Source organism: Gopherus flavomarginatus, chromosome 23 (genome assembly GCF_025201925.1).
Source record: "Gopherus flavomarginatus isolate rGopFla2 chromosome 23, rGopFla2.mat.asm, whole genome shotgun sequence".
Taxonomy (NCBI): domain Eukaryota; kingdom Metazoa; phylum Chordata; order Testudines; family Testudinidae; genus Gopherus; species Gopherus flavomarginatus.
The window spans coordinates 2,249,752-2,362,271 of record NC_066639.1 but is presented as its reverse complement, the minus strand read 5'-3'; the positions used below and the strand labels follow the sequence as shown (position 1 = coordinate 2,362,271).

At 49.0% G+C, this 112,520-nt stretch overlaps 1 protein-coding gene, 4 non-coding genes and 1 pseudogene across 5 annotated transcripts; 3 read left to right on the top strand and 3 right to left on the bottom strand.

The window, feature by feature from the left end:
• Positions 1-32,924: 32,924 nt before the first annotated feature.
• Positions 32,925-33,006, bottom strand: TRNAA-AGC (transfer RNA alanine (anticodon AGC)). The gene has a single exon. It is a non-coding gene; the product is annotated as a tRNA-Ala (tRNA).
• Positions 33,007-38,691: 5,685 nt separating this feature from the next.
• On the top strand, positions 38,692-38,765 carry TRNAI-AAU (transfer RNA isoleucine (anticodon AAU)). Its single transcript has one exon. It is a non-coding gene; the product is annotated as a tRNA-Ile (tRNA).
• Positions 38,766-47,194: 8,429 nt separating this feature from the next.
• Positions 47,195-69,846, bottom strand: LOC127039724 (zinc finger protein 135-like). Its single transcript, XM_050933581.1, has 5 exons — positions 69,809-69,846; positions 56,466-56,548; positions 53,045-53,171; positions 49,024-49,140; positions 47,195-48,654 (listed from the first exon to the last, which is right to left on the bottom strand). Exons 2-5 carry the CDS (start codon positions 56,487-56,489, stop codon positions 47,195-47,197), a joined length of 1,728 nt encoding a protein of 575 aa, XP_050789538.1. The 5' UTR covers positions 56,490-56,548; positions 69,809-69,846.
• Positions 69,847-70,763: 917 nt separating this feature from the next.
• Positions 70,764-93,841, top strand: LOC127039414 (gastrula zinc finger protein XlCGF57.1-like; annotated as a pseudogene).
• Positions 93,842-99,522: 5,681 nt separating this feature from the next.
• TRNAI-AAU (transfer RNA isoleucine (anticodon AAU)) lies at positions 99,523-99,596 on the bottom strand. The gene has a single exon. It is a non-coding gene; the product is annotated as a tRNA-Ile (tRNA).
• A 12,130-nt stretch (positions 99,597-111,726) lies between these two features.
• On the top strand, positions 111,727-111,798 carry TRNAA-UGC (transfer RNA alanine (anticodon UGC)). Its single transcript has one exon. It is a non-coding gene; the product is annotated as a tRNA-Ala (tRNA).
• Positions 111,799-112,520: the final 722 nt, after the last annotated feature.

The window sequence follows — 112,520 nt, the reverse complement described above, 5'->3', positions numbered from 1 at the left end:
ATTGGGACTGTGTCAAAAGCCTTAGTAACACCAAGCTAGATCCCATCTATTGTTTACTCACCTCTACCAGGCCCAGAACCCTGCCAAAGAAGGAAAGAGGATTGGTTTGGAATGATTTGTTCTTGACAATTCCACGCTCACTAGTCATAAGAACCAAATCATCCTGTAGGTGCTGCTGACAAACTGAGTGTTTAAGAATGTATTGCAGGATCTCTCCAGCTATGGCAGTCAGGCTAGCTAGTCTGTAAGTCCCAGAGGTCTTTTTGTTCCCCTTTGAAAGATAGGTCCTGTCTTGTTCATGGATGGGAAGATGTTCTTTTTCAGGGGTCTCAGACGAGAACTGGGGCACAACACCTGGTTTGTTAAGGCCACAAAAACGGAGGCAGGAACCTCTTCTCTGCTGCTGGCAAAGAACCACAGGTACCTAAAAGATAGGGACTCACATCTTTGAATGGGCTTTAAAAAGGCAGTGGTTAATAAGTTTGGCCCCGACCATTTCTTGTTTCCACAGACTAGACATTTTAGCAAACTTTAGAATTCCTTGGTGCTAAACACTGTGAAACTCCCCTTTCTCCTTCACAGAGGGCTTTAATACCCCTTATCTCACTTGGGCTCTAAACTGCCCATAGTTCGAGAACTGTTCCTGTTCCGATTGGACAGATGGGAGAAGGGAAGTGACCTACCCAAGGCCTACACAACAAGGCGATGGCAGAGCCAGAAAGAGAAGCAACCAGTTCTGACTCCTGTTCTAACAGATGAAAACACCCCAGAGCCCAGGAATCGAGATGGTGGGAAAATTTCATTCAAACCGTTTCTGTCCGAAAATCCCATTTAGACTAAACCAGTTTGTTTCTCAAAATCATAACAAGTGGGATGAAAGATCTTTGCAAAAATATTTTGTTGCAAAACAAAAGCATCTCCTCTTTGTCAGAGTGTGTTAAATTGTCTCCTCGCACACAAAGAGGAGACACTTACATCTCAACCATTAGATAAGATGCTTCAATCTGAGCTAAGTCGTTGCTACTATTAACAATTTCAAAATAAAAAAATACAAATAAAATAGACTATTTCAGCTAATCTATTATGTCATAATCTGCTCTGAGTAAACATGATGGGAAACTTCATATTATGCACTACTTCTAGTGACACTCCCAAATGGATCCGCATCCTTCACCCACCATGAGGTAGGTAAGAGCGGATCATTATTATCCCTACTTGAAAGAGGGAGAAGCTAAGGCTGAGAAAGGAGAATTGACTTGTCTTAGGTCACACAGCCCGTCAGAGGCAGTGTTGGGAATAGGACCGAAGAGCCCTGATTTTCAAACAAACCATCGGATCTTGAATTTCAGACATTGAATGACCTGAATACTGTGCTCTCAGATGAGCTCCAGACCAACAACAGTGACAGTAATTATTCAGCAAGTATTTGAGGAGAACTGCAATGTTAGAGGGAATCATCAACTGCTCAGAGACAATTAATGCAGAGAAGCAGCAAAATTAATCAAAGATAGAACTGGTTCTGACTTATTTACTTGATCTTAAAAGAGAACAACAAGGACCTGAGTCTCCTCCCTGTCAATAACCCCCCTGCTCAACCAATCAGGGTAGAGACTGAGGACGGGAGGCTGAGGGTTCTCACCAGAGAGCCCAAAGGATGGCCCAGGTCACCGGTGGGGATCACTGCCCGAGCACTATTTCAGTCCCACATTTTTGGGTGGACCTTCCATAGTGGGAGCTGCAGAGGACTTCCCTGCAACACACACACACACACCTCCGTCCTGTTGTTGGGAAGGGAACAGGAGAAAGGACAAAAGAAGCAAGAGAAGAAGAGGAGGGAGGGATGGAGGAAGAGGTGAAACAAAAAGGACAAACCCTAATGTCCCCAGCGATTCTAAGGGACAAAATCCCAGGTGCGCAATAAAATTCTGCCTCCTTAAGCTCGTGTTTTCCATGCCTAGAATTCACTTGTCACCAGATAGATCAGACTGAACAGGTTTCAAACCTCCAGGAGGCTCTTACCTTCTAAACAGGGACGGCTGTTTTCTAGTAAAATCACTACAAGGGAAGGAGGAAACTCGAAAGAGGTTCCTCCTGGCGCTCACGTCCATGACCCCAAATAATCTCTCAGTCCTCAAAGAGAGACCTGGAGAAGGAAACGTGCTGAAGCAAAGCCACAGAGGTCTCTGAGGTTTCCCTGGCCCCTCGCCCCTGTCCTGCCTGGCTGATGTCAGCATCTCTCTGTGAGGTCACCACCTCCCCACCACCTTTGACCAATAGTCTGAGGTCCTGCAAAAGGCCTTTGTGATGTCACTGCCACACCCCTCCCTTGCTGGGCTAATGTCCTGCCCCTGGCCAGGCACTTTGGAGGTTTGAGCTACTCCCTGTGGATCACCCCACTCAAGGAGCGTTCGTTCTAGGCAGCAAGCCGGCTAGACAGGAAAACATCAGACGCTGCTCCCAATGCTACACTCAGTTTTTCAGAAATTAGTCGACTTCATGGTCAGAAGACACCATTAGAGCATCTAACCTGCATATCACAGGCCTCCTGTATGACATAACAGCTACTTTGGGGGCAAACACATTCCAGAAAGGCATCTAGTCTTCATTAAATGACATCAGGAGATGGTGAATCCACCACTTTCCTTGGTAGCTTGCTCCTGTGGTGAATCATCCTCGCTGTTGACTATTGTGCCTCAGTTGTAATATGAATTTGTCTCTTTTCACTTTCCAGCCATTGGGTCTTGTTATGCCTTTCTCTGCTCCATTCAAGAGCCCGTAAATACCCAATCTTTTCTCTCCATTAAGGCCCTTCAACATTTCAATGAAATCACCTTTCAATCTTCTTTTGATAAGCTAAACAGGTTGAGCTCTTTCAATAGCTCACTGGAAGGCATTTTTCTCCAGCCCTCAGAACATTTGGTGGCTCTTTGCTGCCCTAGCTCCAATTTCACAACATCTTTTTCAAATGAGGATACCAGAACTGGAGGCAGTATAAAGGTTGTATAAAGGTAAAATTAAATAGGTTGCAGAGGAGTTTTTTTTAATTTCGGCTTTTGTTGCTAAAAATTTTGTCTCTCTGCGGTGAGAAAAAACACTCCCCGAATGCCAAAATTTGAGCCATGAAAAGCGGCAGTGTGAACAGCGCATCATAGGTGGAGCTGTGCTCCCGGTGACAAAGCTCCTGCCCCTCATTGGAGGTAGTTTGGCTTTGTTGCCGGGGAAGCTCTCTCTCAGCGATAAGGACGGCCACACAGCGCACCTTACAATGGCATGGTTAGAGTGGCACAGCTGCACCGTGGTAAGGTGCGCGGTGTAGACACAGCCTCAGAGCTGGGGAAAGCCGACAGGCGCTGAGGAGCACAGGGTTCAGACAGAGACATCCGTTAGGAGAGGAACTATTCACAGGGATTCTCTATAGCCTAGTAAGGTGGAGAGGATGGAAGATGATAATGTACAGGTAGGTTCTGATGAGAAACAGTGAAATGAAAGAGTCTCCCTCAATTACATCATGTAATAGCAGACAGCTAAAATGGGACACATTTTAGAAGTGCTTAAATACAAACGCTAAACGTCTAAGTACTAAGACTGGTGAATTTGAGTGCCTGGTATTGAGTGACGATATTGATAGAATAGGCATCACAGAAACCCTTGCACCCCCTCCTGCACCCACATGGGGAGACTGACCTGTGTGCATGGAGCAGCTGGCATTGCTGCCCCCCACTCCTCCCTGGAACGCTGCTCATCTGGGCACCCCTAGGGGCTGTGGGATGTGGGGGCAAGAAGTGAGATCATCCGAGCTCCCTGCATCCAGGTCACTTTCCTCAGCCGGGCTGCATAGCGGGAGGGCAGAGAGCAGCAGCTTCTGATGCTCCCCTCACAGCACAGCCCAAGTGGGAAAAGTGACCAGGACGCATGGAGCACATAGGGTTGCTCCTTACTCCCCTCAAACCTCTATGGACCCATGGAGGAGCATTGGGGCAGGGGAGAGCAGTGAGCACCTTTGCACTGCCACACGGTGCCCTTTGACCCCTGGAGCCCTGGGCGGCTATCGGGGGGCACCACCCCTAAGGCCGGCCAGGCTCCCCAGAACGAGCAGCAGAAAACACAGAGACTGGCCACACACTGAGCAGTGGTAGCCTGGGCGGCTCGTAATGGAGGCTCAGGGGGGAGGGGTGTCATAACATTTTTTCCCAGATTTGGACCTTAGCGTCCAAAATATGGGTGTTAGCATGAAAACCTCCAAGCTTAGTTACCAGCTTGGACCTGGTAAAGCTGCCACCAGCCAGGGATTTATACAGTGCCTGGCTCACTGTGGTCTCCCCAAAACCTTCCCCGGGGGACCCCCAGACTCAGATGCCTTGAGTCTCACAACAAAGGGGAATAAACCATTTCCCTTCCCCCTCCTCCCCTCCAGGTGTTCCCTCCCTGGGTTCCTGGAGAGATATACAGAAGCAAGCTCCGTGAATCTAAACAGAGGGACTCCCCCCTCCCTGTTTCCAGTCCTGGAAATAGAAGTACCAAGATAGCTAATCTCTCTTCCCCCTTACCCAGAGGGTATGCAAAGTCAGGCTAGTAAATCTAACACAACGAGATTTTCCCCCTGACTTCTTCCTCCCACCAATTCCCTGGTGAGCTGCAGACTCAATTCCCTGGAGTCCCCACTAAAGAAAAAATCCAACAGGTCTTAAAAAGAAAGCTTTATATAAAAAGAAAGAAAAGGACATAAAAATGGTCTCTCTGTATTAAGGTGACAAATACAGGGTTATTTGCTTAAAAGAAAAAAATGAATAAACAGCCTTATCCAAAAAGAATACAATTTAAACATTCCAGCAACTACACACATGTAAATACAAAAAAAAACCAATATAAACTTATTGTCTTATTATCTTTGTACTTACAACTTGGAAACAGAAGATTAGAAAGGCAGGAGATAGAAAAATCACTCTCATAGCCGAGACGCCACAGACACAAGACAAAGAACAAAGAACTCACACACAAACTTCCCTCCACCCAGATTTGAAAAAGTCTTGTTTCCTGATTGGTCCTCTGGTCAGGTGTTTTAGGTTACTGGTGTTACCCCTTTATAGGTAAAAGAACATTAACCCTTAGCTATCTGTTTATGACAAGGGGGCTCAGCCTCCCCAAACCTTGCACTGCCAAGGGGACAGTGGGGCCCATGATCAGGGGCCCTGGCCAAGTTAGGTCCCCCTGGAAAAGTCTCCCCTATGTCAGCCCCAGGGCTGGAGGAGCTCCCACTCCCTGCTACAGCCCGGGGGCTGCAGCAGGGGCACAGAGCTTCTCTGGTCTCAGGGCCACAGCGGGGCAGGGGTAAAGGAGTGATAGGGTGGGGCTGGTGGGGGAAGGGGTGGAACAGAAGTGACAGTGGATGGGGCCATGGGTGGAAGGGGGTAGAGCCACAGACAGAAGGTAGGGGCATGGTTCTGGTGCTGGGGCCCCCACACTTGTTCTCCCTTTCCCGGGGGTTTGGCATCACTAGCCCCGGCTTAGCGAGTAGGGTTCAGTGGTCCCCATAATGTGGGGTGCGACTCCTAGGGGGACACAGAGGAACATTCATGGGGGCACCTCAGGACCTGAGCCAGCCCACATAGAGGGCAGGGAGGGAGCACCACTCTGCCACAGCTCTTCCCCAACCCCACCCTCAGCCTGAGACTCTGGCTCCCAGCCCGGCGTCGACCCCTTTACCCCTGTCCGCACCCCTCTCCCCAGCAAGCAACAGCCCCACTCCTCCCAGCCCCGGTTCTTGACCGTGGCTTCCGAGGGGCCACAGCCATGGCTAAGAGGGCACAATGTGAAATGTTTGGGGACCACTGGTTTAGGGTGACGTCCTCAATCACTTCTCTGCAGTCCAATAAAAGCTATTCCTCACTCACCTACCCCTCCATCAGGACGGACTAGGTATGTTCTGCTGCCCTTCACTCATACAGGAAGGAGAATAACATTTCATTCCACTCAATCCTAAAGTGATTTGTAACCCAAGACCATCCCAAACTGGTCATTTTGGGGAAGCGGCCCCATCATGCTGCATAGCTAGGCAGAGTAGGTGTGTCTATGCAAACACGGTCTGTTCCTGAAGTCTTTCCCCAGCTCCTCACTAGGTGAGAGAGGGGAGCTCATTCAGACCCTGCTTACGCTTAGTATTTAAAAACTCCTTAGTGTCCCTATCTCTGCCGGCCTTAGATTTCTCCTCCTGTCCGTTTTTTGACAGCTCAGATGAGGTGACCGAGTGGTTAAGGTGATGGACTGCTACCCCATTATGCTCTGCCTGCATGGGTTCAAATCCCATTCTCATCAGAGGCATTTAGTCTTCACCCTCCTTTATAGACAACCATCTCCCCCTTTGGTACAATAACAGATCAAACAATGTTGCTTGTGTTACCCAAAATTGGGTCAGTTAGTAAGCTTAGAGAGGACTAATAATGCCCCTCCCCCCCAGAGTTTGGCAGAAAGCAGCACATTTATTAGCTTGATAGCTAAGCTCAAAAGAAGGGATGGGGGAGGGTGTCACACTCATACTCACGCTCCCAGGACAGGCCTGGCAGTGGAGATGTCAGGATCCTTTAAGGTAAGTGTCCCACAGCGCAGCGATGGACGGTGCGATGAAGATCAGTCTCCCTGAGGTGCAATAGAATGTAACACAGCGAACCACTGGCCAGATGGGCCGGGTGAAGGGCATTCACTGGAGGTACAAAGGAGAGTGGGAAAGCCACTTCACAGGCATTCAAAGAGGGAAAGGACACAAGCTGGGGGAGTTTAACAGACCTTTTGAGCATACAGGTTATACAGAGCATACAGATCACTGCTGCTCCTACAACATGATAAGTTCTCAAGCAGCATGTTTCTTACTTTGCCCATCTGTCAATTTTGATGATTATTGATGGAAATATTTTGCCATTGGGTTGTGTGTTTACACAGAAATTGACATTTACCAACAAATACACAATTCTTCCAAGCCTGCCTAGTCTGCAGTTGATGGGTTTAGAGGGACACATTCACTCTTCCAGGTCCCCATTCCAGGCCTGTGCTCTCCAGGTTGTCAACTTCCCGCACTGCTGGGATCCTTCCCTCATCTCCCCCCAAACCACTGCCCCACCCCCACTTCTGGGGTCCCCTCCCTACACTGTCTAACTCCACTGCTGGCAGGATCCCTTCCTGTTCCTTTCATTTCCTGCCTCCACTCTGGGCAAAAGCTCTGCACTCTTCCCACACCAGAAGTTGAACCCAGGCCACCTGGGTGAAAACCAGGAATCCTGACCACTAGCCCATATGGGACTATTGTTGCATCTGACGAAGTGGGTATTCACCCACGACAGCTCATGCTCCAATACGTCTGTTAGTCTATAAGGTGCCACCGGATTCTTGGCTGCTATTATTACTACAACTCAGGCCTTGGCTACACTGGAGAGTTACAGTGCAGGTGGTGGCTTTACAGCGCTGTAACTTACTCCCCGTCCACACTGGCAAGGCACATACAGCGCTGTATCTCCCTGGCTACAGTGCTGCATGTGCTCCACCTCGACGAGAGGAATAAAGAGAACAGAGCTGGTGATGCAGCGCTGGGGTGCCAGTGTAAACAGTGATTAATCTTACTACGCTGTCACTGACCTCCGGAACCTTCCCATAATGCTTTTAAGTAGAGATAACGCTCTTTGTTTTGGTGTGATGCCTCTGTTTGTTTTGTTGTGAGCTCAAGGCTCCCGGAGCTGCTTATCTAAAAACCAAACACAGTTACTGTTTGCAGTGAATGAGCAGAGGCAGGGGGATCCCTTTGGAACACCCACAGCTGGTGTTTGCTTGAGGAGAGAAGCAGCCGGGTGGGCACGGGGGGGGGGGTCTGTTTTGGATCAGCGGCTTATCTGGTCTGTGAGGAAAAAAACAAAGGCGGCTATTTGCATTTAGTGAATGAGAGAGGGGTGGGGGAGGAGGCTTGAACTTGCCAGGCAGGGAGCTGACACAGTGTCAGCTCCAAAAATCCACTCGCTCTGTCTCCCCCACGCTCCGTGTCACACTCCACCCCACCCTCCTCTTTTGAAAAGCACATTGCAGCCACTTGAATGCTGGGATAGCTGCCCATAATGCACCACTCCCAACAGCGCTGCAAATGTGGCCATGACAGAGTGCTGGTAGCTGTCAGTGTGTCCACACTGCAGCGCTTTCCCTAAACAGCTGTAGGAAGACAGCTTTAACTCCCAGCGCTGGACAGCTGCAAGTGTAGCCAAACCCTCTCTAAGCCGACCCCTTATGAGAACAGCAGGGACTAGCATGACTAGATGTCCCGATTTTTGGGTCTTTTTCTTATATAGGTGCCTATTAACCCCACCCCCGTCCCAATTTTTCACATTGCTGTCGGATCACCCTAGCAGGGGTTGCACACAGGGCTGTATTAACCTTCAGGTGCTGAGGTTTCCCTCTCTCCATTCCCAGCACCTGTGATCAGTAAACAGACATCAGGGCTCCCAGGTGCCTGCACAGGACCATGACTGAGGATCAGACCCTCATATTATGCAAGGTGCTGTATAATCCCTGGCCAACACTAAGACACCCATGGGGTTCCCCTCAATTTCCCTGAGCCTCTGCTGCCCAACTTCTTCTGACTCCCATCTGGATCAACTCACCTCGCCAAAAACCCCACCTTTCCAAACAGTCCTTCTTTCCCTGCCCCCTGCTTCTGCTTCTGCTTCTGCTTTCACACCCTGTGACCATCTCCTCCCTTCGTCCCTCCTCCGCCTCCCACCCACCCGGTGAAGCAGAGATGGAGGCAACTTCAGCCACTGGAGTCAGCCTCAAGCGAGCGCTGCAGCCAGCCCCCACGGGGAGGGGGGTGTTTGCAGACACAGGAAGGGAGCAGCTGGGAGCAGGGGGTGCTGGGAAGAAGGCGGCAGGAGAACAAAAGCTCAGAGACCCAACATGGGGAAATTCCAGGGGGCGGGGCTCTGACACATCCCAGGGTGGGGCTGCTCCTGGGAGAGGGGCTCTGGCACAGCCCGGGGGCGGGGCAGCTCCTGGGGGCGGGGCTCTGGCACATTGTGGCGGAGCCCGGGCTCAGCAGCTGCTCCCTGGTTCTCCACGTGCTGCCAGCAGCGCTCAAGCCGGCCGAGCTGGAGCGGAGCCACTGTTCTCAGCTACAGCCAGGATCTGCCCCCGGCCCCGTTGGGATCCAGGTGGGGACAGAGACTGGGGCCCGGGAGTTCCCCTTGGTATGGCTGGCGGGGAGGGGAGGGGAGAAGCCGGAGCTGCAGGCGGGGGAAGGGTGGTGGGGACATTGTGACCCGGAGCCCTCGGGAGTGAGAGACCCCGGGGGCGGGGCGGAGTGCTGGGGGGGTGGGAAAGTGACTCTGCCCCAGGGAGCCTGGGAGAAGCCTTGGAGCCACCTCGGCCCCACTGGAGCTGCAGGAGGATCCGCCCGCCCCGCTGGGATGGGGGGTCCGGGGTCCGGCCATTGTGTGTGCGTGTGGGGGGAGGAGCCCGGGGCCCGGCGGGGGGGGGCCGGTGTGTTAAATCACTCCCCATAGCAATGTGCTACTCTCGGGCACTGCGCATGCCCAGTAACAGCCGCTGAAGCCGCTGCCCTTCCCCGTACCCGGACCAGCCGTAACGTTCCGCCGGGCGCTGGGGGCGGGGCTGGAGCGGGGCGGGGGAGTAACAGGGGTGGGGGGGGTTGGGCGCTGAGCAGGAAATTGATGGGCGGGGGGTCAGGCAGCTGGAGGCAGGGTTGGGGAAGGGGCTAAAGGGCACAATCCGGGCTGGGGGGAGGAGCAGGAGTTGAGCTCAGGGGGAGGCGCTGGCAGAGCCCCCCCCTTTGGTGTGGGGGTGGAGGTGTCGGGAGGGGGAGAAGCCAGAGTTGCAGGAAGGGGGAGGTCAGTGGGGTGCGGGGGGTAGAACTGTCTCTGTGCAGCCAGGACATTCCCGGGGTGGGGGGGGAGGTGAGTTAACTGGATTCTGTCCCTGTTTTTGCCACTTCCTCCCACACACACATTCTCTCAATATTTCCCCTTTTCTCTCATTATCACACGTGGCTATAAAATCCAAGGAGACTCTCCTCCCCTCCCCCAATGATCAGCTCTCTAATTGCCTCTGATTTTCCCTTTTCTCTCCATACTTCTCAAATGTCAATTTAAAATCTCTCCGATGGGGGGTGGATTTTCCCACCCATTTTATCTGCAGCAATTTGTCCTTGTTGGGGTGGGAAATTGTTGCCCTGGGTCATTCCCCAGAACATGGCTCCCCCTGGAGTGGGGATGGGATGGGATGAGATGCCTGTTCTCTGCCAGGGCGTGGAAGCGAGGAGCACATCCCCCATGGAGACTGCCCAGACCCCATTTCCCAATCCCCCTGCAGCCCCCTTCCATTGTCCAGGGAGCCTTCCAGGTCGCCCCCCCTTAAATCAGCTCCTCAGAGGGCTCTGAGCTGCTCACGTGAATGGTTGCCCCGGGGGGGGACCATCACATTCTGTTTATGTATTGGACAGTCATATAAAATCCAGTCCAACAGTCCCCCTTTTCCACTAGTTATTTAATAGCAACATCAAATTCCCTCCGATCTTGGTGGTTTTCTCTCATGTTATCAAATGTCATTTGTGACAGTTTCTCTCTGTGTATCTCAAAGATTGATATAAAATACCCCAAACATTTGCCCCACTTCTCTCTAGTTGTTTTATTTCTAATTGAATATGATGGGTTGTTTCCCAATGTGCTAAGATGCAGCCGCCTCTGGGGTGGATCCATGGTGGCCATTATTTGCTAGTGACAGCCCATGGACCTTTCTTTCCCTCCAGGCCTTCCATTCTCCTGTTAAAGAAGCACCCCCCAGGCTCCCTCTGCCTGTGTGATTGGCCAGCAGGAGGTGGTGTTAACTTTCTAGCCACTTCTCACACTCTGTGAGGTAACACTTGCAGGGGCAGGGAAGGTGTCTGTGTGGGGAGATTGCAGCTGAAGGGGCATTGTGGTAAGGGGAGGCCTCTGGGTGGCTGGGCAGGGGGTACCCTAGTCAGGTTGGTGGGTTGTGGAGGTTTGGGGTTTTGGGGGTGGGGTGTGGTTCTGATGTGCCCATCCCTGAGGCTATGGGTCCTGGAGGTGGGTATCGCTGGGGGCCTGGTGGCTTCAGAACAGTGGGGGTGGGTGTCTCTTGGGGGGGGCTGGACAGAGGGTTAAAGGGAGCCTGGTTCTGTGCCAGGGGCTCTGTCTGTGCTTCCCCTGCTGGTTCCTGGTTTTCTTGCCATGCCCAGTGCACAGAGCTGGGGGAGGGGATCCCTGGCACTAGGTCATGGCATGCTAGGGAAGCAGAGTGAGGGGTCCCACTGTAAAGCATCAGGGGGTCACACTGGGCAGAGGAGGGGGTCCCAGGCAAATGTCAGGGTAGATCGTTCTGGAGGGTGGGGGAGTTCCTAGGCAGGCAGTGAGGGACTGAGTTCCCAGTGAGGGGGTCCCTTGAGGGGGTCTCTGGCTGCTGGGGGCTCTTGGTGGGGGGAACCCTTTGGGATTCCCAACCTGGCAGTCATGGTCTGGTGGGGGTTCTCTGGCTGGTGGGGCTTTGAGGGGTATCTGGGGTCCCTGGCCAGGGACTCTGGGGCTGCGTCCCAGGGAATATCTGATGGAATCCTGGCTGGGGAGTGTCTGGGGCCCCTGGCTGGTGGGTCTGGGCTCTGGGTACTAGGGGGTGTCTAGGGGCTGCTGCTAACCATGGTCCTTCTCTCTGGTCAACTTGTGCCAGAGTCCTGGCTCCAAGCACTGCCTGGCATTCCCCAGTCACGTGCCCTGTCACTGTGATAACTTTCTGCCCACTTATCAAACACTATTAGTGTGAAATCACAGATTTTGCTTTTCTCCTCTTTTGAAAACTGCAGGAACTTTCGGTTCCATTTGGAAAATTTGTGCCCCCAGTCCTTGTCCTAGATCTGCGGGGGTGAGGGAGGTGGGAAGGGAGTCAGCACTGCCACATGATGGTCTCTTCCACAGCGTTCTGGACTCATTCTTTCTGAAATCTGGTGTCATTGAGACCATTGTTAATCCAGAGTCACTGTATGGAAGGACAAGGAGTGATTCCAGATGGACAGTGGGGCAAATGAGATCAGCCATTCTCCCTGTGAGGAGGGGCTCCCATTAGCTGCTCTCCCCAGAGAGCTAAAGGAGGGAAGCTGCTCAAACGCTCTGTCCCTCTCTGCTCAGGATATTGGGGTTCAGCTTCCTGGGTCAGAGACTGCAGCCTCCATTGTGATCTAGGAGACCAGGCTTGGCAGCTGCTGCTCCCCCAGTGGGGCTCTGTGCTGGGAAGTGACCTTAATTAAAGCTTCTTCTCTGCCCGGCCCAGGGGATGACTTTCTGCAGCTGGTCCTAGCCCCCTAGGGCAGCCCTGGGCCCTGTTACTACTAAATTCTGAGCCAGAGTCTCCAGGTAACTGAAAGACCTCAGGGAATGTCCTAGGGTCTGGCAAGAAAGTGACTCTGCACAAACAACCCCACCTCATTTCTCCTCCCATTAGCGGTTGCTAGGAAAAAATCCAGCCATGGGAGAGCAAAGCCCCCAGGAATGGAACTGTCCCAGCCAGAGGGGCAGGGAGAGAGGACAGGGGAAGGAGAGACTGAAAGGGGCAGTGGGAGAAATGAATGTGGGGGAGAGATTTCCAGCTCTCTAGTCCACCCAGACACATGTATAGCTGCATCCCGGGGCAGAACCACTTTCCAGTGAACAAAACAAGGACCAGACAGAGCAAAAGCCAGTTCCTGACTCCATATTCCTCCTGCTGGGGTGTGGCTGCCGTGGGGTCAGTGTCTGTGGGAATCCCTCACAGTGACTCCTTTGGTTCTGCTCTTTTCTAGCCTTGTGTTCAAAGAAGGGGTGAGGGGAGGTTAAAAATGTGTCTGTGGACTTAGCCTGGCAGGAGGGGCCAGGTCTAAATTGTAATAAACAGATTGAGCATTTCCCAGCATGAAAGAATCTAGGGTGCCTGTCTGCAGGGAAAGGGCCTGGAGGAATTATGATGTGAAATTAACTAAAACAGGTTCTGAAACGCCCACAACTGCCCTTCTCCCCCAGACAGGCTGCAGAAGGACGTCCATGTTTTGCTCCAGCTCATCCCAGCCTGGCGTGGGACGGGGAAGAGAAATGGCTGCAGTGGAGTCAGTCCAGGTAGAGATTATCAGGGGGTTGCTGGTGGGTTCCTGCTGGAGGAAAGGGAGAGCAAATACACCAGAGGTGGTAAGGTTTGCAGAGTCTGGTTTGGAGGTTGGAGTGGGGCGGGAAATTCACAGCGTGGAGAAAGGAGGAGGCCAGGGTGTGGCAAACCTGCTGGGAGTTATTTACTAAGTGGCCTAGATTCTAGGAACAGACCCAGGAGGTTTGGAGGTGGAAATGCCCTAATTTGTGAAGAAAGAAAATAACCCACCTACATGGAGCTAGTCAAACTGACCAGACTCTTAGTGCTGGAGCCTGACCTCACTAACCAGCGGCTGCTGTGAGATATGAAGGGGGTACCCATGGGTCAGACTTATTGGAGCTGCCTCTCCCTTCATATCCCGCTCCTCACAATGAGAAGGGTGTTGGGCGTCCTACCAGCGAGCTCTCCCTGGACCCTGCTAGGGGCTCCATCTCCTGTATCACTCAGTGGCTAGTAGGGGGGTGATGGATCTGCTGGGAGAGACAAGGGGCTCTCTCTTCATCCCCTCACCCTGGTATTTGCTGGATACTCTGAGCCAGGTCGAGGTGGGACTCTCCTGACTACGATCCACCCAGATCTTCCATTTGATTCACTCCTCCCTGCCACAAATAGTGGGGCTGTGAGCGGGGCAGCAAGTCCTTAGTGTTGGACTCTTGCTCTTTCAGGGGCTGGTGACCTTCAAGGAGGTGGCTGTGTATTTCACCAGGGAAGAGTGGGCTCTGCTGGACCCCACTCAGAGAGCCCTCTACAGAGATGTCATGCAGGGGAACTATGAGACGATGGTCTTGCAGGGTAAGGGTTCCTGTCCCTTCTGTTCTTGGAAGGGGAAATGAAGAGTGAAGGTTCATGCCACCCCCACAATGCCATCTGTACCCTGTCCTGTTTCAGCATCACCCCAATAGGCCAGTGACACACATACTACCAGAGACCCTCCTCTGCTGCAGAACACTTTGGGAACAGAGCACAGGAGCCGTATTGCACAGTGTCAAATATCTCCTGTTTGCTCAAGTGAAACTGGGGGTTAGGTCTGGCATAACTGTCCCATACCCCTAATAATTTTTGTTGCCCTTTTCTGAACCTTTTCCAATTCCAATATATCTATTTTTGAGATGGGGTGACAACATCTGCATGCAGTATTCAAGATGTGGGTGTATCATGGATTTATTTGCTTTTTTTTACAAATATGATCTATGATATATTCTGTTGTATTTATCCCTTTCTTAATTATTTCCTACATTGTTCACTTTTTTTCACTGCTGTTGCACATTGAGTGGATGTTTTCAGAGAACTATCCACAGAGACTCCAAGATCCATCTCTTGAGTGGAAACAACTAATTTAGATCCCATCATTTTGTATGTATAGTTGGGATTGTGTTTTCCAATGGGCTGCACTATGTGCTATCCTGTCATCTAGCACTGCTGAGATCCTGCATTCAGTAATATCCCTGTCCTTCCTGTTCCCTTTCTCCACCGAACCCCACCAGCCCATGCTTCCTGTTCCCAGCTTCCCCAGGACTCTCGCACTGTCTCTGAACCTCTCTGTCAGCAAGAAGCAGTGCCAGGGACACTTGCCCTCTGTCTGGAGTCTTCGAATTCTGGGACATGGATTTACTTTCTCTGTGTTGTAAGTGGCTCTGTCATAATGAGTGTCTGTGATGTTACCCAGAATACGATCTGGACTGTTAAATAGCTGTGTTCCCTCAGTTCTCCAGTCTGGGGTGCCTTTTCCACTGTTTTCCCGCGAGAACAGCCCCTCTTGGCCAATTAACACACAGTCTCCAGCATGTAACTCACTCCCAGCTACACAGTATTGAGTGCTGCTAGACAGCCACTCATGAATTACACCTCAGGAGAATACCAGCAAATTCTCAAGTGCCCAACTTTCCTCCAGAAATGTGCGTCTTGCACTGTCCAGCATGCTACTGAACAACACAAGCTCATATGAAGTCTGTCATTTCATCAGTGGAAAATGACATGCACCAGCTTGTTATCCCAAACAGAGTTTCCAACACACTTCAATCCACACATACTGGTTAGATGAACAATAAACCAAGATTGTTAACTACCAAAAACTAAAACTAGGCCCAGTCCATGAAAGGGGCACTCCCAGGAGAGACTGTATAAAGGCTGGAACATGAAACACCTTTGTAAACCTGAGACAGCTGCCTTGGTGACAATGACAGGGAGAATCCCCCAAAGTGACTCCTTTGTTTCTGCTCTTCTCTGGCCTCCGATTGTTCCTTCCAAAGTGGAGTACTTTGCACTTGTCCCTATTGAATTTCATCCTATTTACTTCAGATCATTTCTCCAGTTTGTCCAGATCGTTTTGAATTTTAATCCAATCCTCCAAAGCACTTACAACCCCTCCCAGCTTGGTGTTGTCCACAGACTTGATACCTGTAAGAGAGAGACTGTTACTGGGAGGGTTTCCCCATGAGTCAGAGGGTTACACTCTGGTGGGAGGGGGCTAGGCCTGTACTGGAATAAGGTCACTCTGTGCTTCACAGTGTGCCAGAACCTAGAATGTGCATTAGCAGGGGAAAAGCTTGGGAGAATCGGCTTGTGGAATGGACAAAAGCCTAGTCTGAATTCTCACACCTTGCCCTTTTCACCCCGGCAGGCCAGAGAATAACATCCATGTTTTGCTGCAGATCATCTCGTCCTCCCAGGGGCAAGGAAATGGCTGCAATGGAGCTGGCTCTGATAAGACATTAACAGGGTGGTGGGCTCTGCTTGGAGGTTGAGGAGCAGTAAATGCATAGGAGGGTGGGAATTGCTAGAAGTGGTGGGAAGCAGGAAATATCTCAGGTGGAGAAAGGGAGGGGACAGCATGTGACAAACCTGTTGAGACTTGTGTAGTGTAGGGCGTGATGGGTTGTCACCCCCAGGGGGCAGTTTGTGGAGCTTCTGGGAACTGCTGTGTCCTCTAACCCTCAAGCTGGGCTGGCCCTTCTCACACTGCTTTGCTGGAGATTTCGCCAGCCTCTCCAGGGCCTATTATCACCCAACACGACAGCAGGTGTCGCCATGCAGCCAACTAAGCTACCTGAGTGCGTTACCTAAGCCACTCAAGGACAGATAGAAGACAAGAGCCAATTTCCCACTCCCCAACCTTGCACGCTTGCTGTAGTATAAATCCAGAATTATACCATCTTATAGTGCACAGTGATCTCTATAATTTAAGCTCATTAATATAGTTCCCCTTCCCCTCGATATGGGACAGATGTGCACAACAAGCTCAGATTTTCCCCAGACACTTCACTCAAAATACGCTGGTTAAGATAAAGCATCAAACAAGTTTATTAACTGCAGAAAGATAGATTAAGTGATTATAAGTGATAACAAACAGATCAAAGCAGATTATTTAGCAAATAACCAAAACTCAGACTAAGCCTAACATACTAGATGGATAGAATTTGAATTAGCAATTTCTCACCCTGACTGATGGTACAAGCAGTCCCCCAAGTTTCCATACACAAGCTAGAAATCTCTTGATCCTGGGAGCAGCACTTCCCCCACATCCGTTTTTTTTCTCAGGTGTTTCCAGGAGTTCTCTTGTGTGGGGAATGAGGCCAAGAGATGATGTCACACCCCACCTTATGTAGCTTTTCCATATGGTGGGAACCTTTTGTTCCAAACTCCGTTCCCAGACCAGTTTGTGGAAAAATACGGGTTCTAAAATGGAGTTTAGTGTCATGTGGTCTGGTCACAGGCCCTACTGAGTCATAGAAGCCATGACTCATAGGCTGGCTGAAACATTCACAGGAAGGCTAAGCTCTTCCACCGTCCATTGTCTTTGTTGAGCCATCAGCACTGTCTGGTTTCTTCATTGTTGTACCTGAAAGGCTCGTTGTGGGTGTTACCCAGAGTAAGCACATTTAAAATACAGATACAGAGTCAATATCCATAACTTCAGATACGAACATGATATGTGCACACAAATAGGATAATCATATTCAGCAAATCAGAACTTTTCCAGTGACACCACACATGAGGCATCTTCTACAAAATAGATCATAATTATGTCCTAATCATATTATAATCATACCACTATGATGAATATGGGGTTGTAGTGTCAGATAGGTCCTAATTTCAAGGCACAGGAGTTGGGAATGGAACTTCCCCTCTTTGTGGAACAGGAAATAACCCTCCAGCCAGGGCTGGGACAACTTCCCAGACTCCCAGTGATGGAGTCTGAATCGACTGGCATTTCATTAATTACCACCAACCCCAATCTTTGTGGCAACTGTAAACTTTATCAGTGATGATTTTGTACTCTCTTCTAAGTCATGGATAAGAATGTTAAATAGCACAGGGCCAAGAACCAATCCCTGCAGGAACCTGCTAGAAAGAAATCCACTCAACCATGGTTCCCCATTTACTATCAGAGTTTTTAATCTATTTAATGTATGCCATGTTTATTTTGTATCAGTCTAGTTTTTTTAGTAAAAGTATTGTGCTGATCAAGTCATGTCCCTTACAGAAGTTTAGGTATATTACATCAATACTATTAGCTGCAACCAAACTTTTGATCTCATCCAATAAGGATATCCCATTAGTTTGATAGGTTCTATTTTCTCTAAACCTTTGTTAATGGGCACTACAATTCTGACCTTCTAACTTCTGTTCTTTACATTGACTTCCCCTTTCTTGTATATATTTTATTTGGAGAGTGCTGGGATTCCTACCAGGGAGCCACTATCAGGGTCCAGAGACAGCCCCATCTCCTATATTTAGCTCTGGCTAGTAGCTATGTGGTAAATGTGAAGACCCTGCTTCTGTCAGTCAGCTGGGAGACACAAAGGTTCTCTCTTTCTACCCTCTGATGCCTCCTGGCTGCTGTAAGCAAGGTGGGGTGGGACTCTGTTAACATGTGCCTTCCGGAGCTTCCATTTCCCTGGTGCTGCTGTTCCGTGAATAGGGGGGTTGTGAGTGGGTCAGCAGGTACTGAGTGTTGGACTCTTGCTCTTTCAGGGGCCATTGACCTTCGAGGAGGTGGCTGTGTATTTCTCCAGGGAAGAGGGGACTCTGCTGGACCCCACTCAGAGAGCCCTCTATAGGGATGTCATGCAGGAGAACTATGAGACGGTGGTCTTCCTGGGTAAGGATTCCTGTCCCTTCTGTTCTTGGAAGGGGAAATGAAGAGTGAAGGTTCATGCCATCCCCACAATGCCATCTATACCCTGTCCTGTTTCAGCATCACCCCAATAGGCCAGTGACACACATACTACCAGAGACCCTCCTCTGCTGCAGAACACTTTGGGAACGGAGCACAGGAGCAGTATCACACAATGTCAAATATCTCCTCTTTACTCAAGTAAAACTGGGGGTTAGGTCCAGCATAATGAGCAGAAGCTTCCTACCCCCAGCCTTCTCTCAAACCCTGAGCCTTCTCTACCCATACCAGAATGTGCTTGGGGTGTAACAAGCAGGCGGCTGGAATCAGAGCTGCCAGTCCAGGGTTACTTATCATACAGACACTCAGTGCGTCCTTGAATGCTAGCTGGGAGTATCCAGACAGGGGAGCTCCAGCAGCAGAACACTGAATCTCACCCAGGATTACAGATGACACAACTCCTCGCTGATCTGGATTGCACCCCAGCATGTGAAAATGGCCTAGGTTGGTAGTGACATTTCTTGAGACATGGAGAGTCTTGCTCCCATATCACCAGGTGTAATAAAAATAACAGGAAAGGCCAAATATGGAAAACTGATTGTTCAGCTTGCTTTTGACCTGCATCATCTTTTGCAATATATTCCAAATAAGGAAATTAACGTGCAACGTATGTGTCATTGTTTGTGGTTTTAAGCTGTAAAAGTCTTGTGTGATTTTTAGCTCGGGGACAGTATTCCATTAGCTCTCGCCCCCTGCGTGCTTGTAACCAAGAAAAGAGCCTCAGGCTGAGCTGATTCAAATATTAATCCTGTGGTCGTTTTCCACAACAGCCTCAATAGGTCCCTGTGATGGAATGTAAGGCTACATCTAGACTACCCACCGTATTGGCAGGTTAAAATCGATTGCTTGGGAATCGATATATCGCGTCTCATCTAGACGCGATATATCGATCCCCGAGCGCGCTTATATCGATTCTGGAACTCCACCAACCCCAACGGAGTTGCTGATTCGACAGGGGGAGCCGCGAACATCAATCCCGCCCGGTGAGGATGGGTGAGTAATCCGATCTTAGATATTCGACTTCAGCTACGTTATTGACGGGGTTCAGAGGAAAGAGAGATCCTGAGATCTCCCTGCACAGATGAGGAAACATTAAACCAACTCAGAATCTGTAAGTGCCTGAAGGAAACATCTGGGATGCCCTACAAAGCTCTTGGGAAGTCTCTCAGTTCATTATTGTCCATAGCAGGGGTCGCATCTGCAGGGCAAATATAGCTCAACGCTTCCTATAGATCCTACCAAACACCGGGCAGTAGCTTTTCCCCTTCCCCCTGCGAAGTTGGATGGGATGTGAAGGCTGAATTGATCCCCTCCTCTCTCCTGTTGGGGGGAGCTGAGTTCCTGATTTCTATTTGACCTCTCTCCAGAACATGGTTTGGCCTTCCCCTTTCCATCCCTGTTTGAGGTTTCTGTCTCTATCACAGCAGGTGATGCAATGACGTGTGAGAAAGAGGAGCACAATTCTCAGCAGGGAAATGTTGAGCAAGTGGCTAAACACAGAGCATTATCGCAAAGAATGAAAAGGAATGTGTCCAGCAGTCACGAGCAGGGAAGATCCTGTGAGGTTCAGCACAGACCAGAAAAAGAGCAGGGAAACCAGCCAGGGGAGAAAATGGATAAATTTATTTCCTGACAGGGAACTCAGAAGGGCCTTAAGGAAACCAGAATACAGCAGAAAATCTGCAGGGAAAAGCAAAAAACTATATGCGCTGAGTGTGGGAAAAACTTCACTTACAGATCAGGCCTTTCTCAATATCAGAGAATCCACACAGGGGAGAAGCCCTATGAATGCCGTGAGTGTGGGAAATGCTTCAGTAACAGATCAGTCCTTATTAGGCATCAGAGAATCCACACAGGGGAGAGGCCCTACGAATGCCGTGAGTGCGGGAAATGCTTCAGTCACAGCTCAAACCTTATTACCCATCAGAGAATCCACACAAGTGACAGGCCCAGCGAATGCTGTCAGCCTGCCTGCACAACTCGTAAAGCGGCGAGGGCCACATTAATCTAAAGAAAACAGCTAAGGGCGGAAACCCCCCCGGCCTTGCGGAACCACCCCCACCTCAGGACTTCCCGGCCCGGTGGAAACACCCCGCCCAGCCCTGCAGAAACAAACCCTCCTTCCCCAGCACCGCCCCACCAAAACAGCTGTGGGTCAAAAAGGAAGGTTGGGGGTGGGGTGGTGATACTTGATTTTAAATCAACCAGGGGCTCCCAGCTGAAGAGGTGCCTGGGAGCCCTCAGAGTCAAATTAAAGGGCCCGGGGCTCTGTGGCTGGGAGATCCCGGAGATTTGTGGGGCTGGGGAAGCGATTTAAAGGGCCCAGAGCTGTTGCTGAGAGGAGCCTAAGCCCTTGAAATCCCAGCCCCACTCCATCCGCTGGAGCTGTGGCCAGGATTAAAAGGGCTCTGGGCTGCCTGCACCCACAGGGATCTTTGAGCCCTTTAAATCTCAGCCGCTGCCGGCATTCAAAGGGCTCTGGGCTGCCCGTGGTGGCAGAGAAGTGATTGAGGATGTCACCCTAAACAAGTGGTCCCCAAACATTTCACACTGTGCCCTCTTAACCATGGCTGTGGCCCCTCAGAAGCCACAGTCGAGAACTGGGGCTGGGAGTGGGGCTGTTGCTTGCTGGGGAGAGGGGTGTGGACAGTGGTAAAGGGGTCAATGCCGGGCTGGGAGCCAGAGTCTTAGGCTGAGGGTGGGGTTGGGGAAGAGCTGGGACAGAGTGCTGCTGAGTAGTGCTCCCTCCCTGCCCTCCATAGGGGCTGGCTCAGGCCTTGAGGTGCCTACCCCTCCATCAGGATGCAATAGGTATGTTCTGCTTCCCTTCACTCATACAGGAAGGAGAATAACATTTCATTCCACTCAATCCTAAAGTGATTTGTAACCCACCACCATCCCAAACTGGTCATTTTGGGAAAGCGGCCCCACCATGCTGCTTACCTAGGCAGAGTAGGTGTGTCTATGCAAACACGGTCTGTTCCTGAAGTCTTTCCCCCAGTTCCTCACTAGATGTGAGTGGGGAGCTCATTCAGCCCCTGCTTACGCTTAGTATTTAAAAACTCCATCATATCCCTATCTCTGCCGGCCTTAAATTTCTCTTCCTGTCCATTACCTGACAGCTCAGGTGAGGTGATTGAGTGGTTAAGGCGATGGACTGCTAATCCATTGTCCTCTGCACGCATAGGTTTGAATCCCATCCTCATTGGAGGCATTTGGTCTTCACCCCTCCTTTATAGACAACCATCTCCCCCTTTGGTACAATAACAGCTCTAGCAATGTTGCTTCCTACAAACAAAAACCTTCTGAGAAATTCAGACCCCCCAATTGCTTTAAATAAAATGTCTAAATCCCACATTTCTAAAATGTTTTTCTCTAGTCCTGTATTTCTTAGCTTTTCTCTCAAAAGGTAACATCCTCATAATCTCCCCCAAACACCCTGGGACCTGCCCAAATTCTTAAAATACTCCCATCCTGAGCAAGGCCTCAACAGTGAACCAGAGCTAGTGTCTAGACCAAGCTGTTCTGAAGGAGGCAACTCAAACATTTTCTCTCTGCTTCCCTTGGCAAAGTCTGACTGGGAAAAGAAAATCCCCCAAACTGAAAATTTTCTGCTGAAAAACCAATACTAGTCTGTTTGGGGACTTTGGTTTGAATGCACTATTATTATTCTCTTCTGATTTCTGAATCAGTTTTGTCATCCAGGTGTGTTTCCAGCTGTTGAGTTGTGGGGAGAGAGGCCAAGTCATGATGTCTCTACCCCTCTTTCATAGTTCCTTACAACTTTCTAGAAAGCTCCTTTGCTAGGATGTGAGTCAAGCAGTGCCCAGTGTTGCTGTGTTATCTCGGAGAAGTCTGCATTGTACACGGTTCCTGGGATAGTCCTTGGGAGTGTGGATCCCTTTCATGGGCCAGCAGTGAGTCTGGTTCCTCCATTGTCACACCTGAAAGGCTGGTGGTGGGCATTTCCCAACCTCATAACATATCTCAGTAACACACACAGAGCAAACTTCATAACTTCCCAGCCAATGCTACACACACAGACCAACACAATATTAATGTTCAACAGATCAAGACTTTTGAAATGATACCTCACCAGGCAGACTTTTTACAAACCATATCATCATTATATGAGAGTGGTGTATATGGGGCTTCGAGGTGCTACTCTGAGCAAAGCGTGCAACATCTGGGCTGACATTGCAATGGATATGTGCCCGTAGAGTCCATCTCTGCTAGGATAAAGATGGCAGCATGGCTGGCCTGGGTCATCTGACTTGGGCTCATGGAGCTAACGCTGAGGGGCTAAAAACTGTGGTGCAGATATTTGTGTTCACACTGAAGCCTGGGTTCAGAAACCCTCACCCTCCTGGGGTCTCTGAGGTTGGGCTCAAGCCCATCTGTCTGCACTGTAATGTTATAGTCTTGCAGCCCAAGCCCCATAACCCCGAGTCAGCTGGCCGGGCTTTGAGACAGGTGCCCTGCGTGTTTTAATCACAGTGTAGACATAACATTAGGATACATCTACAGATGGCTGGCTCATGTCAGATTAATCAGGGTCATGCGGCTTGGTCTGTGAAGTTGCATTGTACGTATCTCGGCTCAGGCTCTGTACCGTGCTCTAGGAGCCCAGAAGGTTGAGAGGGAGTTTAGCTAGTGGAAATGGTAAAACTGCAGTGAAGTATTACCCTGGACTCATGGCATTTCTCCATCGGTCTGTCTGCTTTGGGAGAGGGACATAAACATGTCCTGCTGCAGTCGTTATTTCAAGGGTGGTTTAGGATTTTCATTCTCAAACATGGTGCACAAAGTAGGACTCAATCCTCAGTGTAAATAAACAAGCTACCAACACATCAGGGATTCCAATAACAGCGGCAGGTTTTCTCTGGGCACTGAGATTTTTCAAGGAGTTGGTGGCTCCTTTCTTTCTTCTTCCTGGAGTAAACTCAGCTTTTTATTCCATCCTTGATGATTCATGGAATAACAGCAGCAGCCTGAAGAAAGAGGAGAGGGAATATCTCACTGCCAGTGGTGAAGGTGGCCACGTCCCCTCTGTTTGACCATTGCCATTGCAGGAGAGAAGGTTTCAGTGGAATTGAATGCCCTTGCTCAGACAAGTGACACTGGAAGATTTTACTGTTCATGGATCCATGCTAAGGAAATTGTGTCTCTGTGTGAAAATGGGGAGGGAAATGAAACACCCACTTGGTGGCATCTAAGGCAGAAGGGACCCCTATAGGATTAGAACAGAATAAATTCTCAAGCAGCATGTTTCTTACTTTGCCCATCTGTCAATTTTGATTATTATCAATGGAAATATTTTGCCATTGGGTTGTGTGTTTACACAGAAATTGACATTTACTAACAAATAAGTAATTCTTCCAAGCCTGCCTAGTCTGCCAGTGCTGAGTTTAGAAGGACAGAGTCACTCTTCCCCGTCCCCATGCCAGGCCTGGGCTCTCCATGCTGCCCACTTTCCGCAATGTTGGGATCCATCCCTGATCTCCCCTCAGACCTCTGCCCCCCACCCCCACTTCTGTGATCACCTCCCCACACTATCCAAATGCCCTGCTTCTAAGGTCCCTCCCCCTTGCCCTTCCTCCCCTCTGAGCAAAAGCTCTGCACTATTCCCACACTGGGAATTGAACCCCAGGCCACCTGGGTGAAAACCAGGAATCCAGATCACTAGACCACTTGGGACTGGGATTGTGCTGTTGGTCTATTAAGCCAACCCCTCATGAGAGCAGCAGCACCTCCCAGCAGGGATTGCACACAGGGCTGCATTAACCCTTCAGGCGCTGAGGTTTTCCCTCTGTCCATTCCCAGTTCCTGTGATCAGGAAATAGACATCAGGGCTCCCAGGTGCTGCACAGACCATGACTGAGATCAGGACCCCACATTGCACTAGGTGCTGTACAATCCCTGGCCAACACTGGGACACCCAGGGGGTTCCCCTCAATTTCCGTGAGCCTCTACTGCCCAACTTCTTCTGACTCCCTATGGCTCACCCCCCCCGTAAAAAACCCACCTTTCCAAACAGTCCTCCTTTCCCTTCCCCCTAATTTTGCTTTCACACCCTGGGACCATCTCCTCTCTTCGTCCCTCCTCTCCCCCTGAGGTGAGCAGAGATGGAGGCTACTTCAGCCAGCAGAGTCAGCCCCAGCGACCCGCCCGGGGCAGTGTTTGCAGACACAGGGAGGGAGCAGCTGGGAGTGGGGGGTACTGGGAAGAAAGAGGCAGGAGAACAAAGCCCAGAGCCTGGGGGCGGGGCTCTGGCACTGCCTGGGGCAGGGCAGCTCCTTGGGGCGGGGCTCTGGCACAGGCAAGGGGCGGGGCAGCTCCTGGGGGCGGGGCTCTGGGGGCAGTGGGAGGTTAGGTCAGCTGCTCCCCCCTCCCTGCTCCTGCGGGGGCTGAGTGAGTCCCCCCCAAAACAGCCTCAGGGGTCAGGGTGGGCGGGGGTGTGGGGCCAGCAGCAGCACAGCCCGCCCTGCTTCCCTGGGCTGCCCCGCACACCTCGGGCTGATGGCTCTGCCGTGGCATCCTCATGAATCGCTGCTCCCTGCCCGCCAGGCTCGGCTTCGGCCACAGCAGCATCGGGTGCCCCAGGGGGCCCAGCTAGGCTGGGGCTGGTGGCAGTGGAAGGTTATGGGAAGAGGAAGCTCCAGATAGTGGCAGAAGGGGCGGGGGAGGGGAGAGAAGCCAAGCTGGAGTGGGGGAGGAGAAGCCCCAGACTGGACTGGAGCCACGCTGGGGAGGGGAGGGAGGAGGAGAAGCCCTGGGCCCCTGCAGGAGCTGCAGTTGGGGGAGGGAGGGGGAGAAGCACCAAGCTGGGGAAGAGGAGGAGAAGCCACACTGGGTTGGTGTTATATCTTTGGGGGCAGCCAGTTTAGGAAGAAATCACTTGAGGCCAGACAGCAGACAGTTAACAAAACTACCATTTATTTACAGACACAGAGCTCGCCTAACAGGCTGAAGCTGGCTGGGCTATCCCTAATAATCTAACTCAGTTGCCGAAGGAATAAAAGCCATGACAACCAAATACACAACATTTTCCTCCCCCGCTAATAAGAACACCTCCCCTAAATAAAACACACACTAGATTAGAGGCAACAAAGAATCCTGTGGCACCTTATAGACTAACAGACGTTTTGGAGCATAAGCTTTCGTGGGTGAATACCCACTTCGTCAGATGCATGTAGTGGAAAGTTCCAGGGGCAGGTATATATATGCAGGCAAGTTAGAGATAATGAGGCAGTTGAATCAGGGAGGATGAGGTCCTGTTCTAGCAGTTGAGGTGTGAAAACCAAGGGAGGAGAAACTGGTTTTGTAATTGGCAAGCCATTCACAGTCTTTGTTTAATCCTGAGCTGATGGTGTCAAATTTGCAGATGAACTGAAGCTCAGCAGTTTCTCTTTGAAGTCTGGTCCTGAAGTTTTTTTGCGGCAGGATGGCCACCTTAAGGTCTGCTATAGTGTGGCCAGGGAGGTTGAAGTGCTCTCCTACAGGTTTTTGTATATTGCCATTCCTAATATCTGATTTGTGTCCATTCACCCTTTTCCGTAGCGACTGTCCAGTTTGGCCTATGTACATAGCAGAGGGGCATTGCTGGCATATGATGGCAGGTGAATGAACCAGTGATGGTGTGGCTGATCTGGTTAGGTCCTGTGATGGTGTCACTGGTGGGCAGATATGTGGGCAGAGTTGGCATTGAGGTTTGTTGCATGGATTGGTTCCTGAGCTAGAGTTACTATGGAGCAGTGTGCGGTTACTGGTGAGAATATGTTTCAGGTTGGCAGGCTGCCTGTGAGCGAGGACTGGCCTGCCACCCAAGGCCTGTGAAAGTGTGCGATCATTGTCCAGGATGGGTTGTAGATCCCTGATGATGCATCGGAGAGGTTTTAGCTGGGGACTGTATGTGATGGCCAGTGGAGTCCTACTGGATTCTTTCTTGGGTTTGTCTTGCAGCAGGAGGCTGCTGGGTACAGCAGAGAAACTGCTGAGGTTCAGTTCATCTGCAAATTTGACACCATCAGCTCAGGATTAAACAAAGACTGTGAATGGTTTGCCAATTACAAAACCAGTTTCTCCTCCCTTGGTTTTCACACCTCAGCTGCTAGAACAGGGCCTCATCCTCCCTGATTGAACTGCCTCATTATCTCTAGCTTGCCTGTATATATATACCTGCCCCTGGAACTTTCCACTACATGCATCTGACGAAGTGGGTATTCACCCACGAAAGCTCATGCTCCAAAACATCTGTTAGTCTATAAAGTGCCACAGGATTCTTTGCTGCTTTTACAGATCCAGACTAACATGCTACCCCTCTGATATTAGACTAGAGAAGGAGGGTAGACTGCCTCCATTCCAGGCTAAACCCCGGGGATTATTTTGTCCCATAACTGTGGGTTCACTCTAGCTAAAGATCCAGCCGATGAGGAGGCCTTCTGTCTCTAGGTGGATTACGGCGAACTTCTGGTGTTGTTGCACCCAAAAGTACCATGGGCTTAGGGTCTGCAGCACGAACAGGTGAGGAGGTGGTATCAGCTCATGCTGGCCAAAGGAGTATCTCAGCCGCTGGCAGTAAGGGAGGAGAACAGTCAGGAATAGGTGATTCATGAGTCAGTGTCTGACCAGAAGAGGTGAAGTCACACCACTCAACTGCAGATGTGTCTGAGGACTGGCATGATCTGGCAACAGCTGATCTACATGTCGCCGCCAGGTAAGATTCTCTGCAGTCCAAACTGTGTAGGAAACAGGTCCTGTTTGAGTGATGATCGTGGCAGGGACCCATTTAGCTCCAGAAGTATAATTCCAAGCCAAAACTGGCTGTCCCGGGCTAAAGGTTCTGTCTTTTGCTCTGGGTGCACGTCTGATGACTTGATGTTGCTGCTGATGTTGCACAATTTGTCAGGGTTCAGAAGGTTTCAGCAGATCAAAGCAAGTGTGCAGCTGTAGTCCCATCATTAGAAAGGTCGGGGATGCCTGGGTGGTAGCATGAGGTGTGTTTCTGTAGGAAAGTAAGAAGGTATTCAGATGCTTTTGAATGGAGTGTTGTCCCCTTGCTGATTTCAAAGCGTGTTTCATTGTCTGCACAAATCTTTCACAATACTGGGCCAACGCGAGTTGCCTTCTTTATCTGAATAGCAGTGATGGGTGTATTCTCTCCCTGATCAAAGTAGAAGATTTCCTTTTGGGCACTATCCTGATGTTTGATCGGCAAAGGCAACCTTGAGAGGCCATCTGCATTGCCGTGCAGAGTGGATTTCCGATATTTAATTTTATAAGTGTGTGCTGAAAGTAACAATGCCCAACGTTGCATACAACTAGCAGCTAATGGGGGAATGCCTGTGTAGGGTCCAAAAATTGACGTCAGAGGTCGATGGTCTGTGAGAAGAGTAAACTTTCACCCAAACAGGTACTGATGAAACTTCCAAATTCCAGAAACAATTCCTAATGCCTCACGTTCGATTTGGGAGTAGTTAGTTTTTGCTTTGCTTAGAGTGCATGAAGCAAAAGCAATAGGTCTCTCTTCTCCAGAAGGCATAATGTGTGACACGACTGCTCCCACTCCATAAGGGGAGGCATCGCAGGCCAATTGTAGGGGTAAGGATGGATCAAAGTGTGTTAGAACTTCAGAATTTAGCAGTGCATCCTTAGCTTTGTTAAATGCAACATCACAGGCTTCAGTCCACTTCCAGGCCTTGTTCTGCCCCAGGAGCTCATGAAGTGATTTTAGCAGTGTGGCTAACTGTGTGATGAACTTTCCATAATAGTTCAGTAGTCCTAGAAATGAGTGCAGCTGGCTTACATTTCAAGGTGGGGGAGCCTCTACCATAGCATTAACTTTTGCAGGGGTCTTATGAAGACCTGCAGAATCAATGATGTGTCCCAAATATTCAACAGAGGGCTTGAAGAATTCACGCTTGACTTTGCGAACTCATAGGCCATACTCTTCCAGTCTTTGTAGGGTAGCCTCTAAATTCTTTAAGTGATCCTCTTCATTCCTTCCAGTGACCAGGATATCATCCAGATAGCAGTGAACTCCTGACAAGCCACACAAGATCTGGTCCATAGCCCTCTGGAACAGGGCGGCAGCAGACATTATTCCGAAGGGTAGGTGACAGTATCGATAAAGCCACTTATGAGTCACAATAGTCAACAGATCTTAGGACTTGTAATCAATGTGCATCTGTAAATATACTTGACTCAGATCAATCTTACTGAACTTTTGTCCCCCAGCCAGGCCTGCAAAGAGGTCATCTATACAGGGAAGCGGATATTGCTCTGCACACAACACTGGGTTGACAGTGACTTTAAAATCACCGCAAATCCGGAGAGAGCCATCTTTCTTCACTATTGGAACGATAGGAGTGGCCCATAAGCTATGGGTAACTGGTGTTAGGACTCCATTGGTTAACAGGCGCTCCAGGTCTGTTTCGACTTTTGGCCTGATGGCATATGGTACAGTACGGGCTTTCAGATATTTTGGTGGACTATCAGGTTTAATGTTCAATGTCACAGTGATTCTCTTCATACTTCCCAAATCATCTCCAAAAACAGCAGCATGTTTCCTTAGTATAGGGGTTAGACTGGTTTCCTCTTTAGTCATCCGGTGCACTTCTGCCCAGGTCAGCTGAATCTGCCCAAACCAAGATCTACCCATTAAGGCTGGGTAGTTACCTCTCACCACAAACAGTGGCAATTTAGCAGCCTGTCCATTGAGCTCCACCTTAACATCAATAGTGCCCAACATGGGAACAGCTTCTCCCGTATACGTCGTCAGAACAGTTTTTGTTGCCTTAAGCGGAAGGTGCTGTAGCTTTTCTTTATACACAGTTTCGGAGACCAGCGAGACGGCTGCACCGGTGTCCAGTTCCATGCATATAGGTTTGCCATCCAATAACGGGGTTATCCTGAATTCATGTGAGCCCACTGCCAAAGACAAAACATGCAGTGGCACTTCCGCTTGCGATGAGGTGCCACTTTGATCATCCTGGGTCTGCTCTAGGGTATGCAGGGTTCCTCTTTTTGTCGGCCAGACCACAGGCCTCTTGTTCTTTTGTTTACAGGCACATTCAATGTGTCCCTTTTTGCCACAGTGTCGACACACCAGGTCCTTACACCAGTTTTCTGATGCCTGGTGACCTGGCTTACCACAGTGGTAACATTCCTGACTCTGCACAGTTTTGTGGGTAGGTTCTTGTGACACTTTTAGCAGCCTAGGGGATGCACCGATGTATTGCTCCTCCCTTGTAGCCAGTTCCATGGATACAGCAATATCAACAGCCTTCTGTAATGTAAGCTGAGCCTCTGTCAGTAGGCACTTCCGTATAGCTTCTCTGTAGAGGCCACACACTAACCTGTCACGCAGGGCATCATTTAACATCTCTTTAAATTCACAGTGTTCTGCTAGCTTTTTTAAAATTGCTACAAATTGTACAGCTGTTTCATCTTCTTTTTGGTCTCTTTTGTGGAACCGATATCTTTCAGCAACTACCAGTGGTTTTGGGGAAAAATGGGACCCCAGGATTTCCACCATGTCACTGCAAGATTTAGTCTCAGGCTTAACAGGGTATAGTAAGCTGCGTAACAGGGAGTAGGTTTTAGATCCTACCACACTTAGGAATATGGGCACCATCTTCTCTTCTGTAATGTAATTTGCAATAACAAAAAGCTCAAAACACTCAGTATACGCAGGCCACTGCTCTATATTCTCATCAAAAGGTTCCAGTGGCCTGGTCAGAGTAGCCATGATTTTTAGTTTCACTTTCTGTACATTGACTTCTACTTCCTTCTCTTGCTGGAGCAGCACCGGAATCCCATCCTCATCGCCACTTGTTATATCCTTGGGGGCAGCCGGTTTAAGAAGAAATCACTTGAGGCCAGACAGCAGACAGCTAACAAAACTACCATTTATTTACAGACACAGAGCTCACCCTACCGGCTGAAGCTGGCTGGGCTAACCCCTAATAATCAAACTCAGTTGCATGGGAACAAATACCATGACAACCAAATACACAACAGTGGGCACCCTGCTGTGTGGGTGGGATGACGGTAACCCAGACTCAGGGCTGGAGCAGGCCCCTGATTGAGGGGGTGGCTGCATGGTTTACAGCGCTCTGATGTCTCAGACAATGTGTCTCTCCCAAAGCCTCAGATCTGCATCCCCAGAAGGCTCCTGTGCTGCCTCCGCTCCTTTCACCTTCTACAGCAAGGAGCAGCAGCAAGGGTCAGGGATGAGCCATAGGCACTAGGTGGGGGGCAGAGGTTTCAGGAGCCCAGAGTGTTTGCCTGTCTGGGCATTTTGGCTGAGACCTCAGGGACACATTGAGAGGCAGAATCCCAGGCATCTGTATGAAAGGAGCATAAGGATGTAAGAGCAGCCAGATTGGGTCAGACTGGGTCCATCTCACCCAGTGTCCTGTCTTCCCATAGCGGCCAAAGCCAGGTGTCCCAGAGAGAATGAACAGAACAGGTAATCATCAAGTGATCTATCCCCTGTCACCCGCTTCCAGCAAACAGAGACTAGGGACACTTTCTCTGCCCATCCTGGCTCAGAGCATGTCCTCCATGAATCGATTTAGCTCTTTTTCTGAGCCCTGTCATAGTCTTGACCTTCAAAATATCCTCTGGCAAGGAGTTCCACACATTGACTGTGTGTTGTGTGAAAAAATACTTCCTTTTGTTTGTTTTAAACATGCTGCCTATTAATTTCATTTGGTGACCCCAAGTTCTTGTGTTATGAGAAGGAATAAGTAACACTTCCTTATTTACTTTCTCCACACCAGCCATGATTTTATAGACCTCTATCATATCCTCCCTTAGTCATCTTTTCTGCAAGCTGAAAAGTCCCAATCTTATTATTCTCTCCTCATATGGCAGACACTCCATACCCCTTTCTGAACCTTTTCCAATTCCAATACATCTTTTCTGAGATAGGGTGACCGTATCTGCAAGCAGCATTCAAGATGTGGGCGTACCATGGATTTATACAGCGGCAATAAGATTTTCTCTCTCATTTTCTATCCCTTTCTTAATGACTCCCAACATTCTGTTTGCTTTTTGACGGCTGCTGCACACTGAGTGGATGTTTGCAGAGAACTATCCACAGTGACGCCAAGATCTCTCACTTGAGTTGCAATAGCTATTTTACATCCCATCGTTTTATATGTAGAGTTGGGATTATGTTTGCCAATGTGCATCACTTTGCATTTATCAGCATTGAATTTCATCTGCCATTTTGTTGCCCTTTCACCCAGTTTTGTGAAATCTCTTTTTAGCTCCTCACAGACTACTTAACTATCCTCAGTAGTTTTGGATCATCTGCAAATTTTGTCACCTTGCTGTTTAGCAGATCATTTATCAATATGTTGACTAGTCCTGGTCCCAGTACAGACACCACTTGTTACCTGTTTGCATCCTGAAAACTGACCATTTATTCCTAAACTTTGTTTTCTAGCTTTTAACCAGTTATTGATCCACGTGAGGACCTTCCAGAGGTGAACGTAAGTCCGTCCAGTCCAGTATGGGATACCGGCAAGAGTGGGTATGCTGTGCCAGCTCAGCCTGGCTTCCCCAGGCTGGTGATTTAAAGGGCCCAGGGCTCCCTGCAGTGGCCGGAGCCCCGGGCCCTTTAAATCATCTCCCAAGCCCCCCTGCTGGAGCCCCCGGGAGCAAATCACTGCCGTGGAACGCTGCTCTATCCTGAGCTACGAACACAGAGCAGGGGCGGTAAGAGCTTCCTTACAGTGGGAGGGGGCATCGTTGTCTGAACTGTGGCACTCCCATGACACCCCTTCCCCAGGGACCCACACTCACACCACCCCTCCTCCATAGGCCACACCCACAGAACGCCTCTTCTCCCCCCTAAGACTCCACCATTCCCTCCACTCCGTCACTGGTCCTAACAGCTGGTAAACAGTGGTGGACCCACAGCCCTCTAACCCCCTGTTTCAGCACCCCTGACACAGAGCTAAGCAGGCATCAGTGTGTGTGTGTGTGTGTGTGTGTGTGTGTGTGTGTGTGTGTGTGTGTGTGTGTGTGTGTGTGTGTGTGTGTGTGTGTGAGACAGAGGCTGCTGTGCTGACCTGAGCCAGTGAGGGAAGCAGGGGCTGATGTTGGGGCTGTCTCCCTCCCCCTGCCTCAGGACTGGTTGCTTGCAGCAGCTGTCTGGACTTAGAGACAGTGTACCCACACACTCACTCTCCCCCTACACACCCAAACACATTCTCAACCCCAACAGGCACATTGCAGTTGAAAAGCAGCTGGCAATCTAGTAGGATTCAAATAGAACAATGGGATAGAGAAACCTGCATCATGTGATGCTGTACCAGCCATGAGGTCTTGCAAACCCTTCCCAAAACACCTGCAGCCAGTTGCACACCTACCCACAATGCACTGCTCTCTGTGGCCATCCAAGATTCTAGCATGGATGTGCTCTGGTGACACAAGGGGCATAGTGTGGACATGCAACAACTGTTTAATTAAAACAGTTTAAAGCCACATTACCCAATAGTGCAGACATAGCTTGAGAGTGAGACAAGACCCAGCTCCCTTGAAACTAAAGAACCACAGCTTCCCCCATAGTTGACAGGATTTGAACCTGTGCCGGGAGATCCCAATGGATTGCTAGTCCATCGCCTTAACCACTCAGCTCTAACTACTTGCTGGAGATGGGTCTCTCACTACATTCTAGTTCTGTTCACAATCTGTGATCAATTCCAGTTGTTCCCTCAGAACAGCTTCCACAACACACACACTGCTGTGCCATTGTGCAAGTGTGTCCATGGCTGAACTGCAAGAATTCCTGGCCATTTCCCTTCTGGCTGGAGCACGAGGAGAGTGTGTTTGTGGTCAATGACGTTCCTGTAGATTGTTGTCCATTTCCTGCCTTGATCATTCAGACAGTTCCTTTACCATCATATCCCCAGCACATCAGGGATTGCAATAGCAGAGGGTAGGTTTTCTCCTGGGCACTGAGCTTTGCTAGGGGATTGGTGGCTCCTTTCTTCCTCACCCTGGAGTAAACTCAGCTATTTATTCCATCCTTGATGTTTCAAGGAATAACAAGAGATGACCGAGGAAAGAGGTGGACAGGGCGGGTCTTAGGGGAGGGGCAGAGAGGTGTGGGTGGTGGACAGGGCAGGTCAGGGGAGGGGATAGAGAGGTGTGAGTGCTGGGCAGGGTGGGTCTCAGGGGAGAAGCAGAGAGGCGCAAGTGGTGGGCAGGGCTGGTCTTAGGGGAGGGGGCAGAGAGGTTTGGGCAGGGTGAGTCTCAGGGGAAGGGCAGAGAGGTGGGGACAGCAGACAGGCCTTGGTTTAGGGGGTGGAGAGACACAAGGAGGCCTTCGGGGAGGAGAGGAGCAAGCGAAAGGTGGACCAGCAGGCCTCAGCCAAAGAGGAAGAGCAGGGATGGGAAGTGGCCAAATGGGAGTGAGGGCAGAGCACAGGTGGGGCCTCAGAGGGAGGAGAATGAGTCAGGGGGTGGAGTGGGCAGGGCCACCCAGAGGACTCAGAGCCTGGGGCAAAACAATTTTGGGGGCCCTTTCCATAAAAAAAGTTGCAATACTCTAGAATACTATATTCTCATGGGGACCCTGTAGGGCCTGGGGCAAATTGCCCCACGTGCCCCCCCTCTGGGTGGCCCTGTCCTCAGCCTCTCCTTGTAAGTCCCCTGCCCCCTAATCATTTTTGTTGCCCTCAACTAGACTCAATTCAACTTGTTTCTGTAGTGGGAGGGTGAAAACTGGACACAATGCTCCAGATGTGGCCTCACCAGTGCCGAATAGAGTGGAATAATCACTTCCCTCGATCTGCTGGCAATGCTTCTTCTAATCCAGCCCAGTATGACCAGTTACCCATATTGAATGCAGACCCAGCAATATTTGATCAATTGGTTAGTGTCCATTCAGGAGGTTCTTTCCTACCTATTCATAAATAATGAAGATGCTCTAAGCAGAGGGGAGAGAGCTGTCCCGCCCATGTAGTTAATCCATCTCCCCGAAAGGTGGTAGCTACGTCACTGGGGGAATCTATGTGGGTGGGTGTGCAAGCTGTGGTGTCTCCATGTATCTATAAGTTTAATGAAACCCCATTTTTAAAAGCACTGTGGTCTGGGAAGAGAACAGGAGATCTCTGAGGCAGGGCCTGTCCTTCAAACTCTTTAAGATCACTGACTTACTTTCACAGCAGTCATGGGGGTACAGCTCAGTAGTAGAGTGTTTGACTGCAGATCAAGTAGTCCTTGGTTCAGATCCAAGTGCCCCGTTACACATCTCTTCCTTCAACAAAAGTTATTGCATTTCTCTTATGTTCACAAGTTCCACTGAGTAGGGATCCCTGAAATGAATGCAAACACTCAATATTTTCCTGTGCAAATTCATAAAAACCTAGAAAACATGTGACTCCACTGAAATCAGTTCCAATCCTCTAACGGATTAAAGAATCCTTACTGAGGTTGCAGGAAAAAACCATCCAGATGTGTAGAAAGAATAGTAAATATGGCAGGCGACCAGCTTGGCTTAACAGTGAAATCCTTGCTGATCTTAAACGCAAAAAAGAAGCTTCCAAGAAGTGGAAGATTGGAGAAATGGCCAGGGAGGAGTGTAAAAATATTGCTCAGGCATCCAGGAGTGAAATCAGGAAGGCCAAATCACACATGGAGTTGCAGCTAGCAAGAGATGTTAAGAGTAAGAAGAAGGGTTTCTTCAGGTATGTTAGTAACATGAAGAAAGTCAAGGAAAGTGTGGGCCCCTTACTGAATGAGGGAGGTAACTTAGTGGACAGAGGATGTGGAAAAAGCTAATGTACTCAATGATTTTTTTGCCTCTGTCTTCACAAACAAGGTCAGCTCCCAGACTGCTGCACTGGGCAGCACAGTATGGGGAGGAGGTGACCAGCCCTCTGTGGAGAAAGAAGTGGTTCGGGACTATTTAGAAAAACTGGAGACAAGCACATGTCCATGGGGCCGAATGCGCTGCATCCGAGGGTGCTAAAGGAGTTGGCGGATGTGATTGCAGAGCCATTGGCCATTATCTTTGAAAACTCATGGCGATCGGGGGAGGTCCCGGATGACTGGAAAAAGGCTACTGTAGTGCCTATCTTTAAAAAAGGGAAGAAAGAGGATCCAGGGAACTACAGGCCAGTCAGCCTCACCTCAGTCCCTGGAAAAATCATGGAGCAGGTCCTCAAGGAATCAATTCTGAAGCACTTAGAGGAGAGGAAAGTGATCAGGAACAGTCAGCATGGATTCACCAAGGGCAAGTCATGCCTGACTAACCTAATTGCCTTCCATGAGGAGATAACTGACTCTGTGGATGAGGGGAAAGCAGTGTTGTGTTATTCCTTGACTTTAGCAAAGCTTTTGATATGGTCTCCCACAGTATTCTTGCCAGCAAGTTAAAGAAGTATGGGCTGGATGAATGGACTGTAAGATGGATAGAAAGCTGGCTAGATCGTCAGGCTCAATGGGCAGTGATTAGGGGTCTGGAGCACATGACTTATGAGGAAAGACTGAGGGAACTGGGCTTGTTTAGTCTGCAGAAGAGAAGACTGAGGGGGGATTTGAAACTGCTTTCAAGTACCTGAAAGGGAATTCCAAAGAGGATGGATCTAGACTGTTCTCTGTGGTACTTGATGACAGAACAAGCAGTAATGGTCTCAAGTTGCAACGGGGGAGGTTTAGGTTGAATATTAGGGAAAAGCTTTTTCACTAGGAGGGTGGTGAAGCACTGGAATGGGTTACCTAGGGAGGTGGCGGAATCTCCTTCCTTAGAAGTTTTTAAGGTCAGCCTTGACAAAGCCCTGGCTGGGATGATTTAGTTGGGGATTGGTCCTGCTTTGAGCAGTGGATTGGACTAGATACCACCTGAGGTCCCTTCCAACCCTGATATTCTATGATTATATGACTAGATGCTCTAATGGTCTCTTTTGGCCACAAAGTCGATGCATTTCTGAAAAACCGAGTGTAACATTGGGAACAGCGTCTGATGTTTTCCTGTCTATCCGGCTTGCTGCCTAGAATGAACGGTCCTTGAGTGGGGTGATTCACAGGGAGTAGCTCAAACCTCCAAAGTGTCTGGCCAGGGAAGGACATTAGCACAACAAGGGAGGGGTGTGGCAGTGACATCAAAAAGACCTTTTGCAGCACCTCAGACTATTGGTCAAAGGTGATGGGGCGCTGGTGACCTCACAGAGAGACGCTGACATCAGCCAGGCAGGACAGGGGCAAGGGGCCAGGGAAACCTCAGAGACCCCTGTGGCTTTGCTTCAGCAAGTCTCCTTCTCCAAGTCTGTCTTTGAGGACTGAGAGAGTATTCGGGTTCACAGATTTGAGCACCAGGAGGAACCTCTTTCGAGTTTTCTCCTTCTCTTGTAGTGATTTTACTAGAAAACAGCCGTCCCTGTTTAGAAGGTAAGAGCCTCCTGGAGGTTTGAAACCTGTTCAGTCTGATCCATCTGGTGACAGCTGAATTCTAGGCATGGAAAACAGGAGCTTAAGGAGGCAGAATTTTATTCCACACCTGGGATTTTGTCCCTTAGAATCACTGCAGACATTAGGGTTTGTCCTTTTTGTTTCACCGTTTCCTCCATCCATCCCTCTCTCCTTTTTCTTTGTCTCTTGCTTTTCTCCTTTCTCCTGTTCCCCTCCCAACACTAGGAGACGTGTGTGTGTGTGTTTTTCAGGGGAGTGCTCTGCAGCTCTCACTGTGGAGAGTCCAGCCAAATATGTCGGGCTGAAATAGTGCTCAGGCAGTGATCCCCACCAGTGACCTGGGCCATCTTTTGGGCTCTCTGGTGAGAACCCTCAGCCTTCCGTTCTCAGTCTCTACCCTGGTTGCCTGAGCAGGGGGTTATTGACAGGGAGGAGACTCAGGTCCTTGTTGGTCTCTTTTAAGACCAAGGAAATAAGTCAGAACCAGTTCTATGTTTGATGAATTTTGCTGCTTCTCTGCATTAATTGTCTCTGAGCAGTTCATGATTCTCTCTAACATTGCAGTTCTCCTCAAATACTTGCTGAATAATTACTGTGCACTGTTGTTGGTCTGGAGCTCCTCTGAGAGCAATTTATTCCGATCATTGAATGTCTGAAATTCAAGATCCGAAGGTAAATTTGAAAATCAGGGCTCTGGGTTCCTATTCCCAACTCTGCCTCTGACTGGCTGTGTGACCTAAGACAAGTCAATTCTCCTTTCTCAGCCTTAGCTTCTCCCTCTTTCAAGTAGGGATAATAATGATCTGCTCCTACCTAGCTCAACACACTCACCCTTCCCCAACACACACACTGTCTCTCTCCACACACAAGCAGTCTCCACACTGCAGTTGAAAAGCAGCTGGCAATCTAGTAGGAGGCCCCTGGAACAATGGGATAGAGAAACCTCCATCACTGAAAGTGCAGCCATAAAGACAGCACATAGCAGCCTTCCCTAGCAGGGGTGGGGGGTCGAGAAGCGAGATCATCCGAGCTCCCTGCATCCAGGTCACTTTCCTCAGCTGGGCTGCATAGCGGGAGGGCAGAGAGCAGCAGCTTCTGATGCTCCCCTCACAGCACAGCCCAGATGGGGAAAGTGACCAGGACACATGGAGCACATAGTGCTGCTCCTCGCTCTCCCCAACCATCTGAGGAAGGCAAAAGTAAATCTTGTCTTCATGGGCTGCTCGCAGTGACGTCCTTTTTCTGTGCCACAGCTGAAAAAAACATCCCACACAGAAAAGCAGGAGGCCAAAAAGAAACCTAGCAGCTGCTGAAATAGTTCAGTTGGGAGCGTACTAGACTAACAGGCTCTTCTATCCCCCTTTGTGCAGGGGTGGGATGTTTTCTGAAAGTGCAGCAGTGCCTTTAACTGCCACGAGTCCCTCATTTCAGGCTATGCAGCAGGAAAAGACAGCTTGGGCTTCTGCACCGAGTTGGCCCACCTGACCTTTCATTCTTCTCTTGCTCTTTCTCAGCAAGAGGAAGAAAAAGCAGCTCTCCCTCAAGCTGGAGTCACAAGGGCGACGTAAGGATGACTTCCTGAGTGCCGGCTCAAGTCCTCTGCTCTGCCAGCTGACCCATCAAAGGGCTGGCACCACTTTCTCTAGGTTTCCCCATCGGTGTGTGCCAGGCTAGTAACACTTTAGCTCTATCCCTTCACTTTTCCATTATACTAACAAACCCATCTGGCTGGGCAGAAGCAAAATACAATTTCTTTGTTCACACATATTAATAAGGATGTAAGAGACACATCCTGGCTTGGCCTGCCAGTTCTTCCTTGCAAGTCTTGAGGGAAATGGGGAACATCTGTACTTTGGAATTTGCAGGTGTTGTCCTGGGCCATCAAATAAAACAGTTGCAAATACTTTCTTGAGGCAGGCACCATGGCTTAGCTGGCTAAAGCAGCTGTTTAATAAACAGGAGATCCTGGGTTCAATTCTCAGTGGTGCCTTGTTGTATGGCTTTTGTCTCCTCACTCACATTTTCCTGTGTCTTTCTGGGAAGCAGAGACCACCTCCCTTGGCAACACAAGTAATTGCTTGCTAAAGAAAAGGCTTCTTTGGCGAGAAGCACTGGAAAGAATCAAATCACAAGCCTGGAGTTGATGAAAAGGCTGCTGTGACTGGTATTAGCATGGTGGTTGCTTTGACTGCAATTGCTGCAACATGAGATTCTGTGTCCCATGTCCTTGTGATTTGCTGGGGATGTCCACACACAGATGTCATGTCACCTTCCTTTTGACTGTCACTGATGAAAAATGGAGCAGCTGGGAGAAAAGTCCCAGACAGCAGCACCATGGCTAAGCTGGCCAAGGCACCTGCCAGGTAAAGTGGAGGTTAGAGATGCAGCTCTCAGTGGTGCTTTGCCAAACGTGTCCGCTCTTCCCACCTTTTGGTCAATCCTTTGAGGAAACAGAGAAGACTGCCTCTGCCTTGCAATGCAAATACTTCCAAAAGAAACTGGTTGTTTTTTCTGACAAGTGTCAGAAGGAGGCACCTAAGAAAGTCATAGTTGCTGGGATTCCCATCTGTGAACACAGCACAGACGGGAATTCCAGCATCTATCCACATGCCTCCAGCTGTGTGCACTGGGCCAGCTGTAGCTGTGACTGGCTGATGGAGGGATGGGTTGGAGCAGCTGGGCAGAGCTGTGCCTGTGCTACACAGAGAGGTGCATGTGAAACTTGGGGGGCCAATTCTGCCTCATTTCCATGTTGAGTGTTGTAGGCTTTGTCAGTAAAGGTGCCCAAGGGTGTGTTCTTGCCTTGGGGGTTGTCAGCACTCTGGGGGCATATGTTTGCGTGAACTGTGGGGCTCAGTGAGGAGTAAGGGAAGTAAGTGACTCACAAGGAAAACTCAGGTTGAGGGCAAGGGTGTGGTAACACTGTGCAAGTCTCAGATGGTCTGTGTGCAGGAGGCTCAGTACTGGAGAGCAGCCCAGGGATAGGAAGCTTCTGTTTGCTATGATGGAGTTGAACCCGAATATTATCTTAGCAAAGAGAAGATGTTAGACATTCTGCTGTACTGCTCTGCAAATCAACAGTACTGGCCTCTGAGCGCTATCCCACAGTGCACCATTGTGACCACTCTGGACAGCAATCTGAACTCGGATGCACTGGCCAGGTAGACAGGAAAAGCTCTGCGAACTTTTGAATTTCATTTCCTGTTTGCCCAGCGTGGAGCTCTGATCAGCACAGGTGGTGATGCTGTCCCAAATCCAAAAAGAGCTCCACTATAGACCGTACAGGAGATACTGGATCTGATCACTCTATGGGGAGACAAATCTGTTCTATCACAGCTCCGTTAGAGAAGACGAAATGTCAAAGCATTTGAAAAAATCTCGAGGCTATGATACAGAGTCCACAGCACAGTGCTGCGTGACAAGCGTAACGGAAAGCCAAAGAATCAAATGGATGCTCATGGAGGGAGGGAGAGCGTACTGAGGACTCCAGCTATCCCACAATCCCCGCAGTCTCTAAAAAGCATTTGCATTCTTGGCTGAGCTCCCAGTGCCTGAAGAGTCAAAAACATTTTCCCTGGTATTTCAGGGTATATGTCATCAATTTACACCCTTCCGCCCCCCGAAAGAAAAGGGAAAAAAAAGTTTCTCGCCTTTTTTCAATGTCACCCTATGTCTACCGCATGCTGCTGGTAGACGAGGTGCTGTAGCACTGAACACCAGCATCCTCTTCCTGGTGGCAGATGGTACAATATGACTGCTATCCATTGTCACCATCAGCCTGTGAGTGCTCCTGGCTGGCCTCGGTGAGGTCGCCTGGGGCATGTGGGTAAAAATGAGAATGACCCCTGGTCATTCCTGGCAGATAGTACAGAACAGCTGGTAACTGTCTCCATCATAGCAACTAGAGGCTGAGCTCCATCAGCCCCTCCCTGCCCTTTCAAGTCTAATGAAAAGATTCTGTACTGCCTGGACTATCATAGCAGCAGGAGGCTGGGCTCCTCTCCCCCCCACCGTTTAATGTCCTGCCTGGACTATCATAGCAGCTGGAGGCTTCCTCCCCCTCATTTTATCTCACTAAGAAGTCGGGTTTCTCACTCCTGCATTCTTTATTACTCCATTACACAAATGGGGGGGACATTGCCACTGTAGCCCAGAAGGGTTGGGGGAGGACGAAAGCAACAGGTGGGGTTGTTGCAGGGGCACCCCCTAGAATGGCATGCAGCTCATCATTTCTGCGGGATCTCTGGGGCTCTGACACGGAGCGGCTGTGATCTCTGGTTCTCTAGTACACTTGCCTCATATTCTAGGCAGGACTGTGACTGCCCTGCTCCAAGCAATTTGTCCTGAATTGATACTCTCAGCAGTGTCCTGCCAGAGGCCAATTGTTACAGGGGTCGTCTGGGATTATAGCTGGGAACTCTCTGAAGCTCAGGATGCGCTTCCTCAGCTAGGGGACATATGTAACTCACACACCTCCAGGGTGCGGTGCTGTGTCCCAGCTAGTGGCACCACGATCACTTAGAGGGAGAGAGAAAACGAGTCTTTTCTACAGTCTTAGCTAGCAGCCAGGTGGCTTTTAGTTCATGCTGTAGAGGCCCATGCACTAAGCTCCTGAGTTCCCACTTCGACCTCACCCACTGACAAGTTACCAACCCAGATCTGTCAGCGTAACTGAGACAGCTGCCGCCCCAAGAAGGAGAAAGCTGCCATGACATGCCCAGCTGAGAAGAAGTGCCAAGCAGTGAGCTGACACTCGTCAGAGCTTCCTGTGATAAACTTCAAACTTTGGACAATAGCAGGGTGGTAGGAAGTGTTGCCCTCAGAGTGGCCTGGGTCAGAGCCCATGGGAAGCCCTGGGCTCCCCTGCCATCTGCTGCACCCTCCTGTCCCGCGGGACCAAAACCCTGACCACTAGGCGACATCCCCACAAGCAAAGGCCATCACCAGGCATCTGTCTTCGAAAGTTTGCAGAGGATGTGGAGCAGAAAGGGCAGAGAGGATGAGGATGGCTCTTGGGAAGAGGGAGGGAGCCTTATGAGAATGTCTTGTTTACCTCCATCAACCCAATGATCAGATCATTGATGCCTAGAATCTTCCCTGACGTGTTGTAATTGATTGGATCTAGATTTTAAAATGGGTACCACATTTGCAGATGGAGAAATGTCAGCGAGTTGAGTGGAAGGCCATTGCAAGCTCAGCTAATTATGCAACGTGGCTTATGCCCCATCTAACAAGCTCCTTAAACAACAGTTTCCAATTTTCATTTACATTGTTCTGTTAAGTGTTTTTCTCCAAAACACTTTCACTAATCATTTTGATCGCCTTTGGAAAGTTAGCCCTTTCAGTGCACCAAATATAAATATTGCTGGTGGGGACTGCCCTCTATTGGTCATAAGAACAGCCATACTGGATCAGACCAATGGTCCAGCCACCCTAGAATCCTATCCTCCCACAGTGGCCAATGCCAGGTGCCCGCGAGGGAATCGACAGAACAGGGAATCATCAAGCAATCCATCCCATTACCCATTCCCAGCTTCCGGCAAACAGAGGTTAGGGACACTTCAAGAACACGGTTTTATATCCTTGCCCATCCTGGCTAATAGCCAATGATGGACCTCTCCTCCATCAACTTATCTAGTTCTTTGGTGTTATAATCTTGGCCCTCACAACATCCTCTGGCAAAGTTTCCCTAGGTTGACTGTGTGTTGGGTGAAGAAATACTTTCTTTGGTTTGTTTTAAACCAGCTGTCTATTCATTTCATCGGGTGACAGCTAGTTCTTGTGTTATGAGGAGTAAATAACACTTCCTTACAGATTCAGACTAACACGGCTACCCCCTGATACTTCCTTATTTACCTTCTCCAAACTTGTCATCATTTTATAGATCTCTATCCTCGTCCCCCCTTAGTCATCTCTTTTCCAAGCTGAAAACTCCCCTTAGTCTTATTAATCTCACCTCACATGGAAACTGTTCAAGACTCCTAATTATTTTGGTTGCTCTTTTCTGTACCTTTCCCAATTCTGATATATCTCTTTGAGATGGGGGACCAGCTCCAATATTCAAGATGTGGGCATACCATAGATTCATAGACAGGCAATATTATATTTCTGTCTTGCTAGCCATCCCTTTCCTAATGACTTCCCAACATTTTGCTCGCTTTTTTGACTGCCGATGCACATTGAGTAGATGTTTTCAGAGAAGTATCCACAGTGACTCCAAGATCTCTTTCTTAAGTTGTAAGAGCAAAATTTTGACCCCATCAGTTTAGATGTAGAGTTGAGATCATGTTTTCCCATGTGCATTACTTTGCATTTATCCACATTGCATTTCATCTGCCTTTTTGCTGCCCAGTCACACAGTTTGGTGAAATCCCTTTGTCACACTTTGCACTCTCTTTTGGACGTAACTAACTTGAGTTGGTTTGTATCATCTGCAAATGTTTCCATCTCACTGTTTTTACCCCTTTTTCCAGATCACTTAGGAGTATGTTGAACAGTGCTGGACCCACTAGAGACCCCAGGGGGACACCACTATTTACCTCTCCATTCTATAAATCAGAGCCTTTATTTCTTGCCTTGAACCATACCTATCCCAGAGAGGACCTTCCATCTTATCCCATTTTGCTTCAGAGCCTTTGAGGAGAGACCTTGTCAAAGGTTTTCTGAAAATCTAAGTATATTATATCCACGGGATCACCTTTATCCACATGCTTGTTGACTCTCTCAAAGAATTATAGTAGATTTCCGAGGCATGATTTTCCTTTACAAAAACCATGTTCATTCTTCCCCAATGTAAGCAGGGGCAGACTCACCTGGTGGCACCTCCTGCTGATCATCTTGGGAATTAGCTCTCTAGATGTCAAAGCGCCCACCGCAGGCCGGTGATCTGCCTTACTGCAGCTGGCCCTGTCACTCCCAGGACTCCGGTGCCCCTTTTAACCTGACAGTACCCCCTGGCAGTACCCCTAAAGTTATGGCTCTCCCCATCCCAGGGGAACCTCCACCCACTATCCCCACTTCACCTCAGTCTTAGCTATTACCCAGTCTCCATCTAGCCCTCATTCACTGGGGCAGACTGCAGTATGAGCCACTCATCACAGGCAAAGGGGGTTTTGGCCCTCAGCTGTTTACTTTAGAGTAATGTGGCCCTTGCCACTTTACGAGTTGTGCAGGCCTGGATTAGGGTATTGCGCCACCCTGTGAGCATTTCACGTCCCTCCTCAGTTTCACATACCGACACAATTTCCTTTGCTGTTCGTTACCTTTCTGTGTCTCTAGTTTGACCCAGGGCATTCAATTCCATTGAAACCTTCTCTCCTGCAATGGCAATGGTCAGACAGAGGGGACGTGGCCACCTTCAGCAGCTCTGAGAATGAGATAGTTACTCTCCTCTTTCTTCAAGCTGCTGTTGTTATTCCATAAACATGTACCATGGAATAAAAAACTGAGTTTACTCCAGAGTGAGGAAAGAAAGGAGCCACCAACTCCCCGAAATATCTCTGTGCCCCAGAGAGAACCTGCCCCTGCTATTGGAATCACTGATGTGCTTCAGCTACAATGGGGAAAGTATCTGCTCTCATTGGGGTAAAGCTCAGTGGTAGAGTGTTTGACTGAAGACCAAGGGGTCCTTGCTTCAAATCCAAGTGCCCTCTAATAAGCCTCTTATTTTCTTATTTTTATTTTTGAAAAAAGGGAAAACATTTTCATTTCCATTCTCCATTATGTTCAGGAGCTCCACTATACGGGGATGCTTGAAATGAATGTAAACACTCAACATTTCACTGTTCAAATGCATAAAAATCTAGCCAAGCTGACCATCAGCTGAAAACAGTTCCAATCCTCTAAGTGTAGAGTTTATGTTTTCATCCATTAAACAAAGCGATCATAGGAATGTACATTTGCAGATCCCTCTTCTCCATGGCTGTGCTGTGCAGAAGAACAAGAGCCACGTCCAGTTGGAGTTCAGGAGTCTGACAAGCAAAGGCAACTTGGTGCGGGATAAAGTCACCAGCACTTTGGCTCCTTCCCATTCAACCAGCAGCTGGGCCTCCAGAACAAGGCATGAGAAGATGACAGTGGCTGTGAGCAGGAAAATAGCCCCCAAGAAGCTGGATAAAGCTGTCAAGATCCTCAGGAAGGTCACCATGCCCATGTCTAGCATGTACTGACTGCAGCGGGGACCAAAAAGGCAGAGAAAAGCCCTCAAAAGTTCTAAGCTGCCAAGCCCCAGAAGGTGATCAAAATCCTACCTAAAATCAAGACAGGATAAGGCTAATGTCATCTCCAAAGCCAGGGCTAAGAAGGTAACACTAAGAAAGAAGTGAAGAGATTTCCATTGGGATGACTCCTGCTCTTTTATGAATCACCATGGACCACTCAAAGAGATCAAAGTCCAGCAGGACAAACAGCCTCATGGACAGTATAATGAAGTGGTGGCAGCGGGGAGACGTGTTTCTCTTCCAGAGGGGAAGTGCTGTGTTTTGTGTAACACCTGCCAGGTGAGTGATGCACTGACAGGGCAGCTGCCCATAGCTCCCATATGAGCTAATTCTCTTCGATCTGCTTCTGCCGTTATTTCAGAGCCTGCACTAGTGGGAGTGTGTCCCTAGCACTTCACCAGCTGTAGAACAGGCTCGGTCTGCACCCCAGCTCTGATTAATCCCACTTTTTAATGTATTCCTACTGCGATACTTTCCCAGTTCTCTGCCTCATTCTAACATTCCGGTCAGAGACCGACTATGGGGAGGAATGGACTAATTTGCGTGACATTCAGTAAGTTGCCATATTATGTGACTGAAACCTCTGCTGGAGGTGGGCAGGAGTCTGTTACACACATAAAATAGCTAAGCTTTATCAAACTACCTGCTACACATTCAAACCTTCCTGTACACACACAATAGAAATTGGGGCACTGAGAAATGGCAACTTGCCTGTAACACAGATCATTGTTTTCTGTACTTCCAGAGGCATTGAAATAGAAGCATATTACCTTTCAACAGCTGCTATTTCATGATCAGCAGCAAAGCCTGTCAATTTACCACCCATAGAGCTGATTGTTTCTAACTGCAGGGTTAGCCAGACCATTCAGTAACATCATCAGTCTGTTTACAAAGCCTTTGGTTAGTGACGAATCATGAGACTTATCCCTTCCTGCTGTAATTCCACTGACTCCAGGGTTCTCTTTCCCCAGTTCTGGTTCCAAGAAAAGAAAGAAATTAAAACAAGCTTCAGAACTAACATGCTGTGGGAAAGTGGAAATGTTGATAGCTCAAATTATTCAGTTTCTTCTGTGTCTTGTGTATGTCTATCTGCTTCATGTGTGTGACCGGTGGGGCTTTTTGTTTGCTCCAGGCAGGTTCAACCCTGTCAGATTTATCTGTGGGGAGGGGCCAGAGAAAACAGACACTCTGGCCTTCCAGGTTGGGGTTAGGCAAAGGAATAACAACCCTGTCCCATAAAAAACAAAATATGTTACAGAAACAGTGGTAGGAACAGTGCTAGAGAAACTGGTTAATAATCACAATGCCCAGGCTTGAAGCAATCGGAAATACAGAATTCAAAAAGCAAAGCTCAGGGGAGATTTGGGGTTTATTCTCTGAGCTTAGCCATGTGCTATAGCACAGGGAGCACTTTTGGAAGTCTCTCACCCAACAACTGGGGAAAGGAAAAGGATTCTTAGGTTCTAGCACGGATTGAAGGAGGACAGTTATGGGGAATAAGGGACTCCCTCTGACTTACCCTAACTATGTCTGTTGTTACAGAGGAGGAAATGACTTTTTCCCTATCCCTGCCCTGTTCCTGTTCTTTGTTATAGTTCACTATATTTTAAGTGCGGAAAATAATAATGAAAATATCCGCTCTCCAGCACAACCTGAAGCAACATCAGAACAACTGGGAATGAAACAATTTGTTCCCCAAGGGAGAACTCGATGACTAACAATTGCTTTGAAATGGGGGAACAGGATAACCATGATACTCAGGGTTAGTTTAGACTAGGAAAAGTGATGGAGTTTAGGTCAGGTCAAGGGGAAAGCTAATGCCAACCACTGCACCTGGGCTGCATCTGCACTACAACTTTTTACATTAAGATGACTAACTTGAGCAGCTAACGCCATGTACAGTCCTAGTGGATGGAAGGCACAGGTAGTTTTTGCCTCAGTGTACCTTGCTGGGATCAAACCTCTCCCCCTACTTGAAACTCATGAACATTCCTGGCTGGAGGGATACACACTCCTATGACTCAAAAGGAAAGGAGTTGATAGAAAAGATCATATGACTGACCCCAAAGAAGGCTGAGCTGCAAAAGGCAGAAGGCGGCATCTTATCTGGTGGAGCTGAGACACCACGGTGAAGATGATGCAAAAATCACTATGTGGGAATTCACTAATGTGATTTTTTTTTAAATCATTTTTGACAACCCTAGTCAAGGGATTTATTACAATTCTCTCTCCTGTGCATTTTCTGATGTCTAATGAGCCTTGAGTGCTGATTGAAGCTTTGCCCGCACTCAAAGCATGTGTAGGGCATCTCCCTTGTGTGGATTCTCTCATGTCTGATAAGGTATGAGCTCCATCTAAAGCTTTTCCCGCACTCTGAGCATGTGTAGGGCTTCTCTCCTGTGTGGATTATCTGATGTCTGATAAGGGTTGAGCACTGATTGAAGCTTTGCCCGCACTCAAAGCATGTGTAGGGCGTCTCTCTTGTGTGGATTCTACGATGTGTGTTCAGGGTAGAGCTCCGATTGAAGCTTTTCCCACACTCAGTGCACGTGTAAGGCGTCTCTCCCGTGTGGATTATCTGATGTTTGATAAGGAGTGAGCTCCGACTAAAGCTTTTCCAGCACTCTGAGCATGAGTAGGGCTTCTCTCCTGTGTGGATTCTCTGATGTCTGATAAGGGTTGAGCACTGATTGAAGCTTTGCCCGCACTCAAAGCATGTGTAGGGCGTCTCTCTTGTGTGGATTCTACGATGTGTGTTCAGGGTAGAGCTCCGATTGAAGCTTTTCCCACACTCAGTGCACGTGTAAGGCGTCTCTCCCGTGTGGATTATCTGATGTGTGATAAGGAGTGAGCTCCGACTAAAGCTTTTCCCGCACTCTGAGCATGAGTAGGGCTTCTCGCCTGTGTGGATTCTCTGATGTGTGATAAGGGTTGAGCTACAACTAAAGCTTTTCCCGCAGTCTGAGCATGTGTACGGCGTCTCTCCTGTGTGGATTCTACGATGGCTGATAAGGGTTGAGCAGTGATTGAAGCTTTTCCCGCACTCAGAGCATGTGTACGGCGTCTCTCCTGTGTGGATTCTACGATGTACAATAAGGTCTGAGCGCCAACGAAAGCTTCTGCCACACTCAGTGCATGTGCAGGGCGTCTCTCCTGTGTGGATTCTACGATGTGTGTTCAGGGTAGAGCTCTGACTGAAGCTTTTCCCACACTCAGAGCACGTGTACGGTGTCTCTCCCGTGTGGATTCTCTGATGTCGGATAAGGTGTGAGCTCTGACCGAAGTGTCTCCCACACTCAGTACACGTATAAGGCGTCTCTCCTGTGTGGATTCTACGATGTCTGACAAGGGTAGAGCTCCAACTGAAGCTTTTCCCACACTCATGGCACATGTAGCGTGTCTCTTCCAAGTTGATTCTGCCGCTTGTTACAAGGTCTGAGAGGCTACTCAAGTTTCCCTCTGGCCTCCCCTGAGTCTCACAGGCTTCTGGTTTTTCTGGGAGTGCACAACTCCTGGAAACATTCTCTTTGGATCTTCCTGATAATATTCCATGTGCTTCTCTTCGCTCAGCATCTTCCTGATGGGGTTTCTCCTCCTCATTCTCACTCACCATCCCATCACCTGATGGGAGACAGGGAGAATCCAGACACAGGTCACTACCTGCACCGGAAAGAAAGAAAATCTCAGAGAGAGGAATGGAAAAAGGGATGAACAATCCAAAATGTGTGTGGGAGAGATCAAACCTATCAGGAGCTGATTTTCCCCAAAACCTTCCCCAGAGGAGAGAGGAAGGGATCAGTTTTGGTCTGCATCTCACGAGAACACTCAGAGGAAAGTGAGATCGCGGAGCTACCTGCTGCCAGTTGTCAGTCAGAATAGGAGGGAAGCCATGAGTCACATCTGCCATTATGATTCCGCATCTGCAGGGAACAATCTTGAACTTGGAGAGCTCACAGGGACTTTGTAGGGCATCCCAAATGTTTCCTGCATTCCCACACAGTTGTTCAGTTGGTTTAACCAAGTCCTCACCTGTGCAGGTAGCTCTTGGAAGCACTTCTTTCTCACAGCCCTGGAGGTCTGGAACCCACGGCTCTTCCCCTCGTTCCACCTGGGAGATCACATCAGGTTTCGAAACTGGAAACCCTACTGCAGGCAAAGAAAACCAGGGAGGTCAGTAGAATTTGTGGGATACTTGTCACAAAGAATAGTCCATGGTTTTAACTCCCAGCTGATTGTTAAGCAGTAACATTGCAAGGCCAGCTTCCTTGGCTCCAAGAGGCAGGAGAGTTATTATGATTATAAATCATATTCATTACATTAGTGCTAAGGAGCAACTAACAGTGGGTCCCCATTGTGTTAGGACAAGTACAAACACAGAATAGTAGATGGCCCATGCCCTGAAGAATTTACAATCTAAATACACAAGACAGGCACAGAATGGGATAAAGGACAGAACCCACTGTTAGAATAGAGATATTCAGGCCTGCCTGCAAAGCCTATAGTTTAAGAACTTAGGGGTATTTTTATCACTGAGATACTTACAGGAGTATGAAAACAAAGAATCAAAATCACTGTCTGTATTTGTAAGGGCCTTCTCTTACCGTGACAGACTGAGGCCTTGTCCTTAGGCGAAGACCTTTGGCTAAGCAGCAGGGGCAGCCATAAGTTGGGAAGCAAAGGGTCACATCCTCACATACCAAACGAGTCACACAAATAAGGTGCTATTGGGCTGTGAGGAAGATGATCCTGTCCTGATAGTGTCCAGCACTACCAGATAAAGAAACAGATCTTAAGATGGTTAAAGAAAACTTAGTTTGATAGCTGACTGGTTTGGCAAGAAATCACTACTCAATGCTTGTGGTTGTGAAACTCTCATTTTTGTATTTTTTTATCTTTATGGCCACCGCTTTACAATGTTAATCAGTCTGATTCTCTAATTGTTTTTGTCTGCTGTATAATTAATTTTGCTAGGTGTAAGTTAATTAGGTAGTGGGATACAGTTGGTTAGAGAATTATGTTTCAATGTGTTAGGACTGGTTAATTAAATTTCAGTACAATGATTTGTTAAGCAAAGGTACAGCTGAGAATATTACTATACAAACTGAGTCAAACAGGAGGGGGAACAGGAACAGGGAAACAGGGCAAATGCTCTGCGGCATCAGAGCTCATAGACTCATAGATTCTAGGGTCAGAAGGGACCAATGTGATCATCTAGTCCGACCCCTGCACAAAGCAGGCCACAGAACACTCTCCATCCACTTCTATAACAAACCCCTAACCTATGTCGGAGTTATTGAAGTCTTCAAATTGTGCTTTGAAGATCTCAAGCTGCAGAGAATCCACTAGCAAGTGACCCATGTCCCACGCTGCAGAGGAAGGCGAAAAAACCTCCAGGGCCTCTACCACTCTGCCCTGGAGGAAAATTCCTTCCCGACCCCAAATATGGCGATCAGCTAAACCCTGAGCATGTGGGCAAGACTCACCAGCCAGCACGCAGGAAAAAATTCTCTGCAGTAACTCAGATCCCATCCCATCCAACATCCCATCATCGACCACTGGGCATACTTATCTGCTGATAATCAAAGATCGATAGCCAAAATTAGGCTATCCCATCATACTATCCCTTCCATAAACTTATCAAGCTTAATCTTAAAGCCCGATATGTCTTTTGTCCCCACTAATCCCCTTGGAAGGCTGTTCCAGAACTTCACTCCTCTAATGGTTAGAAACCTTCATCTAATTTCAAGTCTAAACTTCCTAGTGTCCAGTTTATACCAATTTGTTCTTGTGTCTACATTGGTACTAAGCTTAATAATTTCTCCCCCTCCCTAACATTAATCCCTCTGATATATTTATAAAGAGCAAGCATATTCCCTCTCAGACTTTTTTTGGCTAGACTAAACAAGCCAAGCTCTTTGAGTCTCCTTTCATATGACAGGTTTTCCATTCCTCGGATCATCCTAGTAGCCCGTCTCTGAACCTGTTCCAATTTGAATTCATCCTTTTTAAACATGGGAGAGTAGAACTGCACACAGTACTCCAGGTGGGGTCTCATCAGTGCCTTATATAATGGTACTAACACCTCCTTACCTTTGCTGGAAATACCTCGCCTGATGCATCCTAGAACCGCATTAGCTCTTTTAACAGCCATATCATATTGGCGGCTCATAGTCATCCTGTGATCTACCAATACTCCAAGGTCCTTCTCCTCCTCTGTTGCTTCCACCTGATGCGTCCCCAATGTATATCTAAGCTTCTTATTATTAATCTCTAAGTGCATGACCTTGCACTTTTCACTATTAAATTTCATCCTATTACTATTACTCCAGTTTACAAGGTCGTCCAGATCTTCCTGTATGATATCCTAGTCCTTCTCCGTGTTAGCAATACCCCCCAGCTTCGCGTCATCCGCAAACTTTATTAGCACATTCCCATTTTTTGTGCCAAGGTCAGTAATAAAAAGGTTAAATAAGATTGGTCCAAAAACCGATCCTTGAGGAACTCCACTAGTAACCTCCTTCCAGCTGGTAAGGGGGACATGAGGAAAATGCTCTGCGGTGTCAGAGCAGATAAGTGGGACACGCCACCGAAGACCCCAGGCAACCTTAATCCTCTGGGCAGCCCCGGGTGACAGTCATTCTCTTGTCTCTGTTGGGTATTAGATTGATGTAGGTTACTCCCAGTGAGTCCTAAATGACCCATTCGTATCACCCCATGACAGCTACGTGACAAAACACCTCACGTCTCCTGCTCTTTATAATCATAGCAATACCAATCCCAGCAGGAAACTGAGGTGTGTATTGGCATCATACAAGTATCACCAAAAGTCCCACCTCTATCTCACACACACTGCTCACAGCCCCTGGAGAGAAAGCAAAGCACAGGAAATGGACATTAGTCCAGCAAACACAGTGGAGGACAAGCTGCAATCCTCACACACTGGTCAAAAAGGAGACGCATGTGGGTCGCTATCCATAGAGAGGGGCTGGCTAGAGGCCTGATACCTGAGGGGCCATTCCTTGAGGAGACCATGGAGGGAAGTCCAAGGCTTAGCTACCCCTGAACTGTGACATTGCAAAAGCACATTTTGGGGAATTAGGCAATCTAGTGACTCAGGTGAAATGGGAGGGAGAATTAAACTCCCCCAGTGGGAGGAGAAGGCTGGGGAATTAAACGCTAACATTCAGGAGCAACAGCCTCTAATTCTTCTGGAAAAGGAGAATGTAAGAAACAAGAACTTGGCTACGTAACCTCAGGAGGGACAGGTTCAAAGATCCAAGGAGCCTGGAGGGAAGACAGCTTGTGGCTGCTGTAGATGGGGAGAGGGGGACAAGACTCTCTCCAAACCCTCACTCTTCTTGACCCTGCCCTGATTTTACGATCTACGAGCTAGTCTCACGTCTTGTGGGCAGTTTTATACTTTCTAGAGGTAAGATGCCATGATCAGGGTATTACTTATTATTTTGGAACATGTGTGGAGGCAAAGAGGTGAGCATAAAGAAATGGGTTATTAAGGGCAGGTTGACACTACAGCCGGGATTGACGCTCTGAGATCGATCTAGCCGTGGTCGATTTAGTGATACGATTTAGTAAACGTAGCCTAAGCTTGCTACAGTTCAGGGCCTTATATTAAGTTGAGGCTTTGCGAGAGTGGTTATGCTGAAGTCTAGGATTTACCTGAGGTTTGGGTAGGGATTCAGGGTTAAAGTCTGGGATCCCCCACAGCTCTAGATCCCCAAATCTTTCCTCCCTCCCACTGACCCACCCAGCCCACTTCCTGGGTGCCCTTCCTCCACACTCCCGTCTCCTTTTTCCCATTACTCGCAGCCAGCACCACCTCCCGGCGCCTTGGGAGCTTCTTGTGTTCCCTCCTCATCCCTTATTACCTCCTTCCTCCCTGCTGCCTGCTAGTGTATGGGAGATAAGGAAAAAAAGGGGGACAAAGAAACTTGTCAAAACTTGAGTGATGAATAAAGGTATAAAGTTATTACTGCTCAGGTTCTTTAGAGAGCCCACAGCTTATAATAACCCAGGGGACAGGACTCCTTACCCAGCGAGGTCACCGTCTCATAGTTCTCCTGCATGACATCCCTGTAGAGGGCTCTCTGAACAGGGTCCAGAAGAGCCCATTCCTCCCTAGTGAAATACACAGCCACCTCCTCGAAAGTCACCGGATCCTGAAAGAACAAGAGTCCAACACTCAGGACCTGCTGCCCCACTTACAACCCCACTATTCATGGAACAGCAGCACCAGGTAAATGGAAGCTCCAGGAGGCACATGTTAACAGAGTCCCACCTCACCTTGCCTAGAGCAGCCAGGAGGAAGAGAGAACCTTTGTGTCTCCCAGCTGACAGACGGAAGCAGGGTCATCACATTTATCACATAGCTACTAGCCAGAGCTTAATATAGGAGATGGGGCTGTCTCTGGAGCCTGCTGGTAGCTCCCTGGTAGGAATCCCAACACTCTCCAAATTAAATATATGGAAGAAAGGGGAAGTCAATAGTAAAGGATAGAAGTTCGAAGTTCAGAATTGTAGAAAGTTGCCAAGGGAAGCTATCAGAAATCAATGATCAACCAATGAAAATAAGAAGGAAGTTTTTAAAAGGACAAAATTAATCCTAACAATGGTCCAGATAACTAGAGTTTTGAAAGACCTGCTGGAGGAGCATGGTGGACTGTTAATGTTGATTTTAATTGGGACTTGGAACACTTGGGAAATTCCAGAAGACTGGAATAAAGCTAATGCTGTGCCAATATTTAAAAAGTATAAAAGAGATGACGCAGCTAATTACAAGTGTGTCAGTCTGAAATCGATACTGGGCAAGAGAATGGAGCAGCCGATACTGGATTTCATTAAGAAAGAAAGGAGAGTAATATAATTAGTACCCATTAAAAAGGTTTAGACACAATAGATCCTATCAAACTAACTGGATATCCTTATTGGATGAGATCAAAAGTTTACTTGCAGTTAATAGTCCTGATGTAATATATGTAGGCACATGAGTTGGTTCAGCACAATATTTTGACTAGAAAGGTACAAAATACACAGGGCATACATTAAATAAATTAAAAACTGGGATTTTAAATAGGGAACCATGGTCGAGTGGATTTCTTTCTAGCAGGTTCCTGCAAGGATTGGATCTTGGCCCTGTGCTATTTAGCATTCTTATCAATGACCTGGAAGAGAATATAAAATCATCACCGATAAAGTTTGCAGTTACCACAAAGACTAGGGATGGGGGTAACTAATGAAGTGTCAGGAGGTTCAGGTTTCAGCACTGGGAGTCTGGGAAGTTGTCCCAGCCCTGGCTGAAGGGTTATTTCCTGTTCCACAAAGAGGGGAAGTTTCATTCCCAAAGCCTGTGCCTTGAAATTAGAACCTATCTGACACTACAGCCCATATTCAACATAGTGGCAGGATTATAATATGATTAGGACATGACTCATTTTGTACAAAGTGTCTCATGTGTAGTGTCACTGGAAAAGTTATGATTTGCTGAATATGATTATCTTACCTGTGTTATGGATATTGACTCTGTATCTATCTTTCAAATGTGCTTACTCTGGGTTAACAGCCACAACGAGCCTTTCAGGTACAACAATGAAGAAGACAGACAGTGTTCGTGGCTCATCAACAAAGATAATGGACTGTGGAAGAGCTTAGCCCTCCTGTGAACGGTTCAGCCAGCCTAGGAGTCATGGCTACTGTGACTCAGCAGGGCATGCTAGGGCATCTGACCAGACCACATGACAATGAACTTCATTTTGCTACCTGTATTTTTCCACAAACCGGACTGGGAACTGAAGTTAGAACAAAGGGTTCCTGCCATATGGAAAAGCTACATAAGGTGGAGTGTGACATCAGCTCTTGGCCTCATTCCCCGCACAAGAGAACTCCTGGAAACACCTGAGGAACAAAGACCGAACTGGGGGAAGTGCTGGTTCCAGGGTAAAGGGATTTCTAGCTTGGTATGGAAACTTGGTGGACTGCTTGTGTCATCAGTCAGGGTGAGAAATTGCTAATTCAAATTCTATCCATCTAGCATGTTAGGCTTGGTTTGAGTTTCCGGTTATTTGCTAAGTAATCTGCTTTGATCTGTTTGCTAACACTTATCGCTGGGAAATTGGCTGTTGTCTTCTCTCTCTCCTTCAGTGGCTTAGGTAACGCACTCAGGTAAATTAGTTGGCTGCATGGAGCCACCTGCTGTCGTGTTGGGTGATAACAGGCCCTGGAGAGGCAGGCTGAATCTCCAGCAAAGCAGTGTGAGAAGGGCCAGCCCGGCTTGAGGGTTAGAGGGCACAGCGGTTCCCAGAAGCCCCTCAGACTGCATCCCGGGGTGAGAACCCATCACACCCTAGAGTACACAAGTCTCAGCAGTTTTGTCACATCCTGTCCCCTCTTTTTCTCCACTAAAGATATGTCCTACCTCCCACCACCTCTAGCAGATCCCACCAGTGGTGAGCTTCAGCCGGTTCGCATGAACAGGTTGTTAAATTTACAAGCCTTTTTAGAACAGGGTGTTCCAGGACAACTGGTTCTAAAAAAGCTTTTAAATTTAACAAAGGCTCGGGTAGTTGTCCACCCAGCCCTCAGCCCACCTCCCCCTCTCCTCTGAAAGCTCCATCCTCCTTCTCCTCCCCATCCCCTGCTTCCTGCGAATCAAATGTTCTCGGGAAGCCTGAAACAAGCAGCAGGGAGGTAACCTGGGCCGGAGGGGGGGGGGAGGGAGCGGCGCGCGTGGCTCAGTCCGGCTCCACCTGAGTGGCTCCCCCTTGCCCTGGCCGAGCATCCCAGCCGGGTCCCATCTAAGCACCCCTGGCTCGGGGCTGGTCCCGGCCAAGCGGCTCCGACCCGGCCCAGCTCAGGCCCCGCAGCACTGGTCCCGGGCGAGCGGCTCCAGCCCGGCTCAGGGAGTTGGGTCCTGCGGCGCCAGTCGCAGTCCCGGCAGAGCGGTCCCAGTCCTGGCCCCAGGCAGTGTGGTAAGGGGGCAGGGAGCAGGGAGGGGGTGTTTGGTGGGTTGTGGGGGGTGGATAGGGGTCAGGGCAATCAGAGGGCAGGGAACAAGGGAATTGAAATGGGGGCAAGGGTCCCAGGGAGCTGTCAGGAAGGAGCAGGGATTTGATGAGGTGGTGGGGGGCAGTCAGGGAGAGAGAGAAGGGATGGTTGGATGGGGCAGAGGTTCCGAGGGGGCATCAAGAATGAGAGGAGAGGTTTGATGGGGTGGCAGGGGGCAGTCAGGGACAGGGAAGGGGGGGATGGATCAGGGGTCCCTGGGGGGGCGTGTCAAGGAACAGGGGGGGTTGGATGGGGCACGACCCCCGGGGGGGAATGAGCCCCTCGTGAAGTGAGGAGGAAGGAACCTGTTGTTAATATTTTGGCAGCTCATCACTGACTCCCACCCTCCTATACATTTAACGCTTCTCTCCCTCCAAGCAGAACCCACCACCAGCTCCCTGAGAATCCCTTACATGAGCCAGCTCCATTGCAGCCATTGCCTTCCCCCTGGGAGGATGGGATGATCTGGAGCAAAACGTGGACGTTATTCTGTAGCCTGCCAGGGTGAGAAGGGCAATGTGAGAGAATTCACACAGGGTTTCTCTCCTTTCCACATGTTGATTCCCCCCAGGATTTTCCCTGCTAATGGACATTCTAGGTTCTGCCACACTGGGAAGCACAGAGTGACCTTATTCTACTACAGATCTAGCCCCCTCCTACCAGGGTGTAACCCTCTAACACATGGTGAAACCCACCCAGCAGCAGAGTCTCTCTGTTACACTTATCAAGTTTGCAGGTGATACCAAGCTGGGAGGGGTTGCAAGGACTTTGGAGGATAGAACTGAAATTCAAAGTCATCTGGACAAACTGGAGAAATGGTCTGAAGTAAATAGGATGAAATTCAATAACGACAAATGCAAAGTACAGCGCTTAGGAAGGAACAATCATACAAAATGGGAAATAACTAACTGCCAAGGAAGGACTGCTGTGGAAACGGATCTGGGGGTAATAGTGGATTAGAAGCAGAATATGAGTCAACAGAGTTACACTTTTGTTTTGCAACAGTAAGTATCATTTTGGGATGTATTAAGCAGGAGTATTGAAAACAAGACACGAGAAGTAATTCTGCCGCTCTACTCCGCAGTGATTAGGTCTCAACTGGAGTAGTGTGTCCAGTTCTGGGGACCACATTTCAGGAAAGATGTGGACAAAATGGAGAAAGTCCAGAGAAAAGCAATAAAAATGAATAAAGGTCTAGAAAACATGGCCAATGAGGGAAGATTGAAAAAACTGGGTTTGATGAGTCATAGACTCATAGGTCAGAAGGGACCAATATGATCATCTAGTCTGACCTCCTGCACAAGGCAGGCAACAGAACCCCACCCATTCACTTTTATAACAACCCCTTACCCAGGACCGAGTTATTGAAATCCTCAAAATTGGTTTTAAGACCTCAAACTGCAGAGAATCCACCAGCAAACGACCCGTGCCCCATGCTGCAGGGGAAGGCAAAAAAACTCCAGGGCCCCTTCCAGTCCACCCTGGAGGAAAATTCCTTCCCGACCCCAAATATGGCGATCAGCTAATCCCTGAGCATGTGGGGCAAGACTCACCAGCCAGCACCCAAGAAGGAATTCTCTGTAGTAACTCAGTTCCCATCCCATCCAACATTTCCCTGCAGAGCATTGAGCAGTCCCATCTTGGTGGTAATCCAAGATCAATTGCCCAAATTAACGATCCTATCATAACATCCCCTCCATATACTTATCAAGCTCTGTCTTAAAGCCAGAAAAGTCTTTTGCCCCTACTACTTCCCTCGGAAGGCTGTTCCAGAACTTCACTCCCCTAATGGTTAGAAACCTTCATCTAATTTCAAGTCTAAACTTCCTAATATCCAGTTTATACCCATTCGTCCTCGTGCCTACATTATTACAAAACTTAATTAATTCCTCTCCCTCCCTAAGGTTAACCCCCCTGATATATTTATATAGAGCAAGCATATCCCCCCGCAGCCTTCTTTTGGCCAGGCTAAACAGGCCAAGCTCTTTAAGTCTCCTTTCATAAGGCAGTTTTTCCATTCCTCGGATCATCCTAGTAGCCCGTCTCTGAACCTGTTCCAGTTTGAATTCATCCTTCTTGAATATGGGACACCAGAACTGCACACAGTATTCCAGATGGGGTCTCACCAACGCCTTATATAATGGTACTAACACCTCCTTATCCTTGCTGGAAATACCTCGCCTGATGCATCCCAAAATCGCATTTGCTTTTTTAACAGCCGTATCACATTGGCGACTCATAGTCATCCTGCTATCAACCAATACCCCAAGGTCCTTCTCCTCCTCTGTCGTTTCCAACTGATGCGCTCCCAACGTATATCTAAAATTCTTATTATTAATCCCTAAGTGCATGACCTTGCACTTTTCACTATTGTATTTCATCCTATTTCTATTACTTCAGTTTACAAGGTGGTTCAGATCTTCCTGAATAGTATCCCTCTCCTTCTCCGTGTTAGCAATAACCCCCAGCTTTGTATCATCCGCAAACTTTATTAGCACATTCCCGCTCTTTGTGCCAAGGTCAATAATAAAAAGGTTAAATAAGATCGGTCCCAAAACCGATCCTTGAGGGACTCCACTAGTGACCTCCTTCCAGCCTGACAGTTCACCTTTCAATACGACCCGCTGGAGTCTCCCCTTTAACCAGTTCCTTATCCACCTTACAACTTTCATATTCATCCCCATCTTTTCCAATTTGACTAACAGTTCCCCATGCGGAACCGTGTCAAACGCCTTACTGAAATTTAGGTAAATTACATCTACCACATTTCCTTTATCTAAGTAATCCGTCACCTTCTCAAAGAAGGAGATCAGATTGGTTTGACACGATCTACCTTTAGTAAATCCATGTTGCAATTTGTCCCAATTACCATTCACCTCTATGTCCTTAACTACTTTCTCCCTTAAAATTTTTTCCAAGACCTTACATACTACAGACATCAAGCTAACAGGCCTATAATTACCCGGATCACTTTTATTCCCTTTCTTAAAAATAGGGACTACATGAGCAATCCTCCAGTCATACGGCACAACCCCCGAGTTTATCGATTGCTTAAAAATTCTCGCTAACGGGCTCGCAATTTCACGCACCAGTTCCTTTAATATCCTCGGACGGAGATTGTCCGGGCCCTCCGATTTCGTCCCATTAAGCTGTTCAAGTACGGCCTTTACCTCAGTTGCAGTAATATTCACATTCCCGTTTATCATCCCTCCATCATCGCTAGACTCCTCACTAGTCTTATTAAAAACTGAGGCAAAGTACTTGTTTAGATGTTGGGCCATGCCTAGGTTATCCTTAACCTCCATTCCATCCTCAGTGTATAGCGGCCCCACTTCTTCTTTCTTTCTTTTCTTCTTATTTATGTGGCTGTAGAACCTTTTACTATTGGTTTTGATTCCCTTTGCAAGGTCCAGTTCAATGCGGCTTTTAGCCTTCCTCACTTTATCCCTACATGTTCTGACCTCAGCAAGGTAGCTTCCCTTACTGATCCTGCCTTTCTTCCACTCCCTGTAAGCTTTCTGCTTTTTTCTAATCCCCTCTTTGAGTTGCTTGCTCATCCAGTTTGGCCTACAACTCCTGCCCATGTTTTTTTCCCCTTTCTTGGGATGCAGGCTTCCGACAGTCTCCGCAGCTGCGACTTAAAGTAATTCCAGGCCTCCTCCACATTTAAATCCTCAAGTTCCTCCGTCCAATCTACTTCCCTAACTAATTTCCTTAACTCTTTAAAATTAGCCCTCGAGAAGTCAAAAACCCTAATCGCAGATCTACATTTGTTTATCCTTCCATCTAGCTTGAACTGAATCAGCTCATGATCACTCGAACCAAGGTTGTCCCCTACCACCATTTCTTCTACGAGGTCCTCACTGCTCACCAACACCAAATCTAAAATGGCATCCCCTCTCGTAGGTACTTCAACTACTTGATGAAGAAATCCATCCGCTATCACATCCAGAAAAACCTGGCCCCTATTATTCTTGCAAGCACTCGTCCTCCAGTCTATATCCGGGAAGTTGAAGTCCCCCATAATCACACATTTCCCCTTTGTGTTCACTTCATTAAAGACATTAAAGAGGTCTCTATCCATATCCAAATCAGATCCCGGCAGTCTATAGCACACCCCAAGCACTATCTCAGGAGAAGCTCTAGTTGCTTTTTTACCCAGTGTGATTTTTGCCCAGACAGACTCTGTCTTACCCATTCCATCACTTCTTATTTCACTACAGTTAATCTCATCATTGATGTACAAGGCTACTCCACCACCTTTGCCTTTCTTCCTGTCTTTTCTAAACAGCACATAGCCTTCAGTACCCGTGCTCCAGTCATGAGTACTATTCCACCAGGTTTCAGTGATCCCTATAATATCCGGTTTCACTTCCTGCACCAGTAGCTCCAGTTCCTCCATCTTGTTACCAAGGCTCCTTGCATTAGTGTACAGACATTTTAATTTTCGGTGTTTGGCGTCAGTGACATTCTTTCCCCCGTCGTGCACAGACCTTCTACCAACAGCATCACCCGTTACTCTGATTTCTAGTCCACTATTCCTCCTTAGATCAATTCCTTGGTCCGCAAGGGTATCCCCTCTCACTTTGTTTACTTCCCTCTCCAGGTTATATTCCGGCGTGGAGATCTCCTGAACATCTCCCAACCATCTCCCCCAACTTCCTAGTTTAAAGCTCTCTTGATAAGTTCGGCGAGCCTCCATCCTAGAATTCTATTTCCCTCCTTGCTTAGATGAAGTCCATCCTGAGCGAACAGTTGTCTATCCATAAACGCTTCCCAATGACCGTACATCCCAAAGACCTCCTTATAACACCACTGCCTGAGCCATCTGTTGATCGCCACAATCTTGTCACTCACTGGAGAAGACTCAGAGGGGACATAATCACAGTTTTCAAGTACATAAAAGGCTGTTACAAGGATGCTGGAGAAAAATTGTTCTTCTTAATCGCTGAGGATAGGACAAGAAGCAATGGACTTAAATTACAGCAAGGGCAGTTTAGGATAGAGATTAGGAAAAAAATTTCCTAACTGTCAGAGTGGTTAAGCACTGGAATAAATTGTCTAGGGAAGTTGTGGAATCTCCATCATTGGGGATATTTAAGAGCAGCTGGACAAACACCTGTCAGGGATTGTCTAGATAATATTGAGACCTGCCTTGAGTGCAGGGGACTGGCCTAGATGACCTCTCGAGGTCCCTTCCAGTTCTATAATTCTATGAACCAAAGGCCAGAGAAGAGCAGAATCAAAGGAGTCACTCTGGGGAATTCCCCGTCACTGTTCCCAAGGCAGCTCTCTCAGGTTTACAAAGCTGTTTGATGCTCCAGCCTTTATACAGTCTCTCCTGGCAGTGCCCCTTTCAAGGGCTGGGCCTAGTTTTAGCTTTTGGGAAGCATGACCCCTGGGGCTCTGAGACTGGGCCTTCTTGCCTCAGAACATCTTGTTTCTTTCTGTGGCACCCCAGTGAGTCCAAATGAGTAGATACTCTTGACAGAGACTGTGAATTTAAGAACGTCAGAGCTGCCCACTGCATCAGACTAATGGTCCATCTGGCTCAGTGGCCAATGCCAGGTGCTTGAGAGAGAATGAACAGAACAGATAATCATCAAATGATCCACCTCGTCACCCATTCCCAGCTTCTGGCAAACAGAGGCTAGAGACACCATCCCTGCCCATCCTGCCTGTGACACTGGCAGATGAGCTGTTAGCTCTTGCAAAAGCCCCCATGTCTTCATTGAACAGGGAGAAACACATAGCTGGAATCAGTCTGACTCACCTGTGTTAGTATTAGGGACTAGGATTATAAGAATGCGTTTACACTTTATTGAATGCTTGTGAGTTGCTGCCTGGGTTAATATCTGACTAACTGCATTGTGAGCCTCTGTGGCTCTCTAAATCACCAGACAGGAGACAGATTTTACCTAGGTGAAGTGCTGACTGGCAACCGAATGCATTACATCCTGCCTGGCAGGAAATGTTTATCAACACCAGAGAGACTATTATGCAAAGTTAAAGACGACAAAAGATTAAGACCCAATCCAGTTACAGGACTGAATCCTTATTTTCCTAGCACATGGGACAGTCTCCGCTGAGGGGGAGGTGAGATGGGGAGGGGGTACAAAGGGGAAAGTTGTTGTACCCATGTTGATCCCAGGATAGCAAAGAGGTATTTTTAATTGGTTCTAAAAAAATTACCTCACCCACCTTGTCTCTCCAAGAGATCTGAAAGTGGCAGAAGGAGACAAACAGGAAGACAGAGCTCAGGACTCTAAACCAAACATTTCAAACCCCTGGAAGAAACAACATTTCCCTTCTGCCCTTGGGCATGTTTGTATCCTATATGAGGGACCACCCCATTCCCCTCACAGCAGCAAAGAGAGACTGCAGCCAGCCCCAGATGGTCTTTCCCAATCCTGGCATGTTTGTTGTGACAAAGATTGTGTGTGGTGGGCGCATAGGCTGGGTACAGCTGGTCCCATCTGCAGATTGGAAAGTCAGGGCAACTCTAGCACAGCTTGGGGGCTGTGGACAGGGGGAGCAGTTCTGGAGCTGGGCCTCTATCTTCTCTAGCTCCCATGGCACATGGCTCTGACAGCATAAAGTGGGTCCATCACTGCAGGGGAAGATTGGGGTAGTGTCTGAGATCAGGGTGAGAATTGGAGGGGGGTCCATGCTCAAGAATGGGGGATGGAATTCACCTCCCCACCCCTCTGCAGAGCTCAGCAACTAGGGATTTATCCAGTGAAGTGAATTTCACTCTGGTTGACTTTGAGTCAGCCACGGAAAGATCCTTGTGCCTTCAGTTCCACACTGGCCAGTCAGCTCTCTCCTCAGACTGCTGGGGGCAGCCAGGGATAATTAGTGGGTTTGAGAATTAGAAGATGAAAATTCACTAAGAACAATGATATTTCTGTGTTTATTATTAAATCCCCAGACACCCACCAATCCCCGTCCTCCTTCCGATGAGCTATAAGTATCTAAGGGACTCAGCTACTGATCCTGCAGTCAGTTCCTGCCCTTCCCACTTTCTAAAGCAGCACTTTTAACAACAAGGCAGGGAAACATGTAAATACTTTGAACCAAATTCCAGAAGCTGCTGAGCATGGAGAAGTTAAAATGAAACCAAGGTTCAGTCTCTTCAGGGACCTGGCTCCTAGTGCAAAATTACAGACACTCCTCGGAAATCTGAAATGGCCACTTCATAACTGATAAAATGTTATTTATCTGTTCACTTCTGGGAATTATCAATAAGAGAAACAACCCAGTGATGGTGATATCCTGAGGAAAAGATCTCATGTGTCTTTAGATCATACCAATTTGTAATCTGGAACTATATACACTAAAATGCCTAATTCGTAGCCCTATGGCGATTGCCTGGTGTCACTACACGGCAGAATTAAGGTTGTTGCCTTAGTTCTGAATTTCCATCCCCTAGCATATTGCAATTGCTGTTAAGTGGGTTTGACAAAATTCATTCTATTTATTTCTTTTAATTTCAATAAATAGCAATATTTATGTTTAAGTCCTTTTTTTAATGTTTACAATTTCAATGTTCAGAGATGTGGGAAGTTATGGGGGTCGTCAGACAACAATTGTTTAATAACAGTAACTGTTGAGATTCCAAAAGTCAAACCATATAACTGTTCAAAGAGAAAGTGTCAATGTCACACTCAAAATATACAGTGTAAATATCCTTAAATCAAGCTCGACTTTCTCCAGAAGCATTTCTGTATATTACCTATATAAATATGTTTTCATCTGTGTGTGCACAGAGAAATTAACATTTACTGCAATTTATTCATAAAAATCTAATCATTTCAAACATAATTTTAAGTAATGAAGTACTTGAATTCTTTCACTTCCTAGACTGGAATGTTTCATTTCAGGATAATTTCACCCTCCCTGTGATGTATTTCACTCTCAGTGCCGTAACCCCCTCACAATGTAGCTCCTGTCTAGGAGCTCTGCTGAAGCCAGTGACATTATGACCAGGTGACACACTGACATGAGCAGAGACACATGGGGAAGGGTGGAGGATGAGGTAACATGGAGGCTACCAGAGTTGAACGTGGCCCTAAGAGCAAACGCCCTCTCAGTCTCTCCTCTCTCCCACCTCCCAGAGTCAGTAATCCTGAGAAATCGTTCCCTGAAATCTAAATAGCCCCAGTTTGAGAGACAGTGATTAATGCAGGTACCTTAGAGGCTGCAGCGTCAACCCCCTGCCTGGATGAGGAGGGTGAACAATTGCAGTAGAAATTGGTTAGGATGGGAGAGGGCACAGCTGACATTGGACTGGGAGCTGAGTTGACCAAAAGGCCAGAACTCATGGGGGGTTTGGGAGAATCAACAGGACTGGGTAGAGGCATTTCAGTGTATTTTCTTCATTAACCATTCTGCCATGTATTTAATTTAGAAACTTTTCATTCCCATCTAAACACCTTGGAGCTAAGCTGGGTTGATGCATTTCCACTTACAGTGGTACAGTTTTAATTAGGTGTTTAATCAGAAGCTTATGCAACACAAAGCGGTCAATAATGGGTGTGCTTTCATTCATTAACTTGACTGTATGCTGTGCAGCGCTTTTAAAAAAAGATGGTGTGAGGGAGTGTCAAAATTTTAGGCCTTAAGAAATAGTAAGTAGGTATCAGTTCATTTCTTTCCTAATTTTAATGTCAGTTTTGAATCAGTATTAATACTATGTTGTTTTAACAGCAGTAGGGTCCATTTGCATAATTGTTTGCAAGATTTCATTGGATACTGTAAACCAGTCGTCTTCACCTTTTATTCTGAGATTCCTAAATACAACCCAGCGCACCTCTCCTGAAAGACTGCAAGCCCTGGCCGGTGACATGTTCCTTAGAGAGCAAACACCTGACGAGCCCTTTCGCCCTAAAACGCGCATTTGGCTCTTTGACATTGCTTTATCCAACCCACCAGAAAATGCTAGAGGGAACCCGGTCATTACAGCCGACCTTCACTAGGTACAGTTCTACCAGCTATGGGCCAACATTCAAATAGTTCTGTTTGTTTTATCTTTCATTCAGCTTTGCAATTAATAGATCCCATTTAAAAACTGGAAGTGAAATAACTGAAGCAAGATAAGAAGAGAGCAGCGTTGGGCATAAGTGTGGGGAAACAATAAATGGAAAGAACCGACTATGCAAAAAGGAACATCACAAACTATCAGAGCCCCAGACGCCCGTCCAACAGAACCCACTCCAGCCAGGCATATCAAGCTGGGTCCCTGAAAAATTGCCCAGCCCATCTGGCAGTGAACGCTGCGTGTTCCAGCTAGAGCTATGGTGTGTGCGTCTGCTCTGCTGACGTGCTGCTTTGGTACGGAAGGCACCATGGCCACAGGGAGCAGAGACATGGACTCGTACATAACACAATCCCAGATACACCTCCAATGTCGCATCCCCCCCACCTCCCCACTGTCTGCCATCCCCTCCCCTGCCTCCACATAGCCATTCTCAGCCTATTGCTAACACTTCTTCCCAGCCTTCAGCACAATAAATAAATAAAACGTGGTGTTACAAAAGGTAGATCGTGCCAGAGAAACCTGATCTGGATGTCAGTAAGGTTTTTGATACAGTTCCACATGGGAAACTATTTGTTATATTGGAGAAGATGGAGAATAATATGAGAACTGAACGGTCAATAAAGAATTGGTTAAAGGGCAGTCTACAAGGAGGTCAGGCTGGAGGGAGTTACTAGTGGAGTTCCTCAGATCAGCCTTGGGACCAATCTTACTCAACACTTTTATTAGTGATCTTGGCACAAGAAGTGGGAGTGGGACACAAAGCCGGGAGGGATTGCCAATATGGAGGAGGACAGGAAAATCATACAAGAAAATCTGCATGTCCTTGAAAGCTGGAGTAATAGAAATGGGATGAAAATGAACAGTGCACAAATTCTAATTGCATAATTTTGCAATAAGCTGGGGATTTATCAATTGAAGTGACAGAGGAGGAGAAAGACCTCCAGGATAATTATGAGCTGCCAACGTGATGCAGTCATGAAATAGGTTAATGCCGTCCTAGGATACATCAGGTGAGGTATTTCCAGCAGATACATGAAAGGGTTAGTACTGTTATACAAAGCACCGATGAGACCTCATCTGAAATACACTTCTACCTTCTGCCCTTAAAGTCGTTGAGTCTATAAACTGTGCTTTGTGTTGCACAGACACCGATGGAGATCAGGGCCCCATCGTGCAGCACATGGCAGAGAGTCTGACTGAGATTAGCACCCCCATTTTGCTGGGCACTGCACAGAGAGGGACAGTCCTTGCCCCGAAGAGATCACAATCCAAGGAGACAATGGGTAGGAGGAAAACAGAGGGGGGGTGTGACTTCCCCAAGGTCACCAAGCAAGTCAGAGACACAGCCAGGAACATACCCCGTTAACGCCAGAGCCACATAACCCGCAGCTTGGAAAGGTCCCCACACCCCATTGTATTAAGCTGCAGGAAGAGGTGGTTTGTCCAGGGACGCACAGGCTGTCTTGGCAGGGTAGCTCAGCTGCAGTCCCTGCACACAGCTGGGTGTGTGTGTCATAGGTCAGGAGAAGTCAGTGTCCAGTCCTGTGGGGCTGTGTTCCTGGCTCATACCTCCAGCACTCACTGCTGCCCCTCTTTTACCAGCTGCACTGGTCAGCCAGCCCCAGGCCTCTATGAGGTCACTGTCCCTCCCACTCCACCACTTCAAACCTTCAAACAGGGACATGGTGCACCGGTGTCAGAGTGCACTAGTGTAAAGTCTGTCTGTACTAAGAGTTTGCACCAGTGCCTAAAACACCAGTGTGGCAGAGACCTTCAGTGCCGAAAACAGCAGTACGGTGGCACTAGAACTGGGATCTAGTTCTAGCTCTGTCACAGACCTTGCACACATCAATGATTCTCCTCCCAACTTTAGTCTTTTTACCCAGCTACCCACTCACTGGGGTCTCCCCTCTCTCCAGAGCTCCTCACCACTAAAATATGTGTGCGTGTCACCAGAGCTGAGCTAGTTCAGCTCTGGAATAGTCTTACAAGGGGGGCTGTGGAGTCCCTTTCCCTGGAAGTTTTTAAGAACTGGTAGGACAAACCTCTGCCAGAGATAATCAACATATACTTGGTCCTGCCTCAGCAGAGAGAGCTGGACTTGATGACATCTTGAGGTCCTATCTAGCCCTACATTTAAAGGATGCTATGTGATATATACGTATAAAACATACAGAGAAAAACCACACAACAACATGATGTCAGGCCGTTCAAAAAAACAACAACAAAACAAAAAACTACACTGCATAGCATAAAATGACACAATACTAAGGAGAAGAAAGCAACACAATGCAAACTAACACATCTAAGGACAAAAGTATACAATGCAAAACAACAACTCAAACCAAGATAACACAGACACCAAAAAAGCTAAGGCAAAACAACGCATCATAAAACTATGCAACATAACGTGGTGCATCATAGTTCCAAAAGGCACCATGCAAAACAGCTCAGCATAGAACAGGACACAGCACAAGAGAGAATTATTTCAGTGTAGACCTGGAAGGGATCTTGAGAGGTCGTCTACTCCAGCCTCCTTTGATGAGGCAGAACCAAGTATCCCTAGACATTCCCAGACTGGTGGATCTCTAACCTGGTCTTAAAAATCTCCAGTGAAGAAAATTCCACAGTCTCCCTTGGAAGCCAACGCAAGGCAAACACAGACCAGAACAACACTGTACACACACATGCTGGGCTTGTGGATAAGGGCAGAGGGAAGACCTGAAACACTCTGGGTTCAGTTCCCACTTTTGCCCCATATTCTCCATGCAAACTTCAGCAAATTACTTTAGCGCTCTGATCTTCAGTTTCCTCATCTGTAAAATTGAGAGTCGCCTCTCACAATTGGCCTACCTAGCTTTTGAGCTTTTTGTGGCAAGGTCTATCATTGTGGGCATGTCTACACTGCAGTCAGACACCGGCGGCTGGCCTTTGCCCACTGACTTGGGCTCACATGGCTCAGGCTGTGGGGCTGTTTAATTGTGGTGTTGATGTTCTGGCTTGGGCTGCAGCCCAAGGTCTGGCACCCTCCCACATCGCGGGGTCCTACAGCCTGGCTCTAGCCCGAGACAGCACATCTATACTGCAATTAAACAGCCCCTTCGCCTGAGCACCGTGAATCTGAGTCAGCTGGCATGGGCCAGCTGGGGGTTTTAATGGCAGTGTAGAGATACCCTTGGTGTCTTTTCTGCACCTCTCAGAATGGGGACCCTGATCTTGGTCAGTGTCTGTGCAGAGCCCTGCACAACAGGAAGCCTGATCTCAGTTGGGGACTCTGCAACTCCCAGCATTACAGGATCCCTGATTTTGTTTAGGGCCCCTGCAGCAACTGGCAAAATGTGGGGGCAGGATCTCTGTCAGGGTCTGTGCAGTGCACAGTACAGTGCTGGGGTGTGATCTTCGTTAGGGTCAGTGCAATGCCAGGCCCAACGGGGACACAGATCTCAGTCGAGGTCTCTGAAGTGCTCACAACAATGGAGGCAGCAGTTTGGGTCACAGTCGTGCGCTGCCTGGCACAAGGGGGGCTGTGATCTCGGTGCAGGTCTCAGTTTTACCTGGCACAACAGTGGGGTCTGATCTCACCTGGGGTCTCTTCAGTGCCTGGCAGAACAGGATCCAGATCTCAGCTGGGGTCTCTCCAGTGCCTGGCAGAACAAGGCCACGCTCAGTACGATAGGAGCCCTGATCTCAGTCACACACCTGGAGAGAAAAGAGGGAAGATTTTTGAGAATTTGAAATCAGTATTTGAGAACTGAGGAGAAAATGGGGCACAAACTAAATATTTGCCAATATAAGGGACAAGCATCAACATGTGGGGAGATTTTATGTCACTATTCAACAGTTCAAGAGAAAAGAGGGGAAATTGGAGGGGATTACACAGGGATATTGAATCAACAACAGGATGGGACGGATTCTTCTTGCCTCACACTCAGAGGGCCAGGAGGGAGCCCTGGGTGATGTCTTTTCACAGGGGAAAGGAGCGGGGCTGGAAGCAGAAGGTTGCTGGCTGTGGGGAAGGGCTGGCAATGGGAGTATTGTGGCCACAATAGGTTTGGGAATGTGACTAGCTAGTGATGGGGGGGAGGGAGAGGAGTAGCTGGACTAGAAAATCTGGGGCTTGGCCATCTCTATGGGGGACACCTGCTCCTCCCTCCCCTTCCCCCGCCCTGTTGCCAGCAGACAGGGGCCCCCCAGCCCAGCCCAGAGGTGTCCCTGTCTCAGGCCCCCCCAGCCTCTGCCCAGTTCAGAAATCACTCGGGGGAACCATTTCCCACCCGCACAAGGACAAATCCCTGCAGGTGAAAATGGGGGAAACACCCCAAACCTGAGATCTGAACTGGCCATTGGCGAAGGGCAGAGAAAATGGGGCACAATGGGGGGAGGGGAACAGGGAACTTCTCAGGGGTTTGGGGGAGGGGGGGTCACCCTGGGTGCTGCTCGTTGCTCTCTAGGGAGAAAGGGGGCAGGACGGGAGAAGAGGGGGGTCCCCACGGGGGGGGGCAGCGGTAAATCCGAGGGGATCTCAGCCCCCCCTTTCTCTCCCCGCTCCTCGGGGGTCACCTACTCTCCATCCCCCCCCCGCCCCCCGGCCATGTCCGGGCTGCACAGACATTTCCCGCCCGCCCCTTTCCCAGCCCCCGCCCGGCCCCACGGGGGGTTAATGCGGGACTCTCCCCCTCCCCGATCTGCGCATGCCCAGAGCCCAACGGCACAAACCCTTCTCCGGCCCCGGGAGAGGCTCCAACGGCCCCGCGCCACCCAGGCAGAGCCGGAGCGGCCCGCGCGCATTTGCACCTCGGCTTGTTCTCTCCCACCTAACGTCACTTCCGGTACAGGGAGAGTCAGGAACTACATCTCCCAGCCTGCCCCGGGGGCGCTTCCGCTTTTTCTAGCCGAGGGGAGGGAAATCCCCGGGGCCAGCCTGACCCTCCCCCCACCGCTCATCCTGTGCCCGGTCCCGCCCCCTCTCCCAGCCGGGGCCTCTTGACCCGCCCCCGCCTCTTCCCGGGGAGCGGCAGAGCTGGGAGGGTTTGTGGCCCACACGTAATAACAGCCCCCCCGGCAGGAGCGTGTCCGCCCCACGCGTGTCCCCGCCCCGCGGCCTGCGCTCCCGGCCCCGGGATCTGCTCCAGCTCTTCACTCCGCGGGGCAGCGACACGCGTGCGGAGGACACGCTCCTGCTGGGAGGGGCCGGCCGGCTACCTGGTTCGGGGCTGCGGACGGCGAGTATCCCGGGCGGCGCGGAGCCCGGGAGGGGCCGGCGTGCAGGATCGTGTCCGCCCACGCGTGTCTCTGCCCCGCAGGCTGCAGAGCTGGAGCAGACTCTGGGGCCGGGAGCGCAGCCCGCGGGGCAGAGTGGTGAGGGTAGCGGCGCGCGGGGACACGAGTGGGGCGTACACGCTCCTGCCGGGGGGAGCAGTTAATACGTGGGTGTCTCAAGCCCCCCCCCCCCCGCCGCTCCCCGGGAAAAGGCGGCTGGGGGCGGCCTCAGAGGCACCGGCTGGCAGAGGGGGCGGGGCCGGGGCACAGGATGAGCTGTGGGGGGGAGGGTCAGGCTGGCCCCGGGGACCTCCCTTCCCTGGGCTGGAGGGAGCGGAAGCGCCCCCGGGGCAGGCTGGGAGATGTAGTTCCTGACTCTCCCTGGGCCGGAAGTGACGTGAGGAGGGGAGGTGGAGGTGGAGCTGGAGCTGGAGCTGGGTTGCCAGCGAGCGCGGGCCGCTCCGGCTCTGCCTGGCTCGCGCGGGGCCGTTGGAGCCTCTCCCGGGGCCGGAGAAGGGTTTGTGCCGTTGGGCTCTGGGCATGCGCAGATCGGGGCGGAGCAGGAGAGTCCCGCATTAACCCCCCGTGGGGCCGGGCGGGGGCTGGGAAAGGGGCGGGGGGGAAATGTCTGTGCAGCCCGGACATGGCCGGGGGGGGGGGGAGAGACCAGGTGACCCCCGAGGAGCGGGGAGAGAAAGGGGGGGCTGAGATCCCCTCGGATTTACCGCTGCCCCCCCCCGTGGGGACCCCCCTCCCCTCCCGTCCTGCCCCCTTTCTCCCTAGAGAGCAACGAGCAGCACCCAGGGTGACCCCCCCCTCCCCCAACCCCTGAGAAGTTCCCTGTTCCCCTCCCCCCATTGTGCCCCATTTTCTCTGCCCTTCGCCAATGGCCAGTTCAGATCTCAGGTTTGGGGTGTTTCCCCCATTTTCACCTGCAGGGATTTGTCCTTGTGTGGGTGGGAAATGGTTCCCCCGAGTGATTTCTGAACTGGGCAGAGGCTGGGGGGGCCCTGAGACAGGGACACCTCTGGGCTGGGCTGGGGGGCCCCTCTCTGCTGGCAACAGGGCGGGGGAAGGGCCAGGAAGGGGAGGGAGGAGCAAGTGTCCCCCATGGGGATGGCCCAGCCCCAGGTTTCCTAGTCTAGCTACTCCTTCCCCCCCACATCACCTGCTTGTCACATTCCCAGACCCCATTGCCAGCCCCTCCCCACAGCCAGCGACCTTCTGCCTCCAGCCCCGCTCCTTTCCCCTGTGAAAAGACATCACCCAGGGCTCCCTCCTGGCCCTCTGAGTGTGAGGCAAGAAGAGTCCGTCCCATCCTGTTGTTGATTCAATATCCCTGTATAATCCCCTCCAATTTCCCCTCTTTTCTCTTGAACTGTTGAATGGTGACATAAAATCTCCCCACATGTTGATGCTTGTCCCTTATATTGGCAAATATTTAGTTTGTGCCCCATTTTCTCCTCAGTTCTGAAATACTGATATTGAATTCTCGAAAATCTTCCCACTTTTCTCTCCAGGTGTGTGACTGAGATCAGGGCTCCTATCGTACTGAGCGTGGCCCTGTTCTGCCAGGTGCTGCGGAGACCCCAGCTGAGATCTGGACCCTGTTCTGCCAGGCACTGAAGAGACCCCAGGTGAGATCAGACCCCACTGTTGTGCCAGATAAAACTGAGACCTGCACTGAGATCACAGCCCCCCTTGTGCCAGGCAGCGCACGACTGTGACCCAAACCGCTGCCTCCATTGTTCTGGGCACTTCAGAGACCTTGACTGAGATCTGTGTCCCCGTTGGGCCTGGCATTGCACTGACCCTAACAAAGATCACACCCCACCACTGTACTGTGCACTGCACAGACCCTGACAGAGATCCTGCCCCCACATTTTGCCAGTTGCTGCAGGAGCCCTAAACAAAATCAGAGCTCCTGTAATGCTGGGAGCTGCAGAGTCCCCAAATGAGATCAGGCTTCCTGTTGTGCAGGGCTCTGCACAGACACTGACCATGATCAGGGTCCCCATTGTGACAGCTGCAGAAAAGACACCAAAGATATCGCTACCCTGCTTTCAAAAATCCCCAGCTCGCCCCATCCCCAGCCGCTCCCCCCCAGCCCTAACCTCCCAGCGCACCCCAAACTCCCAGCTCTTCCCAGCCCTGACCCCCCCGGCCTCTAAATCCCCTGGGCACCGCTCACCAGGGCACAGCTGGGGGGAGCTGGGAGTTTGGGGTGCGCTGGGCGGGTCAGGGCTGGGGGGGAGCTGGGAGTTTGAGGTGCGCTGGGCGGGTCAGGGCTGGGGGGGAGCTGGGAGTTTGGGGTGCGCTGGGGGGGTCAGGGATGGGGGGAGCTTGGAGTTTGGGGTGCGCTGGAGGGGGATCAGGGCTGGGGATTGGCGGTTGTTTAGAGGTCACAAGCCCTCCCAGCGCTGCCGCTGTATTAAACCGCTCCCCGGGAAAAGGCCGGGGGGGGGCGGTTTCTCAGCAGGGGAAAAGGAGAAGGGGCGGGGAGACGGTCTGCCTAGCCCCGGTGCAGGCTGGGAGATGTAGTTCCCGACTCTCCCTGCACAGGAAGTGACGTTGGGGAGGGCTGTGGATCTGGCTCGCGCGGGGCCGTTGGAGCCTCTCCCGGGGCCGGAGAAGGGTTTGTGCCGTGGGGGCTCTGGGCATGCGCAGATCGCGGCGGGAGAGCCCTTCATTAACCCCCCCGCGCCCGGCCCGGGCCCTGCCCTGCTGGAGCCACCCTGGGGCCGCCCCGGGCTCTGCCCGCCCCGCTGCGGAGCTGCAGCTCCAGGTCCCGGAGCGAGCCCCGGGGGGAAGCCGGGCCGGGTGGTGACTCTGCCCCAGTGTCCGGGGGGGGGACCCGGCATCTCGCAGCGCCGGGATCTGCTCGGGGGGGATTAGCGCCCGCTGGGGGCTCGGAGCTGCTGTCCCCGCAGGAGCCCAGCACCCCCCGGGCCTGGCCAGGATCTGCCCTGGGGCCCCGCGGGACCTGGCGGGGGGAGGGGCCTGGCCCCACTCGGGTCCCTGCGTGGGGCTGGGCGGGGCTGGGGGGTGAGACCGGGCTGTGACCCAAACAGCTGCCTCCATTGTTCTGGGCACTTCAGAGACCTCGACTGAGACGTTTGTCCCCGTTGGGCCTGGCATGGTACTGACCCTAACAAACATCACACCCCAACACTGTACTGTGCACTGCACAGGCCCTGACAGAGATCCTGCCCCCACATTTAGCCAGTTGCTGCAGGGGCCCTAAACAAAATCAGGGATCCTGTAATGCTAGGAGTTGCATAGTCCCCAACTGAGATCAGGCTTCCTGTTGTGCAGGGCTCTGCACAGACGCTGACCAAGATCAGGGTCCCCATTGTGATAGGTGCGGAAAAGACACCAAGAGTACCTCTACCCTGCTGTTAAACCCCCCCAGCTGGCCCATGCCAGCTGACTCAGGCTCACAGGGCTCAGGCAAAGGGGCTGTTTAATTGCAGTGTAGATGTCTGGGCTCAGGCTAGAGCCAGGCTGTAGGACCCTGCGAGGTGGGAAGGTGCCAGACCTTGGGCTGCAGCCCCAGCCAGAACATTGACACTGCAATTAAACAGCCCTGCAGACTGAGCCGTGTGAGCCCAAGTCAGCGGGCACAGGCCAGCCGCCGGTGTCTGACTGCAGTGTAGACATGCCCACAGGGACAGAGAGGCCTTGTCAAAAAAGGCACAAAGACTAAATAGGGCAATGGTGGGAGGCGACTCTCCATTTTACAGATGGGGAAACTGAAGCTTAGAAAGCTGAAGTGATTTGCTCAAGTTTGCATGGAGAATTTGTGGCAAAACTGGGAACTGAACCCAGATTGTTTCAGTTCTTGCCTCTTCCCTTATCCACAAGCCCAGCATGTGTGTTCAGCATTGCTCTGGCCTGTATCTGCCTTGCATTGGCTTCCAAGGGAGACTGTGGAATTCCCTTCACTGGAGGTTTTTAAGACCAGGTTAGAGATTCACCAGTCTGGGAATGTCTAGGGATACTTGGTTCTGCCTCAGCACAGGAGGCTGGAGTAGACGCCCTCTCAAGATCCCTTCCAGGCCTGCATTGAAATAATTCTCTTTTGTGCTGTGTCCTGTTCTATGCTGAGCTGTTTTGCATGTTGCATTTTCTAACTGTGATTGCACCATGTTGTGTTGCATAGTTTTATGGTGCATTGTTTTGCCTCAGATGATCATATTGGTCCCTTCTGACCCTAAAGTCTATGAGTCTATGAGCTTGTTTAGTGTCTATGTTGTGTTGGTTTGAGTTGAGCTATTTTGCATTGTGTACTTTTGTCCTAAGATGTGTTAGTTTGCATTGTGTTGCTTTCTTCTCCTTAGTATTGTGTCATTTTATGCTATGCAATGTAGTTTTTTGTTTTGTTGTTGTTTTTTGAATGGCTTGACATCATCATGTTGTGCGGTTTTTCTCTGTATGTTGTTTTATACATATATATCGCATAGCATCCTTGAAATGTAGGACTAGATAGGACCTCAAGATGTCATCAAGTCCAGCTGTCTCTGCTGAGGCAGGGCCAATTATATGTTGATTATCTCTGACAGAGGTTTGTCTTACCTGCTCTTAAAGACTTGCAGGAAAAGAGACTCCACAGCCCCCCTTGTAAGACTATTCCAGAGCTGAAGTACCTCAGCTCTGGTGACACGCACACAGATTTTAGTGGTGAGCAGCTGTGGAGAGAGAGGAGACCCCAGTGAGTGGGCAGCTGGGTAAAGAGACTAAAGCTGAGAGGAGAAACATTGATGTGTGCAAGGTCTGTGACAGAGCTAAAACTAGATCCCAGTTCTAGTGCCACCGTCCTGTTGTTCTGGGCACTGAAGGTCTCTGCCATACTGGCGTTTTAGGCACTGTCGCAAACCCTTAGTACAGACAGACTTTACACTAGTGCACTCTGGCACTGGTGCATCATGTCCCTATTTGCAGGTTTGAAGTGGTGGAGTGGGAGGGACAGTGACCTCATAGAGTCCTGGGGCTGGCTGACCAGTGCAGCTGGTAAGGGAGGGGCAGCAGTGAGTGCTGGAGGTATGAGCGAGGAGCACAACCCCACAGGACTGGACACTGACTTCTCCTGACTCATGACACACACACCCAGCTGTGTGCAGGGACCGCAGCTGAGCTGCCCTGCCAAGACAGCCTGTGCATCCGTGGACAAACCACCTCTTCCTGCAGCCTAATACAATGAGGTGTGGGGACCTTTCCAAGCTGCGGGTTATGTGGCTCTGGCGTTAACGTGGTATGTTCCTGGCTGTGTCCCTGACCTGCTTGGTGACCTTGGGGAAGTCACAGCCCCTCTCTGTTTTCCTCCTACCCATTGTCTCTTTGGATTGTGATCTCTTTGGGGCATGGACTGTCCCTCTCTGTCTGTGCAGTGCCCGGCAGAATGGGGGTGCTGATCTCAGTCAGGTTCTCTGCCATGTGCTGCACGATGGGGCCCTGATCTCCATCAGTGTCTGTGCAACACAAAGCACAGTTTATAGACTCAGAGACATTAAGGGCAGAAGGTAGAGGTGTATTTCAGATGAGGTCTCATCAGTGCCTTTTATAACAGTACTAACCCTTTCATGTGTCTGCTGGAAATACCTCACCTGATGTATCCTAGGACTGCATTAACCTATTTCATGACTGCATCACATTGGCAGCTCATAATTATCCTTTGATCAACCAGTCTCCTCTGTCACTTCCAATTGACAAATCCCCAGCTTATTGCAAAATTATACACTTGGGGACTAACAACTAGAATTTGTGCACTGTTCATTTTCATCCCATTTCTATTACTCCAGCTTTCAAGGACATGCAGATGTTCTTGTATGATTTTCCTGTCCTCCTCCATATTGGCAATCCCTCTCGGCTTTGTGTCCCAGTCCCACTTCTTGTGCCAAGATCACTAATAAAAGTGTTGAGTAAGATTGGTCCCAAGGCTGATCTGAGGAACTCCACTAGTAACTCCCTCCAGCCTGACAATTCACCATTCAATATGATCCCCTTGTAGACTCCCCTTTAACCAATTCTTTATTGACCTTTCGGTTCTCATATTGATCCCCATTTTCTCCAATTTAACAAATAGTTTCCCATGTGGAACTGTATCAAGAACCTCACTCACGTCCAGATCAGGTTTCTGTGGCACAGTCCACCTTTTGTAACACCATGTTTTATTCATTTATAGTGCTGAAGGCTGGGAGTTAGCAATAGGCTGAGAATGGCCATGTGGAGGTAGGGGAGGGGATGGCAGACAGTGGGGAGGTGGGGGAGATGCGGCATTGGAGTTGTATCTGGGAATGTGTTTTGTAGGAGTCCATGTCTCTGCTCCCTGTGGCCGTGGTGCATTCCGTACCCAAGCAGCACGTCAGCAGAGCAGACGCATACACTGTAGCTCTGTCTGTAACACGCAGCGTTCACTGCCAGACGGGCTGGGCAATTTTTCAGAGATCCAGCTTAATATGCCTGGCTGGGGTGGGTTCAGTTGGACGGAGGTCTGGGGCTCTGATAGTTTGCTATGTTCCTTTTTGCATAGTCGGTTCTTTCCATTTGTTGTTTTACCCCCACCTATGCCCGATGCCGCTCTCTTCTTAACTTGCTTCAGTGATTTCACTTCCAGTTTTTAAATAGGATCTTAGAATTGCAATGCTGAATGAAAGATAAACAAACAGAACCATTTGAATGTTGGTCCATAGCTGGTAGAACTGTACCTAGTGACGGTCGGGTGTAATGACTGGGTTCCCTTTAGCATTTTCTGGCGGGGCGAATAAAGCAATGTCAAAGAGCCAAATGTGCGCTTTTAGGGTGAAAAGGCTCATCAGGTGTTTGCTCTCTAAGGAACATGTCACCGGCCAGGGCTTGCAGTCGTTCAGGAGAGGTGCGCTGGGTTGTATTTTGGAATCTCAAAATAAAAGGTTAAGACGGTTGGTTCGCAATATCCATTGAAATCTTGCAAACAATTATACAAAAGGACCCTACTGCTGTTAAAAGAACATTGTATTAATACTAATTCAAAACTGCCATTAAAATAAGGAGAGAAACGCATGAGAAAGGAACTAACACCTACCTACCATTTCTTAATGCCTAAAATTTTGACACTCCTCACACCATCTTTTTTTAAAAGTGATGCCCAGCACAGTCAAGTTAATGAATGAAAGCACACCCATTGTTCACTGCTTTGTGTTGCATGAGCATCTGATTAAACACCTAATTAAAACTGTACCACTGTAAGTGGAAATGCATCAACCCAGCTTAGCTCCAAGGTGTTTAGATGAGAATGAAAAGTTTCTAAATTAAATACATGGCAGAATGGTTAATGGGGAAAATACACTGAAATGTCTCTACCCAGTCCTGTTGACTTCTTCTAAACCCTCTATGAGTTCTGACCTCTTGGTCAACTTGGCTCCCAGTCTCACATCAGCTGTGCCCTCTCCCAGCCTAACCCATTTTTACTGCTATTCTTCATCCTCCTCATCCAGGCAGGGGGTTGGTGCAGCAGCCCCTAAGGTACCTGCGTTAATCACAGTCTCTCAAACTGGGGCTATTTAGATTTCAAGGAACGATTTATCCGAGTTACTGACTCTGGGAGGTGGGAGAGAGGAGAGGCTGAGAGGGTGTTTGTTCTTAGGGCCATGTTCAACCCTGGTAGGCTCCATGTTACCTCGTCCTCCACCCTCCTCCATATGTCTCTGCTCATGTGTCAGTGTGTCACCTTCTGATCATAATGCCACTGGCCTCAGGAGAGAACCCAGACAAGAGCTACATCACAAGAGGGTTATGGTACTGAGAGAAAAATACATCACAGGGAGGGAGTAATTATCCTGAAATGAAACATTCGAGTCTAGGAAGTGAAAGAATTCAAGTACTTCATTACTTAAAATTATGTTTGAAATGATTAGATTTTTATGAATAAATTGCAGCAAATGCTGATTTCACTGTGCACAGACACACATGAAAAAATATTTGTATAAGTAATATACAGAAATGCTTCTGGAAAAAGTGGAGTTTGATTTAAGGATATTTACACTGTATATTTTGGGTGTGACATTGACAATTCCTCTTTGAAGAGTTATATGATTTGGCTTTTGGAATCTCAGCGGTTACTATAATTAAATAATTGTTGTCAGAGGACTCCCATAACTTCCCACAACTCTGAACATTGAAATTGTAAACATTGAAAAAAGGGCTTAAAAATAAATATCACTATCTGTTGAAATTAAAAGAAAGAAATAGACAAAATGAATTTTGTCAAACCCATTTAACCGCAATTGCAATATGTTAGGGGATGGAAATTCACAGCTAAGGGACCCAACCTTAATTCTGCCCTGTAGTGATGCCAGGTAATCACCGTAGGGCTATGAATTAGGCATTTTAGTGTATAAAGTTCCAGGTTACAAATGGGTATGATCTAAAGACACATGAGATCTTTTCCTCAGGATATCACCGTAACTGGGTTGTTTCTCTTGTTGGTAATTCCCAGAAATGAACAGATTATTAACGTTTTGTCAGTTATGAAGTGGCCATTTCAGATTTCTGGGGAGTGTCTGTTATTTTGCACTAGGGGCAAGGTCCTTGGAGAGATGGAACCTTGGTTTCATTTTCACTTCTCCATGCTCAGCAGCTTCTGGAATTTGGTTCAAAGTATTTACATGTTTCCCTGCCCTGGTGTTAAAAGTGCTGCTTTAGAAAGTGGGGAAGGGCAGGAACTGGCTGCAGGATCAGTAGCTGAGTCCTTTAGATATTTATAGCTCATCGGAAGGAGGATGGGGATTGGTGGGAGTCTGGGGATTTAATAATAAACACAGAAATATCATTGTTCTTAGTGAATTTTCATCTTCTAATTCCCATAACCCACTAATTATCCCTGGCTGCCCCCGGCCGTCTGGGGAGGGAGAACTAGTAAACTCCTGTGGCCAGTGTGGAACCTAAGGCCCAAGGATCTTTCCGTGGCTGACTCAAAGTCACCCAGAGTGAAATTCACTTCACTGGATAAATCCCTAGTTGCTGAGCTCTGCAGAGGGGTGGGGAGGTGAATTCCATCCCCCATTCTTGAGCATGGACCCTCCCCTCCAGTTCTCACCCTGATCTCAGACAGTTCCCCAATCTTCCCCTGCAGTGATGGACCCACTTGATGCTGCCAGAGCCATGTGCCATGGGATCTTGAGAGGACAGAGACCCAGCTCCAGAACTGCTCCCCCTTCCCACAGCCCCCAAGCTGTGCTAGAGTTGCCCTGACTTTCCAATCTGCAGATGGGTCCAGCTGTACCCAGCCCGTGCACCCGCCACACACAAACTGTCACAACAAACATGCCAGGATTGGGAAGGACCATCTGGGGCTGGCTGCAGTCTCCCTTTGCTGCTGTGAGGGGAATGGGGTGGTCCCTCATATAGGATCCAAACATACCCAGGGGTAGAAGGGAAATGTAGTTTCTTCCAGGAGTTTGAAATGTTTGGTTTAGGGTCCTGAGCTCTGTCTTCCTGTTTGTCTCCTTTGCCACTTTCAGATCTCTTGGAGAGACAAGGTGGGTGAGGTAATTTTTTTACAACTAATTAAAAATACCTATTTGCTATCATGAGACCAACATGGGTACAACAACTTTCCCCTTTGTACTCTCTCCCCATCTCACCTCCCCCTCAGCTGAGACTGTCCCTGGTGCTAGGAAAATAAGGGTTCAGTCCTGTAACTGGATTGGGTCTTGCCAGCACTAACAGGAGTGAAAGCCTTTGTGCATTAATGACAGCAGCAGCTCTGGGACTCGACCCATAGGGAGAAGAGACGGGAGTGAGCAGGTTATGTTTGTGTCAGGTGTGAGTTACTCATGTGGGAATTCTGCACCACTGCGTATGCACAGAATTCACGTCCAGCTCAGAATTTCTTTTTTTTTGGCATGAAGAAGATACATTCTGCCTGAGAAGTGCTACAGTTCTGCCTTTCACCCACCAGAGGCCCCTGTAGCACCAGAACAAACAGCATTCAGCTGGGTTCATCTTGGTGGTAATTTGTTGCCCCGAGCTCTACCCCAAATGGGAAGAGAGTTAGTGGGTGGAACTTGGGAGAGTCCTGAGACACGGCTGCCTCTGGGGGTGGGGACAGGGTGGTCATTCTCTACTCACAAGAGGATGTGGAAAGGGCACAGGAGGAGCAAGTGTCCCCTATGGAGACTGCCCAGCCCCCGGTTATCCAGTCCCAGATGCTTCTTCCCCCACCATACCCCAAACCTCTTCACACCTCCAACCATCAGTTGCCAGTTTTCCCTCGCTGCTAGCCCTTCCTGACTGGCAGAGACCCTCTAAGCCAGTAGTGTGTCAGAGCTCAACCTTCTGGCTGAGTCCTCTGAGCACTTTCTTCCTCTCTCGGGGTGACATGCCTCAGGCGCCCCACTAATCTACATTGCTTAGGCTTTGGCTTCAGCCCCGGGTGGTGGGGCTCAGGCCCTGGACTTCAGCCCCATGCGCTGGGACTTAAGCTTTCTCCCCTGGGCCTCAGTGAGTCTAATACTGGTCTTGCTTGGCGCCCACCCTGAAACCTGCTAGTGGCCCCTAGCGGGCCCAGGACCCCTAGTTGAGAACTGTTGCCTTAGCCCACGAATCACAGCAATGTTCAGGTTACTGCCAGTCATAGAATCATAGAGTATCAGGGCTGGAAGGAACCTCAGGAGGTATCTAGTCCAACCACGCGCTCAAAGCAGGACCAAGCCTCAACTAAATCATCCCAGCCAGGGCTTTGTCACGCCTGACCTTGTCCCAAAGGACCAGTCTCTTACGGAGATCAGTTGAATCTTAGATCTCACAGCAAAGACAATACTTGTAGCCAGTCCTGTAATAACCTGTATTAAGACTTATTTAAAAGGAAACGAGAGTTGTTTACAAAGTTAAAACAGGTAATCCTATAGATGGAGACAAGTTACAGTCTTAAATTTCAAAAGGTAATAGAAGCCTCTATAATAAGCAAGCCCTATATCTTCCTTAGCACTAAACCAGGCTAATCAGCTCGGGATCTCTTGCTTATGCCTAGAATCTTTGCTCCCCAGAGTCCAAGCAACATACAGATAATCAGTTCCTTCTGTATGGGTTTTTTTATCCCCTTCCTGCCATGTGCTGTGAGCTGCAAACTGAGCTAACGGGAAGTCAAGAGCACAACAACAGTCTTTTGTCGTCTTTAACATCCCATAATAGTCTCTCTGGTGTTGATGGACCTTTCCTGCCAGGCAGGATGTAATGCATTCGGTTGCCAGTCAGCACTTCACCTAGGTAAAGTCTCTCTCCTGTCTGGTAATTTACAGAGCCACAGAGGCTCACAATGCAACTAGTCAGATATTAACCCAGGCAGCAACTCACAAGCATTCAATAAAGTGTAAACACATTCTTATAATCCTAGTTCCTAATACTAACACGGGTGAGTCAGACTGATTCCAGCTATGTTTTTGTCCCTGTTCAATGAAGACATGGGGGCTTTTGCAAGAACTAACTCCTCATCTGCCAGTGTCACAGGCAGGATGGGCAGGGATGGTGTCTCTAGCCTCTGTTTGCCAGAAGCGGGGAATGGGTGACGGGGTGGATCATTTGATGATTACCTGTTCTGTTCATTCCCTCTGAAGCACCTGGCATTGGCCACTGAGCTAGATGGACCATTGGTCTGATGCAGTGGGCAGCTCTGACGTTCTCATGTTCACAGTCTCTGTCAGGAGTATCTATTCATTTGGACTCGCTGGGGGGCCACAGAAAGAAACAAGATATGCTGAAGCAAGAAGGCCCAGTCTCAGAGCCCCAGGGGTCACGCTTCTCAAAAGCTAAAACTAGGCCCAGCCCATGAAAGGGGCACTGCCAGGAGAGACTGTATAAAGGCTGGAGCATCAAACAGCTTTGTAAACCTGAGAGAGCTGTCTTGGGAACAGTGACAGGGAGAATTCCCCAGAGTGACTCCTTTGATTCTGCTCTTCTCTGGCCTTTGGTTCATAGAATTATAGAACTGGAAGGGACCTCGAGAGGTCATCTAGGCCAGTCCCCTGTGCTCAAGGCAGGACTCAATATTATCTAGACAATCCCTGACAGGTGTTTGTCCAGCCTGCTCTTAAATATCCCCAGTGATGGAGATTCCACAACCTCCCTAGACAATTTATTCCAGTGCTTAACCACTCTGACAGTTAGGAAGTTTTTTTCCTAATCTCTATCCTAAACTGCCCTTGCTGTAATTGAAATCCATTGCTTCTTGTCCTATCCTCAGCGATTAAGAAGAACAATTTTTCTCTGGCATCCTTGTAACAACCTGTTATGTACTTGAAAACTGTGATCATGTCCCCTCTGAGTCTTCTCCAGACTAAACAAACCCAGTTTTTTCAAACTTCCCTCATTGGCCATGTTTTCTAGACCTTTATTCATTTTTGTTACTCTTCTCTGGACTTTCTCCATTTTGTCCACATCTTTCCTGAAATGTGGCCCCCAGAACTGGAAACACTACTCCAGTTGAGACCTAATCAGTGCGGAGTAGAACGGCAGAATTACTTCTCGTATCTTGTTTACAATACTCCTGCTAATACATCCCCAATTGATACTTACTGTTGCAAAAAAAGCATAACTCTGTTGACTCAGATTCTGCTTCTGATCCACTATTACCCCCAGATCTGTTTCCACAGCACTCCTTCCTTGGCAGTTATTTCCCATTTTGTATGATTGTTCCTTCCTAAGCGCTGTACTTTGCATTTCTCGTTATTGAATTTCATCCTATTTACTTCAGACCATTTCTCCAGTTTGTCCAGATGATTTTGAATTTCAGTTCTATCCTCCAAAGTCCTTGCAACCCCTCCCAGCTTGGTATCGCCCGCAAACTTGAGAAGTGTAACAGAGAGACTCTGCTGCTGGGAGGGTTTCACTATGGGTCAGAGGGTTACATCCTGGTAGGAGGAGGCTAGATCTGTTCTGGAATAAGGTCACTCTGTGCTTCCCAATGTGGCAGAACCTAGAATGTCCATTAGCAGGGAAAATCCTGGGGGGAATCGACATGTGGAAAGGACAGAAACCCTGTGTGAATGCTCTCACATTGCCCTTCTCACCCTGGCAGACTACAGAATAACGTCCACGTTTTGCTCCAGATCATCCCATCCTCCCAGGGGGAAGGCAATGGCTGCAATGGAGCTGGCTCAGGTAAGGGATTCTCAGGGAGCTGGTGGTGGGTTCTGCTTGGAGGGAGAGAAGCAGTAAATGTATGGGAGGGTGGGATGTATGGGAGGGTGGGAGCCAGTGATGAGCTACCAAAATATTAACAACAGGTTCCTTCCTCCTCACCTCACGAGGGGCTCATGCCCCCCCGGGGGCCGTGCCCCATCCAACCCCCCGTGTTCCTTGACACACACTCTGGGTACCCCTGTCACATCCCCCCCTTCCCTGTCCCCTGACTGCCCCCTGCCGCCCCATCAAACCCCTCCTCTCATTCTTGATGCCCCCTCAGAACCTCTGCCTCATCCAACCACCCCTTCTCTCTGTCCCTGACTGCCCCCCACCAACTCATCCAACCCCTGCTCCTTCCTGACTGCCCCCTGGGACCCATGCCCCCTTCAATTTCCTTGTTCCCTGCCCTCTGACTGCCCTGACCCCTATCCACGCGCCCACAACCCACCAAACACTCCCTCCCTGCCCCCTTACCACACTGCCTGGGGCCAGGACTGGGACCGCGACTGGCGCCGCAGGATCCAACTCCCCGAGCCGGGCTGGAGCTGCTCGGCCGGGACCGGTGCTGCGGGGCCGGAGCTGGGCCGGGTCGGAGCCACTCGGCCAGGACCAGCCCGAACCAGGGGTGCTTAGACGGGACCCGGCTGGGGCGCTCAACTGGGGCTAGGGGGAACCGCTCTGGTGGAGCCAGACTGAGCCACACGCGCCGTTCCCCCACACCCCCGGCCTGGGTTACTTGCCTGCTGCTTGTTTCAGGCTTCCCGCGAACATTCGCGGGAAGCAGGGGATGGGGAGGAGAAGGAGGGTGGAGCATTCAGAGGAGGGGGGGTGTGAGCTGGGGCTGGGGGCTGGGTGGACAACTGCCTGAGCCTTTGTTAAATTTAAAAGCTTTTTTAGAACCAGTTGTCCTGGAACAACCTGTTCTAAAAAGGCTTCTAAATTTAACAACTCTCCTTTCTTTCTTAGTGAAATCCAGTATTGGCTGCTCCATTCTCTTGCCCAGTATCGATTTCAGACTGACAAACTTGTAATTAGCTGCGTCATCTCTTTTATACTTTTTAAATATTGGCACAGCATTAGCTTTATTCCAGTCTTCTGGAATTTCCCAAGAGTTCCAAGTCGTAATTAAAATCAACATTAACAGTCCACCACGCTCCTCCAGCAGGTCTTTCAAAACTCTAGTTATCTGGACCATTGTTAGGATTAATTTTGTCCTTTTAAAAACTTCCTTCTTATTTTCATTGGTTGATCATTGATTTCTGTTAGCTTCCCTTGCCAACTTTCTACAATTCTGACCTTCTAACTTCTATTCTTTACTATTGAGTTCCCCTTTCTTCCATATATTTTATTTGGAGAGTGTTGGAATTCCTACCAGGGAGCTACCAGCAGGCTCCAGACACAGCCCCATCTCCTATATTAAGCTCTGGCTAGTAGGTATGTGATAAATGTGATGACCCTGCTTCCATCTGTCAGCTGGGAGACACAAAGGTTCTCTCTTCCTCCTGGCTGCTCTAGGCCAGGTGGGGTGGGACTCTGTTAACATGTGCCTCCTGGAGCTTCCATTTACCTGGTGCTGCTGTTCCATGAACAGTGAGGTTGTGAGTGGGGCAGCAGGTCCTGAGTGTTGGACTCTTTCTTTTTCAGGGGCCGGTGACTTTCGAGGAGGTGGCTGTGTATTTCACTAGGGAGGAATGGGCTCTTCTGGACCCTGTTCAGAGAGCCCTCTACAGGGATGTCATGCAGGAGAACTATGAGACGGTGACCTCGCTGGGTAAGAAGTCCTGTCCTCTGGGTTATTAGAAGCTGTGGGGTCTATAAAGAACCTGAGCAGTAATAACTTTATACCTTTATTCATCATCCAAGTTTTGACAAGTTTCTTTGTCCCCCTTTTTTTCCTTATCTCCCATATACTAGCAGGCAGCAGGGAGGGAGGAGGTAATAAGGGATGAGGAGGGAACACAAGAAGCTCCCAAGGCGCCGGGAGGTGGTGCCGGCTGCGAGTAATGGGAAGAAGGAGAGGGGAGTGTGGAGGAAGGGCACCCAGGAAGTAGGCTGGGTGGGTCAGTGGGAGGCAGGAGAGGTTTGAGGATCTAGAGCTGTGGGGGATCCCAGACCTTTAACCCTGAATCCCTACCTAAACCTCAGGTAAATCCTAGACTTCAGCATAACCACTCTCGCAAAGCCTCAACTTAATATAAGGCCTTGAACTGTAGCAAGCTTAGGCTACGTTTACTAAATCGTATCACTAAATCGACCATGGCTAGATTGATCTCAGAGCGTCAATCCCGGCTGTAATGTCGACCTGCCCTTAATAACCCATTTCTTTATGCTCACCTCTTTGCCTCCACGCATGTACCAAAATAATAAGTAATACTCTGATCATGGCATCTTAGCTCTAGCAAGTATAAAATTGCCCACAAGACGTGAGACTAGCTCATAGATCGTAAAATCAGGGCAGGGTCAAGAAGAGTGAGGGTTTGGAGAGAGTCTTGTCCCCCCTATCCCCATCTGCAGCAGCCACAACCTGTCTTTCCTCCAGGCTCCTTGGATCTTTGAGCCTGTCCCTCCTGAGGTTGCGTAGCCCAGTTCTTGTTTCTTACATTCTCCTTTTCCAGAAGAATTAGAGGCTGTTGCTCCTGAATGTTAGCGTTTAATTCCCCAGCCTTCTCCTCCCACTAGGGGAGTTTAATTCTCCCTCCCATTTCACCTGAGTCACTGGATTTCCTAATTCCCCAAAATGTGCTTTTGCAATGTCACAGTTCAGGAGTAGCTAAGCCTTTGACCTGCCTCCATGGTCTGCTCAAGGAATGGCCCCTCAGGTATCAGGCCTCTTGCCAGCCCCTCTCTATGGATAGGGACCCACATGCCTCTCCTTTTTGACCAGTGTGTGAGGATTGCAGCTTGTCCTCCACTGTGTTTGCTGGACTAACGTCCAGTTCCTGTGCTTTGCTTTCTCTCCAGGGGCTGTGAGCAATGTGTCTGAGATAGAGGTGGGACTTCTGGTGATACTTGTATGATGCCAATACACACCTCAGTTTCCTGCTGTGATTGGTATTGCTATGATTATAAAGAGCAGGAGACGTGAGGGGTTTTGTCACATAGCTGTCATGGGGTGATATGAATGGGTCATTTAGGACTCACTGGGAGTAACCTACATCAATCTAATACCCAACAGAGACAAGAGAATGACTGTCACCCAGGGCTGCCCAGAAGATTCAGGGGGCCTGGGGTCTTCGGTGGCGTGTCCCCCTTATCTGCTCTGACACCGCAGAGCGTTTTCCTCGTGTCCCCCTTACCAGCTGGAAGGAGGTTACTAGTGGAGTTCCTCAAGGATCGGTTTTTGGACCAATCTTATTTAACCTTTTTATTACTGACCTTGGCACAAAAAGTGGGAATGTGCTAATAAAGTTTGCGGATGACGCGAAGCTGGGGGGTATTGCTAACACGGAGAAGGACCAGGATATCATACAGGAAGATCTGGACGACCTTGTAAACTGGAGTAATAGTAATAGGATGAAATTTAATAGTGAAAAGTGCAAGGTCATGCACTTAGGGATTAATAATAAGAAGGTTAAATATACATTGGGGACGCATCAGGTGGAAGCAACAAAGGAGGAGAAGGACCTTGGGGTATTGGTAGATCACAGGATGACTATGAGCCGCCAATGTGATATGGCCGTTAAAAGAGCTAATGCGGTTTTAGGATGCATCAGGCGAGGTATTTCCAGCAAAGATAAGGAGGTGTTAGTACCGTTATATAAGGCACTGATGAGACCCCACCTGGAATACTGTGTGCAGTTCTACTCTCCCATGTTTAAGAAGGATGAATTGAAACTGGAACAGGTTCAGAGACGGGCTACTAGGATGATCCAAGGAATGGAAAACCTGTCATATGAAAGGAGACTCAAAGAGCTTGGCTTGTTTAGTCTAGCCAAAAAAGGCTGCGGGGGGATATGCTTGCTCTTTATAAATATATCAGAGGGATTAATATTAGGGAGGGAGAGGAATTATTTAAGCTTAGTACTAATGTAGACACAAGAACAAATGGGTATAAACTGGACACTAGGAAGTTTAGACTTGAAATTAGATGAAGGTTTCTATACATTAGAGGAGTGAATTTCTGGAACAGCCTTCCAAGGGGTTTAGTGGGGGCAAAAGACATATCTGGCTTTAAGATTAAGCTTGATAAGTTTATGGAAGGGATAGTATGATGGGATAGCCTAATTTTGGCAATCTATCTTAGTTTATCAGCAGATAAGTATGCCCAGTGGTCGATGATGGGATGTTGGATGGGATGGGATGGAATGGGATAGGATGGGATCTGAGTTACTGCAGAGAATTCTTTCCTGAGTGCTGGCTGGTGAGTCTTGCCCACATGCTCAGGGTTTAGCTAATTGCCATATTTGGGGTCGGGAAGGAATTTTCCTCCGGGGCAGATTGGTAGAGGCCCTGGAGGTTTTTCGCCTTCCTCTGCAGCGTGGGCCATGGGTCACTTACTGGTGGATTCTCTGCAGCTTCAGGTCTTCAAACCACAATTTGAAGACTTCGATAACTCAGACGTAGGTTAGGGGTTTGTTATAGAAGTGGATGGATAGGGTTCTGTGGCCTGCTTTGTGCAGGAGGTCAGACTAGATGATCACATGGGTCCCTTCTGACCCTAGAATCTATGAGTCTATGAGCTCTGATGCCTCAGAGCATTTGCCCTGTTTCCCCATTCCCTGTTCCTGTTCCCCCTCCTGTTTGACTAAGTTCATACAGTAATATTCTCAGCTATACCTTTGCTTAACCAATCATTGTACTGAAATTTAATTAACCAATCCTAACACATTGAAACATAATTCTCTAACCAACTGTATCCCACTACCTAATTAACTTACACCTAGCAAAATTAATTATGCAGCAGACAAAAACAATTAGAGAACCAGACTGATTAACATTGTAAAGCGGTGGCCATAAAGATAAAAGAATACAAAAATGAGAGTTTCACAACCACAAGCATTGAGTAGTGATTTCTTGCCAAACCAGGCTGCTATCAAACTAAGTTTTCTTTAACCATCTTAAGATCTGTTTCTTTATCTGGTAGTGCTGGGCACTATCAGGACAGGATCATCTTCCTAACAGCCCAATAGCACCTTATTTCAGTGTGACTGGTTTGGGATGTGACCCTTTGCTTCCCAGCTTATGGCTGCCCCTGCTGCTTAGCCAAAGGTCTTAGCCTAAGGACAAGGCCTCAGACTGTCACAGCAAGAGAAGGCTATTACAAATACAGACAGTGATTTTGATTCTTTGTTTTCATACTCCTATAAGTAGCTAAGTGATAAAAATACCCCTAAGTTCTTAAACTATAGGCTTTACAGGCAGGCCTGAATATCTCTGTTCTTACAGTGGGTTCTGTCCCTTATCCCATTCTGTGCCTGTCTTGTGTATTTAGATTGTAAATTCTTCAGGGCATGGGTCATCTACTATTCTGTGTTTGTATTTGTCCTAACACAATGGGGACCCAATGTTAGTTGCTGCTTAGCACTAATGTAATGAATATGATTTATAATCATAATAACTCTCCTGCCTCTTTGAACCAAGGAAGCTGGCCTTGGGATGTTACTGCTTAACAATGAGCTGGGGGTTAAAACCATGGACTATTCTTTGTGACAAGTATCCCACAAATTCTACTGACCTCCCTGGTTTTCTTTGCCTGCAGTAGGGTTTCCAGTTTCCAAACCTGATGTGATCTCCCAGGTGGAACGAGGGGAAGAGCCGTGGGTTCCAGACCTCCAGGGCTGTGAGAAAGAAGTGCTTCCAAGAGCTGCCTGCACAGGTGAGGACTTGGTTAAACCAACTCAACAACTGTGTGGGAATGCAGGAAACATTTGGGATGCCCTACAAAGACCCTGTGAGCTCTCCAAGTTCAGGATTGTTCCCTGCAGATGTGGAATCATAATGGCAGATGTGACTCATGGCTTCCCTCCTATTCTGACTGACAACTGGCAGCAGGTCGCTCCGCGATCTCACTTTCCTCTGAGTGTTCTCGTGAGATGCAGACCAAAACTGATCCCTTCCTCTCTCCTCTGGGGAAGGTTTTGGGGAAAATCAGCTCCTGATAGGTTTGATCTCTCCCACACATATTTTGGATTGTTCATCCCTTTTTCCATTCCTCTCTCTGAGATTTTCTTTCTTTCCGGTGTAGGTAGTGACCTGTGTCTGGATTCTCTCTGTCTCCCATCAGGTGATGGGATGGTGAGTGAGAATAAGGAGGAGAAACCCCGTCAGGAAGATGCTGAGCGAAGAGAAGCACATGGAATGTTATCAGGAAGATCCAAAGAGAATGTTTCCAGGAGTTGTGCACTCCCAGAAAAACCAAAAGCCTGTGAGACTCAGGGGAGGCCAGAGGGAAACTTTAGTAGCCTCTCAGACCTTATAACAAGTGGCAGAATCAACTTGGAAGAGATACGCTACAGGTGCTATGAGTGTGGGAAAAGCTTCAATTGGAGCTCTACCCTTGTCAGACATCGTAGAATCCACGCGGGAGAGACGCCTTATACGTGCACTGAGTGTGGGAAAAGCTTCAGTCAGAGCTCACACCTTATCCGACATCAGAGAATCCACACGGGAGAGACGCCTTATACGTGCACTGAGTGTGGGAAAAGCTTTAATTGGAGCTCTACCCTGAATGCGCATCGTAGAATCCACACAGGAGAGAAGCCCTGCACATGCTCTGAGTGTGGGAAAAAGCTTTCGTTGGCGCTCACACCTTATCCGACATCAGAGAATCCACACAGTAGAGACGTCTTACACGTGCGCTGAGTGTGGGAGAAGGTTTAGTCGGCGCTCACACCTTATCGGACATCAGAGAATCCACACAAGAGAGACGCCCTACACATGCTCAGAGTGCAGGAAAAGGTTTAGTCGGAGCTCAAACCTTATCAGACATCAGAGAATCCACACAGGAGAGATGCCGTATACGTGCACTGAGTGTGGGAAAAGCTTCAATCGGAGGTTTACCCTGAACACACATCGTAGAATCCACACAAGGGAGATGCCCTACACATGCTCTGAGTGCGGGCAAAGCTTCAGTCGGAGCTCTACCCTGAACACACATCGTAGAATCCACACAGGAGAGACGCCCTACACATGCTCTGAGTGTAAGAAAAGCTTCAGTCAGCACTCAAGCCTTATCACGCATCAGAGAATCCACACAGGAGAGACGCCCTACACATGCTCTGAGTGTAAGAAAAGCTTCAGTCAGCACTCAAGCCTTATCACACATCAGAGAATCCACACAGGAGAGACGCCTTACACGTGCACTGAGTGTGGGAAAAGTTTCAATCGGAGCTCTACCCTGAACACGCATCGTAGAATCCACACGGGAGAGACGCCCTACACATGCACTGAGTGTGGGAAAAGCTTCAATCGGAGCTGTACCCTGAACACACATCGTAGAATCCACACAAGGGAGATGCCCTACACATGCTCAGAGTGCGGGCAAAGCTTCAATCAGTGCTCAAGGCTCATTAGACATCAGAAAATGCACAGCAGAGAGAATTGTAATAAATCCCTTGACTAGGGTTGGCAAAAATGAATTTTTTTTTTTAAAAAAATCACATTAGCTAATTCCCACAAAGTGATTTTTGCATCGTCTTCACCGTGGTGTCCCAGCTCCACCAGATAAGTTGCCGTCTTCTGCCTTTTGCAGATCAGCCTTCTTTGGGGTCAGTCCTATGATCTTTTCTATCAACTCCTTTCCTTCTGAGTCATAGGAGTGTGTATCCCTCCAGCCAGGAATGTTCATGAGCTCCAAGTTGGGGAGAGAGGTTTGATCCCAGCAAGGTACACTGAGTCAAAAACTACCTGTGCCTTCCATCCACTAGGACTGTACATGGCGTTAACTGCTCAAGTTAGTCATCTTAATGTAAAAAGTTGTAGTGCAGATGCAGCCCAGGTGCAGTGGTTGGCATTAGCTTTCCCCTTGACCTGACCTAAACTCCATCACTTTTCCTAGTCTAAACTAACCCTGAGCATCACGGTTATCCTGTTCCCCCATTTCAAAGCAATTGTTAGTCATCGAGTTCTCCCTTGGGGAACAAATTGTTTCATTCCCAGTTGTTCTGATGTTGCTTCAGGTTGTGCTGGAGAGCAGATATTTTTATTATTATTTTCCGCACTTAAAATATATTGAACTATAACAAAGAGCAGGAACAGGGCAGGGATAGGGAAAAAGTCATTTCCTCCTCTGTAACAACAGACATAGTTAGAGTAAGTCAGAGGGAGTCCCTTATTCCCCATCACTGTCCTCCTTCAATCCGTGCTAGAACCTAAGAATCCTTTTCCTTTCCCCAGTTGTGGGATGGGAGACTTCCAAAAATGCTCCCTGTGCTATACCACGTGGCTAAGCTCAGAGAATAAACCCCAAATCTCCCCTGAGCTTTGCTTTTTGAATTCTGTATTTCCGATTGCTTCAAGCCTGGGCATTGTGATTATTAACCAGTTTCTCTAGCACTGTTCCTACCACTGTTTCTGTAACATATTTTGTTTTTTATGGGACAGGGTTGTTATTCCTTTGCCTAACCCCAACCTGGAAGGCCAGGGTGTCTGTTTTCTCTGGCCCCTCCCCACAGACAAATCTGACAGGGTTGAACCTGCCTGGAGCAAACAAAAAGCCCCACCGGTCACACACACGAAGCAGATAGACATACACAAGACACAGAAGAAACTGAATAAGTTGAGCTATCAACATTTCCAGTTTCCCACAGCATGTTAGTTCTGAAGGTTGTTTAATTTCTTTTTTTTCTTGGAACAGGAACTGGGGAAAGAGAACACTTGAGTCAGTGGAATTACAGCAGGAAGGGATAAGTCTCATGATTTGTCACTAACCAAAGGCCTTGTAAACAGAGCGATAATGTTACTGAATGGTCTGGCTAACCCTGCAGTTAGAAACAATCAGCTCTATGGGTGGTAAATTGACAGGCTTTGCTGCTGAACATGAAATAGCAGCTGTTGAAAGGTAATATGCTTCTATTTCAATGCCTCTGGATGTACAGAAAACAATGATCTGTGTTAAAGGCAAGTTGCCATTTCTCAGTGCCCCAATTTCTATTGTGTGTGTACAGGAAGGTTTGAATATGTAGCAGGTAGTTTGATAAAGCTTAGCTATTTTGTGTGTGTAACAGACTCTTGCCCACCTCCAGCAGAGCTTTCAGTCACGTACTATGGCAACTTACTGAATGTCATCCAAATTAGTCCATTCCTCCCCATAGTCAGTCTCTGACCGGAATGTTAGAATGAGGCAGAGAACTGGGAAAGTATCGCAGTAGGAATACATTAAAAAGTGGGATTAATCAGAGCTGGGATGCAGACAGAGCCTGTTCTACAGCTGGTGAAGTGCTAGGGACACACTCCCACTAGTACAGGCTCTGAAATAAAGGCAGAAGCAGATCGAAGAGAATGAGCTCATGTGGGAGCTACGGGCAGCTGCCCTGTCAGTGCACGACTCACCTGGCAGGTGTTACACAAAACGCAGCACTTCCCCTCTGGAAGAGAAACACCTCTCCGCTGCCACCACTTCATTATACTGTCCATGAGGCTGTTTGTCCTGCAGGACTTTGATCTCTTTGAGTGGTCCATGGTGAATCATAAAAGAGCAGGAGTCATCCCAATGGAAATCTCTTCACTTCTTTCTTAGTGTTACCTTCTTAGCCCTGGCTTTGGAGATGACATTAGCCTTATCCTGTCTTGATTTTAGGTAGGATTTTGATCACCTTCTGGGGCTTGGCAGCTTACAACTTTTGAGGGCTTTTCTCTGCCTTTTTGGTCCCTGCTGCAGTCAGTACATGCTAGACATGGGCATGGTGACTTTCCTGAGGATCTTGACAGCTTTATCCAGCTTCTTGGGGGCTATTTTCCTGCTCACAGCCACTGTCATCTTCTCATGCCTTGTTCTGGAGGCCCAGCTGCTGGTTGAATGAGAAGGAGCCAAAGTGCTGGTGACTTTATCCCGCACCAAGTTGCCTTTGCTTGTCAGACTCCTGAACCCCAACTGGACGTGGCTCTTGTTCTTCTACACAGCACAGCCCTGGAGAAGGAGGGATCTGCAAATGTACATTCCTATGATCGCTTTGTTTAATGGATGAAAACATAAACTCTACACTTAGAGGATTGGAACTGATTTCAGCTGATGGTCAGCTTGGCTAGATTTTTATGCATTTGGACAGTGAAATGTTGAGTGTTTACATTCATTTCAAGCATCCCCGTATAGTGGAGCTCCTGAACATAATGGAGAATGGAAATGAAAATGTTTTCCCTTTTTTCAAAAATAAAAATAAAAAAATAAGAGGCTTATTAGAGGGCACTTGGATTTGAAGCAAGGACCCCTTGATCTTCAGTCAAACACTCTACCACTGAGCTTTACCCCAATGAGAGCAGATACTTTCCCCATTGTAGCTGAAGCACATCAGTGATTCCAATAGCAGGGGCAGGTTCTCTCTGGAGCACAGAGATATTTCGGAGAGCTGGTGGCTCCTTTCTTTCCTCAGTCTGGATTAAACTCAGTTTTTTTATTCCATGGTACATGTTTTATGGAATAACAACAGCAGCTTGAAGAAAGAGGAGAGTAACTATCTCATTCTCAGAGCTGCTGAAGGTGGCCACGTCCCCTCTGTCTGACCATTGCCATTGCAGGAGAGAACGTTTCAATGGAATTGAATGCCCTGGCTCAAACTAGAGACACAGAAAGGTTTTGCTGTTCGTTGAACAGCAAAGGAAATTGTGTCGGTATGGGAAACTGAGGAGGGACATGAAATTCCCACAGGGTGGCGCAATGCCCTAATCCAGACCTGCACAACTCGTAAAGTGGCAAGGGCCACATTACTCTAAAGTAAACAACTGAGGGCCAAAACCCCCTTTGCCTGTGATGAGTGGCTCATACTGCAGTCTGCCCCAGTGAATGAGGGCTAGATGGAGACTGGGCAGTAGCTAAGACTGAGGTGAAGTGGGAATAGTGAGTGGAGGTTCCCCTGGGATGGGGATACCCATAACTGTAGGGGTACTGCCAGGGGGTACTGCCAGGTTAAAAGGGGCACCGGGGTCCTGGGAGGGACAGGGGGCCAGCTGCAGTGAGGCAGATCACTGGCCTGCGGTGGGCGCTCTGATGTCTGGAGAGCTAATTCCCAAGATGATCAGCAGGAGGTGCCTCCAGGTGAGTCTGCCCCTGCTTACATTGGGGAAGAATGAACATGGTTTTTGTAAAGGAAAATCATGCCTCACAAATCTACTATAATTCTTTGAGAGAGTCAACAAGCATGTGGATAAAGGTGATCCCGTGGATGTAATATACTTAGATTTTCAGAAAACCTTTGACAAGGTCTCTCCTCAAAGGCTCTGAAGCAAAATGGGATAAGATGGAAGGTCCTCTCTGGGATAGGTATGGTTCAAAGGCAAGAAAGAGAGGGTCTGATTTATAGAATGGAGAGGTAAATAGTGGTGTCCCCCTGGGGTCTGTAGTGGGTCCAGCACTCTTCAACATACTCCTAAGTGATCTGGAAAAAGTGGTAAAAACAGTGAGATGGAAACATTTGCAGATGATACAAACCAACTCAAGTTAGTTACATCCAAAAGAGAGTGCAAAGTGTGACAAAGGGATCTCACCAAACTGTGTGACTGGGCAGCAAAAAGGCAGATGAAATTCAATGTGGATAAATGCAATTTAATGCACATGGGAAAACATGATCCCAACTCTACATCTAAACTGATAGGGTCTAAATTTTGCTCTTACAACTTAAGAAAGAGATCTTGGAGTTAGTGTGGTTACTTCTCTGAAAACATCTACTCAATGTGCATTGGCAGTCAAAAAAGCGAGCAAAATGTTGGGAAGTCATTAAGAAAGGGATGGCTAGCAAGACAGAAATATAATATTGCCTGTCTATGAATCTATGGTATGCCCACATCTTGAATATTGGAGCTGGTCCCCCATCTCAAAGAGATATATCGGAATTGGGAAAGGTACGGAAAAGAGCAACCAAAATAATTAGGAATCTTGAACAGTTTCCTTGTGAGGTGAGATTAATAAAACTGAGGGGAGTTTTCAGCTTGGAAAAGAGATGACTAAGGGGGGACGAGGATAGAGATCTATAAAATGATGACAAGTTTGGAGAAAGTAAATAAGGAAGTATCAGAGGGGTAGCCGTGTTAGTCTGGATCTGTAAGGAAGTGTTATTTACTCATAACACATGAACTAACGGTCACCCGATGAAATGAATAGACAGCAGGTTTAAAACAAACCAAAGAAAGTATTTCTTCACCCAACACACAGTCAACCTAGGGAAACTTTGCCAGAGGATGCTGTGAGGGCCAAGACTATAACACCAAAGAACTAGATAAGTTGATGGAGGAGAGGTCCATCATTGGCTATGAGCCAGGATGGGCAGGGATACAAAACCATGTTCTTGAAGTGTCCCTAACCTCTGTTTGCCGGAAGCTGGGAATGGGTGACGGGATGAATTGCTTGATGATTCCCTGTTCTGTCGATTCCCTTGTGGGCACCTGGCATTGCCCACTGTGGGAAGATAGGATTCTAGGGTGGCCGAACCATTGGTCTGATCCAGTGTGGCTGTTCTTATGACCAATAGAGGGTAGTCCCCACCAGCAATATTTATATTTGGTGCACTGAAAGGGCTAACTTTCTAAAGGTGACCAAAATGATTAGTGAAAGTGTTTTGGAGAAAAACACTTAACAGAACAATGTAAGTGAAAATTGGAAGCTGTTGTTTAAGGAGCTTGTTAGATGAGGCATAAGCCACGTTGCATAATTAGTTGAGCTTGCAATGGCCTTCCAGTCAACTCGCTGACATTTCTCCCTCTGCAAATGTGGTACCCATTTTAAAATCTAGGTCCAATCAATTACAGCACATCAGGGAAGATTCTAGGCATCAATGATCTGATCATTGGGTTGATGGAGGTAAACAAGACATTCCCATAAGGCTCCCTCCCTCCCTCTTCCCAAGAGCCATCCTCATCCTCTCTGCCCTTTCTGCTCCACATCCTCTGCAAACTTTCGAAGACAGATGCCTGGTGATGGCCTTTGCTCGTGGGGATGTCGCCTAGTGGTCAGGGTTTTGGTCCCGTGGGACGGGAGGGTGCAGCAGATGGCAGGGGAGCCCAGGGCTTCCCATGGGCTCTGACCCAGGCCACTCTGAGGGCAACACTTCCTACCACCCTGCTATTGTCCAAAGTTTGCGGTTTATCACAGGAAGCTCTGATGGGTGTCAGCTCACTGCTTGGCACCTCTTCTCAGCTGGGCGTGTCATGGCAGCTTTCTCCTTCTTGGGGCGGCAGCTGTCTCAGTTACGCTGACAGATCCGGATTGGTGACTTGTCAGTGGGTGGGGTCGAAGTGGGAATTCAGGAGCTTAGCTCTACAGCATGAACTAAAAGCCACCTGGCTGCTAGCTAAGACTGTAGAAAAGACTCCTTTTCTCTCTCCCTCTAAGTGATCGTGGTGCCACTAGCTGGGACACAGCACCGCACCCTGGAGATGTGTGGGTTACATACGTCCCCTAGCTGAGGAAGCGCATCCTGAGCTTCAGAGAGTTCCCAGCTGTAATCCCAGATGACCCCTGTAACAATTGGCCTCTGGCAGGACACTGCTGAGAGTATCAATTCAGGACAAATTTCTTGGAGCAGGGCAGTCACAGTCCTGCCTTGAATATGAGGCAAGTGTACTAGAGAACCAGAGAGCACAGCTGCTCCGTGTCAGAGCCCCAGAGATCCCGCAGAAATGATGAGCTGCATACCATTCTAGGGGGTGCCCCTGCAACAACCCCACCTGTTGCTTCCCTCCTCCCCCAACCCTTCTGGGCTACAGTGGCAGTGTCTCCCCCCCACCCCCATTTGTGTAATGAAGTAATAAAGAATGCAGGAGTGAGAAACCTGACTTCTTAGTGAGATAAAATGAGGGGGAGGAAGCCTCCAGGTGCTATGATAGTCCAGGCAGGACATTAAACGGTGTGGGGGGGAGAGGAGCCCCGCCTCCCGCTGCTATGATAGTCCAGGCAGTAGAGAATCTTTTCATTAGACTTGAAAGGGCAGGGAGGGGCTGATGGAGCTCAGCCTCTAGTTGCTATGATGGAGGCAGTTACCAGCCGTTCTGTACTATCTGCCAGGAATGACCAGGGGTCATTCTCATTTTTACCCATGTGCCCTGGCCGACCTCACCGAGGCCAGCCAAGAGCACTCACAGGCTGATGGTGACAATGGATAGCAGTCATATTGTACCATCTGCCACCAGGAAGAGGATGCTGGTGTTCAGTGCTACAGCACCTCGTCTACCAGCAGCATGCGGTAGACATAGAGTGACATTGAAAAAAGGTGAGAAACTTTTTTTTCCCTTTTCTTTCAGGGGGCGCAAGGGTGTAAATTGATGACATATACCCTGAAACACCCGGGAAAATGTTTTTGACCCTTCAGGAACTGGGAGCTCAGCCAAGAATGCAAATGCTTTTCAGAGACCGCGGAGATTGTGGGATAGCTGGAGTCCTCAGTACGCTCTCCCTCCCTCCATGAGCATCCATTTGATTCTTTGGCTTTCCGTTACGCTTGTCACGCAGCACTGTGCTGTGGACTCTGTATCATAGCCTGGAGATTTTTTCAAATGCTTTGACATTTCGTCTTCTCTAACGGAGCTGTGATAGAACAGATTTGTCTCCCCATAGAGTGATCAGATCCAGTATCTCCCGTACGGTCCATAGTGGAGCTCTTTTTGGGTTTGGGACAGCATCACTACCTGTGCTGATCAGAGCTCCACGCTGGGCAAACAGGAAATGAAATTCAAAAGTTCGCAGGGCTTTTCCTGTCTACCTGGCCAGTGCATCCGAGTTCAGATTGCTGTCCAGAGTGGTCACAATGGTGCACTGTGGGATAGCGCCCAGAGGCCAATACCGTTGATTTGCAGAGCAGTACAGCAGAATGTCTAACATCTTCTCTTTGCTAAGATAATATTCGGGTTCAACTCCATCATAGCAAACAGAAGTTTCCTCCCCCTGGGCTGCTCTCCAGTACTGAACTTCCTGCACACAGACCATCTGAGACTTGCACAGTGTTACCACACCCTTGCCCTCAACCTGAGTTTTCCTTGTGAGTCACTGCTTTCACTTACCCGTCACTAAGCCCCAGAGTTCACGCAAACATATGCCCCCAGAGTGCTGACAACCCCTATGACAAGAACACACCCTTGGGCACCTTTACTGACAAAGCCTACAACACTCAGCATGGAAATGAGGCAGAATTGGCCCCCAAGTTTCACATGCACCTCTCTGTGTAGCACAAGCACAGCTCTGCCCAGCTGCTCCAACACATCCCTCCATCAGCCAGTCACAGCTATAGCTGACCCTGGGCACACAGCTGGAGGCATGTGGATAGATGCTAGGATTCTCATCTGTCCTGTGTTCACAGATGGGAATCCCAGCAACTATGACTTTCTTAGGTGCCTCCTTCTGACACTTGTCAGAAAAAGCAACCGGTTTCTTTTGGAAGCATTTGCATTGCAAGGCAGAGGCAGTCTTCTCTGTTTCCTCAAAGGATTGACCAAAAGGTGGGAAGAGCGGACACATTTGGCAAAGCACTACTGAGAGCTGCATCTCTAACCTCCACTTTACCTGGCAGGTGCCTTGGCCAGCTTAGCCATGGTGCTGCTGACTGGGACTTTTCTCCCAGCTGCTCCATTTTTCATCAGTGGCAATCAAAAGGAAGGTGACATGACATCTGTGTGTGGACATCCCCAGCAAATCACAAGGACATGGGACACAGAATCTCATGTTGCAGCAATTGCAGTCAAAGCAACCACCATGCTAATACCAGTCACAGCAGCCTTTTCATCAACTCCAGGCTTGTGATTTGATTCTTTCCAATGCTTCTCGCCAAAGAAGCCTTTTCTTTAGCAAGCAATTACTTGTGTTGCCAAGGGAGGTGGTCTCTGCTTCCCAGAAAGACACAGGAAAATGTGAGCGAGGAGACAAAAGCCATACAACAAGGCACCACTGGGAATTGAACCCAGGATCTCCTGTTTATTAAACAGCTGCTTTAGCCAGCTAAGCCATGGTGCCTGCCTCAAGAAAGTATTTGCAACTGTTCTATTTGATGGCCCAGGACAACACCTGCAAATTCCAAAGTACAGATGTTCCCCATTTCCCTCAAGACTTGCAAGGAAGAACTGGCAGGCCAAGCCAGGATGTGTCTCTTACATCCTTATTAATATGTGTGAACAAAGAAATTGTATGTTGCTTCTGCCCAGCCAGATGGGTTTGTTAGTATAATGGAAAAGTGAAGGGATAGAGCTAAAGTGTTACTAGCCTGGCACACACCGATGGGGAAACCTAAGAAAGTGGTGCCAGCCCTTTGATGGGTCAGCTGGCAGAGCAGAGGACTTGAGCTGGCACTCAGGAAGTCATCCTTACGTCGCCCTTGTGACTCCAGCTTGAGGGAGAGCTGCTTTTTCTTCCCCTTGCTGAGAAAGAGCAAGAGAAGAATGAAAGGTCAGGTGGGCCAACTCGGTGCAGAAGCCCAAGCTGTCTTTTCCTGCTGCATAGCCTGAAATGAGGGACTCGTGGCAGTTAAAGGCACTGCTGCACTTTCAGAAAACATCCCACCCCTGCACAAAGGGGGATAGAAGAGCCTGTTAGTCTAGTACGCTCCCAACTGAACTATTTCAGCAGCTGCTAGGTTTCTTTTTGGCCTCCTGCTTTTCTGTGTGGGATGTTTTTTTCAGCTGTGGCACAGAAAAAGGACGTCACTGCGAGCAGCCCATGAAGACAAGATTTACTTTTGCCTTCCTCAGATGGTTGGGGAGAGCGAGGAGCAGCACTATGTGCTCCATGTGTCCTGGTCACTTTCCCCACCTGGGCTGTGCTGTGAGGGGAGCATCAGAAGCTGCTGCTCTCTGCCCTCCCGCTATGCAGCCCAGCTGAGGAAAGTGACCTGGATGCAGGGAGCTCGGATGATGTCGCTTCTCGACCCCACACCCCTGCTAGGGAAGGCTGCTTTGTGCTGTCTTTATGGCTGCACTTTCAGTGATGGAGGTTTCTCTATCCCATTGTTCCAGGGGCCTCCTACTAGATTGCCAGCTGCTTTTCAACTGCAGTGTGGAGACTGCTTGTGTGTGGGGAGAGACAGTGTGTGTGTTGGGGAAGGGTGAGTGTGTTGAGCTAGGTAGGAGGAGATCATTATTATCCCTACTTGAAAGAGGGAGAAGCTAAGGCTGAGAAAGGAGAATTGACTTGTCTTAGGTCACACAACCAGTCAGAGGCAGAGTTGGGAATAGGAACCCAGAGCCCTGATTTTCAAATTTACCTTCGGATCTTGAATTTCAGACATTCAATGACTGGAATAAATTGCTCTCAGAGGAGCTCCAGACCAACAACAGTGCACAGTAATTATTCAGCAAGTATTTGAGGAGAACTGCAATGTTAGAGAGAATCATGAACTGCTCAGAGACAATTAATGCAGAGAAGCAGCAAAATTCATCAAACATAGAACTGGTTCTGACTTATTTCCTTGGTCTTAAAAGAGACCAACAAGGACCTGAGTCTCCTCCCTGTCAATAACCCCCTGCTCAGCCAATCAGGGTAGAGACTGAGGATGGGAGGCTGAGGGATCTCACCAGAGAGCCCAAATAATGGCCCAGGTCACTGGTGGGGATCACTGCCTGAGCACTATTTCAGCCCGACATATTTGGCTGGACTCTCCACAGCGAGAGCTGCAGAGCACTCCCCTGAAAAACACACACACACACGTCTCCTAGTGTTGGGAGGGGAACAGGAGAAAGGAGAAAAGCAAGAGACAAAGAGAAAGGAGGGATGGATGGATGGAGGAAACGGTGAAACAAAAAGGACAAACCCTAATGTCCACAGTGATTCTAAGGGACAAAATCCCAGGTGTGGAATAAAATTCTGCCTCTTTAAGCTCGTGTTTTCCATGCCTAGAATTCAGCTGTCACCAGATGGATCAGACTGAACAGGTTTCAAACCTCCAGGAGGCTCTTACCTTCTAAACAGGGACAGCTGTTTTCTAGTAAAATCACTACAAGAGAAGGAGAAAACTCGAAAGAGGTTCCTTCTGGTGCTCACGTCTGTGAACCCGAATACTCTCTCAGTCCTCAAAGACAGACTTGGAGAAGGAGACTTGCTGAAGCAAAGCCACAGGGGTCTCTGATGTTTCCCTGGTTCCTTGTCCCTGTCCTGCCTGGCTGATGTCAGCATCTCTCTGTGAGGTCACCAGCATCCCATCACCTTTGACCAATAGTCTGAGGTCCTGCAAAAGGCCTTTTTGATGTCACTGCCACACCCCTCCCTTGCTGTGCTAATGTCCTTCCCTGGCCAGACACTTTGGAGGTTTGAGCTACTCCCTGTGAATCACCCCACTCAAGAACCGTTCGTTCTAGGCAGCAAGCCTGCTAGACAGGAAAACATCAGACGCTGTTCCCAATGTTACACTCGGTTTTTCAGAAATGCATCGACTTAATGGCCAGAAGAGACCATTAGAGCATCTAGTCATAAAATCATAGAATATCAGGGTTGGAAGGGACCTCAGGAGGTATCTAGTCCAATCCACTGCTCAAAGCAGGACCAATCCCCAACTAAATCATCCCAGCCAGGGCTTTGTCAAGGCTGACCTTAAAAACTTCTAAGGAAGGAGATTCCGCCACCTCCCTAGGTAACCCATTCCAGTGCTTCACCACCCTCCTAGTGAAAAAGCTTTTCCCTAATATCCAACCTAAACCTCCCCCATTGCAACTTGAGACCATTACTCCTTGTTCTGTCATCAGGTACCACAGAGAACAGTCTAGATCCATCCTCTTTGGAATTCCCTTTCAGGTACTTGAAAGCAGCTATCAAATCCCCCCTCAGTCTTCTCTTCTGCAGACTAAACAAGCCCAATTCCCTCAGTCTTTCTTCATAAGTCATGTGCTCCAGACCCCTAATCATTTTTGTTGCCCTCTGCTGGACTCTCTCCAATGTTTCCACATCCTTCTTGTAGTGTGGGGCCCAAAACTGGACACAGTACTCCAGATGAAGCCTCACCAATGTCAAATAGAGGGGAATGATCACATCCCTCGATCTGCTGGCAATGCCCCTACTTATTCAGCCCAAAATGCTATTAGCCTTCTTGGCAACAAGGGCACCCTGCTGACTTATATCCAGCTTCTAATCCACTGTAACCCTTAGGTCCTTTTCTGCAGAACTGCTGCCTGGCCATCCGGTCCCTAGTCTGTAACAGTGAATGGGATTCTTCCATCCTAAGTGCAGGATTCTGCACTCATCCTTGTTGAACCTCATCAGATTTCTTTTGCCCCAGTCTTCTAATTTGTCTAGGTCCCTCTGTATCCTATCCCTACACTCCAGTATATATAACACTCCTCCCAGTTTAGTGTCATCTGCAAACTTGCTGAGGGTGCAATCCACACCATCCTCCAGATCATTAATGAAGATATTGAACAAAACCAGCCCCAGGACCGACCCTTGGGGCACTGCGCTTGAAACAGGCTGCCAACTAGACATGGAGCCATTGATCACTACCCATTGAGCCTGACGATCTAGCCAGCTTTCTATCCATCTTACAGTCCATTCATCCAGCCCATACTTCTTTAACTTGCTGGCAAGAATACTGTGGGAGACCATATCAAAAGCTTTGCTAAAGTCAAGGAATAACACATCCACTGCTTTCCCCTCATCCACAGAGTCAGTTATCTCCTCATAGAAGGCAGTTAGGTTAGTCAGGCATGACTTGCCCTTGATGAATCCATGCTGACTGTTCCTGATCAGTTTCCTCTCCTCTAAGTGCTTCAGAATTGATTCCTTGAGGACCTGCTCCATGATTTTTCCAGGGACTGAGGTGAGGCTGACTGGCCTGTAGTTCCCTGGATCCTCTTTCTTCCCTTTTTTAAAGATAGGCACTACAGTAGCCTTTTTCCAGTCATCCGGGACCTCCCCCGATCGCCAAGAGTTTTCAAAGATAATGGCCAATGGCTCTGCAATCACATCCGCCAACTCCTTTAGCACCCTCGGATGCAGCGCATTCGGCCCCATGGACATGTGCTCGTCTCCAGTTTTTCTAAATAGTCCCGAACCACTTCTTTCTCCACAGAGGGCTGGTCACCTCCTCCCCATACTGTGCTGCCCAGTGCAGCAGTCTGGGAGCTGACCTTGTTTGTGAAGACAGAGGCAAAAAAATCATTGAGTACATTAGCTTTTTCCACATCCTCTGTCCACTAAGTTACCTCCCTCATTCAGTAAGGGGCCCACACTTTCCTTAACTTTCTTCATGTTACTAACATACCTGAAGAAACCCTTCTTGTTACTCTTAACATCTCTTGCTAGCTGCAACTCCATGTGTGATTTGGCCTTCCTGATTTCACTCCTGGATGCCTGAGCAATATTTTTATACTCCTCCCTGGCCATTTCTCCAATCTTCCACTTCTTGGAAGCTTCTTTTTTGCATTTAAGATCAGCAAGGATTTCACTGTTAAGCCAAGCTGGTCGCCTGCCATATTTACTATTCTTTCTACACATCTGGATGGTTTTTTCCTGCAACCTCAGTAAGGATTCTTTAATCCTTTAGAGGATTGGAACTGATTTCAGTGGAGTCACATGTTTGCTAGGTTTTTATGCATTTGCACAGGAAAATATTGAGTGTTTCCATTCATTTCAGGGATCCCTATTCAGTGGAACTCCTCAGCATAATGGAAATGTAATTATTTTTGTTGAAAGAAGAGGTTTATAAGGGGGCAATGGGATTAGAGCCAAGGACTACTTGATCTGCAGTCAAACACTCTGCCACTGAGCTATACCCCCACGACTGCTGTGGGGGTAAGTCAGTGATCTTAAAGATTTTGAAGGACAGGCCCTGCCTCAGAGATCTCCTGTTCTCTTCCCAGACCACAGTGCTTTTAAAAATGGGGTTTGATTAAACTTATAGATACATGTAGACACCACAGCTTGCACACCCACCACATAACTTCCCCCAATGACATAGCTACCACCTCTCTGGGAGATGGATTAACTGCACGGACGGAACAGCTCTCTCCTCTCTGGTTAGAGCCTCTTCATTCTTTATGACTAGGTAGGAAAGAACCTCCTGAATGACAGTAACCAACTGACCAAATATTGGTGGGTCTGCATTCAATATGGGTAACTGGTTGTATTGGGCTGGATGAGTAGGAGTATTGCCAGCAGATCGAGGGAAGTGATTATTCCCCTCTATTTGGCACTGGTGAGGCCACATCTGGAGCATTGTGTCCAGTTTTTCCCCTCCCACTACAGAAACAAATTGGAGAGAGTCTAGGGGAGGGCAACAAAAATGATTATGGGGCAGGGGACTTACGAGGAGAGGCTGAGGGCATGGTCACCCAGAGGGGGGGCAAGTGGGGCAATTTACCCCAGGCCCTGCAGGGATCCCATGAGAACATAGTATTGCAACTTTTTTTTATGGAAGGGGCCCTCAAAATTGTTTTGCCTCAGGCTCTCCGAATCCTCTGGGTGGACCTGCCCACTCCACCTCTTTGACTCATTCTCCTCCCTCTGAGGCCCCACCTGTGCTCTGCCCTCACTCCCATTTGGCCATTTCCCACCCCTGCTCTTCCTCTTTGGCTGACGCCTGCTTGTCCACCTTTTGCTTGCTCTTCTCCTCCCCGAAGGCCTCCTTGTGCCTCTCCACCCCCTACCCCAAGGTTTTCCTGCTTCCCCCACCTCTCTGCCCCTCCCCTGAGACTCGCCCTGTCCACCTCTTTCCTCAGTCATCTCTTGTTACTCCTTGAAACATCAAGGATGGAATAAAAAGCCGAGTTTACTCCAGGGTAAGGAAAGAAAGGAGCCACCAACCCCTTGGCAAATCTCAGTGCCCCAGAGAAAACCTGCCCCCTGCTATTGCAATCCCTGATGTGCTGGGGATATGATGGTAAAGGAACTGTCTGAATGATCAAGGCAGGAAATGGACAGCAATCTACAGGAACGTCATTGACCACAAACACACTCTCCTCATGCTCCAACCAGAAGGGAAATGAGCAGGAATTCTTGCAGTTCAGCCAGGGACACACTTACACAATGGCACAGCAGTGTGTGTGTTGTGGAAGCTGGTCTGAGGGAACATCTGGAACTGATCACTCAATGAGAACAGAACTGGAGTGTAGTGAGAGATACATCTTGAGCAAGTAGTTGTGGCTGAGTGGTTATGGTGATGGGTTAAAAATCCATTGGGGTCCCCCCACCCCGACAGGTTCAAATCCTGTCAACTACAGAGTAAGTTGTGGTCCTTTAGTTTCAACAGAGTTGGGTCTTGTCTTGCTCTCAAGCCATATCTACACTATTAGATAATGTGGCTTTAAAGTGTTTTAATTAAACAGCTGTTGCATGTCCACACTATGCCTCTTGTCTTACCAGAGCACATCCAGGCTAGAATCTTGGATGGCCACAGAGAGCAGTGCACTGTGTGTAGCTGTGCAACTGGCTGCAGGTGCTTTGGGAAGGGTGTGCAATGCCTCACAGGCTGGTACAGCATCACATGATGCAGGTTTCTCTATCCCATTGTTCCATGGGAATCCTACTAGATTGCCAGCTGCTTTTCAACTGCAATGTGTTTGGGTGGGGGGGGGGAAGAGTGAGTGAGTGTGTGTTTGTGTGTGTGGGGAGAAGGGAGTGTGTGTGTTGGGGAAGAGTGAGTGTGTTGGTCACTCGTGTGCCCACACTGTCTCTAAGTTCAGACAGCTGCTGCAAGCAACCAGTCCTGAGGAAGGGGGAGGGGCACAGCCCTCACTGGCTCAGCTCAGCACAGCTCAGCACAGCAGCCTCTGTCACACATGCACGCTGCGGCCTGCTTAGCTCTTGTCAGGTGTGCTGGAACAGGGGGTTAGGGGGTCATGGCCCCACCACTCTTTACCGGCTGTTAGGACAAGTGGTGGAGGGGGGGGGGAAGGGTGGAGTCTTGGGAGGAAGAGGTGTTCTGTGGGTGTGGCCTCAGAGGAAGGGGTGGTGTGAGTGTGGTTCCTTGTGGAAGGGGTGTCATGAGAGCGCCACAGTTCAGACAACGGTGCCCCCGCCCCACTGTAAGGAAGCTCCCACCGCCCCTGCTCTGTGTTCGTAGTGCAGGAGAGAGCAGCATCTATGGCAGTGATTTGTTCCTGGGGGCTCCAGCAGAAGGGCTTGGGAGGTGATTTAAAGGTCCCAGGGCTCCGGCAGGGGGGGCTCAGGAGGCGATTTAAAGGGCCTGGGGCTCCGGCCACTGCAGGGAGCCCTGGGCCCTTTAAATCACCAGACTGGGAAAGCCAGGCCGGGCTGGCACAGCGTACCCGCTCTTGCCAGTACCCCATACCAGAACATGCTGGCTTACTTTCACCTCTGGAAGCTCCTCACATGGCTCAATAACTGGTTAAAAGCTGGGAAACAAAGGGTAGGAATAAATGGTCAGTTTTCAGGATGCAAATTGGTACCTAGTGGTGTCTATACTGGGGCCAGGACTAGTCAACATATTGATAAACGATCTGCTAAACAGAGAGGTGACAAAATTTGCAGATGATCCAAAACTACAGAGGACAGTTAAGTCCAAAGCAGCCTGTGAGGAGCTAAAAAGAGATTTCACAAAACTAGGTGAAAGGGCAACAAAATGGCAGATGAAATTCAATGCTGATAAATGCAAAGTGATGCACATTGGCAAACACAATCTCAACTCTACATATAAACGATGGGATGTCAAATAGCTGTTGCCACTCAAGTGAGAGATCTTGGAGTCACTGTGGATAGTTCTCTGCAAACATCCACTCAGTGTGCAGCGGTCGGTAAAAAGCTGAACAGAATGTTGGGAATCATTAGGAAAGAGATAGAAAATAAGAGAGAAAATCTTATTGCCGCTGTATAAATCCATGGTACGCTCACATCTTGAATGCTGCATGCAGATACGGTCACCCCATCTCCGAAAAGATGTATTGGAATTGGAAAAGGTTCAGAAAAGGGGTATGGAGTGTCTGCCATATGAAGAGAGAATAATAAGCCTGGGACTTTTCAGCTTGGAGAAAAGATGACCAAGGGGAAATATGATAGAGGTCTATAAAATCATGACTGGTGTGGAGAAAGTAAATAAGGAAGTGTTACTTATTCCTTCTCATAACACAATAACTAGGGGTCACCAAGTGAAATTAATAGGCAGCACATTTAAAACAAACAAACAGAAGTATTTTTTCACACTAATGCACAGTCAACGTGTGGAACTCCTTGCCAGAGGATCTTGTGAAGGCCAAGACTATAACAGGGCTCAAAAAAAGAGCTAAATCGATTCATGGAGGACATGCTCTGAGCCAGGATGGGCAGGGAAGATGTCCCTAATCTCTGTTTGCTAGGAGTGGGTGACAGGGGATAGATCACTTGATAATTATCTGTTCTGTTCATTCCCTCTGGGGCACCTGGCTTTGGCCGCTATGGGAAGACAGGACACTGGGCGAGATGGACCCAGTCTGACCCAGTCTGGCTGCTCTTACGTCTTTATGCTCCTTTCATACAGATGCCTGGGATTCTGCCTCACAATGTGTCCCTGAGGTATCAGCCAAAATGCCCAGACAGGCAAACACTCTGGGCTCCTGAAGCCTCTGCCCCCCACCTAGTGCCTATGGCTCATGCCTGACCCTTGCTGCTGCTCCTTGCTGTAGAAGGTGAAAGGAGTGGAGGCAGCACAGGAGCCTTCTGGGGATGCAGATCTGAGGCTTTGGGAGAGACACATTGTCTGAGACATCAGAGCGCTGTAAACAATGCAGCCACCCCCTCAATCAGGGGTCTGTTCCAGCCCTGAGTCTGGGCTACCACGATCCCTCCCACAGAGCAGGGTGCCCACAGATTACAGCCTGAAAATAGGCATGTGACACTAACTCCTGTTCTCCCTGACAGGGCCTCCCCTAGACCAAGGGGCACCCCAGGCAAGATGTGTCTTCGGTGCCCCCCCCATTTTAAAATTTCGAATATCTTATTTTTCATTGCATTTGTAGCTCACTTCATGATTTCGATGCATGACTTTCTCTGTCATATAAGATGCTAAATTTGCAGGCTAGGTTCTGTAAACCTGTATTTATTCATGCCACATATAAGCAAATAAAACAAATTCATATCCTCTAAGGATATAGAAACTTTTTAATTTTGACAGTAACTGAAATGTACTAACACCTAGCAATGGAACTGTCACCAGCACAGGGCTGGCCAGTATTAAGTAGTGTTACAGTAGGAGACAGCGTTAGGATGTTAACCCCAGGCCTTTAGTTGAAAGTTCGCTTCTCTCGCCTTTCCCCCATGAGCTGAAGCGCAGCATTTGAGAGATCCAGAGACTAGTTGATGACATTTCCAAGGACTAAAATAGCAAGCGATGTCCATCTTGCATTTGCCATTGTTGACTGGAGAGATGTTCTATTGAGAATGATGAGTCCTAGTCAGTTGCTTTCTGGAAAGATGTAAAAGCAGCAAAGAATCCTGTGGCACCTTATAGACTAACAGACGTTTTGGAGCATGAGCTTTCTTGGGTGAATACCCACTTCCTCAGAGGCATGTCTGGAAAGATGGTTTTCCCCTTTAGGCTTGGGAGGAGCCTGCGAGCTGTGGGTGAGGTTGTTCCAGTGAGAACCGCTGCTCCTTTCTTGCCGACCTGGGGGTGCCAGTGACAGCTTGTGAGGGGGCAGGTGCTGGCTTGAGTGAATGGGATATAGGAAACCCCAGCCTGCCCCTCCGGGCCAAGTCCACTGCTTGGCTCCTGCTTTGTGACATCCAGATTTAAATCTTTCCAGCATGTGCTGCATCTCATGTATTAAGCCTTCGTGGTGGGCCTGGTCCTTGCCAAAGTAGCTCAGCTGGGAGTGCATTGGATTGAAGATCTAAAGGTTTCTGGTTTGATGCCAGGCGTTAGCACCCCCTTCACCCTGGGCGTGTCATGCTGGGCTTTCTTCTGGGTGTGCAGCTGTGCCCTGAACTCACCAGTGTTCCTAATTTCAGAGGCAACACTACCAGAGGGCGTGTGTGGGGTCATGTGCCGCACCTGGGTTAGCTATCGCCTGCTACATCATGTGGTGCTGTCAGGCCCCCTCCCTGTACAGCAGCTGCTGCAGGGGTGAGTGGAGAGAGGCTGTCTTTGCTGCTTCCTCTCCCTGCACTGTTCACAGCTGGGGGGGCTGTTGATTGCAAGGGGATGGGGCTGAACCTTGACATTGTGCCCCCCCCTTCAGGAGACACCAGTCGTCTGCGCCTGGTTGGAAGCTCCGCAGCTAGAGGAAAAAGTGGTTTTCTGCACCAGAGCTGCCAGCTCTTACTTTCTTTCTCATGACGGGGAGGAAAAACGAATCTCTTTTTCAAAGCCCAGTCCTGCCATTGACCGAGGTCTGACTTTCTAAGTTCCTGCTAGAGTGGGGGATTTAGAGTTAGTGGGGCCCTGTGCGCATAAAGTGCATTCAACAATCCCCCTTCCTCTGAGCTCTGCTATGTCTCCAGTAGCTGCTGTCCCCTGGTAGCAGGGAAGGACGTTTCTACCCATCCAGGAGATCCCAGCCTTGGACGAAAGGCAACTTCAGGCTTCTCCTCTCTCCCTTCTTGGAATCAAGTTCAGTTTTTTACCAGGAGTTAAAGCAGCCTGAAGCTGCAGAGTCTGGATCAAGGTCACAAGTTCCCAGTGTCTCCGTGGAAGGGAATTTGTTAAATCCCAGATGAGTGGAGTTAAATCAGTTCTCAACCTGAGTCCTTAGGTCTAAATCCTGAGGATATTGTCCCATCATGGGGCCATTTCCCACCTCTCTTTCATACAGAAGCACAATTTTCTTTGCACAGACACAGGAACAGCAAGATCTTTCTCTGTCCCTTGTGCAAAGCAGGTGGCCAAATTCCATGGAAACAATGGCCAAGCAGGTGGGCCCTGGGCACATCCAGCCCTGGCCATGAGATGTTCCCTCCCCTCTTTCTTTATGCTGCTGTTGTCATTTCATGGAATGTGTGGGATGGGGAAAAGCTGAGTTCACTCCAGCTGAAGGGAAAAAGACCCCTGAAAATCTCAGGCCCTCAGGGAAAACCCAACCCCTGCTACCAGGGTCACTGAGGTGCTGGGGATTTGAGTAGGAAAGGGACTGTCTGAATTATCAAAGTGGGGAATGAATAACAAACTACAAGATCCACCTCATTAACCACCGACACAGACTAATCCTGCTGCAGATAGAGAGGAAACTGGGAGCGATTCTTTGCTGTGCAGCCATGGAAACACTGACCCAATTGCACTGCAGTGAATGTGCTGGGGAAAGCTGGATTTTACAGGCAGGTGGAAATAGTGGACCCTAGAAACACCTGGAGTCCCCCACACTGCGTCTGCCACCAGGGTTGGGTGTTGAGCTGCTCACAGAGTCCCCCACCACCATTACTTTCTAGCAGGGGATTGCAGCACCACCCACCCACCCAGAGGTGAAAGTAAGCCGGTCCAGTCTGCTATGGCATACCAGCAAGAGCCAGTACGCCATGTTGGACCGCACCGGCGTCCATGGCAGGGATTGAAAGGGCTCTGGACTGCCCATGGCCAGGGCTCTGGCGGCCGGGCTGGGGCCGGGCTTGAAAGGGCTCAGAGCTCCCCGCGGCTGCGGGCAGCCCAGAGCCCTTTAAATCCCAGCTGCAGCTGAGATTTAAAGGGCTCAGAGCTCCCAGCCCCTGCAGGCAGCCCAGAGTCCTTTGAATCCCGGCCACGGCTCTGGTGACCGGGCTGGGGCCGGGATTTAAAGGTCTCGTTGCTCCCCTCAGTGGCAGGAGCTCTGGGCCCTTTAAATCCCTGCCCCAGCCCTGCAAAGCTTGGGGTTCTCCTGGTGGCCGGAGGCCCAGGCCCTTTAATTTGCCCCATGAGCCCCAGGGGGCTCCCAGCGACCTCTTCAGCTAGGAGCCCCTGGTTGATTTAAAGGCTCTGGGTCTCCCAGCCACAGCTGGTGCCCCAGGGCCTTTAACTCTTGAGAGGCCACGCCTCTTCTGGATGATGCCACGCCCCCTCAGGACTCCCACAGTACCAGTAAGTCCTGTAAGTTACTTTCACCCCTGCACCCAGCCAATGCAGTATGAGGGCTGAGTCTTGTATCGCTGCACCCTGGGTCCAGGGCATGCACTCTCTCTTGCCTCCTCTGCTGTGTAGAATCTTGCCCTGCTGCAAAGTGTTCCCCATGAGCAGGTTTGACCCTCAGAGCAGGGACCCACCCAAGGTGGAGGTGTAGCTCAGTGATAAAGCACATGCTTTGCATGTATGAGGTCCTGGGTTCAATCCTCAGTATCTCCAGGCTCTTTTTTTTCACCCTGCTGCTTTGCTCATGCCCAGAGGGGATGTGGTCCACCAGGCTCCATGCTTGAGCTTCAGTCCTGCTCACTGAGGGGCAAGGGAAAATTGCATGGAAGGTCCTGGGGGAGTTTCTGCTCCTAAGTCACCTCACTATGTTTAAGATTCTCACCTGCTGTGCTGCTTGGGACAATGGTAGATGAGAAGGGCGAATCCTCCAGCACTGGAGGGAAAGGTCCCATCTGCACAGCCCGAGAGGCAAGGAAACAGAGGGGCCGTCAGTGCTCAGAGAGGAGAGAGGTCAGTGATTTACCCCGACCAGGGGACACTGCCTTTTTGAGGCGGGTGCAGCTGGCTTGAGATGGTGCTGACAATGGATAGAAAAAGGCTGGAGTCAGTGACAGATGGGACCACAGAAGGGGAAGGGGAATGGCAGCCCCACAGAAGGTCCTGGGTGCTCAGATGCCCCAGTTATGCCCGGCCTGTCCTAGAGAGAGAAAAGACCCAGAGGGACCCAGCCCCCCTACAGTGATCCCATGGACAAGACTGGTGGGAGTGAGGTGAAGGCTCCCTCTGGGCAAAGGGAGCTGAAATCCCATCAGTGTCTGGAATTTAAGGCAATGACAGCTTCAAACCCTGCACGGGTGTGGCTGAGGTGCATCAGCAGAAGGTTGGCTGGACAGAGCTGGCAGGTTTGTATAATTTTTGTGGTGTCTAGAAGGGAC

What these genes read in the sequence shown, in the direction of transcription:
- LOC127039724 (XM_050933581.1), bottom strand. Translation starts at nt 56,489, where the DNA reads ATGGCTGCAATGGAGCTGGCTCAT. An exon ending in CTGCAATGGAGCTGGCTCAT is followed by an intron (nt 53,172 to 56,465) that starts GTAAGGGATTCT and finishes TTGTTCTTTCAG; the next exon opens with GATCCGGTGACTTTCGAGGA. An exon ending in TCCAAGAGCTACCTGCACAG is followed by an intron (nt 48,655 to 49,023) that starts GTGAGGACTTGG and finishes TTTCCGGTGCAG; the next exon opens with GTAGTGACCTGTGTCTGGAT.